The following is a 115990-nucleotide window of genomic DNA, read 5'->3' as shown; positions in this document are numbered from 1 at the left end:
AGTGTCGAATGAAATAAGCAAAGAAATGACATTGATCATTACTATTTCTTTGTCTTGTTTGGTTAACTTATGTAAATGAAATAAATCATTACTTTATGCTATTTCGTAAACTCAAGAAAGAAATACAAATCTATCTCTTATAATAAAAGACTACCACTTTTTCCACTTGTCAACCTCATAGTCCTTCTCACATTTTTTTCAAACAATTTCAATATATGGTCCTTTATCTTTTAAGTTATTTTAATATATGAATTCAATATTTTAATTGAATATAAAGCCTAACCGATTCATTCATTAATATGACTTTTTATATAAGATTGGTTTCAAATTTGGTATTAAAATTTTCTCATATGCATTTGAACAAAGAAAAATTAGTAATTTTCCCCAAAAATTTTGTATAAATATTGCAAACATGAAGAATACTTGTTATATATACATATCTTGGTGCTTAGCATTAAATCATTAAAATTGAATATTATAATTATAATTCATATGTATAAAGATTTACTATATGAATTATCTATCATTTATTTATATGACTTTTTTTTGTGTGTAGTATAAAGGGTTTTAACAATAAGAAGATCAATATTTAATTTTCAATATTTCTTTCGTAACTCAGACCAAAATGCTTCAGAAACATATATATTTATGACTTGATTTATACTTTTTTACACATTTAAATATATTTGTGTAATTTTAATGTAAATTGTAATTGTATTAACAATATATAATCATTTTTCTTGATACTATTTCACTTAATGATTAAAGTTTAAAATTTTTATTAATTACCCGTTTAATACATGGGCCTCAAACTAGTAACAAAAATACTCCTAACTCAAGAAAAAAAAACTTACCAAAATTTAATAGAATGGTATTGGTGGCAGCAGTGGCGCTGGTGACGGTGGTAGATATGACGACTATGGTGGAGGTTAGGCGGTGGTGGTGGCAACGGTGACAACGCTGATGCGCGCTAGCAGTAGTGATGGTAGTGATGGCCGCAACGATTATGATAGTGGAGACGGTGGTGGCGGCAGTGGTGACGATAGCAGCGACAAATATGGTAATTGTGGTGGTGGCGGTGGCGGTGGTGACAGTAGTGGCGGCAGTAGAGGTGGTGGTGACGGTGCGGGAGGTGGTGGTCAGGTGATGACGATCAAGTAATTACGGTGGTGGTTAGGTGGTGTCGACCGTGACAATGGTGGTGGTGAGCAAGTGGTGGTGTCGAGTACGTAGGGTGAAAGATTAGCTCATCATAAGTGCCTTAAGAACAATATACATGCTTGAAAAGATAACAAAATTCATGGTAAAATCCAGAAGAATAAAACCAAGAATCCAAGCTAGATTATGTAGATTACGCATCTCTTGATGTTGGAATTTTCAAAATTTACCTGTAAATGTTCGAAAACCACAAAGGTTATTATGAATTTTAACTTATGAAAAAGACAACATAAAGGGGTTTTGACAAGTTAGGAATATGTAACATATTAACTTAATGATTTGATTTACTTATTATACAATTCTAATCCTCAAAACTTATTACACCCATTTTAGAAAATAGTGTCATTTTTAGTCATTCGGAACATCCCCACAACATATAAGCTAATTCAAACATTTTTATAAAATCTTCTTTTAAAAAGTTCATGAGTTAATAAATCCTTTTAACAAAAAGTCTTTTTTTCACTTAAATAAGCAATCCTAAACACACCCTTAGAAGTTAAACATTGGGTTCAGAACTCGATGGGACTCCCCTTTTCTCTCCGGACGCTGGCTATTTAAATAAACTCCTTATGCGTGATGACTTCAGTTTGGCATGGTCATGTCCTTGTCGAAACCGGATCTGAACACCCATTGGCTGGCTATCCATTGTTAAAAAAACATTATTCACTTTTGATTGCAAGTTACAACGTATAAGACATGGAAAGACAACTTGATATAAGCTTAGTTTTGTAAGCACGGTTTTCTGAAGAATAAAGTTAGGGCGTGCCTTTGGTTTGTTATTCTTAATACACATATAAAGACACATATTCGACTAGATCTTAAGAAAGGTGGGACATGATCAAAACATTCCAAAGGCATTGTCATGGGATGTAAGGTGCGCCCGATTGGATTGTGACATAGTTATGCTAGTTTATAAGCATGATCATGCTTTACATATGAGCCAACAACTTCTGTTTTCCTCGTTGGCCCTCCAAAATTCTCATAATTCATCAACAAACCTTGGAAATTCACAAATCAATAAATAAGTATATAATCTTATAAAATTTCCAATATATGTGCATGATACGGGGTAATTATCTGCAATATTTAGCACATCAAGCAGCTAGCATGTAGTGCATCGGCAGTTATCCGAGTTAGCAATTGACATTTATTTTTGAAGGTTTTGTTATTATGTTATGTAATAATTTAAATGCTTTGAGGCGTGAAGAAACACTAATCGACCCCGAGTAGATTATGGATAATCTGGGGGTTAAGTAATGTTTCCCACGAGGGTTAGGTCCGGCAAAGAAGGATGTTCTTCAGATGACCTGCAAAACAGACACCGTGAGCTCGTCACTGAGAAGGGGGGGGTTCCTCCTTGTGACCACCCTCCGGCGTGAGAATCAGACTAGATTGCTCTGAATATAAGTGTATATTGAGAGAAATAGCTAGTGAAGGTAAAATACCAGATGATCCTACCGTTCCAAGGTGTTGGAGTATTTATAGCCGAAGGTAGGTTTCCAAGCAGGTACAGCCAGCTGTATAATATTCTTGTTCTACCAACTACGGGCTACGCACTTGCCATGCTGGTTGGTGGGTAGGCAGCGGCTGATAGTGACCAGGCCGGCTGTGTACTATTCCTTTTCCACCAACTGCAGGCTATGTGCGTGCCACGACAAGGGTTGGTGAGTACGCAGCGGCTAATAGTGACAAACAGTACTAGAGCATGCTCCTCGTACTGTTTGTCGGTGAGCTGTCACCCTGTGATTGGTTCATGGGCTGCTTTGGTCAGATCTTGTCTATTTTGTCCAAACCTTGGCAGGTATAGTACAAAAGATCTTCCAGAAGCATACGGACTGGCTCATTTGGGCGGGAGTATTCCCGCCTTGCTCATTCCTTCAGGTGACACTGAATTATTGAGTTAGTACCTTGTGCGTGTAGCCTTGCTATTAGTGCGGGTAGCCTTCCCTGATGGCTTGTATCCACAGCTGCGGGGACAGGCGGGGTACTTCACCATTGGGAGGCTTTCCCTGCGTGAACAGCTAGCGTACTGCGCGTAAGGTCTTCATCTCTGAGCATGGTGGGTCCTGCGGAACCAGTTGGTCCTTGCGCAAACGTCCCTCTTCAAGGTGAGTCTTGCGGGTCCAACTGGGCTCTGCTGGGACCTACCTCTTCAAGGCGTCTTATGCTTTTCCGTTGCATTTAAGAACTATGTTTAAGCAAATCCAACCGTTGTAGGTTTATGGAATCAATCAATCAAATGTGAGTACTCTAATCAACAAATGGAGGTGGGCAAGAACACTTGTGCACGGCAGGAGCTTAACTTAAAAAACATCCATAAAAACACATGATTCTTGGATATACGAATAGAGACATGCAATTCAAAGACCACATAGACAACAAAAAACACACCACGCAAAAAGAGAAAGGAAAGTAGAAAGAAAAAAGAGTCCACATGGTTTGTAAAAAAGTGTAATTTATTTTATTTTATATCTTTTTTTTTTCTAAGAAACAACAAATTTAGTGGAAGTTAGGTGGTAGACTTGTTGCAAACTAATAACCACACAACACAATAACACAATATAAGAAGACTGAAAATTCTCATAATAACTCATTTAAATAATGTGTTTCTAAAATTGTCCTTAATAATTTAAGTTTTCAACTTTGTCCCTTTGTTATCTCATCGCCAACGACATGATAGCGAACACCGAAGTTGCGTTATTGAAACAAATGGGATAACGACACGTGGCCGGAATAGGTCATCGACGATGCGTTAGTGGATAACGCATCGCTGCTACCCTACGTTAGCAACATAACGCATCGCTGCTACCCTACGTTACGTTAGCAACATAACGCATCGCTGCTACCCTACGTTAAGTATATAACATAGGGTTGACGATGTGTTATGTTGCTAATGTAGGGTAGCGGCGATGCGTTATGTTGCTGCTACCTTGTTATGACAACACAAGGGTTCCACGATGCGTTAGTGATAACGCATCGCTGCTACCCTACGTTAGCAACATAACGCATCGCCGCTACCATACGTTAGCAACATAACGCATCGCCCCCATACGTTAGCAACATAACGCAACGTCAACACAGATCGTCAACACAGATTCGTCAACACAGATTTGACATGATACCCTACGTTAGCAACATAACGCATCGCCGCTACCCTACGTTAGCAACATAACGCATCGTCAACACAGATTCCGGCCACGTGTCGTTATCCTATTTGTTTCAGTAACGCATCGTCGGTGTTCGCTATCATGTCGTCGGCGACGAGATAACAAAGGGACAAAGTTGAAAACTTGAATTAGTGTGGATAAACTTGGAAACACATTCTATGAATAAGCCATTTTGGAAAATTTCCCTATGAAGAAACTAAAAACACCACGATAAGATACTTAAAGTCTTTAAATTACAATAAAATTTATAACTTGTGAAGTCGAAATCTAGTAGAACCAGACTGAAATACCTCTCATGATTCCCATATTAAACTAATTATTTAACTACATTATTATTATGTTGGCCATCTCTATACCTATACTTAATCTTGTGCCTTATTGGCCACCATCTTAGCCTCTTTCTTCCCGTCCAATTCCGCTTGTCTTGACCTCCACTGGAAAAATGTCCCAAACAGTTCCTCAATTTCTTCAAGGTTCCTACCCTGTGTCTCTGGGTACAAGGTGTAGAAGAACACACCTGCCACCATCGCGATACCCGCGAACAAAAAGAAAGCGCCAGCAATCGATATCGCCTTGTATAGTGAGATAAATGTCATCCCGATCACCCCACTCACCACCCTATTCACCGCCACCCCCATGCTACACCCCTGCGCCCGCAACCGTAATGGAAAGATCTCCGAGCTGTACACCCATGGAATCGGTCCCAACCCCATCGAAAAACACCCCACGAAAGATAATATTGTAACAATGCTGAGAGCTATAGCCCATGGGACCTTGTGATCAGAGTGGTTAAGGATGGTTAACGCGGTACTAAGTGTCGTTAACGAGACGATCATGCCGGTGACGCTTGATAACAATAGTGTTCGTCGACCGATTCTGTCGAGTAGAAACGTGGCCACTAATACAAAGACTGTTTTAACGAACCCGACTGCTATGGTTGCAAGTAGTTGCGGGGTGTCATTTACAATCCCTGCCTTCTCAAAGATTCTCGGGTTGTATAACACTACTGCGTCTATACCACTCGCTTGTTGGAAGAAATGGATGCCTAAGGCCGCCAATAGGATGTGGCGGACGGCTGGAGTTGGGTGGATCAACAACTCCTTCCATACGCCCTCCCCTTGGCTACCTTTAGGTACTTGGGCAATGTCGTCATTGCAATCCTCGGGGATGCATGCAGCTTCCTTGATGTCAGCCAGCCGAAGCTTGGATTCTTCCAAGCTGTCGGAGGTTTTATCAAGGACGAATTTGGCACCACCGAGTCGTCCTTGCATGACGAGCCAACGAGGTGACTCAGGCATGGCTAGGACACCTACGGCTAATACTACCGAAGGGATGGCTCCGATTCCTAACATGAATCGCCATCCCAAGTTAGTAGGAAGCTTTGAGAAGGCGTAATTTGACACGTATCCAAGCATTACTCCTGTGGAAAAAATAAAAACATGCTATTACGTACAAACAAAAAATATATAAATACAAAATATGTTTCCGTTTGACGAGAAGTTTGTTTCTTTAATAAATGGATGAACATAAACAAAGTAATTTGTTTGTTAAGTTAAGAAAAGGAATATAAACACAATGTCCCATTCATGAATGTCTATTTCGCCCGTTTGTTTATATTCGTCTACGTATTATTATTTTTGTTTTTAATTATTAGCAATATTAAATGGCCCATCATGTATCAACCCATCACTCAAATCAATTTTGAAATTGATTCTTTATTTAGGTTCACTCACTTATATTCATCTACATCCGTTCATTATTGTTTTCATTGAATTTGCTTATTTACGTTCATTTACTGGCTTCATTTCGGTTTGTTTTTACCGAACAAACTAGAAATGAACATAAAATGGGAAAAAAATATTATTTGTTTATTTATGTTTGTTTACATAATGATAATTATTTGAATTTATCGTTTATTAGTTAACTATACTAGTAAAATGCATTAACCTTTCCCCCAAATCAAAATTTTGAACAAGTTTTCATTTACTTTCATTTGTTTTCGTTTACTTATGTTCGTTATGCTATCTACTTTCATTCATTATCTTTGTTCAATTATATTTGTTTATTTACACTCGCTTAAGTTCACTCATTTACTGCATCATTGTTTATTAAAAAAAAAAGGTAAACACAAATAAAAAAAATTCATTCATTTAAATGTGTATGTCCATTCGTTTGCTCGGTTAAAATAAACAAACGAACATAAACAAGACTTACCAGCGTTAATGAAGACTTCAGGGAAAGAGTTGAGGAACCCGCGTGCAGATGCTGGGGAAACCTCGGTTGTGTACACGGGTGCTATCATAAGTGCATATCCTACACCGATCCCAGCTACAAACCGGCCAACCATGAGAAATGGGTAGTTAGTAGCGAACCCCATTAAGATTGCTCCAATGAAGAAAATAGCTCCTGCCAACACAATTGTGTACCGACGACCAATCCAGTCCGATGTTCTCCCAGCGACAGCTGCGCCGACCAATGAGTACAGGTTTATAATACCGACCAGGATCTCAATTTGAGTGTCATTACAATCAAGATCCTTTTGGATGTATTTTTGGGCGCCACTCATCACACCACAATCTGCCATTATTATATGAAGAGGTATGCACCCGCCTTAACATCGAGCGGGGCGGGTCAACCCACAAGATATAGACAAGAGGCTTGAAATCAGGATGTCATGAAGACACAAAGCCAAAACCTATGCGCGTGGCGCATATCACATATGCTCACGCATATCACATATGTTCACGCATCACATATGCTCACGCGTATCACATGCTCACGCATCATATATGCTCACGCATATCACATCTGCGCGTGGCGCATCTGCGTGTGGCGCGTATCACATATGCTCACGCATCATATGCTCACGCATATCACATCTGCGTGTGGCGCATCTGCGCGTGGCGCATATCACATATGCTCACGCATATTACATATGCTTGCGCATATCACATATGCGCATGAAACATCTGCGCGTGAGAATAAAGAGAAGACCTCGCGCATCCCCAGAATAGGCGCATATCACACATGCACATAATCAACCACGCCCTTATCCAAATCAGGATAAGGACAACCATGATTGTGCTCATCAGACAACCTTCCAGAAGGTATCCTTTAAGGAATAAAGAATATGCTGATGTTGACAGCTGCCAATGAAAGGTAGACAACTCAGCAAAACCCATGTGCTACCACGTGATTGCATATGGGTCAGGTGAAATACCTTGGTCAGAGAATAATCAATGAAAAAGCACCAGGTGTCCTAAGGACACGTGGCGCAAAGCAATAGGAGGGGGCCAAAAATTCCCTAATTGGGTCTGAGCCCAATCATTGGAAACCCTAACACTATAAATACCACACCACCTCCACAAGGGGAGGTAAGCAAGAAAATATATTCTAAGTCCTTACTCACTTTCAGATTATTATCTTCTCCTACAATATCTTATTCTCACATCGGAGGGTTACCCCAAAGAGGACCCCTCTGTCCCTTTCTGAGGGGTAAGTTCACGGTGCTGCTCGTTTTGTAGGTGGAAGAATTCATACTCCGGGAAACCATCGGTGATATAGCACACTCATACCCGAGGAAAGTTGATCGTCTACTAGTAAGTCGATCCACGTTTCTTCATTGGCGCCATCCGTGGGACAACGGCAACAAAACCACTATCTCATCAGTTCTCTCTAAAAATCTTCACCATGGTTTCCGGTATTCGAAACAGCGATCAAGTTCTGGGGGATAATGAGCTTTAGGATGTTAATGAGGGACAACAGTTTCTGAGGGCGCCGCGTGATACTGCGCGCACCACCAGTAACCATCCCTTCATCACAACACCTCATAGCCAGACTGAAACTCCTCCAGACGATCTCACGTTCCAAAATCTGACTGGTGCAAAACAAAAGGGACCAATGGGTCCTGAAATTGAAACCAAGACCCTAAAGAATGGCTAATAAACGAACAACGGCGTTTAATGGACAAATATAATGAGCTGGTCAAACACAAAAAGTTAGCCGACTTAACACAAAGGCTCGCATTTGATAAACAAACCATTCAGGGAACAACAAAAAGGGCGCGCGCGCCGAACACGCTGATATTAGTGATGAGGAAGAGGTGCACAGCATGAGGAAGATGCGAGATACTCATGCAGGAGGGTCACAGCTCCGCGCGCACATGAACATAGCGCCTGGAGCCAAAGCCGATATGGATCTATACACACCGTACAACCCACAAGCGAAAGGGCAAGTGGACGTAACCACACCATATAGGCCAGCCATCTTGGTGAAGCATTCAAAATTCACTGAGCGCATCGCGAAGGCTCCCATTCAACACAAAACCAAGATGCCAAGTGGTTTGGGCAAGTACGATGGCACAACAGATCCAGACGATTTCTTACAAGGTTTTTACAACACTGGAAACCTAGAAAGCTGGACGATGCCAACATGGTGTCACATGTTTGCTCGCTGCCTCACGGGCGCATCGCGTGTCTGGTTCGAAAGCTTGCCGACAGGACAAATTGATGGGTTCGAAGAGCTATTGGAGAAGTTCCAGGCTCACTTTGTACAGCAGCGCAGACACACGCGCGACCCCGATGACATCATGCACTACGTGCGCAGGAATGATGAAACCATTGAAGACTACATAACTCGTTTCAATCAGGAATCTCTTGCAATTGAAGGTATCACTGAACAACTCTTGCGCGTGGCCTTTATACAAGGTGAGCGCAGTGATCAACTCCGCAGAGCTCTCGTGAGCAGAGATGGCATGCCAACCACTTGGGCTAAGCTTATGGAAGCATCGCGAGTCTTTGCGCGAAATGAAAAACAAATTGCCCAAGACAGAGCAAGAGATAGAGGGCATCAAATAGAAGCACCACGCAACAATGAAAGGAGGGGTAAACAAAACTCCGTATGGTCCAGGTTGCAACAAACCAGTTATTCTCCCGCAGAAAAGCAAGCGCAACAAAGTTCACCCCAGCCCCAAAAAGACATTCGTAATCGCGGAGAAGGTGATAAGAGGGAAGGCGGCAGAGAGCCTAACAGACCTCTACCAAGAATATGGACTCCCCTCACCAAAACGCCTTCGCAAGTGTTAAGCACAGAGAATGTCCAGTTTAAAAGCCCCAAGCCATTACTCCATAAGGGACCACCAAACAGTGGCAAGTATTGTGAGTTTCACAAGTCCACAGGGCACAACACCGATGCATGCCACGGGTCATGGAGAATGTGCATTGATTTCAAGGACCTCAACAAAGCGTGTCCAAAAGATTGTTACCCCCTCCCAAACATTGACGCGAAGGTGGACTCTGTGGCGCCATTTAAGCTCAAATGTTTCCTGGATGCCTATAAGGGCTATCACCAAATTCAAATGGCACCACAAGATGAGGACAAGACTGCCTTCAGAACTGACAAGGGTGTTTTCTGTTACACAAAAATGCCCTTTGGTTTGAAGAATGCAGGAGCCACTTACCAAAGACTCATGGATGCGGTTTTCAACGAGCAAATTGGAAGAAACTTAGAAGTCTACGTGGATGATTTGGTGATTAAAAGCAGGGAGGAAAAACAAATGCTCAAAGACATCGAAGAAACCCTTTGGCGCCTAAAGGAAGTAAACATGAAGCTTAACCCGAGCAAATGCACATTCGGCGTAGAAGAAGGGAAATTTCTCGGTGTAATGGTCACCAAGGATGGTTTCAAGGTGAACCCAGAGAAGGTGGAGGCTATCCTTGACATGCCCTCACCATCCACCATGAAGGAAGTTCAAAAGTTGAATGGTAGATTGGTATCAATTAACAGGTTCCTAGCGAACCATGCAAGCAAATCTACCCCATTCGTTAACACATTGAGAAATTGCTTAAAGAAAAGCCAATTCAAGTGGACGCCTGAGGCCGAGCAAGCTTTCAGTGAGATAAAAGAATGTCTGATAAATCTGCCTGCGCTCACAGCTCCACTACCTGGCGAAACTCTAACGTTGTACCTGTCAGCAGGAGAGCGCGCCATTGGCGCAGTGTTGTTGGTGGATCGCAAGGGAATCCAAACACCAATCTATTATGTAAGTCGGGTGCTGACAGATCCTGAGACGCGCTACACCATCATAGAAAAGTTAGTTTTATCACTAACACATGCGTCGCGCAAGCTTCATAGATATTTCAATGGTCATCCCATTGAAGTCATGACTGATTACAACATCCAGCAAGTCTTGCGACGTCCCGCGCTCTCAGGAAGGCTGACAAAATGGGCGCTGGAATTAGGGGAGCACACGATCACCTACAAACCTCGTCCAGCAATCAAGGGACAAGTCTTAGCTGATTTCATTGCAGAAATCCCTGAAGGAAAAGTCGAAGAGGCTCAGCGCGAAGTAGACCCTCCGCAAGCCAATAATGAAGAAAATGTTTGGAGATTATTCACTGATGGAGCTTTAAACAACGAAGGGTCCGGTGCAGGCCTCAAACTGGTGGATCCAGAAAGTCATGAGTATACTTACGCAATCAGGTTGGATTTCAAGAGCACCAACAATGAAGCTGAGTATGAAGCCCTGCTGGCTGATCTGCGCATCGCGCACAAGTTCGGAGTTAAAAAGCTAGAGGCTCATGTCGATTCATACTTGGTAGCAGCACAGGTCAATGGCCTTTATGATGCCAAGGAGAACACTATGCCTCTGTATTTAGAGTAGGCGAAGAAACTCACCGAGCAATTTGACTTCTTCAGAATCATACATATTCCGCGCAGTGAAAACAAGTCTGCCGACGCGCTGAGCAAGATGGCATCAACCAGCTTCGATCACTTTGGCAAAGATGTCAGGGTGGAAGTAATGAGCAACCCGTCTGTGGGAGCGAAGTCTGTCCTTGTAATTCATACAACACCTTCATCATGGATAACTCCAATAATGGAATTCTTGAAGGAGGGAAAGGTACCGGACGATCGCGCACAGGCGAGGAAGATAAGACACAAGTCGCAGAACTACGAACTGCTTGATGGTACGTTATATCGACGCTCTTATCTTGGACCGCTCATGAAATACCTGGATGCTGAGGAAGCAAGCTATGTGATCAGAGAGATAGACGAAGGAATCTGTGGAATACATGCTGGCCCGCGCATGGTGGTTGCCAAGGCAATGAACGCAGGTTACTATTGGCCAGGCATGTACTTGGACGCGTTAAAAGAGATCCAAAAATGCAAAGCGTGTCAGAGCTATGCGCCAAACACCATGCGGCCAAAGAACAACTTGATTCCGGTGACCTCCGCATGGCCTTTCCACAAATGGGCAATCGATATTGTGGGTCCCTTACCACAAGCGCAAGGGCGAGTAAAGTTTTTGGTAGTGGCAGTAGACTATTTCACAAAATGGGTTGAAGCCAAGCCACTTGCAAAAATCACAGCCGAGGCAATGAAGCAATTTATTTGGAGCCACATCATATGCCGTTTTGGCCTGCCAATGGAAATTGTGAGCGACAATGGCAAACAATTCACTGACAGGAAGATATCCAGTTGGCTCAAGGAATTGCGCATCAACCATGTCTTCACTTCAGTATACCACCCTCAAGGGAATGGCCAAGTGGAGCGCGCGAACCAAAGCTTGCTGAATGGGCTGAAGAAAAGGTTGGAGGGAGAATCCCATGCATGGGTCGAGGAGTTACCTAATGTCCTGTGGGCGCACAGGACATTAAGCAAAACCAGCAATGGCGAATCCCCGTTCAGCCTAACCTATGGAACGGAGGCTATGATTCCAGCAGAGATTGGATGCCCATCCTATAGAGTGCTCATGATGAGTAAAAAAGACAACGAGCAAGAAAGGAGGTTGGATCTCAACTTACTTGAAGGGCGCAGAGAGGCGGCTATCATCAGTGAAGCCAAATACAAGAAAAAACAAGAAAAATATTACAATCAGCGCGTGAAAGAATGCCACTTCAAGAAGAATGATTTTGTCCTTCGGAACAATGAAGCTAGTCGCGCGATACCCCCGGGAAAGATGTCCCCCAACTGGGAGGGACCTTATCAAGTCTCGGAAGAATTGGGAAAAGGCGCATACGCTTTAAAAGATTTGAATGGAAAGAAGATCCCGCGCACATGGAACGCAGCACAGCTTAGAAAATGTTTCATGTAAAAAGTTGTCAAGTTTGTAATCAAGGCCCTTTAAGCCATTATGAATAATGATGCGCGCTATTTTCTCTTAATGTGTGTTCTATTACATTTTGCATACATGTTTCACACTTCCCTTTATTAATTTTGAGCAATATGACAGCATTGTATTGACATCAAACTAAAAATAAAACGAAGTAAAACATACATGCGCGAGCTTCAAGCTCAAACGCGTTAACGAGTTTTAACTCTAAAACGTCAGGGCCTTAGCCCAATAATATGAGCCTTAGCTCAGGGCCTTAGCCCAATAATATGAGCCTTAGCTCAAAGTACTCAACATCCATCCTACATGCTGCGCAGCTAAACCATAAAAATACCTACGCACAGCTAAGGCAAAGCACATGCCAAAACATAGTTGTTAAGGTCTCAGGTCGAGGTCGCGCATGGGATTGTAATGGATATCAGAGTAACACATACTGACACGTAAAGGCTAAAAAACTCATTCATAATTCCCTATAATAAATGCGCGATAACGTCGCGCAAAAGAGGAATAATGAAATGCCAAGGCACGTGTCAGCATATTCAGAATATTGCAAAATAACTTGAAATATGACAAGGATTAAGTAAAATAATTTCCTTACAACCTCGTTCAAGTTTCAATATGCAAGCATATCTTATATTCAACAAGCAAACACATGCAATATAAAGAGATGAATTGGGAATGCGCAAGATGCGAATAAGGGAAAAACAAAATTTCATTCCAAAACATAGAAGTTTACAAATTTACAAAATGATGAAATAAAAACTACAAACAAAAAAAAAACATGAAGGGCTCTTCAAGTCTCTATATCAACATCAGCCTCTTCATTGCCCTCATCATTACCTCCTCCCTCAGCATCTGGCGCAGCCCGCTCCTCGTCATCTCCAAACTTACCATAATCAAGCTGTTCGTCTTGAATGGAGTCGTCTTCTATCACGATAGTGTCAGGAGTAGGTCCTTTGGCCACGCCAGAGCCGCTAGCAGAGGCAGCATTGCCCGCGCCATCATCGCTGCCACCAGTCCCTTCACATTCGTCAAGTAATTTCTTTAGCGCGCCAAGATCGGGCTGGTCAGCAAGCTCGGCTATCTGCAAGTCACAAGGAAAAGTATGAGTACAAAAGATTAAGAAAATAAGTCAAGGTAAACTCATTAAGGTTAAAATACCTGATCAAGGATGGGAATTGGAGTATTCAAGTACTTCTCCCCCACCTCGGCCATGTCAGCGCAGACAACGTCGAGCTGATAAGGGTAGTCGGATGGATTCTTCTTCAGCATGCCATATTCATAGCCATCCTTAAACCCTTCAGCTCGACCCACCAAGCGCGACGCAGCATTGCAATCCATCACAAGGGTCTGAAACTCGTCTGAGTATTTCATCGCATAAGCGCAACGAGTCACACCCTGTGAAACTAGCCATTGGCGATCCTGCGCGAGGGAAGAAACAGACGTCTCAAGAGCAGGAATCTGAGAGTTTAACAACTCAACAGTTTCTTTGGTTTGTTTTAGCTTTTCTCTGTCGGACGCTGCTGCCGCCAAGGCTTCATTCCTTTCCGCTCGCGCAGCATCGAGCTCTTCTCTGTTAGATGCTGCTGCCGCCAAGGCTTCATCATTTTCTGCTCGCGCAGCTTCGAGCTCTTTCTTCAGGCGCGCAACCTCACTCTCTAATAAAGATTTGTCAGCGTTAGCCTGCACAAGAGTTTGATCACGCGCCTCTGCCTCCAACTCCAAGTCACGCGCTCGGCGCGCGTACCTGGCCGCATCCGCTTCTACCGCCTGCAACTTCTCCCGCGCAGCCTGCAGCTCATGCCCGCGCTTCACAAAGGCAGCGTTGGCACTTGCTCGGTTCTCGCTAAGTTCTGCTTGGAGTTTCTCAGCTCTCTCTCGAGCGTCAGAAAAATTCCAAGCAGAAATCTTAGCCTCTTGCTTGGCCTCCGCAAGGGCATCACGCACTTTTATATAATCATTGCGAAGCTCTTAGGAGGCAGCAAAGAACGCAGACCCAGCAAAAAAGTGGTCGTTGAGCAAGTCCACGCGAGCGCGGTCCTCCTGTAACCTCCTTTCAGCCGGAGGCACAGAGTGAGCCCAGAAGTCTTCACACACGCCCATGGATTGAAATGAGCTATCTTCAGTAATATTCCAGCTCGGGCGGTATATGTGATCGGCTTCCTGCAAACACAAAGCAACGCAAAAGAAACGTTTTAGTTATCTAGACACTAATTTGGAAGTCCGCACAGCGGAGAAAAACAAACTTATACCTGCGAAGAGCCGGCAGAAAAGTCAGCGCCAGCCCCACGAGAAGAAGGCTGCGCCACGAAATCTCGTGGCGCTACAGGGCTTGCGCGGCCACCATCGGAATCTTCAAAATTGACCTCCTCATCATCCTCTATAACAGGTCTTTTCTCCTGCGACTTGAAAAAATCAAAAACAGTCTCACGAGGAGGGCTGCGCGCAGGAGGAGGTGAGGGAGGACTTGACGCCGTTAGATCAGCGCGTAAAATAGTCTCCTGCTCCTTAGTAATCCCAATGAGAGGAGATTCAGTGCTTGTTGGAGCAGGAGCAGAACTAACGGCGCCGGCGTCAGCGCCAGCAGTGCCACCAGCAGCTTGTGTGCCAGCTATAATTCCTATGAAAAAACCAAGGAGAAATGATTCATGACTTGATCTAAAGGAAAAACCAGAAAATCAAAGCGCAATAAATACCTTGGCGCACCGCCGTCCGCGAATTGAGCATCGCCATGAAGTCCATTTTCCCCCTTTTCGAGGGTAAAACAGGGGACTTCAAAGCAACCTTTGGCGCAGCCTCGGTACCTTGCTGCGCCTGAGGTTGAGCCACCAAAGTCCCCGGCTCTACAAACATTTGAGTGAGCAAAGCTTCATTAATAACTCTATCGGAATCACGCTCATAAAACCACAAAATATAAACAAAGTATACCTGTGGGAGAAGATGAAACAGCAGGCGCAGCGCCGCTTCCCTTGTCCGCCGCGCGAAGAGATGAGGTGGCAGCACCATACCTCGTGTGGACGGGAGGATTGCCCACACCTCGAGGCAAGGAAGACGAAGAAAACTTGGAGGTAAATCCCTTGGTTTTCTCAAGTCCCTTCGCTTGGGTAGGAGGATCCTGGGCAACAGGGGCATCATTTTTCTTCTGTTTTTTACTGGCCCCTGCGCCAGTTTTGCCTTTAGCTTTGCGCTTGAGTTGTGGCGCCTCAGCTTCTTCCTCCACCTCCTCTTCCGCAAGCTCCAACTCATAGTTCTCGAGCGCATCTACAATACGTTCAACAGAAATGTTAACCAAATTTGGCATTCTAAAGGCATAAGCATAAGTACAAAAGCTTACCAGGCGCATCGCTGTCAAAGCAAAATTCTAAATCGACAGGGATGAACATATCATCGAAGCGATAGGGGAAAGCAACTTCCCCAGCGCTCAGCGCGATAGAGCCACCCTCCATATGCTCGTCATAGGCGGCGTGGACGTATTCCTTGCTTACTGCATAAAACAAGACAAATGATATCAACAAAACGAATTATATTTGCGCAGAAATAATGCAATGAGCTAAATAACTCACCTAAGCCATCAACTTGGACGACAGGCTCAGTCGCGCTGTCGGTCCACCTCTTGCTCATACCAACCCCCACCAGCGCCTCCTCGCAAATATTCTTGGCGGGGGATGGTTCAGCAGTTAACTTGTTAACCCATGCGCCCGTTGGGCTCTTAAGAACATTCTCATCCGCGGGCGCAGAAGTGATCGCGCGCATGGTCATGCGGATGGGAATCACACCAGCCTTAATATAAAAAAATTTTTCAGACCAGTCATGAAGGCTTTTGAAGGAAACAGTGCAGCACTTAACCTTCTGACTGCGCGGTATGAACGAGAACCAAGAATCTTGGATTTTTGGCTTGTAAAAATATTGAAAGCGCCGAGGGGTGGGCTCCTCGCGCTGAGCTTTGCACATGAACTCAAAATGAGTCATGCGCACTAGTCCACAAGGATGGACTTGGGATATGTGAATCCCATAAAACTGAAGGAGCGCACCCATAAACCTTGTCATCGGAAGACGAAGGTTACAGTGAGTGAAAAAGTGAGAGTATAAAGAGATGTAGCCGGTGGGCGGATCTGCCGCCGTTTTCCCGGCCGCCGGGAGCAGACAGCCGTACTCAGGGAGAAAACCCTGAGAGGCGACGAGATTGTCGAAGTCAGACTGTTTCAATTTGCAGGGAATCTCATCCCATCTCTTCACTGTGTTGTTCATCCCCACCTCCTCCGACGAGGCCTCGGCAGCCCGTTTACCCTTGCCGGTCTTCTTCAAAGTGGACATAACTAACGATTTTACACGGCGTTTGCTGGGGGAAATTGTGGTGTCTGGGTTATCAGACATACAATTGGGAATCAAACAGCGGTTACTTTAAGCACGGAAATCTGGAAGCAAAAGATTAAGGCTCTTAATCGGAATGAAAATTGAAGGAGAAAGAGCTCTGAAATAACAATGAAGATGAAGAAAAACCACTCAAAAGGCTTGCTTTTATAGGCCCAGGAGAGAGAAAGAAACAGGTACTGATCAGAGTTACGCTCACGCGCCCCCACTCGCAGGTGCAGGCCAACATGAGCGCGACACGTGTTCCTGACACTGTATGAGGAGACATGAAAGGCCACTGTAGCACCTCGAGCACACGAAAAAAGTCTGACACATAACGTCTCCATCTCTGACGCATGTCAGCACCAACCAACCACGTACATGGACGATTCATTTCAACCAAAAGGATAGAATTTCGCGCAACGCACATATGAAAAATAAAAAAGAAAAGATAAGCCCTATTAAAAAAGCAAACTTTTAAGTCTAATATCTATCTTACCTCGCTCGCGCGAGACAAGACACACATTAGACTGGGGGGGCTTGAAGAGGTATGCACCCGCCTTAACATCGAGCGGGGCGGGTCAACCCACAAGATATAGACAAGAGGCTTGAAATCAGGATGTCATGAAGACACAAAGCCAAAACCTATGCGCGTGGCGCATATCACATATGCTCACGCATATCACATATGTTCACGCATCACATATGCTCACGCGTATCACATGCTCACGCATCATATATGCTCACGCATATCACATCTGCGCGTGGCGCATCTGCGTGTGGCGCGTATCACATATGCTCACGCATCATATGCTCACGCATATCACATCTGCGCGTGGCGCATCTGCGCGTGGCGCATCTCACATATGCTCACGCATCTCACATATGCTCACGCATATTACATATGTTGTGCTCATCAGACAACCTTCCAGAAGGTATCCTTTAAGGAATAAAGAATATGCTGATGTTGACAGCTGCCAATGAAAGGTAGACAACTCAGCAAAACCCATGTGCTACCACGTGATTGCATATGGGTCAGGTGAAATACCTTGGTCAGAGAATAATCAATGAAAAAGCACCAGGTGTCCTAAGGACACGTGGCGCGAAGCAATAGGAGGGGGCCAAAAAGGCCCTAATTGGGTCTGAGCCCAATCATTGGAAACCATAACACTATAAATACCACACCACCTCCACAAGGGGAGGTAAGCAAGAAAATATATTCTAAGTCCTTACTCACTTTCAGATTATTATCTTCTCCTACAATATCTTATTCTCACACCGGAGGGTTACCCCAAAGAGACCCCTCTGTCCCTTTCTGAGGGGTAAGTTCACGGTGCTGCTCGTTTTGTAGGTGGAAGAATTCATACTCCGGGAAACCATCGGTGATATAGCACACTCATACCCGAGGAAAGTTGATCGTCTACTAGTAAGTCGATCCACGTTTCTTCATTATACAAAATTAGTTTCTATATAACAATTGTATTATTATTATTGCTATATAATACAAACAGATTTAACGTGCTAAAGTAAACATACAAATAGTGAGTAATTATGCTAACATACTCTAGTTATGGTATACTATTATTGTATATACAAATTTAGTTATCAATACTATTTGTACGTTTAGTATACATATTATAATTATGTAACAAGAATATTACCATAACCAAGCTAAATGGAAGTCATGGAAGCCAACATGCCACAGGCTAAAGCATACTTGTTCCTCTTTGGCGGTTTCGGTGGGTCGAAGTCGGTGATGAGTTCACTGGACTTACCCGAAACACCAATTTTGTTGGATTTGCGGTCAGCCATTAAAGTGAAGTGTTTCTTGATTAGTTGTTCTAACTTCTAACTTGAAAGAATATAAGATAGATGTTGAATGGTATATATGGAGTGTGGAGTACCCAAATTATATATATCACTGGCCTACCCAACCTAAAAAGTCAATTATTGGTCTTCCAAATTTAACGTAACATTTGGATAGAAACAAAAGAGTCAAAAGACAATATATACATGCAAAAACTGAGCACGTAATAGTCTAAATTAAATATATATATATATATATAAATCTTCAAAGATAGAATGAACTTGCCAATAAAATATCCGATTTAAATGATTGAATACATTCAACAATTTGATTGATCGTTATTTGCGTTAAATATAGATAATAATAATAATAATAATAATAATAATAATAAATTATTAATGTAATATATATTCTTTGTCTTCAAAACATAAATCGGGAAAAGTTAAATATAACTTAAGGGAGGAAAAGTTAACGTACAAATGAAATTAACGTGCTAAACATGATAATCAGCTAGAATAATAATTATTTATACAAGTAGAGTAATTATGTAATTACATCATACTCAAGCTGATTATCATGTTTAGCACGTTAATTTTATTTGTGTTTGATCAAAACTCTAACTTAAGGTTACTAAAAACTAATATAACATTAAATGTATAAATTATTTTCTTAATTGTGAAAGAAGGTTTTGAGAAAAAAAAACGTATGTGGATATAAGTCTGTGTTGAATTGCTTTAATGGGTTTAACATCTATTGAATTAAAATTTGATTATTGTTGCATATTATTGGAAGTAATGGTAAGAAGTTCTTAATATATGCTTTCAAAATTTTTAACGGTTTCTCTAAAAGAATTTAAATGTTGTGTTAATAGAATATAATTTTCTTTATGCAGCCATTAATTGTGGAGTTACACGTTTCAGTAAAATTTGATTTATTAAGAATTAATTGGTCATAAGAAAAGTAATTTGATTGATATGATAATTGCGCGACTTTATGAAAACCGTTGCTTATTCCATCTTGATTGTCAATCATGCCCACCGTACCACATGATACTATAAATGTTGATGGATAAACATTGGTTCCGGTACTTAATCCACGTAACCACCACCTCTCTTCGTTTATCTTATGCATCAAACAAATAGAGTTAGACCACCGTAAGTGTGTTGACAGAAAGAATGATTCCACAACGTTTATTTAGCACATAAGTTGTTCAATTAAGGTTTGAACTTTATGAACAACTTATGTATACGGATTTGGTTTCCATTACCTCGGGAATTCGATTCCCTTATTTTAATTATGCTTACTTGATCAAAGTGTATTTATTATATATACATAGATATATTTAACTATTGACGCATTGAACAATTTTATTGTGACGTACCGTAAGTTGACACGCTGAAAAAGTGTATGTAACCAAGTGACTAAGTGAATGTAATTATTTGACCAAGTAAATGTGTATGTATATATTGATTAATAGTTATTAAATAAGACATTCCATTACACTTATAGTTGTCCCACTGAGTTTTACTAAAGCGTGTATGTTGTCTTTATATGTATGTTAGGTAATAGCCAATAGGTCAATTTGAGAAACGTGGATGCAAGGGAAACTTAAAGATTCGAGGATTTTTCAAATGTAATAAATAATGTTTTTTTATTAAGTTGTAACGTTTTAAATGTTTTGTAATGGATTGTAAAGAAAGCAGTGAATTCTGTTTATTGTAAAATTGACACGTCAGCCTAGCGTTGACGGGATGTTACAACCATAGTCGGGCAAAATGAATGCCTTGTGTATGGTCAGCTAATGGGTTGAACTGGTTTGGATCATAGCTAGACAACATGTGGAGGTGACTAGAGACTGATAAATGTTTTTGTGACAATTGGTGCCTTAGTGGTGACTGGTGAGGGTAGGGTGATCGATGAAGGCTACAACTAGGGATAGCAATGAAACCCGAACCCGATGGGAAAACCTGAAACTCGACATAAATGGGACGGATAATACCCGACCCATTAGGGTTTGGGACGGGTTTGGGATTAGTTTTAAAAATTTTTGCGGGTTTGGGACGGGTTTGAGATTTCTAATATACCCGATTACCCGACCCAATTACCCGATAACATAAACCCATTTACCCAATTATATACCCGATGTACCCGATATAGCTTACTATATTATATATATACTATATTCCAAATATATTATTTGTCGAAACTTGTTTATGTTAACTATTTGAGACATTTTATCTTTATGGTAACAATCTTTGTAATTGATTAGTTATCTTTTGTCAAAATCCTGTAGAAACCTAGCGATTTTGAGCCGGGTATAGCCGACGGATATTTTATCAAAACCGGATAAAAAACCCGAAATCCAGTGGGAAAACTCGAAACCCGACGGGTAATTACCCGATTAAAACCTGACGGGTTTGGGACGGGTATGGGATGAACTTTCATAACCGGGTATGGGTCTGGGAATACCTAAACCCGACCCAAACCCGACCCATTGTCATCTCTAGCTACAATTGGGGTGATGACAATTGTGAAGGTGGTTGATAGCCATTTAAGTAAATATGGAAAGAGTAACCTCAGTCTGAGGGCTCTACAATAATAATAAAAAATATATGATTAAAACATCAAAATTAGTGATTTTTTTATTTTATTATTTTTGTTTTTTATTTTAAAGGTCATTTGGCAAGTGATGAATTATTAAGAGACATGATCGATTAAGAGTTAACATCTAAATCATTTTGCATGTCTTTAAAACATACTTATTAAGAAGCTCCTTTGTGACACCCGGTAAATTCCCAACCCCTTAAACTAAGTAATCAACCTAATAATTAGGTGATTGTAAATATTATGCGCGCCATGATAGTCAGCGCGTGCATTTGTTATGTGCGCCCTGCGCGAGTGCACCATATTAAGAACCTGCGTGAGCATATATTATATGCGCCATGCGTGAATGATTTGGCTTTATGTTTTCATGTAACTTAAACGTTATGTTGTCTATGGGTTGACCATCCCGCATGATGCTAAGGCGGGTGCTTCCTACATCGTTTATGCGCGTGCGGAAGGGAACTAACCTACCCGCATGGCGGGAACGTTGAGAGCTAGTTTGTCTGAAGCTCCAGGATGGAATTGACTTCAACATGACTGATCACTATGTTGAAATACCAAGACCACCTGGAGAATCTACAAATGAAACTCAAATATCCCTAAACTGCGAGAAGGTTACGCACCTACCCGCAGCAAAGAAATGTTCTACACGCAGAAAGCTATGCGCACCAAGTTATACGCGCAGAACACTTAGTCAAAATGTTCAGATTTAAGGAAATTGTCCCCGCCCAAAAGAGGGCGGTAGCGTGTTTCAGAAAACTACTTTTTACTGTACACTGTCTAAAGCACTGAAAAAGCAAACTGTAAAAGTCAACTGCCAGCCACCCACTCTCACCAGCCACAGCCCTGCATGTCCTGTCCATATCAAATCAGAGTCTTTAATCTACTTTTCTACTCTTTTTAATAAATAATAATAATTTCCATACTTTACCATCATTTCAAAAGATTACAATTCCCTAAAGCAAGGGATTGTGTTCCCTTGAGTTTGCCTATAAATTTGTAGCCCAAATTATCACCCAAAACACACTTCAAAGAACTACAAAATCCTTTCCCAAGCATCCGTTGTTTCCAGCTCCGATCCTGTTACTAGGTAAGCCGAGAATATAACCTTGAAACCTACTATCCAACCCTTGTATTCTCCTATTTCTTGATCTTAATATATATACTTGTTATTTGATCGTATTCTAGACCTTCGATTCCGAGGCCAACACCAAGAAAACCCGAATCTCGATTAATCCCTTAACAAGAACCACAGGTGAGTCTCACAGCCCCTATTTTCACTGTTTTCACTGTTTTAAACTGCTTTCGGGGCGAGGGACACGTACTTAAATAATGTTTTATCATGGTATACTTACAAGCTATGAAAGCGATTATGTGTTTAAGTTATGTTTCATGATGAGCAATGCAAACGGTTATCTAAGGTTTTCAATGTATGTGCGCTAGAACTCGAGTAAGTGATCACTTTACCATTGGAACTCTAAGGGTAGGGACTGCTGGTTTGATCCACCCACTCGTAGGGGTCGCACCTCTTTGCATGGACGAGTGCCTAGTATGGTCATGGGGCAGTACTATGGGTTTGAGCCCGCTCGTAGGGGTCGCGCCTCTTTGCATGGACGAGCGCCTTGTTTTCCGGCACAACGTCCGCGCGTAACCCGCGGGACGGAATTATTATTTTAGCTCGTAGGGGCAATGCCTCTTTGCATGGACGAGCACAGTTTCTCAGAATTGTTCGCGCGTAACCCGCGGGACAGTATCCTTAGCTCGTAGGGGCAATGCCTCTTTGCATAGACGAGCATAGTTTTCCAGAAACGTCTGCGCGTAACCCGCGGGACGGTATTACATTATTTTAGCTCGTAGTGGCAGCGCCACTTACACAGACGAGCACAGTTCCCAGAAATGTTCGCGCGTAACCCGCGGAACGGTTTTATCAGAATATGTTAATATAACTGTCTTACCAAGCATGTGTTTTAATGAGGCTAACAGAATATGTTTCAGAATGATTATGATGCAATACGATTTATCAAGTTACTAAAACTTGTGAACTCACTCAGTTTATACTGATTTAAATGTTTTTACGTGTCTTTCAGGAGATAACTAGGTAGCGCATGGAGTCACACTTAGAGCACCACACGCTGAACATCTAAAACAAGCTTTTTGGAAGATTTTGGTTTTATCCCCTCAATGCGCACGGTTACCCGCCGCGCAAGGGGATATGGCGAGGAAATCTTCAGTTTTATACTTGGATGTTTCTTTTTGTAATCTTTGAACAATGTAATGTAATAAACTTCTCATGCGCAATAAAAATCTTTGAATGTTTTGCAATGGCCCGTGCTTAATTATCAATCCCCACTCGTGCGCGCCCGGCTGTTTCCGCCGCTCAGGGCCGGGTGTGACAGATTGGTATCAGAGCACTGGTTATAGCGAACTAGGAAAAGAAGTTTTTAACCTAGACTATAACCTTTGGGGAATCGCATGAAATATTTTCAAAAGAATATGTTCAAAAGAAAAATCACACACGCACTTAGGAACACGGGTCACAGTGTCTAGAGATAAGAACATTATCTGCTCTGAGTACATGCGCTAAGTTTGTTATATTTTCTTTATATGAAAAGAATGCCTCCAACCAGAGCCAAGGGAATTACCATGACACCCGAGGAGCTCGCAGAAATAATCGTGCAGGCGATTGCAACACATGAGGCCAGCAAGGCCGAATCTAGTCAGGGTCGCCAAGAGAACGAGACCCCAGAACCCGAATCAGGAGCCTTGGACAAAGGATGCTCCTATAAAACATTCATGGCCTGTAGGCCTTGGCCGTTCAAAGGCACCGAAGGAGCCATTGGGCTCTACAATTGGATTGACAAGATGGAGACAGTTCTCTCCATCAGCGGATGTAGTGAAAACCAAAAGGTCCTTTACGCGACCTGCATGTTCCAAGAAGCAGCTTCGTCTTGGTGGAAGCTCCAAGTAAAGACTTTGGGGCGAGAAATTGCTCTTCACAAGACCTGGGAAGAATTGAAAGAAATGATGATGAGAAAGTTCTGCTCTCGCGCAGAAATTCAGAGCTTGCAACAAGAATTCTGGAACCACACCATGGTAGGAACGGATATCGATGCCTACACCAATCGTTTCAACGAGCTTTGCCAGCTGGTGCCAGACATGGCAAACACAGAAGAAAAGAAAATCGAGAGGTACATCTTTGGGTTACCTCCTGTCGTTAGAGTCCCGCTCAACGCCGCCGCACCTCCGACCTTTGACGAGGCGGTTGCGCGAGCCATCACCCTTACAAGGGATACGGTTCGTGCGGGTATGTTGACCACTCGCTTGAACGAGCAGCGAACCTCTGACTCCAAGAGGAAATGGAACTCCCACCGAGGGTCAGACTTCAAGCAGCCACCGCCCAAGAAGCAGGAAAGCACAAGGGTTTACGCGATTCAAGCCGCGGAACCATCAAGGAAAGGATACAGCGGGCCTCGCCCATGGTGCAGCAAATGCAAGTATCACCACGAGGGTGAATGCGCAAAAATCGAATGCGCCAAATGTGGCAGATCAGGACACAAGGCGATGAATTGTCGCATCAGAGAAGCTGGATCGAGCGACAGCTGCTACGCATGCGGGAAGCCTGGACACTTCAGTCGGGATTGCCCACAGAAAGGAAACCAAGCTCGCGGGAGAGCTTTTGTGATTGGCGCGGGTGAAGCAAAGGAAGAGCCGAATGTGGTAACCGGTACGTTTTTGCTTAACGGTCATTATGCATCTGTCTTATTTGATACTGGCGCTGACCTAAGTTTTATATCCCATGAGTTTAAAAACTCCCTGGGCTTAGCGACCAGTAGGCTAGACAAACCTTATACTATAGAACTAGCCAATGGTAGGCAGTTATGCGCGAATGAAAGGACTGAGCAATGCGTATTAGTCATGGGAGGTCATGAGTTCAATATAAACTTGTTGCCAATAGATTTGGGAAGTTTCGATGTTGTGGTAGGTATGGATTGGTTGGTCGAGAATCTCGCGGAGATTGTTTGTCATGAGAAGCAGGTTCGGATTCCACTGTTGAACGGAGAAACTTTGATGATTCAAGGGGAAAGAAGGGGAGTTGCGACGAAACTGATTTCATGCCTAAAGGCGCGTAAGTGCCTAAGGAAAGGGTGCTACGCCTTCCTGGCGCATGTAGTAAAGAAAGGAGATGAGCGAAGAATTGAAGACTTACCAGTAGTGCGCGAATTTCCAGAAGTTTTTCCTGAAGATTTGCCCGGATTTCCGCCGCCGCGACAAGTCGAGTTTCATATTGATTTGGTCCCAGGAGCTGCGCCAGTAGCTCGAGCGCCTTATCGCTTAGCTCCATCTGAGATGCAAGAGCTATCCAATCAGTTACAGGAACTATTGGATAAGGGTTTCATACGCCCAAGCTTTTCACCTTGGGGAGCTCCAGTACTGTTTGTAAAGAAGAAGGATGGTTCGTTCCGGATGTGTATTGACTACAGGGAGCTGAACAAGCTGACAGTCAAAAATCGGTACCCCTTACCAAGGATTGACGACTTATTTGATCAGTTGCAGGGATCCAGTTATTATTCGAAGATAGATCTACGGTCAGGATACCACCAACTTAGGGTCCATGAGGAAGACGCGCCAAAGACAGCCTTCCGAACCAGATATGGCCATTATGAGTTCTTAGTGATGCCTTTCGGGCTAACTAATGCGCCGGCTGTATTCATGGATCTGATGAACCGTGTATGCAAACCATATTTGGACAAGTTTGTGATTGTGTTTATAGATGATATTTTGATTTACTCTCGAACCAAGGCCGAGCATGAGCAACACCTGAGAATGATTTTGGAATTGTTAAGGAAAGAAAAGTTGTATGCAAAGTTTTCTAAATGTGAGTTTTGGCTTAGAGAGGTTCACTTTCTCGGTCACGTTGTAAACGAGAAAGGGATACACGTCGATCCTTCTAAGGTTAAAGCCATCGAAAACTGGGAAGCGCCAAAAACCCCAACTGAGGTGAGGCAATTCCTTGGACTAGCTGGCTACTATCGACGCTTCATTGAGAACTTCTCCAAGATAGCTCTACCTCTGACCGCGCTAACTCAGAAAGACAAGGTGTTTATTTGGGGCGAGAATCAGGAAGCGGCATTTCAAATGTTGAAGCAGAAGTTATGTAGTGCGCCAATTCTATCTCTGCCCGAGGGGACAGATGACATCGTCGTTTACTGCGACGCTTCACATCAAGGACTCGGATGTGTCCTTATGCAGCGAGACAAAGTCATAGCGTATGCCTCGCGCCAACTTAAGACCAATGAAAAGAACTACACAACGCATGATCTGGAACTTGGAGCGGTTGTCTTCGCGCTAAAAATTTGGCGCCATTACCTCTATGGTACAAAGTGTATAATCTTTACGGATCACAAGAGCCTTCAACATATATTTGATCAAAAGGATTTAAACATGAGGCAACGAAGATGGGTTGAATTGTTGAACGATTATGATTGTGAAATAAAATACCACCCTGGAAAGGCGAATGTGGTGGCAGACGCGCTAAGTAGGAAGGAGCGAATAAAAACACTACGGGTCAAGGCCCTAAAGCTAACAATTCACGCAGAGCTCTCTACGCGCATCCGAGACGCTCAGCAAGAAGCCTTGAAACCAGAGTTTGTTAAAAACGAATGCCTTGGGGGTATGATTAAGAATTTGGAACTTAAAGGGAACACTCGATATTTTGCCAACCGCATATGGGTCCCTCTCAAGGGAGGATTGCGCGAGCAAGTTTTAAACGAAGCTCACAAGACGCGATATTCCGTACATCCTGGCGCAGACAAGATGTACCAAGATGTTAAAACGCTATATTGGTGGCCCAATCTTAAAGGCGCCATCGCGACGTATGTCAGTAAGTGCCTGACGTGTTCGAAGGTAAAGGCTGAATACCAGAAACCATCAGGGTTGCTTCAACAGCCAGAAATTCCCATGTGGAAGTGGGAACAAATCTCTATGGACTTCATCACCAAACTACCAAGGACACCTGGGGGTTACGACACGATATGGGTTATTGTGGATCGGCTAACCAAGTCAGCGCACTTCCTGCCGATTAAAGAAACTGATAAAATGGAAAAGCTAGCCCGACTATATATTCGAGAAGTAGTTTCAAAACATGGAGTCCCAGTGTCCATCATTTCCGATAGAGATAGTCGGTTCACCTCAAGGTTTTGGAGATCATTACAAGAGGGGTTAGGTACTCGACTGGACATGAGTACGGCTTATCACCCCCAAACGGATGGACAAAGCGAACGAACGATCCAGACATTGGAAGATATGCTGCGCGCGTGCGCGATCGATTTTGGAGGTAGTTGGGATACCCACCTCCCGTTGGTTGAATTTTCTTACAATAACAGTTATCACACAAGCATTAAAGCTGCGCCGTTCGAAGCTTTGTATGGGCGCAAGTGTAGATCCCCACTGTGCTGGGCTGAAGTGGGTGAGAAGCAAATGACTGGTCCAGAATTGATCCAAGAAACAACAGACAAGATTTTTCAGATAAGGGATCGCCTTAAGACAGCGCGCGACAGACAGAAGAGTTATGCTGATATGAGAAGGAAACCGTTGGAGTTTCAAGTAGGGGATAAAGTACTTTTGAAAGTCTCTCCATGGAAGGGAGTCCCCCGTTTCGGTAAGCGAGGAAAGCTAAATCCGCGCTTCATTGGACCATTCGAGATCCTGGAAAGGATCGGTCCGGTTGCTTATAAACTTCGTTTACCCGCCGAACTCGGTGGAGTTCATGATACGTTTCATGTATCCAACCTCAAGAAATGTTTATCTGACGAAACGTTGATTTTACCGTTGGAAGAAGTTCATATTGACAAACAGCTGCACTTCGTAGAAGAACCTGTAGCCGTAACCGATTGGAAAGAACAAAGGTTGCGCAGAAGCAGAATCAAGTTGGTAAAAGTTCAATGGAACTCAAGGCGTGGGCCTGAATTCACTTGGGAAAGAGAAGATCAGATGCGCATAAAATACCCACACCTCTTTCAGAACATGGCTTCTGCCAGCAACGTCTCCTAAATTTCGGGACGAAATTCGTTTAACGAGGGGAGAATGTGACACCCGGTAAATTCCCAACCCCTTAAACTAAGTAATCAACCTAATAATTAGGTGATTGTAAATATTATGCGCGCCATGATAGTCAGCGCGTGCATTTGTTATGTGCGCCCTGCGCGAGTGCACCATATTAAGAACCTGCGTGAGCATATATTATATGCGCCATGCGTGAATGATTTGGCTTTATGTTTTCATGTAACTTAAACGTTATGTTGTCTATGGGTTGACCATCCCGCATGATGCTAAGGCGGGTGCTTCCTACATCGTTTATGCGCGTGCGGAAGGGAACTAACCTACCCGCATGGCGGGAACGTTGAGAGCTAGTTTGTCTGAAGCTCCAGGATGGAATTGACTTCAACATGACTGATCACTATGTTGAAATACCAAGACCACCTGGAGAATCTACAAATGAAACTCAAATATCCCTAAACTGCGAGAAGGTTACGCACCTACCCGCAGCAAAGAAATGTTCTACACGCAGAAAGCTATGCGCACCAAGTTATACGCGCAGAACACTTAGTCAAAATGTTCAGATTTAAGGAAATTGTCCCCGCCCAAAAGAGGGCGGTAGCGTGTTTCAGAAAACTACTTTTTACTGTACACTGTCTAAAGCACTGAAAAAGCAAACTGTAAAAGTCAACTGCCAGCCACCCACTCTCACCAGCCACAGCCCTGCATGTCCTGTCCATATCAAATCAGAGTCTTTAATCTACTTTTCTACTCTTTTTAATAAATAATAATAATTTCCATACTTTACCATCATTTCAAAAGATTACAATTCCCTAAAGCAAGGGATTGTGTTCCCTTGAGTTTGCCTATAAATTTGTAGCCCAAATTATCACCCAAAACACACTTCAAAGAACTACAAAATCCTTTCCCAAGCATCCGTTGTTTCCAGCTCCGATCCTGTTACTAGGTAAGCCGAGAATATAACCTTGAAACCTACTATCCAACCCTTGTATTCTCCTATTTCTTGATCTTAATATATATACTTGTTATTTGATCGTATTCTAGACCTTCGATTCCGAGGCCAACACCAAGAAAACCCGAATCTCGATTAATCCCTTAACAAGAACCACAGGTGAGTCTCACAGCCCCTATTTTCACTGTTTTCACTGTTTTAAACTGCTTTCGGGGCGAGGGACACGTACTTAAATAATGTTTTATCATGGTATACTTACAAGCTATGAAAGCGATTATGTGTTTAAGTTATGTTTCATGATGAGCAATGCAAACGGTTATCTAAGGTTTTCAATGTATGTGCGCTAGAACTCGAGTAAGTGATCACTTTACCATTGGAACTCTAAGGGTAGGGACTGCTGGTTTGATCCACCCACTCGTAGGGGTCGCACCTCTTTGCATGGACGAGTGCCTAGTATGGTCATGGGGCAGTACTATGGGTTTGAGCCCGCTCGTAGGGGTCGCGCCTCTTTGCATGGACGAGCGCCTTGTTTTCCGGCACAACGTCCGCGCGTAACCCGCGGGACAGTATCCTTAGCTCGTAGGGGCAATGCCTCTTTGCATAGACGAGCATAGTTTTCCAGAAACGTCTGCGCGTAACCCGCGGGACGGTATTACATTATTTTAGCTCGTAGTGGCAGCGCCACTTACACAGACGAGCACAGTTCCCAGAAATGTTCGCGCGTAACCCGCGGAACGGTTTTATCAGAATATGTTAATATAACTGTCTTACCAAGCATGTGTTTTAATGAGGCTAACAGAATATGTTTCAGAATGATTATGATGCAATACGATTTATCAAGTTACTAAAACTTGTGAACTCACTCAGTTTATACTGATTTAAATGTTTTTACGTGTCTTTCAGGAGATAACTAGGTAGCGCATGGAGTCACACTTAGAGCACCACACGCTAAACATCTAAAACAAGCTTTTTGGAAGATTTTGGTTTTATCCCCTCAATGCGCACGGTTACCCGCCGCGCAAGGGGATATGGCGAGGAAATCTTCAGTTTTATACTTGGATGTTTCTTTTTGTAATCTTTGAACAATGTAATGTAATAAACTTCTCATGCGCAATAAAAATCTTTGAATGTTTTGCAATGGCCCGTGCTTAATTATCAATCCCCACTCGTGCGCGCCCGGCTGTTTCCGCCGCTCAGGGCCGGGTGTGACATCCTTGGGCCATTAAGAGATTTTATTTTTGGTAAACCGAACACATAGAATCATTAAGATGCTACCAAATAACCATTCACCTGTTTGTTTGTATATGTGAGTTGGGCCTCTACTGGTATTTTGGCTTGAGCGGGCTTGAGCTAAGAGACTAAGTGTTTCAAGGCTTGAGCAAGTCTACAAGTGGTGTAGTTTATTGTGACAAAATGTGGACGACATTATCACATACAGTCGATAAGTGACGGACTCAAAAATTATTTTTATTGGAGGCGACGTCGGGACTTAACACTAATTTTAAGAGGGGCGATCGGGATTTTCGCATACAAATAACACTACAAAAAGTTTTAAGGTGGGAGGCCGCCCCATTCCGAAAGCCTAGGTCCGCCTCTGGTCTATACACAAATCATTTTGATACAATCAACTCGTTTATGTATTTTTTTTTTAGTTTTAGTTCTCCCAGTTCTCTGTGTTTGGTTTTAGTGTGAGCAAGAGGTGTCTAAACATGTGTGAAACAATTTTCAAATACTTTATGGTTACGCACATTAGAAAACGTAAGAGAATAAAATAGTGCATTGCAATCAAACACGTGTACGTTTCTTTTCATGACAATCTCTTCACATATCGAAGGTCACATTTTTCACTAGAATTATGTACACCACTACACCTAGCATGTTACCAAAATGTTGATTGGAGAATAATGTAAGCTTGTATATGATTGAAATCATATTATCCATTTTTTTTCTTTTAGAGGTGATCTATATAGCATTCAATACACGTTTTTACGGGTCGTATATGCATTATATACTCCAATAAGCGTTTTTATGAGTTATATACATATTAGATGCTCGAATGATTTCGAATTATTGTATATTTTATAAAAGTGGTAGTTTTCTGAGCAAGTGGTCATAAATTTGATGACTTTCCTAATCATAATTATTATACTTGTCAAGTGTCTTTCACTTTCACTTTCCCTTGAATAAATGTGAGGTTCCCTTTTAAGAGTATCTTTATTCACAATGAAGACAAACACATAACAAAAATATAAACATTTCATTGTCATAACTTGGGTCCAAATTTTCTTCTAATGGGAGGGAATCCCCACATGATCATTAATTTCATCTTACATGCCTAAATAAACATGTGCCACATGAATTGTTAACAAGATATTTATAAATTAAACTATACAAATAAAAATAATACAACTAAATGAAGTAATAATATACCATGCAAATCAGTAATTTATACATGTATTATATTCAACTATTAATAAAATAATGTCCTTACATTAAACGTTGTATACATAAAAGCTCTTTTATCTTCACCGAAGTTAATAGTAATTAATAAACCTCACAAACTTTAGTGTGAAGGTAAATGATGCTCAAATTACAACTAATTAAGACAGGACAGGATAAGGTGTATGGCTTTCGCCACACCATATGAATAAGGTGCATGACTTTATTTCATAACAAAAGTTTTGTCACATTACAATTTCATAACAAAGTTTGAAGAATTAAAATGAATTAATAATTAATTGGGTGCCCACTTTTCCCAAATGCATGTAACATATTTGTTTTACTAACATATACTTTTAGCTCTTAAAACATATATACTTCTATTTTATATGTTTATCATGCGTTACTTAATTCATATAAAGTTAAAACTTCAAGTTAATTTATATAGCATACATTATATACGTAAACACAAAATATAACAAAATATAGTTAAAACTTATTCACGTCCCTTTAAAACTCGTAAAATATATCTCATTGCCTAATGTAAAAGTGCTTAAGATATAACCTCGACAAATATGATTTTTATTTTAAGAATAGTGTGGGTATATGTAACACAATCAAAGTTAACCATTATTTCACAACTGAAGCATGAGACGGTCCCTCTGTTGCTACGATACTGCTAAACCGTTGCTTTTTGGACTGAGTGATTTTGGAGGGTGGCCAATTTCGACTGGTAACATGATTAATAGGTTGGACCATGCATATTTGAATAGAGATGTGAACTTTTTACACAACTCAAAAACATGATACGAACCTAACAAAAATTTGTAGTTTGAGTTTATATAAGCGGATTCGGATCAGTTTTGAATCAAACGCGTTTAGCTACACGGGACGGATTTGGGTTGATCTAGGGGGTTCACAGGTTGACATGTTCAACTTTTTTTTTTCCCATTTACTAAACTGTGGTGTATGTGATAAATTATATATGTTGTGTGTTTTACCGCAATATTTATAACCAAGAGGAAACTTCACTCAACATTTTATAATAAAACCGTATTTTCCTAACATAAATTTGTACATTTTATTGTAAAAATGTATGTTGAAAGTATTAATACGTGAAAACAATGAAAAATAAAGTACTTTTAGGTCAAACGAGTCGTGTTTGGGTGAAGCCCTTGAATATATGTGTCAGATTCGAGTTTAAATGTATGGCACATATATTCAAGTGTGGTTCGTGTTCGGTTTCTTGTCAAATTGAACTAGCTAACCCACAAACATGACCCATTTAAAAATCCTAAATTTGAGTTTTTTTTCGTGTATAAACATTCTACATAGTGTAAAAGAGTACCTAAATTATTGGAGTACATTTTGGACTGCATAATTTAAAAGATTAAAGAACTCTTCTTTGATAGTTGATATTCACCAGTTTAACTAACAACTTAGTTAAGTAAATTATATATACTTCACATGGCTCATGCTGTTTATTTGGTTAAAAAAAGCATAAATATAATATTCTTTATACCTTTGTTTTTCATTTCTCTTTTACTTTTACTTAGGATACTTGTCAACATACGGGTGGAAAATATTTCAAACGTTATATATATGTAGATATCATAAGAATTCTTTATCTTGTTATTTGTAAAACCACAAAATGTAGGAAAAATGTGTATAAATGGTGGAATAAATACAAATAATTGAATTGCTAAAATAATATTCATACTAAAAAAAGAACACAAAATCAGTTATAAATAATTAATTGTGGTCAAAATCGGTTTTTAAATCATTTGAAAGGAAATAGTTGGTTATGATTATAGAAAACATTAATTAGTGATGTTATGTACCTAGAAAATATTAATTAGTGAATTATGTGGCAATTTTATACATGGAAACCGGATGACTTGGAAACCTACGTGGACATGCTAATTTAAGTTCATGTGAATATCTTGTATGCTTTAATTGTATAGAAAGATTCTTTTTAATGACCAACAAAATTCTATTAAAACACTATAGCAACAAAAAATACACACACTAATACAATAAAAAAAATACACAATTAATAACCACCAAGATACATCCAAGACCATAGTCAACACTCTTTTACCTTCATGAAAGTTACAATGTCTATATAATTTTAAATAAATTTATCTACGATTCTAAAATCATAGCTAACTACTACCAAATGTAAACATTGACCAAACAGCTTTTGAGCATTATCTCAAAATCTAAAAAAAAAGTAAAATATAATGCCATATAAACCACCTGTTTTATGATAAGAGTACCACATTACTACACTCATTTCTTGCAACAAGTGTAAAGACCACAATTTCCCCTAGAAGTAACAGACTGAAACACCCTTAATAAAACCCATAATTACATACTTTGGCACCATTTCTATACCTAAACTTAATCTTGTGCCTTATTAGCCACCAACTGAGCCTCTTTCTTCCTGTCTAATTCCGATTGTCTTGACCTCCACCGAAAAAAGGTCCCAAACAGTTCCTCAACTTCTTCAAGGTTCTTCCCCTGTGTCTCCGGGTACAGGGTGTAGAAAAACATACACCCTGCAGCCGCGATACCAGCAAATAAAAGAAACGCACCACCAATTGAAATCACCTTGTACAAGGTAATAAATGTCATTGTAAGCACCCCACTCGTTGTTCTATTGATTGCCACCCCAATGCTACACCCTTGTGCCCTTAACCGTAACGGAAAGATCTCCGAGCTGTACACCCATGTAATCGGCCCCATCCCGATTGAGAAAAACGCAACGTATGCTAGAACCATGGCAATGCAGAGAGCTATGGCCCATGGGACCTTATGATCAGAGTGGTCAATGACGGTCAACGCGATACCGAGTATCATTAATGACACGACCATGCCAGCAATGCTTGATAACAATAGTGGTCTACTTCCGATTTTGTCTAGGAAAAACGTGGCTACTAAAATAAACATTGTTTTCACGAACCCGATGGCTATAGTTGCAAGTAGTTGCGGGGTGTCATCTACTATCCCAGCCTTTTCAAAGATTCTCGGGTTGTATAACACGACCGCGTCTATTCCACTCGCTTGTTGGAAGAAATGGATCCCAAAGGCCGCTATTAAGATGTGACGAACGGTTGGTGTCGGGTGGATAAACATCTCCCTCCATACCCCTTCACCGTGGCTACGCTTAGTCACTTGGACAAAATCGTCGTTACAGTCTTCTGGGATGCCAGCAGCGTGCTTGATGTCAGCCAACCGAAGCTTGGATTCTTCCAGGCCGTCGGAGGTTTTATCCAGCACGATTTTGGCATCACCGAGTCGACCTTGCATGACGAGCCAACGTGGTGACTCAGGCATTCCTAAGACACCAACCGCTAAGATTATCGAAGGGATGGCTCCGATTCCTAACATCAATCGCCATCCCAAATGAAGCGGGAGCTTTGAGAAGGCGTAATTTGACACGTATCCGAACATTATTCCTGTAGAAAAATACAATATTACATCAAAACTTTTATATAAAAAAAAGTTATCAAAATTTAAAATACAAAATAGTAAAAGTAAATTTAATTATTTGGGTGATTTAATATCCATAAACATAAAAGGAAATATCATTCATGAGTTCATGACAAATAAATTATTACGTTAAGAAAGTTTTAACTACAAAACATATTAATAGTGAAAAAATATTATAAATGTTGTAAAATATTGTAGAAAAATACAATATTACAACAAAACTTAAAAAAAATTATCAAAATTTAAAATACAAATATATCAATAGTAAAAGTAAACTAAATTATTTGTGTGATTTAATATCCATAAATATAAAAGGAAATATCAATGATGACAAATATATTATTACGTTCAGAAAGTTATAACTTACAACTACAAAATATATTAATAGTAAAAAAATCTTATAAATGTTATTTACCATGTATCATTACATGAGCAAAAATAGAAACCTACCGGCGTTAATAAAGACTTCCGGGAAAGAGGTAAGAAACCCACGTGCAGACGCCGGAGAAACTTCGGCGGTGTACACCGGAGCTATCATAAGAGCATACCCTACGCCGATTCCGGCGACAAACCGGCCAATCATGAGAAACGCATAGTTAGTAGCGAACCCCATCAAGATTGCTCCGGTGAAGAATATAGCTCCGGCGAAGACAATAGTGTACCGACGGCCAATCCAGTCGGAAGTTCTGCCGGCGGCAGCTGAGCCGACCAGCGAGTACAGGTTCAGTATTCCGACCATGATCTCGATCTGAGTGTCATTACACCAATATCTGTCAAAATAATCTCTTTGGATGAACTTCTGGGCCCCACTCATCACACCAATATCTGTCAAAATAATAATAATTGTTATTATTATTTTTTATTTTCTTGTAACTGTATTATTGTCTATATAATATGAATATTTTATTAAATTTAAAACCTACATATTTTACACAGACAAGTTGGAAGTAATAATATTTTAAAACCCATAAGACTGTTATCGTTCATCAATCAATACCGCTTATTTCGGAATTTTAACGTTTGAGGATTAAATAATATTTTTTAATTCAGGTGTCATAACACTTTTGAAGGTCCCGCCTTATAGCTCAGTTGGTTAAGAGGGCGTAAGACTTGGAACAGTAACCTAGAGGTCGTGTGTTCGAAACCGATCCTAAGCGTTAATCACCTTGCCGCTGAGTGAGCCTGATTTACCTCTCACGTGATGGGCCTGGGACGATCTAACCGGTTTGTTTGTCCGGAACAACACGTTTTGGAACGATAATTACTTTTGAAGCAAAATAAACGAACTAACTCATATTAAAAAGTGAAAAACTTTAAGGTGGTTATTATAAGTGAAAGAAATATTGTTAGTGAAAAGGGGTTTTGTCACACGTGAATCTTTATTAGTCCTAACTTTCATAATTTCATGCTTACAAACACGTTTTGAATGTGATTCTTAAATTCTTTATTACCAACGGTTCTTTACTTTTTTAACTTTTACTTCGGTATAGTCCTTATGATATTCTAAAAGATGTACTATAAGTTAAAGTAAGAACAAACAAAGACACAAATAAGTAAATATGTTACCGTAACCAAGCAGGACGGAAGTCATGGAAGCCAAAATGGCGCACGCGAAAGCATACTTGTTTCTCTTTGGTGGTTTTGGTGGATCGAAGTCAGTGATGAGTCCACTTGACTTATCCGAAACACCATTCTTGTCGGTTTTCTGGTCGGCCATGGCGGCGGCGGGATATGAAGGTTTTTTAACAACTTGCGAGCTAGGCTTGAAATTTCATAACCTTATGTAACATCCTAAAATTTATAATGTTGAATAAAGAAAGTTACGTTTAGTGATTTCGCGTTATTAATTAATTAATATCGAGTAAAGAACGGATCATGGATTTAGATTAATTGAGATGAGTTAAATGAGAATGGGCCTTAGGTCCATGGGCTTTAAGGGATATAAATATCCCCCAAACCAACCTAAAACCCTAAACCCTCATTTCATTTCCATCATAATCTCTATACACTCCAAACACACACACACCATAAACGAGCAAGATCCGAGAGAGAATAAACGTTAGTTGGTATTAGATCTTATTACACGAGATCTAGAGTGCATAAACAAGCTAACCAAGATCGAACGAGCGCTAAAGGTATGTTCTTGACCTTTAAAGTTTACGTAGTATTGAACGTTTTTACTTAAAGGTCCAAGCTTTATAGTATATACGGGATATATATACGACCGAAAACGGTTAGGGAACGTAGTGGGTGATGTCGAACCATAACAAGGGTATTAAAATCGCCAAAATGCTTGATAGAAACTAAACCCGTAGCTGAACTGGGTAACTTCGCCTGCAAAGCCACAACTTCGCCTGCAAAAGCTTAACTTCGCCTTCAAAGCTTAACTTCGCCTTCAAAGCATAACTTCGCCTTCAAAGCTTAACTTCGCCTACGGCCAAGTTCGCCTAACTGCTAACTTCGCCTAAGGCCAAGTTCGCCTAATTGATAACTTCGCCTAAGGCCAAGTTCGCTTAAGGTTTAACTTCGCCTAAAGCTAAGTTCGCTTAAGGGTTAACTTCGCCTAAAGCTAAGTTCGCCTAAGGTTTAACTTCGCCTAAAGCTAAGTTCGCCTAAGGTTTAACTTCGCCTAAAGTCAAGTTCGATTAGAAAATAAATTAAAAACCTAATGAAAAATGTGTTAAGACAGTTAATGGAAATAAAATTTTTCCAAGCTGACCTGGCAGCTCGACCCCAGCTAGGGGCTCTGCCCCTTGGACCCTGCTAGGGGCTGCCGCCCCTAGACCCCGCTGCCAGGGGCGCTGCTCCCGGACCCCCGTTCGTTGTGGGTCATATAAAGATAGAAATACAACATGAGTAGTAGTAGTTAATTGATACGTATACTTGTTATACAGTCAGCCGTGCACAACTGAAAAAAGGGATAACTATTAACGGAGAGCGTAACAGGATTCAGGTGAGTTTCTAGTGTAACACCCCGACCAAAGGCGGATTATACATCGGGGCGCCACATATTGTTTCATTACTCGTGACACTATTTGAGTGTCAATATTTAATAAATATATTCATTCGCGCACGCGCAACGTAAACACAAGATAACATAAATCAACATAAATCAATATATTATAAGACTAAATATTCGAACAATAATAACTTGTCTTGTTACATTTTAATCTAGGTCCAAAAGTAAAAACGTCCTACGTGTTCACAAGCTCCAAATGTAGCTACAGCAAACCTGAACATGTGTTAAAATAAAACGTCAAACACTTGCGTGTTGGTGAGAAATCAAGTTTAATACAATACATAGATAACAATAAATCTGCGCGCAACATGTGTATGTCTGGTTTTCAACAAGGGTGTAATCTGATCGGGACCAACTCTAAGATTCATAGACTGCCAGTGCTCACAATTGAGCTCACAAACAAGAAAGACTGTGCAAGTGTAAACAAAAGAGAAAATCATAAACGATTGTTCTCCCGTGTTCATCTAATGGTACCATGAGAACTGCGGAATAGACCGACAAGACGGTTAATGATCCACACATACAAATAAACAGCCAAGTCTACGTCCTCAACACATGGGATACTGCGCGACTAAAGTTCATAAACAAGTTTAAGACTCTAAGTTTGTATGAACACATGAACATCCCAAAACATTAAAAATAAAAAGGGATTAGGTACGAGATTACTCACTTGATAAACGGTGCGGTGAAAGATAAAGCAAGAACCAACTTTAAATAAGCACAAGTTAACCTATAATTAAAGATTATTGTTTTAATGATTGGTTTTAAGTCTTGATTATAAGTTAACATAATTAATAAGTAAATTATTATATATAATATATATTACCGGAAAAGCAGGGCAGAACAGGGAGGAAGACGGAGGCAGAGAGGGAGGCGGCAGAGAGAGCAAGGAGGAGGTTAAATTAAGTGTTTGTGTGTGATGTGTTAGAAAGAAAATAAGATTATTATTTATAGGGAAACCCTAGGGAACACAATCCCTAGAAAAGGGGAAAAGATCTCAAAAAGCAAAAGATTCCAAAAGCAAAAGATATCAAAAGATATGGCAGCTGCAGGGGACAAGGGAAAAGCTGACAGGGAACAGTAAAAGCATGGGCGGGTCAGATAAAGGTACTGGTCAAGCATGGAAAAGCAGATCTCAAAAGATAATGTCAGTCACTTTTTCTACCAACCAATGGGGTTGGTGCGCATGCTGCGCCGAAAGTAACTTTTCAGACATAAAATAGGTCAGGTCAACAGCACAGAAGATAAGACATCACAAAAGTAAACGGCTGGATAAAACAGAAGAAAAGACTCAAGACATAGCGCGAGAAAGCATCGAGCGCACGCGCGAGGGCGAAGGCAGACAGAGAACAGTCCACAGCGCGCCGCAGGAAGAACTAAAATCCTTAGCGCGTCGCGGGAAGAACTACCATTCTTAGCGCGTCGCGGGAAGAACTTCCGTTTTTAGCGCGCTGCGAGAAGAACTACAATTCTTAGCGCGTCGCGGGAAGAACTACCGTTTTTAGCGCGCTGCGAGAAGAACTACAATTCTTAGCGCGTCGCGGGAAGAACTACCATTCTTAGCACGCTGCGAGAACAGTTCGCCTCGCGTATCGCAGGAACAACTGGTCTTCGCGCAGGCTTCCTTGTAAGGAGTCTGGCGCGTGGAGCTGCGCAGACAACCTTAGGCGGGAAGAAACAAAGGACACAAAAATAAGAGAAGGGGTTCAAGGCTTAAGGGCGGGACGGCGACAAGAGAGAAAAGAAGGCGGAAAGAGAGAAGAAGAGGGACGGGACGGCGGAAAGGAAAAGAGAGGAAGAGGCGGGAAGGAAAATATATTATTATTAAAAATAAAGTATAAGTATAAATAAATATTAAATCATAAAAGAAAGAGATCGGATCGGAGAAACGGGTACCTGGGTCGGGTCGGATCGGGTCAGATGTCACATCTAGCCCCAATTATGTGTTATGTTTTCGGGGCTGTGTGCATACTCGATATGTTTGTTAATACGCTTATCCTAAGAGATAAGTGTATGCCTTATGTGAATGATGTGATATGTATGAATGATGGCTTGACGGTACGTGAACGATCTTCGGATATTGCACGTACTGTCAGGTTGTAACGCTAAGTATAAGGTAAGTATGATATGTATGCTTATGTGTATGAATGTGATAAAGTTAATAAAAGAAGGAAAGGATGGTTGTATGTGATAAAGTTAAAGCATGTTAGATTTTATGACCGATTTACAGAGTTGGTGATGGGGCAAGAATAGTTATATGATCAACTATATAGAATTAAGAGCATCCTTTATATATGATAGTTTGAGTATGCTTTAAGGAAATACAGAATTAGAGATTGTAGTTAATATGGGATTTTTTTTTTATTTGTAGGTTATATTACACTTGCTAGTGTCTAATTAAAATAAACCATAAGTGTGTAAGTTGGTCCTCGGAAAATGTAACTAAAGTTATCATAGAATTTGTGATTTCTTCACTAGCAATGTGAAATTAGGGAGTTTCTCTTAGGCTGAGGGGTGTGGAGCGCGAGAAAGGGCGCAAGAGGCCAGCCGCTCGCGCCCCGGGGCGCGAGCACCACACCACCGAGGCGCGAGAGGGGCGCGAGAGGGGCGCGAGCGCGGAAAAAGAGGCAGGCGCAAGAGGGGTAGCGGCTGGGGGTAGCGTGAAGGAGGCTTGGGATGCTTGAATGACTGAGTTATTGTGATTTATTTTTTTTTTTTTGTGAGCTGAACGAAGAAGAAGTAGGATAAAGGGTGGTGGTTTGTGATCTGAACGAAGAAGAAGAAGCTGAGGCCATAAATGAAGTATTGTGATTTATTTTTTTTTTTTAACTGCTTGATTTATCTTATTAATTTTAATGACATATAAAGTCATCCATTTGTCTTGGTTTTAACACACATATTTTTTAAAAGCAATGAAAAGGTTGAAAAAAATTAAGTGAAATAATAAACTGGCCGGACGGCCGGACCAGTCCAGGAATAATAATAATAATACATAGCCATGAAAGGGTAGTATTCAAACCAAATAATATTATGTTGGTGTAACACTGCAAATTGATTATCCGGCATTTATAATACGTTTTTTTAATAATACGTTTTTTTTAATACATTTATAAAAAAATAAAAAAAAAACCGCTCGCGCCCCCTCTCGCGCCCCTCCACACCACGGTCAGGGGCGCGAGCGGGGACTCCAACACCCATCTTATCAAGTTTCTCTCTCTGCCACACGTCACAATATTATTGGCTGGAGCCCCCACTCGCGCCCCCCACACCCCTCAGCCTTATACTAGTGGAGGAATAGGACAAGAAAGGGACATTTGGACAGGAGACGGACTTTCAATGTCACTCACAATTTTTTGGACTTGGCTAGTGGGCATGCTCTAGTAAGATATGATGGTACAAACATAAAAAACTTGGAATTAAATGAACTTGCAAAGAAAATGCGATTTATTGTTATTTTATAACAATTAATAACTCCCATCTCTAGAATTAGATATTGTGATGCTACTGCCCCTTAGACCTTTTTTTCCCATCACTAAGAGCATGCAAAATGGCCTTCGTGTAGAAGCTGGGAAATTCCCGGCCCGTTCAGAAACACCACCCCCGGATCCGGGGTTTTCTTTTCACGGAAACAGGAAGTTGAAGATGGTAGTACTAATGGTCACCATGTTCAATGAATCAAGAATGAGTTGGTTAAAATAGGTATCTTGTAAACACGGTTCAAGCGGTCGACTAATGGATATGAATAATTTAGTATAGAAATAAAACACACCTATAATATAATAGAGGTGGTAGGAGACTAGGAGATATAAAGTGCATGTTAATTTGTAATGGGTCTTATGCGACTTTAGACAATGTAAACAAAGTGTCCCATCAAAATTATTATAATTTATAAATGTTAATTTTTAAAGATGTTAAAGTTCTTTTCATGATACACGACACAATAAACACACAAAAAGATGGACAGAAGTTAGTACCGCTTGAGATTTCATACACTAAATATTGAGAACAAAGAAAATTTTTCAAGTTTTTTGAGTGTTTCACTAAAGTCATACAATTGTCTTATTTCTTTAAAATCACTTAAATTTTCATTACATGTTCCATTTTTGTAAACTCTTTTTATAAATGTTTAGTTTTTAAACTAAGTAGCCTACCGAAACATATATGAGTTTTAGTCATTATTAATGATTATTTTTAAGTTAACTTAAGGTAGGAGATAATAATAAAGAAATTTATAATCATTAACTAATAACCAAAATTTATAATTGTTCTTAAATCTAATTGATTAAATATCTTGTAAATAGTAGCCGAAATTTTTGAATGTTTCATTTGGGTTCTATATATAATAACTTTTAATGGTAGGAGATTTGGGTTCTTCAATGAAAATCCAAGTTCGATCTATTTGTCTCATTTTTTAAAACACTTAAACATTCATAAAAATAATTTATCAAAAAAAAAATAATAATAAAAAAAACACGAAAACCATTGACTGAATTTAGTGGATATTTGAGAAATTTTGTTATTGTGTGATATTAGAATAATTGCTTACCTAAATTAGGTCGGGTTGCTTAAAGCTTAAGTTTCATTTATACCTTATAAATTAAATATTTCCTTTTTACACTACATTAGCAAATTACTTGCTATGACATTTACATAAAAATCTTATCCGTATGAAATATTAATAAATCAATTGAATGCAGCATACATACTTTTGTGATTTTCCGTTAGCATTTATAAGCATAGCAAATAGTTTCTTAATGAATACCAAAATTACTTCTAGCCTGATTACCAATATTTCCAAAATTAATGATATGCGTTCTTACATTCTTTCTTTTATTCTTATTTTTATATTGATATATATGATTATTGTACTTGTTATAATTTATTCTTTTAAAGAAATAATAAATATATTTATATATTTCGCAAGCACACAAGGTTTTTGTATTTTCCAACGTCAAATCATTGCTTTATCAATTTCAAATTTACTTCTTGCGCGATTACGAAACAACAAATACAAGTCGCGATTACGAAACAACAAATACAAGTCTTAAAGCGGCATCCTTTTAAGGGTGTTTTATTTCTAATGAACATATTTTTTTTTTATAATACTAAGTGATCTTTTATCCAATTACAATGCGATTAGAAATATGCGTAATTTTGTTTTGTTGTTTGTAAGTTGTATTCACTGTTTTAAAATACTCAAATACTATGGGGACTGGGGAATGTGGTGTGGCTACTTTACATGCAAGAGTTTTTAACTTTGGTTTCATGGATTATACAGATATTGATGGTAATATCATTCCAAAGTGCCACCGCGATATATTCGTTCGTAGATGAAGCAAGAGCAATGACCATGGGAGTGTTTTACTGATTAAAAGTGAGGTTAATTGTAACAAAGTTGTAAATAGCATGAAGATATAAATAGTTGAAAGTGTAAAAAAAACAAATCAAACTCGGTTGTTAGTTTTCTAAAATAGTAATTTAAATAAATACGGAGTAAATAAATAAAACAGGGAAATATAATCATATACGTTTTTTTATACTCAAATAATCACAAACTTGTATACACTAAAATATTTTTAAATCTTTTACCATTAAATTGATAATTTAGTTATCTTTAGTTTGATTCAAGAGTATATTATGCTAAAGAAAGATGTTATTAAATATTTATGTATTGGTGATTATTGTAACATGTCTAAACTAGTTATAAGTGTTTTCATGTTGTCAAGTACTCAAGTTATAATACGTCTAAAATAGCTGCAAATGTTGGTTTAAATAGTGAGGACTAAGAAACATTTTTCAACGGGCTCATCTTTTATTGAGGGTTAAATTTTTCACAATCATAAGTGTTACAATTTTCTTGCTGGTCAGATTGAAGAAAATTGTAAAATAGGATAAATTAACGATAATGATGATTTTCTTACGTTATTCAAACTAGCTTGTCACATTGTTTGGGTATACTATATAAAGTATTGGTCAACAAAGATAGGCTTAGTGCCACCACACAAAAAAATCCACGAGTCACGGATGGGATACTGACACTACCATACCTCAAATAAATTACAAGCTCACTTACATCAAATAAAGGGAATTGGTTTTCACACACCCTTTCATAGCTTTTAATCGTGTAATGTACACTTTTTTTATTCTTTCTTTTTTAACAAATATATATTAACTAAAAAAGTTATGGTTGCAAAAAGATACCTATACAATCAAATAATGGGATTCCATGAGAAGCACACTAGTTATGCGCGCATGTGACAAAATATGGAGATGTTTTGTTTTTAAGTCCAATTTGTGACAAAATATGGATTTCACATCAGATCAGGGAGTGTTTTTAGGATAGTTTGGGTCAGAAACCCGGACTGGTTGTGATGGTGGGGGTGGGGGGTTAATGTACGAGCTTATTTTCAGGAGACGTGCCAACCTATTACCTTAGTACCCCAAGGTTTAGTTGGGGAATGGGGGAATGATGATAGCCGAGTGATCGTCAGGTATTGATAATTACTTCTCATATATTATATTGTTTGTAGTTTAACATTTTATTTTCTATAATCATAATCAGTCATATGACTCTACCATCAAGCATTCATAATCAGTTTCATGAACCCGAAATTGCAAGCCGATTCTTCAAGCCAAGATACTGGCAACGACGCTGCTGAGCAATCCGACCAACCCTAACCCACTTGCGGTAAACGCCCCTACTACCCTAATGAGTGTTGGCTAACATAAGGTATTGAGGGGTGCAAGTTGTCTCGTTCAAAGACTAAGTCAACTAAAAGTATTGAAATTTGCAACCCCTATGGCTATAATATTCTATTGGTAATTATTGAAAGATAATGTAAGACATATTAAAACTCTTTTTAAAATGCAGATCTTCCAACAATAATTACATGTACCTGTTTTCTTTCTTCTTGCTGGTACAGACTCTCTGTCTATCATGCGACGAGAATCAAATATAAAATACAAAAATGGTGCAAAGACAAATCAATGATCAATATAAGACGCCAAGACGGGTGACCATTTTGTAAAAACAAAAAGTAAAAGTTGATGACTCTTTATCTGGTTTGAGTATTTTTTATATACATGTAACATGTGTAAATTACGTATGCTTCATTTAGTTTTAATTTTTAAATCATATCATGATTTCGAATGACGCCCTGCTTGCGGTACGCGCATATAATGTATATATGTGTGAACCCTCAGGTGGGCAAAAGTAAAATTGCACTAATTTTGACATTATTTTACTAATCTCATGAAAATAACGTTAAAAGTGGCGGAAGGTTAATCAGGCATCTTGTGGTGGCGTTGATAGCCGAAAGACAAGGGCACATGCACCAATCAGCCGGTGTCCCGATGATTGAGTGCTATGTGCCTTATGTCCAAGGCTTGATGCAAAACTATTATCGAGCCGGGGGTCTCACCGGAAGCAGTCTCTATATCCCTATGGGATAGAGGTAAGGCTGTCTACATCTTACCCTCCTTAGACCATACCATAGCATTGCTATTGGTGGGATATATACTGAGTACGATGATGATGATGATGATGATGATATCATGATTTCGAATATTGTATTTTCTTTAATTCACAAACCAAAAAGTACCAATATCAATGTACAATAATCTACTAGAGCGAGAGAGCGGTAGGCACCTTCCCGGGTTACTATCAAACTTTGTTAGGTGTCTTCTAAGCAATTAATATCATAGCAATGTGCCAACGTGAATATAGAGGTTATGTAAAATCATCTATCTAGTATCTACTTTACCATACGTTTATCCAACCCACAAACAAGCAATAGTAGGGATGAGCATAAGCAGGGTAAGGTCACCGAAACCCATCACACTCGAACCCTGAAACCCATTTAATTTATTGTTTAACAGGGTCAGTTCCCGTGTATAACATATGAAGTTAATCAGGTCTTGAGGCCTGACAACGTGTTTGAAGGAAGACCCACGAACCCGTTTGTGTTTCAAATCAAATATGCAACCTAGTTGATTTATTATTTGATTTTACTATTTACTTAATGACTTGATTATATTTCCAAGTTTGATTAGCCTTTTTTTAAGACAAGTTTTAAGAGGAAATTTTCATTTGTGACATACCCTTGTATACTATGATTATTTTTCAGTTAAATATAAACTCATGTCAAACAAAATAGTCAAATACTAGCAACCAGTTCTAGGATTCGAGAAACCCATAAAGGTTAGTTCTCGAGTATGTCTTTACTAATAATCGTGTTAGGGTCCGGGTCGTGTAAGACCTATTTGATCACCCCTACACACTAGAGAGGTGCATATGTGATGTGACAAAGAACAGTCAGAACACAACATGCTAACATAGACACCGATAAAATATCATATAGATTTAAGGGTTGTGTAAAAATTCATAAGATAAAGTAAAATATGAAATCATACAAAATAAAAACCATATTGAGAATTTAGCTAAACAGAACATTGGCTGTCTACATTGTTAGATTTTTTAAGGAATTTTGTTATTGATTGTAATAACTAGAAAATTGAAGTGTAATCTAAGTAATTTATGTAAGGTATTTATTATAATCAATGAATAATTTTAACATCACTTTACGACACATGGCCAATGAATAATTTTAACATCACTTTACGACACATGGCCTGTTCGATCAACTCATTATTAAAGAAACTAAATTAATACTATCATTATAAAGAAATTAAAATATTGGAAGACAATATGAGTGTTAAAAAAAAGAAGAAAAAAAAAGTTGTTTATTATGTATATAGCTAAAAAAGAGTACGTCAGCTAAAACTCTGAAACTTTATTACGTACACGTTGATTTAAAAATGACTTGTACATTATAATCTACACATTGAATTTTTTTTAAACATGACATTTTAAAAATGTTGTCTACAAAGTTAGATTTTTTATGTTTCCGTGATAATAACCCGTTTGCCGGTTTTAACATGAAGAAAACAACATAATTTCAGTTAACCCGTTCTACACACGAAAACCCCTACCGATACCTAACATACGGTTCAATTGGTTTAAAGTTGGTTGCTAATACACGGTTTGAGTGATGGTCGAAACAGTTTGGGTTGGATAACTGGTTTCGGTTATTAATAGGTAGATTAATGGGCTATGCGGTCGCCTAATTTTATAATGTTTTAAGTAACACGTAGATACACTTTCAGTGCCAGCCCATAATTTTCTATGTTAAAGTGAAAACAGACAACTAATTTTGTGTGACCATAGTTGATATTTAATAGGCAGTTGGTTCTTTCGAATAATCAAACCTGCTTCGATATTGGAAGTTAAACTTTATTAAAAGTTACATCCATAAAAGGGACTAGTGACCTTTTTGAATATGCTAGAAGATGCTTAACTTACACATAGAACTTGTACACAATGTGAATGATCCTCCTTATATGGGCAGGTAACAAAGGAGATGTTAAAAAGGTTTAGTTAGTCTAATTAATTAAAATTTAATTGAAATAATGTTAGATTTGTTGTGTTTAAGTATGAGTTTTTGTATCAATACCAGCTTAACGACTAAGAAGGATTAAGTATATTGAAAATAAAAGGTTATACAGGTTATGTGAGAACCGAAAACAATACTTATTTGTAGCAAAATTAAACTAGACACAAAACATTTGCTTAAGAGTTGTGACGAATTAACGTTAAACGCAAACACTCTCGACATGGGATGCGCGACACTTTTTTTAGAATCAAAAGACTAATGAGAATTATGAAACCCGAACCGGATTATACACTTTTACATAGTGCATTAGAAATAATCTAGGTAGTGGGAGAGAGAAAGTTTGACGGTTACATAACCTTCATTTGAAGATTTCCACTCCTTACATCTTACGATAGAATAACACTTTGAACATAATATTTTCTTTAGGTGTCATGGAAACCAAATCCTGAAATTATTTTCCATAGCATGAATGATAAAATAAAAAATATGCTGGTGGTGGGAATTAAACTCAATACCTTGTTTTTAAATGTTTGTGGCTTACCAACTCAACTAGGATGAATTAATGTTTCTCTTTTTCCTAATTGGATTCACAACCTTTCATTTTGATTTATTTTAAAATACATATACAAATTGGTAATCTATGTATTTTAAGAAATTATTTATATCTTATGAATCCATAAGACATGTTATTATGTATATTGTTATATTTAACTTTTGTTTTTTAATTTTTAACATGAGCTCTATCCTAATATAAATATTAATACAATTACTAATTATGTTATATATCAAACATTATGTTCAAAGAGAGATAATACTTTATTAAAATGCAAGCCCATAGATTTGGTGGGCAAATGGCAACGCCTTATGTAACTTATGGGCTAAAGCCCAACACACACAATACCTTCACATAACCTGTTTAGATTTTCTAAACAGGAAATAAATGTTACTTACACATGAATCTTCACATGAACTTTAGTCGACAAACATGTTTTCGTGATCATCATTCTTGAACGAACTTCCATGTCGAAAGCGAATGCAACGGAGTTCCTTTCCACCCGACAACCAAACACTTGCCATTAACTTCGAGCGTGCAAGAACTCGCACAAGAAAACTGTTGCAACACAAGGTTAGCTTGATACACACACGACTCACTCAAAGCGATCTCCACCATCCCAAACCGCGTGAAAAATAACCTCCACGTGTTCATATTTACACTCCTATTAAGCCGCTCGTCTCCCTCATCCGCCACAATGTTTTTCATCCCATCAGCAAAGTGAACACCTTCCAATATGCCTCTATGTGCATCATCTCTGCTCATACACACTTCCAAACAATCAAAATACGTACCATAAAAGAATAGTACCTCAGTAAACCGCTTCACAAACGAGGTAGAATTATGATTCGCTTCAACCTCGGACACAACAATAACCAAAGGGTTGATCATTTGAATCGCTCTCATCAAATTCTCCAAACTTTGGGGTCTTGAGACCATTGTTCTTAGTATTACTTGACAATAAACCGCGACAGCTTCATCATCTTGAACCTCGAATTGTTCTTTTTTGACCTCAGAGATATCGGGTAGCACGAGTATTTTAAACACAAAGGGCAAACTCAAAGTTTTTGCAAAGCTTTCCAATCTTTTTCCGATTTCCTCTACTTTTTTGACATCTGATAATGTTGCAAAGGCGGTTAGTTTTAAACATGTGATTTCTGAATTTCGGTCGACCAATGCTTGCATCATAGCCGTCCATTGTACACCGCTTCTAATGTGGATGTCGATCAAGTGTACCTTGCTTGATGTCCCTACTTGATCAAGGATTGCTTGTATGCCACAAAATTGCAAAACTTGACTGAATGGAATGGTTTGGTGACATGCCAAAAATGTTGGATTAGTTCCCGATGCCATAGGATTTTCATTCTTTAGACCCTACAATGATTATGTACATAAATATACGATGATTATGTAAATGAAAATGCCGTTTACAATGAAAGACAAAAGTTATGACTGTCACCGATTATTTAACATGAAAATATTATTATCAGCCAATGATTCATAGATTAAATTATTAAAATACAATTTACGAATATATTTTTGATCTTTTATTCATTTATGTAAGTTGGCCATTAAATCCTTACAGACTACAGAGTGTAATATTTAGTCGTTAAAAAAACTATTAAATTTGTGAAAAACGAACTCACAAATTTTTTTAGCTTCGTAGGAACCGGTATTCCAGTTTCTTTTCCGATTCTATGTTGTAAAGCTTCACACAAATAATAAACCAGTCGTTCCACCGGAGTGCCGTCGTCTGATGCCACCCAGCCACACCGTGCAATAAACTTGCTACCAATTTCAAACTGTTTCCGACCAACTCTTTCAGCAGCCGTCAAAAGCTGGTAAACAAGCTCCACCTCTCTAATCTCATCAATCGACAACGGCGTAAACGCTGAAGACCCATACGGGTGTGTAAACATAGTGTACCCATCGCTTTTCTGTGTCGAAAAATTTATAAACTTTTCCGCTGCCAGTTTAATAATTTCGACAGTCGAAAGCGTTCCACCACATTCGGGCTCTATTTCGTCGTTAGAAACATGTGTTGGAATCTTGTTCTTGCTTTTGTATCTTGTCAGGAGCTCAAAAGATGTAGTGGAAGTCGGATCAGAGTGTTTGGACTTAGAATTTGAGACTTTGGATTGTGGGGCGTGATCGAAGTCTACGAGAGGAGGGAGTGGTTCGTCTACGGGGTGATCGTCATATGTTAAAAAGGGGTTGAAGTCTGTTTGGTCGTAAATTAAGTTTGGGAACATAATATTAATATTATTGATGAAGGGAGATAAAAATGAGAAGCGATATGTTGGGTTAAGTATGGGGGAATAAAGGAATGGTGGCGGCCGGCGGGTGAAGAAGACGATAAGCGGAGGGAGTACAGAAGTACACAGAAGGATCGGGGCTTTCATTACTATGGAGGAGTAAGGAATCCGGCCGGCTTTATTTGTTTGTATGTTAGAAAACGAAAGGTTGTGAGATAATTTGTATAATATGCTAAATTGTTATGTTTATAATTTATAGAAATAATATGTTTGTTTAGTTTGCAATAAGTTCGGTATGTGAAACTCGAGCTCTTTTATTTCATAACATACGTTATAGGTTTGAGCTTGTTTAAGCTTGACTTGATTTAAACTTTTAGAAACAGGTCTCGAAAAGCTCATTTACATTTTTCTATGGAGATAACTAGGGACTATCCAAAATTTAAATGACTAATGTAACAATACAGGTATTTCGTCGTTGTTAGAATTATGCGATTTCGCATTGACGACTCCAAGCTCGCATTTCAGAATTGTTTCTCAACATCTTGACAGGGATTTGAGCTATTCTAATTTAACACTAATCTCATTTAAACACTGAAATTCTTAAATTCACTGTTTTAAACATCTTAAACTTATAATAAGAAAAAAAATTAATCTTGTGGGCATAGTTATAGAAGGAAAAAAAAGGTTAAAAAATAAATAAATAATAGAACATCTAGCTTACGCTATCACTAATTCTATTCCTAAAATTTTACAATTATTCCTGGGACTAAAATCTCAATCACGTAGGGAGAAACACTAATATGTATAGGCTACAAACTTTGATAAGGAAGCTTAATTACATTTCTTAAACATTCACATAAAAATTACATCATTTGCCAATTATACAGTAACAGAAAATCATATTGATCACTTGTCAATCATGAATTATAGTACTTCAAGTCCTTTGATTGTAAAAGTAAATTTAATTTAAAAATATTATTAGAGATTTTGTGAGTTGCCATTCTAGGAAGTCATATTGCTCACTTATCAAATCATAAATCATAGTAGTTCACTCTCTCCATCTATTGTGGTCATCCTTGGCATAAGTTATAACTTCAAAGTAATTAAATAAGACAAATGTTTTCCAAAAGGATGACACGAGTTAAAGCTCTAAAATGATTTTAGTTTATCTAAAAAACTTCTCTTTAGGCTATACTAATTCACAATTTTACAATCTCAATCTCACATTATAAAATAAATTTCTCTCTCCTCAATCTACATAATTAACACATCCCAATCTTTTACTCCCATTAACAACACAATCACATCCTTTTTTTTATTAAAAACATACAAATTATAATTGGTTTTGATTAACTATATAAATATAATTACGTAATTACATTTTTTAAAAAATATATTATTTGATTGAAAACTTTAAATATATATATATGTATAAATCAAAAACATTTTATAAAATAGATAAAAATAAGTTACAATCGTAACATGAAATTCAAAATTACACATATTAATGATACAAAACTACATACTTATTCAATAATGGATAAAATTTTAATTTTATTTAAAATATACGATTTTTTAAACGAACTCCAGCTTGAACGAAATTTATACCCGGAATGTTCATAAAATAAAACTAAGTAAGACTATGTTTTTATATATTTTTTTAAATTAAATGTAATAAGTTATAAAACAAAAACCAATATATATATATATATAATTAATTGGTGAGAATAAAAAAGAAAAAAGAAAATAAAATTGCATCCACTCACATTATGACATGTGGTCATAAGTTGGCCAAATTTGATATTGCAATCTCGTTTGAGCCACCGAACCGATCGGTGAATTAAAGCCATTTTTTCTTTTTTCTTTTTTAAAGAAATTGGGGGTCTGCAATCTTGGATTGCTAATTAGAATAGCCCTATAACCAATTAAAAAATCATAACTTATTTATATCATGTTGAAACTTAACGGACTTAACCTTAACAAACTTAGAGGAGCCTTCGTGACCCATGTGACCATGTTATAACGTCCTAAATCATTTATTCTTTGTTACATGTCTAGAACAAGAATATTCACATGGCTTTAATTTACACACATGTTCTCTTGTTCATCAATCTAAGCAAACTTCCATGTCGAAAGAGAATGCAATGGAGTTCCTTTCCACCCGACTACCAAACACTTGCCATTCTTCTCAAGCGTGCAAGAACTCGCACATGGAAACCGTTGCAACACGAGGTTAGCTTGATACACACACGAATCACTAAACCCAATCTCTACCATCCCAAACCTCGCAAAAAATAGCCTCCATGTATTTAGATACACACTCCTATTAATCCGCTCGTCTCCCTCATTTACCACAATGTTTTGCATCCCGTCAGCAAAATGGACACCTTCCATTATGGCTCTATGAACATCATCTCGGCTCATACACGCTTCCAGGCAATCGAAAAAGGCGCCATAATAGAATAATGTCTCAGTAAACCGGTCCACAAACGAGCTTGAATTATGGTTGGCTTCAACCTCACCAACAACAATCACCAAAGGGTTGATCATTCGAATTGCTCTCATTAAGTTCTCCAAACCTTTAGGCCTCGAGATCATCGTTCTTAGTATTATTTGACAATAAACCGCCACGGCTTCACCATCTTGAACCTCAAATTGTTCTTCTTTAACCTCTGTGATGTCAGGTAACACGAGTATATTAAACACAAAGGGCAAACTTAAAGTTTTTGCGAAACTCTCTAATCTTTTTCCAGTTTTCTCTACTTTTTGGGCATCCAAAGGTGTTGCGACGGCGGTTAGTTTTAGAAGCTTGATTAATGGTGTTCGTGTGACCAATGCTTGCATCATAGCCGTCCATTGTACACCGCTTCGAATGTGGATGTCTATCACGTGGACCTTGCTTGATATCCCTATTTGATCAATGATAGCTTGTATGCCACACAATTGCAAAACTTGATTGAATGGAATTGCTTGGTAACATTCCAAGAATGTTGGATTAGTTCCCATTCCCATAGGATTTTCGTTCTTTAGACCCTCCTTCAAGTGTAGGCCAATTTATATAAGATAATTAGTTATTAGTTTGACCTCATAAGTCAAGAATCATTGAAAATAATAGTATTGAACTGTAAATTTTGTTAACTAATGTGATGAATTAGATTTTAATAATCGAAACTATTACTCCCGTCGTCACATTCAAAAGTGTCCGTATTTTTTTTATTTGTCTGATTACAAATGTCACTTCAACATTTATTAGCCAATTTGTCAAATTTACTCTTAAACACACACAACTAACATTAATAAACAATATTGATGGACCCAATTTTCAAGGACATTATTGTCATTTGGTAATTAAAATAAGTAATCATTCAATCTACCTTGAAATTTGTGTTTTTCAAACCATGACACTTTAATGGGACGGATGAAGTATTAAACTATTATTAATTGACCGATAATAATTTATACCGTCACGTAAAAATAACCTTTATATCTTTCACTTTCATTTTCTAGAACAATTTTACTGGCTCATGATAACTGAAAAATAATTATATAGTACAACATAAGCAGTTATTATGACCTCATATGTCAAGAGTCAAGAATCATTGAAAATAATACTCCCTCCGTCCCATTTAAATGTCCATTTTTCATATTTGGTTTTCCCAATTTAAATGTAATTTCTGTATATATAAATTCAATTTTCAATTGTGCCCTTACCATTAAATGTCATTTTTTAGCAGAGAAAAATGGTTTTTAGCTATAATAACTTAAAGTACATTATTGTTATTTTATAGCTCATAAAATAAAATGATCAAACATTTTTTAATTTGTGTGTTTTGGATCCTATGACATTTAAAATGAGACGGAGGGAGTAGTATTAAATAGTGAATTTTGTTGAATAATTTAGTGAATTAGATTTTAATAATCCAAATTATTAATTATTGACCATTAATAATTCATACCGTCACCTAAGAATAATGTTTGTATCTTCCAATTTCATTGTCGAGAACAATCTTACTGGCTCACTCTAACTTAAAAATAATTATGTGTGACCATTGAACAATTGACTTATTTTTATCTCGATCAAACTATTAAAATTGTTTAGAAACGAAACAAATGAAATTTAGTAGGACATCAGTCCGTTAATCAAAGTAAAAGTTAGGACTATCAATTATCGTATTGTAAATATACACTTAAGTTATAGTTTTGATTATTAAAATTCAGTATTCGAAAACTCACTAGTTTTTCTAGTTTTGTAGGAACAGGTATTCCAGTTTCTTTTCCAATTCTTTTTTTCAAAGCTTCACAAAAATAATAAACTAGCCGTTCCACCGGAGTGCCACCGTCTGATGCCACCCAACCACACCGTGCAAGAAACTTGCTACCAATATCAAACTGTTTCCGACCAACTTTTTCCGCAGCGATCAAAAGCCAGAAAACAAGCTCCACCTCTCTCATTTCATCTATGGACAACCTAGTAAACGCGGACGACCCATACGGGTGCATGAACATAGTGTACCCATCGACTCTCTCGGTCGAAAACAATATAAACATTTCGGCCGCCAACTTAATAACTTCCTCGGTCGATAGTTTTTCACCACTATTGAAAATGGAGGGAGGGTTTGGCTCGGAATATGCTGACATGGAATTGGAATTGGAATTTGAATTTGAATTTGAGTTCGAGTTTGATGATTCATCGAATTTGGGTATCGAAAACGGAGGGAGTGCTTCATCTAGAGTCATTCTCGGGGGTGGAAACTGGTGGTGATCATCGTCATATTGGCTTACAAAGAAGTTTGGGTGCATGTTTAATATGAGTAAAGAAATAAGATTGCCGAAAGGAGTACATAAAGTGAAGGTGGCTTTTATTCCTATGTAATGCGGCCGGCTTTAGTTGTTTGTATACTAGGAAATGCTTTAAAATTGTTTTTAAGAAAAAGAAGAAAAACAGGAGTAAATGCGGTTTTTTTCCTTCTGGATTATGGTTTGTTTAACTATGTTGTTTCAGTTAAATAGTTTAAAATTAGTTTTTTTCCGTCCCTATGACTTCACTTACGTTGCAATGGAAATGAGATCACATAGACCGGAAAGGTTAATTTAAACTATTGGAGTAAAGAAGCAAAGATGAGCAGACTTCATTGACGTAAACCACAATCTACTCTTAAAAAAATTTATAAAAGCTACTATTTTCACTATATATGTATGAATAAAATGGAAATCAATTTAAAGAATTTTATGATTAAAATTTCATACATATGAAAACATTGAGTTAGGTTATTGTTAGTGAACTAGTAAGACTATCGGTTCATTTTCCAGTTTAGTTGCAAAAATATTCTTTTCAACAGCTACATGACGTCATCTTATTGGTTAACAGAATTTTGATAAAGACCCATGAAAATAATTCTTTTTTTTCGTAATTTTATCCATGAATATATATCCTTATAAACATTATTAGAATCAATTGATTTGTTATATATAGCCACGTTATAAAACATGGATCTTTTAAGTTTTAACGTTCAAGTTCCAAAATTTGGTGTGGATACCATAAATAAAAACATAAACTTGTTAACATCGAATTAAACGGAACAAATCCCAAAAGTTACAAGTTACACCACCGTCACGCCACCAATATCATGTCACCACCCAAAACACGACCATGCAAACAATAAACAAGACACAAAATGACACCACCATACATAACCAAAAACATATACTCCATAAAGAACTTTGATCTAGCAATGATAAGTAGCTTGTGGTAGGTTGCATTTTGCGGGTAGCTCCATGGCATGCTTCGGGTCGATGTTATAGAAACCCAATAAGCTTGAGCCCTTTAACTCGCAAAAGCAAGTCATGTTAGCGTTAGTTAACGCTGTACAGCAATCCGGTGTTGGTGCTGGAAGCTGCTTCACATTTTTTGCCACCGCTGGCTGGCAGGTCTTTAGACCATCTGTGGGCACACCACATATGTCAAAACCATTTGTGGCAATGGGTCCAGTCAGAAGGGTTGCAACTAGAACCATGGCTACAATGGCTAACTTTGTGTAGGACTCCATAAGGTTTCTTTGAAGAGATTATGATTATGACTTGTACGTAATCTTTGTGTATTGGTTGTATATGTTGTTTGGTGTAACCATGGTTGGTTTAAATAGAGAAACAAATGCACTAGTTGCATGCATTTTTTTGGATATGTGGTGGGAAGACACTCTGGTCCTACATTTTTATATTACACATTATTTATTATTTTTATCTAAGAACCGTGTACGGATTATATATTTATAACTGAAAATAGAGATTTCGCATTTGAGGATGTGCCTACTCGTGATTCCTACAATTTGTAGTTAAATGAATCAAACTCTTTTTTTTAAAGAAAAATAACTATTTAATCAAATATAGCTATTATGACCATTAACTAACTAATTGCATTGCAAACAACAGAAAAATTTATCTTTACCCCTTATATGAGCTCAAACTAAACTAAAACTTATATGAGCTAGAATGGATAACTTTTATTTACCAAGCTAAGCTTGTGAATTTAAACTAAGTTTATTAGACTGTTAGTATATAAACACTATCATAAGTACACCGACAGATGGAGCATACAAAGAAGGCTATGCTGAGATACCCTTCAACTATTTTTAACAATGTATAAAGTTTTTTTCATAAGTACACCAGCAGATGGAGCATACAAATAAGGATATCCTGAGATATCCCTCAACTATTTTAACGATCTGGTAACAAAATTTTCTTTTTCTTCATTCCATGTATCGGAGAGTTCTGAACAAATATTAGGACATCTCTAGGTCCAATTTTTTTTTTGGGATACTTTAAAAAAAAAATTCTTGCCACCGCATAAGTACATATCATATAGTTATATGTATAAATAAAAAATAATAATCAAACTGAGTTTGAAAAATTACCCATAAGTCAAGTTCAAGTTCTAATATACAATTGCTTGAAACAAGTCAGGATCAAGATTTTTTTACATTGTGTACAACTTGAACATATATATGTTAAAATTTATAATTATATATGATGTGTGCCCAACGCCATGTTTAATTCACTGGTTTTCAAAAATGGGATAATACAATGCATTTGGTATAAAACTATAAACTACACCAACTTAATTATGCATATGTCAATTGATTTAGAGGTAAGCCCGTAACTTTTTTTTTTATGAGAGATCATGAGTTTGAATCTCGCCTGAAACAATTTGTTTTGCGTTAAGGTGTGATTTTTTCAGAGCCGTGGGTATCCGGGCATTTGCTATTAGAAGAAATCAAAAAATATGAATACAAAATTATATAAAATATAACTAAAGATGTGTTTTTGGAAAGTAGGGTATAATAAGCATATATATTATAGTAGAAGGTAATTGGGTGATCTCGTGAGCCTTTAGGATATGTAAGCTGTGATACATTCTTGGCCTTATTCATCACGAGTTTGCTTAGGATCATTATATATACTCATCTTTAATTTTATATTTCACTAAAACAAATCTCAGAATATTTTTATGTTACTTTTTAATATAACAAACAAATAGTAAAAAAGTTGTTTCGAATATAATAAGAGTTTTATAAGTTCTCGTGACATGATAGTACGTACGTAAAACGAGGACATGGTTTTGGTCGTAGTTTTTTACTCTTGTCTCATTTACAAGTTGCAAAAACTAAATGTGTGGTCGGCACAGATCCGAAATTAGTGGTTATTATTCAACTACATGATCTCGTAAATAATGTCACATTCATCATATCTGTATCATAGTATAAAATGAAACAACATAACTTGAGATTTTTTATAGTGATTATTAGTGATGAAGTTAACACATTTACAAAAAGTTAAGGTTTGCCACACGTACTAACCAACTAATTCATATAGGGTTCGATTAATAAAGCAATATAAATTTACAAGTATCGTACGCCCACTTCCTTAACAAGTTTTTTGCTACACATTTTCTTGTGTCGGAGGACAAATCAAAATATCCTTTAGATGAGCGAGGTAACAATTAGTATATTACGATTTACGAAGTACATGACTATGCACAATGAAGTGAGGCTTTCGTTTCACCTTTATGACGACAAACTATGATGGCATGCGGGCATAAAATTCTTTTTTTTTTCTTGTCAAATTCTAAGCGTATATTTTTTTTATTGTATTCAACGATATAGTCATTTCCACCATATTCATATGTTTGTAGTTTTCCACAAGCATGTACCACATGCGATGATAAAGTTGTAATTGAACTGTGTTGTATCGTGTTCTTGAGTGTGCCACATGCGAAGGTAAAGTTGTATTGCAACTCCTTGCGACCTCAATGTGGTTTACAAGCTTTTGCATGTCTTTATAACATGTATAGTCAGTACAAGCTTGGATTGGCAATAGTTTGTCTCATAGTAACTAATCGTTTAAACTCTCTAAAATATCTTGTCTTATATGGTTTGAGTACTTTCTTCGTTGTGATGCTCCCATTAAAAGAACTTAGACTTTTCAAGATCACGATCTTGATCCTCTTCATAAAGTTGCTCAAACATGACGAAGACAAAATTGATGATAAGCTTTAGGCTCCTTCCACTATGTTTATTTTATATATAACGGTAATAACATAATGATTATTGTTTCTCACTTTTCTATTCCAAAATTTAAAATATACATATATGAACAAATTAATTTGATTATTCGTTTTATGTATACAAGAGCAATTCCAATAGAGGTATTCATCGTATGCTTGTGGCCTATGTGGCGTCCAAGCGGATAGAGAGCTACTCTCATCCAAAATTTCGCATGAGCGAAAATGCCCTAATAACTAAAGGAAGGAAACACACTGAAAGGAGAAAAAGATGAGAAAAGTGAAAAGGATGACAAGTTACAATGGTAATAGATACAAAGTTAAAACATATATAAGCAAACTAGTTTGATATTTTTTTCATGTATAAATTATATAACATATGCATGTATAATAAAAATACAAAGTTTTAAAATTATAATCGATTGATCAAAGCATAAAACTGTTTAAGCTTTTGTTCTTTTATGTTCTCCATAATTTAGTGTTCCATAAACAATTCTTTTACCCATTCTTTTCCAAGCCCAAAAAGACTAAATTTTCAAAAATCATGTAATAATAATGATTGTGTAAACATCATTCTCACTCTGCTACATTCACTAACCAATATATACAGAGATGGTATTCATCATGAAAAAGATGCCCATATTATTATCAACTCAGATACCGGTCAAACAAACTGTCGACTTAATACATTAAAAAAAGGTTCTACAAGGCGAAAACAGGCGACGGGCGAATATTAAAATAGGTAGCCGACGCTAGATAACCACACACCAGCGTTATGTATGCTTTAAACCATAACGATGAGAAAAGGGTCCACAACATACACACTGAAGTCAACATAACCACCCAGACCGCGTTAACCAGACAAGGTATTATAGGAAGATCTCCTTCTGTTCCTTGATGAGGAAAACAACCACTTGAGTTAAAATCTGAAAGTAATTTATCCTTTTCGGTAAATGCGTCGATTAACCACGAACCGATCAATTCTTCAGAAGATGGGATATCGGTCACAACAACTCGCCAAACATGAATATGAACTTCGGATAGGGCCACCCCACATGCATTATCTAAGAAAGTCGGGCAACGGTATTTGTACCCTATCGTTATATCATAAACTGCAATAGATCACAAAATTAATAAATAATTGTTAAAAAAGACTCAAAATTTCAACTTGCTGACAAGGATAACCTGCATCCAAACACCCTCTTAGTTCCTCCAAGCATGCAGTAAAACCTTTTGGAAGTAGGACATTATGTAAAATAGGTAGCCCGTGTTCAGAAGCAAACTTTTGGCTACGAACGCACTTTTGTTCACTGCATCGCGATAAAAATATAAAAAAGATATTAGATACGCAGAAAAAATACAAACTTTGTTCATATACTTCATTTATGTATAAATGGGTCGATTCAGTTTATGTTTTTTTTTTCTCTAATGGGTCAAACGAGTCAAGAGTTGCCTAAAGGGTAATTTAGGCATAACCCACACAAATAATAGCATTAAGAAAATCATTATGATTGAATTGATAATATAACTTTCGTAATCATGCTTGAAACACTATATATTTATAGTAAATATTACGATCGGGACAAAAAGTGCTTCGATCAACCCAAAGTCGTACCAAATGACCCATTTTGACCCGTGACCCAACCCAGCAACCCGCTTATAGGCTTGTAAACGAACATAAACAGAGCATGTGTGTGTTCGTTTGTTTAACTTTAACCAAACAAACAATCGAGCATGAACAATTAAAGAAATGTTCATTAAGAAAATGAACATGTTCGTTTTCGTAAATGTTCATTCGTTAACAGAATAAACGAACGATACGTGAATGTAAATGAACAAACATAACTGAACATAGATGAACAAAACATCACTAAGCTAATTAAAAGCAAATGTAAACAACAATGTGTTGGGCCCAAAAAGTTATTAAAACTAGTAACCTAAATGAACATAACGAACTAACAAACGCAAAATAACGAACATAAATGAGCGCAAACGAGTGAATTTAAATGAACAAATGTAAATGAATGTTCGCGAACGTAAATGAACTTTATTCATGTTTGTTTGTTTATAAAAAAAACGAATATAAGCGAACACGTATAACAAGTAGGATAGAGTATAACATAAACATTACGTGAAGTCGGTGCCCTCGGGAAAAATAGCAAGCCAGAGAGGATCATGATGGTTCTTAAAAGTCGAAAGCATACGCCGCATGGGTGACTCATCAACTTCCCATTTCCTTTCAACTGAAATAAACTCCAAAATCTGAAAAGCCCAACCAAACACGGGCAGCTTCATTAAACTACTTTTAAGAACATATTTAATATACCCTAAACGCCCCTTACGAATACCAAGATCCCATAAGTACATCCAGTCAACCTCGGTTCTATGATTTGCAATTATCAGTACTCTCTCATCTGCGGGAACGGTTTCTCCAGAAAATATTACTTTTGTCTTGTTTATTTTTTTCAAATAAAAGAGGCCACAAAGCCAACCAACTGCCAAAGAAAAACGCAGTTGCTTTTCTGCTGTAACGTATACTAAAAAGCCTTACAATGACTGCTGTGATAAAACCGCAGTAGACTAATATCACGAATGCTGTTGAAAGCAATACTAGTAAACAGAACACGCCTCTTAACAATCTAAATGGAGTTAGAACACGGGTTTCTGGTTTGTTACTGTTAATTTCCATCTTTTCTTCACAATGACCAGAAAAGTATTTGATTCACCATACGGTATTGTAATCTGTTCCTGCCATAAAAAAGACTTGAAAATATCATTACATGCAAGTTGTGCAAGCATATCACATAGTTTCACGATCAAGTACGAGTGGTTAAATAGAAAATATAAACCACTAAACATGCGGACTGTTTTCTAACAGATTTGAGGCTTTGGAAGTGTTTTTTTTCCATTACAGGGCCTTAAGTTAGCACCTTCATGAGCTGTTAGCAGCATAATGCATGCAAACTTCATGAATAAAATGTCACCGTATCGCTTTTTTCCAACTAACCATATTTTTCTTTTTAAGGAAATAATAGAACATGCATGATGAAAATGAACATAAAAAATTGCCAACAAGTACAAATTTTAGAGAACACTTTTGCATAAAGAACACCTTCAAATTTCAAAACCTTTTAACAACTGCTAGCATGTTAGTCGGTAAACGTTAGCAGAGTTTCATCAAGATTCAGTGTAATTGTCGTTAAATAGAACCGACTCTTAACTAGATACTAATTTAGTAGTTGTAAATTGTAATGTAGTAGTATATAGCTTTGATTTGTTTTATTTTTACCTTATGTTCTGTGTACTTGACAGTTTTATTGCTTAAATAACTAAATTAGTGGCTATTACCTTTCGCGGTTTAAATTTAATCTATGATATTAGAGTACTAAACAACCATACTTTGTACCTATAACTGCTCAATTCTCATTGTGTAGTGCATTAGTACTGATTCTAACCAGTACTTACTGATACTCTTACTCTCATTGAGGAATTTCATCAAACACTTGGTGTTCACCACAAAAACAAAGGTACATTGTCAAATTTGCAAACCAAAATATGCTTAATTATAAAACTAACATGGACTCATCTATAGATTCCATATATTAATCAAAATCAATTAGCAAATCTCTCTGACAACACAAATAAATAAATAAATAATATATAAAAAATTCCACACGCATGCAGCTTCAATACAGGCTGGATTAACTAAATAGATAAATAAATGTAGTACCTTAAGCAAGAAAAAGTGATAAAAATCAAAACTTTAAATGATTGTAATAGAAATGCAGAAATGATGATCAATCTAAAGAAAGATAATGCGGATCGGTAACGTTATATAGAAAAGAAAGATGATGGTGTTGATGATTACCTTATAATAATGTGATGATCGATGGTGGGTAATTATATTTAGGGTTCAAAATGGTAACGGCTACAGTGATTCTTACCCAAAGGCAAAATCTTCAAGGTTCAACAAAGAGATAGAAATGATGTTACTGGATTCTCTACATAATATTATTATTATCATTGTGGAAAATGATACCAATTTCTTTCTTTGTTTTTTTAAATATTTTGATAACAGGTTCTAGAAAATTTACCAAATGTCTAGTAGCAACTAGTACTTTTAGTAGCGGGTACGTGATAGTAAGTCAGTCGATATTGGTTCGATTTTTTATGGTAAAGGTTTTCGGACAACGGTTTTATTGTTAAAGTTGAAGGGTAAAAAAAATATGTATGTGAAACTTTTATGGTAAAAGTTTAATGAACTAAAGTTTGTAAATAAAGTTGAGGGACAGAAAAGTATACATGTGAAATGTTTGCGGCATATGATAAACTATAGTTTGTAAATAAAGTTCAGGGTCAAAAAGTATATTTGCGGAAAATTTGTGATAAAAGTGTAAGAAATAAAACTTTACAAGTGTTTTTTAATGTGTATACATAATGTTGTTATTAAGACGAAGTTAGACCTCAAATAGTGAGAAGTCCTATAATAGACGAAGAAAATTAGTTGTAATTAATTGTTGTAAGAAATAGTAAGAAAATTTGGAAACTACTATTTAGAAAGGTCTTTATTTTTCATTTCTTCCCTTTTCATGAATTATATTTCAATTAACATCTTAGTATACACTCTTATTGGTGTGTAAAACGTATAAGTATAAAGTAAGTCTAACGTATTGATAGTTACCTTGGAGCATGTCCAATGGATAGCCCACACCAAGGTGATAGAGAAGGTGACTAAATGAAGGAGAGAGGTGAATAAGTTCTAAATGAGTTTGGGAAAATAAAAATCATGAAATAGAGAGGGAGTTTCTGTCAGAGGGAGAAGAGAGAAGGGGTATTAGTTTATGAGAGTTTTGTTCTTGCGGGGGTGTTTGTTAGAAAAGTCTTATGTGAAGATACTTAGCCTTCAAGAAAAATGAATAGGCACTTAGGATTACGGGACAAAAGACTCGGATAGTACCAGAGATGTCACACTACAATTTTTTTGAAATGCAACTTTATAGAAAACACAAACCCGGTTAGCCAAAAGCTAACCTGGGACAAAACAAAAACGTTTACATGTTAAGGAGAGGATTTTTAATCCACTTAGTCCAACCAACAAAAAAAACTAACATTACGACTTGAACACCACAAATACAACAATGAAATAATGGAATCATATAAGTTCTCTTTTCCGACTTCCCGTTAGACACATACAATTGACATTACTACACTAGAGTCATCTAAAGTTAATAAATAAGAAATCACCAAACACAGATGAAGACAATGAAATATATGATCAATGTTTGTATTCATCATAAGTAGACGATTTATGTGTGAAATGGCTTTAACAAGGCCAAATATAGGTTTTTAGTTGGTACGTTTATGCCACAAACATAGATTGAGATAAGAGACGAAACTCTAACTCTGGAGATGAAGAATTAGAGTGAGAAACAATAATTGTGATAAGAGCGTCTACCAAGAACCTTCTCCTATCTTTTTTTTTTTCTGAACGGCTACATCCGCACACCCATATACTCTTACTCCTAAACTACTCCAAGAAAATCTACTTCCGCGACAGGTTTTGAACCGTTGTTCTCACTCCCAAAGACAATAGCCTTTATCACCTAGCCAAGTCTGAACGCACGTACCCCTTTGTGTATATATGCAAAGCAGGGTGACCCATCACTCCCAAAGACAAAATAATCATCTTAGGCCCATCAGTTCCTAGAAGCTGCTCCAGCCCACTTTAGCTTCCTAATCAGCATCAGCTACTCGAGCGCATCTGTAGCAAGCCCATCAGCTCATAACTCGTTTTTATGCACAAAGAAAGAAAGACACATTAGATACATAATACAACAAATAAAGAAAGTTTGACAATGAATTGTAAACAGAATGTCACCTTTCAAGAATGATCGAGGGTACCAACACCAAATCGTAAACATCAATCGGTAAACCTTAAAAAAAATTACATATTTTTTCTTGTTTAAAAGAATAAGCTAACGTGGCAACGCCACATCACGCCACATGGTCCAATCAAAGTTTTCACCACACTAATCATGTCTTTTGTAATATAACGTATATTCTGCTGGCATCCCTACTTAGTTAAGAATATGTCTAATTACATTTCCTTCGGACCATTTTGGTTATTTATGATCATTCTGGATTCAAGTATTCAGCATGCGCTTCTGCCTTTTCCATTAAGTAAATATATTGATATGTTGTATATGATTCTGGACGTGTATAAACAATATTTCCGTTATTTAATGATATATATAAAAGCATGGCCGATCCTGAGATTTCGGGTGCTCTATATAAAGAGATTTATCGAAGCGACGTTAAGTGTTATAATAATTAACAAAACAAAATTAGTGTAGTAGCAATGGGCCCTTTCGGGTGCTCTATTACGGTTTTTACCTCAAAACTTTAATTTACATGCATTTGTTGTAATATAACATAATAAGTTCAACATCGTCTATAGAGTTTTTGGTTTATCTCGCTAAATATTGATACATAAAAAAATGTTAGTTGTAAGTAATAAAATAATCATTTTAACCACGACGAAATATGGACCTACAATTTTACAGCACCAATAACTCTTAGGTTAATGACGTGAACAAGAAAAAACAACAAAACAAAAAAGGTGTATGAGAATCAATGTTCAAAAATAATTAGAGAAGTAGCAAAGCAAAGTAGTAGCTGCATTGTATTTTCTAACAGTAATGAGAATCAATGTAGATGCAATTCAAAAATAATTAGAGAAGTAGCATTGAAGAAATGATGCGATTGAAACGAATGTGAGAAGGATAATCGGTGGATTGCCGATTAAGAAACCGACACAGACTTTTGTAATAGAGTTAAGTGTCATTTTAATACCCGTGGTTTGGCCAACTACGCAACTTTAGTACCTATTCTTTATTTTGTGCAAATGGCTACCTCATTTTCAAAAAACTTGCATTTTTAGTACTTTTTTTAACCCCGTCTATTTTTTCGTTAAGTCAGGGATAATTTGGTAACTTCGTTATTTTCTTTGTTTTTATCTTTTTCTTTTAAACGCTTATATCTTGTAAACTTTAAATCCCCAAATTATAACATCAAAATCCAAATCATAAATCCTCAAACCCTTTCTCCATATCATCATAGGGTTTGAATTTTTAAGATATTTAGGGATTTAAGATTTGGATTTTGATGTTATGATTTGGGGATTTAGGGTTTACAAGATACAAGAGTTTAAAGGAAAAGAAAAAAACAAAGAAAATAACAATATTACCGAATTATCCCTGACTTAACGAAAAAAATAGACGGGGTTAGAAATAAGTACTAAAAATGCAAGTTTTTTTAAACTAAGGTATCTACTTGCACAAAATAAAGAATAGATACTAAAGTTGCGTAGTTAGTCAAACCACATGTACTAAAATGACACTTAACTCTTTGTAATAAATATTTTAATTAATACGGTTATAATTGTCAAAAACAAGAAAATCAATTAAAAAGGGTTTATGATATTTTAAGTTTGGAGTGTGTGTGTGTGTATATATATATATATATATATATATATATATAGAGAGAGAGAGAGAGAGAGAGTAAGGATTGTAAATTGAAAATTTTAAGAATCATTTTTGACCAATAAGAAAACCTCTAATAAAATGTTTAAACAAATTATAAAAAAAACAAATATTTTTAAAACGTATAAACACCAAAATTCTTATATTTCATTCCAGTTTCATAAAAAAATAAAAAAAAACTTCATATTATACACATGTGTATAATTTCATTTAATCTCTAGTTAAATAATGTACACACATGTAAATTATCATTTACCTTAAAATTATACATATGTGTATAAAAACATATGTATGTACATATTATATATATATATATATGTATAATTTAGCTAAACCGAGACATTTTTTTATGAAACCAAGATAATAAATAAGAATTTTAGTTTTTTATTTTTGCGTTTTTTTTTGTTTTATAATTTTTTTATTTTTGGGTTTTTTTTGTCCAAAATGGTTCTCAAAGTTTTCAATTTCAAAATAATTCTCGCATAATCCCAAATATATATATATATATATATATATATATGATACTTCATAAGATTACAAAGGTATATACAAAATTCTTCCTATTTAAGTGTTACAATTTTAATTTAATTTTATAAGATGAAAAATCTTAAGCCTTGAGGGTCTACCAAGGTAAAGCTAAGAGTAATAAGGCTTGGTTGAGCCCCAAGTGATTCAATCAAAACCCGACACATAGGCGATGACATGACCCTGAACCAAGCCCCCTCGTCTGCGCCCCTGGTTACATGAAGGGTGTAGTGGTGTTCGCAAGCCCCAAGTGATCCAACAGCTATTTGTTTAAACTTTAACTAGCCAACGGCTAGTTGATCGTCCCGCGGTCCCGGCCACCCCCCTTGTTCGCGCCCCTGATCACATGAAGGGTGTAGTGGTGTTCGCGAGCCACCTGGACCACGCCCAGCCGTTCACCCCCCACTACCCTCAACCTAATAGGTTTTAAAGGAGCAGGGGAATGCTAGTGAGTAATGAGCCTATTGTGTTATAGTTCCAAAGTTCAAACTTCAAACTAACAAGCCCTTTTACACGTTATATGTTTATATTTGTAAAAGAAAATTAAAATTTTTATGCCCCATGACCATGGGAGAAGCTTCATTGAGGCCCGGGGTGGCCCTGACCCCCACTGTTTTTTACGCAGTATTGTAAATTTACCTGTTTTTGGCCGAAAATTTTTATACATAGTGTAAGTTTAGCCTTTTTCGGCCGAAAATTTGAGCCCGCCCCCCCCCCCCCCCTCTTTTGTGAAATTTTGTATACATTTTGAGTTCGGCCCCCGGTGCCTCAGACCAAGCTTCGCCACTGCCCATGACAGAGGGCCCTATGCAGTCGCACACTCCCCAACTTGTCCCGAGCCAGCCCGGTTATAAGGTTGCAACTTGCAAGCCTAAAAAGTCACTTTGTACAACTTATAACTCGTTTGACTTGTTTGAACAACTTAAAACTTGTTTCATTAATGGTACTTAAGCATTAAAGAAACATAAAATTTCTAAAAACTGAAATGGGAAAAGGTGGAAGTTATATTTGATTAATCAAGTTGTTACCCTCGCTTTACCTCATGACTAGGGATGGTAAAAACAATAACATGAATCCGACGGGTATGTGCCACAGTTTTTGATATGACATGAGACTTGAATAATCAATACAGGTCTCGTACGCATCCACACTCTTCACCAAACACCTCACAACCTCATTGATGATTTGATTGATTTCCCCTTGCCATTCTCCATAGTTGAGAAGTCCGAATGGCAAGTTTCTATGTTATATCTCCATTGTTGAAGCCTTAGAAGTCTAGAATGATACCACCTTACTCTACAACGACGCAAATGAAATACATAATCTATAAATTTTGTTAAATTGAGACCCTGATTCCTCCTTTTCAAATGGATTTCTTTACAACAAACCATGTCTTGTACTCTTGTTACAATTAAGTGCATGAAGATGTTACATAATTTCTTTTGGAAAGTTAAAATATATTAATAGGAACATATATGACATTTTACATTATATAGTAGCAAAATGGAGTTTATCACAAAAAAGACAAGTTTTAAAATCCAAGATAATTCTTATAAAGTCCATTAATACACTTTCATGTAATTTCCGTTTCACAAATACTTTAAAATTTAAATATCAAGTGAAGGCACTTCTCAACTTTGGCGTGAAACAAAGTGATTCTAGATTCCAAAGTGACATACGCTTTATAATTTTGTTTGTTGATATTAATTAGTATATTTTTAAATGTCACAGTATACCATATTTAACAAAAGTTATAGCTTAATACTCCATCTATCAATTAACCATAGCAATTAGCAACACATATTCTAGATGAAGCATGTGATAATTAAAAATTATAATATATATGACCATATACATTTAAAAAATGCATTCATTGATCTTCTAGCAAGCCGAATTCTCGATTGATAGGGGCATTCAACTCATCGTTTCATAAAAATAAGTTTCTTTTATGATCCCGGTTGAACATTGTTGTTTCGTCACTATATGCCGTCTTTACCCGTCAACGTGCGGATAAGCTCTGGGTATTCGGCGCCCTAGATGAAAGCGGCGCGAACAAGATCTTCGCTTATGGTGCCCAGACTCAGCTTTTTCGAGTTGAAGCGAGTGATGAAGTCTAGTAAAGATTCATCCTCTTCTCTAACGCAGTTGAGGATCGTCCACTACTCTTCAGTATATTTCCTCTGTTGGCTGAAGTGCTGGCTGAACTTGTGTTGGAAGTCCGCCCAATCATAGATGTGGTGGACCGGTAAACGATCAAACCACGCCCTGGCCGCTCCAACCAGCGTCATCTGGAACATATAACACCACGTAGGTTCCGTCCAGTTGCTGACGGTTGCCCCCGCTATGAATCTGTTCAAGTGATCATCTGGGTCGGATATACCATCATAAGTGCCTATGTTGGACATCTGTTTGGCACTCTTCGAAGCGATTGCTTCCGCAATGTCCCTTGCAAACTTGGACGTTTCCGCATTTGCAACAGTTGGTCTAAAGGTTTTGGAGAAGTCACGTGGGTTTCCCCCCGCGTTCCTTGGTTTGAAGGTTTCTCCAAAATTCCTTCTTGGTTGGAAGTCCGTTTCCTTGCGCTTCCCTTTCGCCCTATGACGAGGGTTTGCGTCACTGTCGGACTCCTCCCAATCATCATCCAAGTACTCGCACTCATTGCTCATGTTGAGCTGTTGTCGAGTGTTTCCGAACTCGTCAGCCTGTTGGAGTGAACGTAAGCGTTCATCCAACTCAGCTTGGAATTCCTTCTGACGTGCTTCCGCCCACGCTTTAACTTGATCAAGTGTTTGGCGGGGGAGCCTCGTCTGTTGTCTCTCCAACTGGGTATCGGTGAATCCCAGTGAAGGATTGTTTACTGCACTTGCCCCGGCTTGGGTAACCGGGGTAGTGTTCTTAAAAAGTGTGTACTCGCCGGTGTTCCCCCCAGTAGCTAGGGTTGTGGTTACCGGGGTTTCTTGGTCACTCGCTGGCCTTGGCATTGGAGTAACCTTAACCATCTTTCCAGAGGTTTTGAAAAAACTGAAAAAGAATTAGTTCTAGCTTTTATGCACGGATGGCGCCAATGAAGAAACACTAATCGACCCCGGGCAGATTACGGATAATCTGGGGGTTAAGTAGATGTTTCCCATGAGGGTTAAGTCCGGCAAAGATGGTTATTCTTCTGATGACCTGCAAAACAGACACCGTGAGCTCGTCACTGAGAAGGGGGGGTACCTCCTTGTGACCACCCTCCGGCGTGAGAATCAGACTAGATTGCTCTGAATATAAGTGTATATTAAGAGAAATAGCTAGAGCAGATATATGATGGTATAAGATAAGATATGATACCGTTCCAAGGTGTTGGAGTATTTATAGCCGAAGGTAGGTTTCCAAGCAGGTACAGCCAGCTGTATAATATTCCTTTTCTACCAACTGTGGGCTACGCACGTGCCATGCTGGTGGTTGGTGGGTAGGCAGCGGCTGATAGTGACATGGCCGGCTGTGTACTATTCCTTTTCCACCAACTGTAGGCTATGTACGTGCCACGACAAGGGTTGGTGAGTAGGCAGCGGCTGAGAGTGACATTAAGTACTAGAGCGTGCTCCTCGTCGTACTGTTGTCAGTGAGCTGTCGCTGCTTTGGTCAGATCTTGTCTATTTTGTCCATACCTTGGCAGGTATAGTACAAAAGATCCTCCAGAAGCGTACGGACTGGCTCATTTGGGCGAGAGTATTCCCGGCTTGCTCATTCCTTCTTCAGGTGACATTACTGAATTATTGAGAGTTAGTGCCTTGTGCGTGTAGCCTTGCTATTAGTGCGGGTAGCCTCCGCTGATGGCTTGTATCCGCAGCTGCGGGAACAGGCGGGGTACTTCACCATTGGGAGGCTTTTCCTGCGGGAACAGCTGGCGTATGCGCGTAAGGTCTTCATCTCTCTGAGCTTGGTGGGTCCTGCGGAACCAGTTGGTCTTTGCGCAGACGTCCCTCTTCAAGGTGAGTCTTGCGGGTCCAACTGGGCTCTGCTGGGACCTACCTCTTCAGGGATTGAATGATTAGTGATTTTAGATCAAACCCATTTGGTGTATGGGATAAAGTTGAGATTTTGGTTTAATATTTTCAATAACAGTCTTCTGTTCTTGATGAACTCTATGATTGTTTTTATTTTTCTTGATGTTGTAATATTGGGATTATGTGGGGTTTATCACAAGTAATGATGGTTTATTAAAGTGGGTCCATCTCCAATACCTCTATTTCTTTTGAAGATGAAATCATTTGCTTCAAAACACAAGCGTTGCAACAGGTATTATTATTCGATCTCCACACGTGTTTTGTTGTGCATACTAAGTGTTTGATGATTTTCATCTGTTTGTCATTCAGTTATTTGTTTAATTATGATATGTTTGAAGATATTGACTATAGTCTCAAATGTTAAGTCGAATTGATTTCGGTTTTGTTTTCATGTTTGACAGTGATCCAAGAATCTATGAACATAAGAAAATGGTGAGGTTTCTTGATCTTTTATTATATTAGTCTCTGTAAATCTTGGTTTTAGCATTAACAAGTTAATGAAACAGGTTAAGAATTACATAGAGCCCGAAGGACGGTTTAAAAGCACCAAAGACTCGCTAAATGAAGAGGTATAAAGGTTTAAATGTTCACCAGAAGTCTTCTGCAATTCTGCATTCAGTGACTTCATTCATCAGTTTTCGTTATGTATGCAGATTCTACAACTTCAAAAGCAACTCGAAGATCAGTTCATCATACGCAGAGAATTGGAGAAAGCAACATTTGATAAACCTCTGATGCATAATCCCAATAATGAAGATTCACTCCCACAGGTAAAAAAACTCATCTTGACCATATGTTTATCAATAACATTTCCATTATTTTGAAACGTGTGTTCGTTTGATAAATCAGCGTGCTAAAGATTTGATCAAGGAGATATCAATGCTGGAATTTGAAGTTAAGCATTTGGAAAAGTATCTCCATTCGCTTTACCGTAAAGCTTTTGAAGATTATGTAAAACCAGTATCAAAGGAACCGATTGAAGATGCGACTGTTCATAGAAGTCACTCTTCACTATCATCAAGAAAAAATGTTCCAGAAAAATATCTTCTTGAAGCTCTTGATTCATACAACTCATTGCCATTAGCAATGCTAGAGGTACCTTAATGGAATTAAATATTCAATCTTTACAGCTTGTTAATAATAATAGTTAGTGTTTTTATCAGTGGTTATTACTTATTAGTATATGGCTCGTATCAGTCTTATTTATAAAGCTTTGAACCTTGAGTTTAACATTACAAACTTTGATTTTGTATCAGCGTGCGACGGATGATCTATCAAACATAAGTTTATCTGAGCATCGCGATATATGTATGTCTGCAAATCGGCTTTCTGAGGAGATGGTTAAATGCATTTGCACTATCTACTGTCAAATTGCTGATCCGCCTTTGTTGAATCACGCATTCTTTTCACCACTTGGTGATTCTTCACCACAACACGAGTTTGTTATGTGGAGCCCACAATGTGAAAGTGAAACAAAATGGGTTCGTGACGAGTTTGAACCGCTAAGGGAGTTTAGTGAACCTTGGTTAAGTGTGGTTGAGGTGCAAGGTATTTGCATAAATGATCATAGATCGAGTAATGTTGAACACAAAGAACGAAACTATAAGTGAGTATTAGACACCTTTTGAGTTTATGATCCTGAACCGTGTCGTTTTACATTCATAGTTATCATAAAAGCACAATCTTTTTGCAGGTCTTTAGTTTCTCAGTTAGAACAAGTTGACCCGAGAAAGTTGAAACCTGAGGAAAAGCTTGCATTTTGGATTAACGTTCATAACGCACTCATGATGCATTTAATATTCACACACTATTTTTGAAATTAAGTTCAAGTTATTAAAAATGTAGGAAACTTGAGTTATAGCTTATAACATATGTGTTATAGGCATTCTTGGTTTATGGAACTCCACGCGGTGCTATGAAGAGAATCACTTTAGCTCTTAAGGTAAACAGGCGAATCCAACATATAAACACACTCATATCATGACAAATAGTCTTCTAGTCCTTTGTAATGCAAAAGAAATAATCTTTATGTGTATTTCAGGCTTCTTATAACGTTGGTGGTCATAATATTAGCATTGGTGACATTCAAAGAACTATACTAGGATGTAGGTTGCCTCGTCCTGGACAAGTAAGCTTTCGAGGGTCAATTTCTTCTAATTTACATTTAATGTTGTCAATTAGGTTATGTTTTATCTCTAACAGGTCAAACAAATATATCAATGATAATAAAACACCTAAAGTTCATTTTTTTTTCAATAAATAAATTAGTTATAATGAAATATTATACTTTATGTAGCTATATTTTCATTCCAATCACATAACTAAAGTTGGTACAAAAAGTGTTTTTTTTTTGTTCAACCCAACTTGTTTGCATCATACACAAAATAATTGTTTTAACCTGCTACCTGCCCATTTTGACATCTCTAGATTATATGGTTTTCAATGAAGCTAACAAAAGTTTTATGCTTGTAGTGGCTTCAATCTTTGCTATTTCCAACGATTAAATGCAAGTCAAGAGATGAACGAAAAGATTATGCGATAGATCATGTGCAGCCTCTTTTGTATTTCGCCCTTTGTTGCGGAAGTCATTCTGATCCCATGGTACTCAAGATTGAATCTTGAAATCTTGATGTCTTTAGTGATCATTAGTATCTTGTTTTCTTAATTTTAACTTATTTTCAGGTGCGAGTATACACGCCAAAGAGCGTCTTCCAGGAGCTTGAAGTGGTGAAAGAAGAGTACATTCATATAAACATTAAAATACCAAAAGGGCAAAAGTTGTTTCTCCCAAAACTTGTGGAACTGTACATGAAAGATTCGAGTTTGTGCTTGAATGGGTTGATGGATATGATTGAACATTCTGTTCCTGAGCTTTATTTGAAGAGTTTCAAGTCGATTCAGACAAGGAAATCGTTGAAAAAGATTGACTGTGTCCCACATAACTTTGATTTTCGTTATCTGATTTCGTCAGAATTTGTTTAAGTGTTTGATGTTGCATGTTGGAATGCATCTCTAGATTGATTTATTTTGAGTTGTTTATGTTTTTCTTGCATGTGTAAATGTTAATAAGAGTTCAAAATATAAAATTTCATAATTAGTTTGTACATGAGAACATGTTTGCAATTTTCGTAGAACAAGTATAATTACCCAATCTTAATTTTGTACAAACAACTTTAAAGACTATTGATATAATGAATGAATTCAATCACACGATTGAAAAGCTCCTCTCTTCACTAATGCCATCACCCGTGTGTGGTTGACTATATAACCGAACCGACTTCATTTCTCTCTCATATTAGTGTATGATACCTCAAAATGCTGATGTGGAGGTGACGTCAACTCCCTACACTTGGTCTAATGGTCTTAGAGTATCCATAACAAGCTCATTTTCCTTGAGTTTGGATCTACATTGCAATATGAAATCTTTGGAGGACACAAATATCTTATTGTGGAGTAAATGTTTTGGTTTTGAAATTCTTGCGAAAAACTTGTGATGCGGACCCCTTTATATTTTAATTAATAAAAAACAATTTTAGACATTTTTGAATTTTAACAATCATTAATGAAACTCCATCAAAATCTATTTCAACTTCCAAGTTTTAGACGTAATCAATTTAAAAGAGACTAACTGTATTTTGATGGTTGCAGTTTAATTTGACGATAAGCGGTTTGGATCAATGGGAATATCAAGTTCTGTTCAAGGTGACAATTTGAATCAACCGGGGGGGGGGGGGGGGGGGTTTCTTTGGTTCCATATTCTTTTCTTGATGGTGATAATTTCATATATAGAATGAAGAAAAACAAAGACAACTAGAAAAAAGAAAGTGGTGCGGTGGGTGTTGTGTGATTAATAATATTAGGGGATTTTTTTGGGGTTAAAAAGCCAAATTTATTAAGTGGTTGACATGGTCATTTATTAGGTGATTAATATCATAATTAAATATATAATAACAGTATTTTATATGATTAAATATAAAGTAATATGTGATAACGTGTCAGTTTGTGGAGGTTTGCTATTGTGGTAAAAAGTGGGGTTTTTAAGAAAAATTTAAAAACAAATGTAACATTGATGTGGTGATTTATTAAAGGTTTTTTTGTTATAAATACTCTTAGATAAATAAACAAGTGCGTGGAAGTGGAATGTTAAATATAAATTATTATTATTATTATTATTATTATTATTATTATTATTTTTCTTAAAACATTAAAAATGTTACTAGTATATTTGTAAAATGAGATGTAACGGATGGATCCCTTTGAAGTGCAATGTTTTGACTTGGCCAGCGGAACTAGATAGACTTCCAACTAGGGTGGAATTGACGAAGAGATGTGTTATTTTACAAGATATAAATTGCTCGTTGTGTGACGAAACTACGGAATCATCGGACCATTTATTTACTTCTTGCATTTTTTGCATTGGAGGTGTGGGATCAGGTTGTGAGATGGTGTAGGTTACCTCCTCTATTTGCATTTGAGGTTAGAGATTACTCTCTTTAGCAAAACGTTTGAAGCTGCGAAAACATAAGACGAGTACGGTTAACGGGATTGTGTTAAAAAAGAAAAAAAAAAGTATATTGTTTGTTTTTGGTAAAGATGGGTGGGAACAAAAAGAGTGTCTAGTGACGTCTATCTCACAAAAGAAAAGCCAGCCAGCCAGCCCTAATTTTGGCGCTCTTTATACAAACCCTACCCACCCTATCAACAACAACTCACCACTCGATGGATGAAGACGGCATCGCCTTAGTACTCGCTAGAGCCTCAGAGCTTCGGTCAAAGCTCACCAATTGCATCCAGAATGCATCATCAACACCAGATGACGGTGAAGAAGAAGAAGAAGAAGAAGCCGATGGTCTTCTCAACATTCGCGATTCACTCGAAGTTCTTGAAGCTCAGTTAACTTCCTTACAGGTCTGTTTGCACTTCAAGTTTTAGGATTTCTATTATAAACCCTAATTATGTAGGTTTTCACATTGATTTGTTACCTGTGTTATGGAATTTGCTGCGGTTTATAGTCAGTTAGATGTTTAGCGCTTCAGTTTTGCACATAATTGCCTTTTTTTCATTAAAAGTATTATTTTTTCTGCTGATAAGGATGATGTTTGGGTATTGCTGTTTTTGAACAAACATTAATATTATGCTTGAAAGTTGAAACTAGGGCTGTTCTAGAGCCGAACCGAGCGAAGGCTTGCTTGCGCGTGGAGCTCATTTTCAAACCAAACCAAACTGAGCCGATTGGCTTGCTTACAAACTGAGCCAATATCGAACGAGCATTTGTCAATAACATTGAGCGAGTCTTAGAGCATTACGTATTTCTTTTTTTTTTTTTGCTTAAAAATTTAAGAAACAGGTTTGAAGTTGGATATAAATTACCTGAAAACAAATTAGTAGCTTTGCTTGCCCTTGGATCGTTTACAAACTGAACCGAGCTGAAATGGAACGAGCATTTTTCGAGCGAGTGTTGAGTGTCGGGCAGTTTGGACAGCCCCACTTGAAACACATGAAATTTGTTAAGTATAGTGTGGACTTGAGATTGTAGCATGGACTTGAATATAATAGTGAACTTATATGGAATTCTTGGTCTATAGGGTTATGCGTAATACTGATATAAAATATAGGATCAGCGTCTTTTGATTTCTTATAAGTTATGATAATTTGGACTTTGTTTCAGGCACTACAACAACAACAATGGTATGAGAAGGAAGCATCTTTAGCAGAAATCGACTACAGTCGCAAGAAGCTGCTTCAAAAGCTAAAAGCATACAAAGGTGATGATTTGGAGGTCATATGCGAAGCTACTGCTTTTGCCAGCTCAGCAGTAGAAATGGAAAGCAATGATCTTCTTCTGCCTCCTTACCCAACCCGTCCAACTGCCTCACATTTCCCAATCACAAACAAAATCACTCAAAACGACTCTTCAAACGGTGAACCGAATGGCACTGTTCATCAACCAACACCCAAAAGCCCGTTAAAACGATTGACACAGATTATTGGTTCAGCTGCAAAAACAGTTATTACAGTTGTTGGGTTTATAGCTGTTCTGCATTTGTCTGGTTTTGAACCAAAGCTTGATAAAAGAGGAAGTGTTTCCCAGGTTTTGGGTGTGACTCAAGACAATGGGAATGAAGAGAAGACAGAAAAGGCGATCGTTTGTCCACCTGGTAAGATTCTGGTTGTTGAGAATGGTGTAACTCGGTGCCTTGTGAAAGAACGAGTTGAAATACCATTCAAGTCTGTTGCTACAAATCCTGATGTAAATTACGGTTGCGGGTAAGTTAATCTTTTCATCCAATCGTTTGTATATCCATTTTCTTGTGGAAACAGTGCTAGTAGCTTGAGTTGTGTTGGTATCAGTTTTCTTCTAATGGGAATCAAATTTACATCAATTCAGTTTTACAATATCACAATAATATAACCATTTGATAATCTAGTTATTGTGTTCTTGAATCTCGACTGAAAAGATTAGAACTTGATAAATCTTTATTCTATTTTGACATTAAAGCACCAACAACACCAGCAATTAAAGTAGTAGGATCACCAAGAATTGCTGATATCACAAACTGAACCGCTAAACCTGCTATTTTACAGCATTTCTTGATTTTCCCTTTTCTTTTTGGACCTTTCTTGTGGTAACTTTGTAATGTACCCTTCAAGCTAGGAATTTTTGTCTCCAGTTTCCAATTTTGCTCATACATGCTGTTACAGTAATCATCATCTTCACCAACCCGGACCCCACAATAATATATATCATTCCAACTCTCTGCCAACATCTCTTTTGCACACGCCACGTGTAAATTATACTTCTTGCACGTCGATCGGTAGCTCCAACTGCATCCTTTTTTACCACATTTGTGGCAGGCGGACCCCACTTTTCTGCACAAGTACAGTTTGACCTCACCATCATCTAACATGGCTGGGAGCTTAGCACAACATGGGTGCAGGTCAAACCCGCACGCTTTACAGTGGTATACGAACCCATAAATGTCTTTTTGGCATGCGTTGCAGTAACGTGGTGCTGATCCAGGTGGGGTGGTCAGGAACTGGAAGGTGCATTTGGTGTAGAACGGGTGGGAGATGGAAGGGGATGGGAGGGCGCAATGGACGTGCAAGTCATGGTCGCATGTGGTGCATTTGTAGTGGGACCCGATTCCAGGCTCGTTGCAGCCATCACACTTGAATGGGATTTGAGTGTAGTCGTATGTGAGTCGGTGTTCAGGATGGCTGAAATGAGAAATTTCATTGTATTTCATGGTTAATTGGCTGCGTAAGTTTTTGAAAATGGGTTATAGAATTTGAATGTGGGGTGATTTATTTATAAAGGTAAAGCATTAGGATTGTATGTGTTTCTTTTAAGGGATAACAAGTAGTTGCTAAAGAAGAATAACTTGTTAAGGAGAGTTTTGTTCATTGGTGGAGAAAATAGTGGCCTTCAACCTTGTTGATTACAATATTGTATCAGTATTTTTCCTGGTTTTTGGGATGGTTGCTTGTGGAAAAAAGCAATTTAAAGTAAGCATGCTTATACATGGACATGTATATGGAGAAGACTACTATAGCACTCATGAATACATGATTACATAGATGCAATGTGAGGCATTGTACCTTGGTTTATGCTACAAGGTAGTTATGCGCTATAGAATCAAGTTATTGGATAATTGACATTAAAAGCGACAAATCGGCGGGTTGGGTGATGCGTCTAAATGGGTTGGGTCAATATAGATTTTTGAGCAAAATGGGTACGAGTCAAAACGAGCCATTTTAATAGACTAATAGTTTGGTTTGAACCAAAACGGTTTCTGATGACTCGGTTTAAAGTGAGTGTTTTAGAAAACAGCAAGGTATAAAATAGGTTCATTGTTGTATTTTCTTTATGGCGACTAGTGGCTACGGGTGGTAGTTGTGACAATGGAGTGGTGTTGGCGACGCTGATGAGGTGTTGTTGGGTTCGGGGTGGTGGAGGTGGAGACAACGACAACAGTGTTGATGTCAGTAGCGGTTGTGGAGGCAACAACAATGATGATGGGGCCAATATCTATGGTGCTGGTGGTGGCTGCGATACGTTGGAGGTGGTGGCGGTGGTGTTGTGCCTGTTGGCGACATCAAATAGGTGGTGGAGACAAACAACAATCAAGGGTGGTGTTAATGTATCGTTTTAAGTTAACAAGTTTTATAATTGTGGCTCGTTTTTACATTCAGTCACTCTTTTATTTTAATAAGAAAAAAGTGTGTTTGATACAAATTTGATTAGCTCACATGGACTGGTTATTACTATATTTAGTCTATGGCTCTTGATAATTAGGGTATGAAAATCTATAAAGGGAAAATATGATGCTTAGGAAGATGAGGTAGCTTAGCTTATATTGTATGAATTGGTGTTGGCAAAGTGTGAAGCAAAACATCATTTTCATTTTCTTTAACTTGGAGACTTGTAGAATTATGGGATACCCCCCTTTATTTATAAATCAACACCCTAAACTTTGAAATATAAGAAAAAAGCGCCCAAGTTAAACAAGATTTTAATGTTTAATTTACCACTTTAAAATGTGAAATAGGAAGTCGTGAGTTCAAACCAAAAAAAATTAGTCGTTCAAAAAACTCAACCACCAATCCTCAACCATCCTAACATAATTAAACTTCATTAGCTTTTCTTTTTTTACTTTTCCGCTTTATTTTTTGTCATTATTTGTTTGTTATTTTTTATCAAGAATGCATGATTCCATTCCTAGAGTTTTCTGGGGTTTAGCCGGTACTTGTCGTTTAAAAAAATGCATGATTCCAAATCTATTACATTCTTGAACTACTCATCTCATCTTTCCTTCAATGTAAGTGAAGGGTGAAGTATAGTTATTACAACTATACGTAGAAAAGTATCCAACTTATATAAAACAAACTTATAAATTTATCAATACCTTTAAAGTGAACCATGATATATGATGTTTAAATATATTTTTATAATCACTTTACAAATTTATAAAAATATATGTTTAGAGTAATATGTGGTATTGTGTCATATCATATGTGGCATGCAATACCATATCAAACCAGATTTATCAACTGATGGAGTCAAATGCGAGTGATTGTTGTAATTGCGGCTACATGAACAAATCCATAGACCATCTTCTTGTGTTGTATGATGGCTAAATTGGTGTGGTGGCAAGTTTGTGGCGCAATATTCCTGTCCCTTTAAATGTCAATTCGGTTAGGAAGATGGCGGATTTTGGAGCAAATCAAAGTGGAGATACAGCAAGGAAGAAGTCAATCCGAGCGGGGTTTTTGGTTACTATGTGGACCATTTGGAGATGTCAAAATGTAACATTTTTTTACAACAGGCGATATACCGAGTTCGGAATCGTGGAAAGGATCAAAGAAGATGCATTTTTGTGGTTGAAACTTAAAAGTTAGAGCAAACAGGGAGGCTTAAATGTATTTTCTTGGTTTCTTTCTAATGTAATTTTTGTTAAGTTGGGTTTGTGGTTCTGGGCCTTAAAAGATTTTGGGCCTGTTTCCTGGGTTTTAAAAGATTTTGGGTCTGTTTCATGGGCCTTGTGGTTAATAAAATGCAGCCTCTCAAAAAAAAATATACATATATTTTTTTTATATTTTCTCAATTTTCTGTTTATGTTATCGGTGGCCCACGTATACTATAGAATTAAATGCTACCGCGACCGGTTTGACTTTCGAGTGAACCCAAATTTCACCCACCAACATAATTAATATTGCTTATAATTATTTTTTGTAGTCAAGAATATTTAAGTTTGGTAAATATGTACCGTGTTAATAGTTGTAAATATTGTAGAATAACAGGAAAAAATTTTGTAAATAAACACTCTTCATTCTTTAATGCCTTGATGTATGTCTACTTTGTTTTTCAATATAAAAATGTCATCCAAGTATCCGACTCAAATACGTATTAGACCATCTTCAACGCTCCGCCTTTAAAGCCCATCTCTTGTGGAAAAGAGGACAGGAAGAGCAATGTCGTCCAAGGAAAGCTTAACTATAGAGATGATGTATTGATGCAATAACATGCTACTAATAAAGGCAATTTGGGATTATAATGTTTGGACATAAAAGGCTTCCATTCTCATGTAAAGTTGTATTTGTGTAATAAATGTGATTCAACCACCTAAATAGTTAAATGCTAGCCACTCATTTCCTTCAATTAAATTTTTCTTTTTGTTTTTTTAGCATTTCAATATTAATATTTCATTATTTTAATCAATAAATATATACATGAATCGACAATATCAAATGGCATTTACCATGAGCTCTAAAATATTATTTTATTTGTTGGACACCTTATAAATACACTAATTATAATTATATTTATAACTTTTTATAAGTGTTTTCAAAACCAAACTGGCCTAGTTGTTTAACAAGAAATCATCGATATGACATATCTATGAATCAGGAAAAGTGAATTGAGTAGTTTTAAACAAATCAGACAAACCGATAAAACTTAAGTAAGCCGGAGGAAAACAGTTGATGGTTACCTCTTCCTTTGTTGACCGATCTATATCAAGATCATGCTAGGTGGTTGAGCCAGTAAATCATCAAAACTATTGATTCGGCACCCGATTCGGTTCTTAGTGCATTAAATTCACAATGGCTTCATTAGTCAAGAGTTTTCTAGTTACTATCTCTAAGAAATAATATTTTTAAATGAATATTATTATTCAAGTATCATAAAATTGCAATAAAGAAAGCACATCATGCTTACAAAATAAAATAATGTCACAAATTTTAAAAATTCAATTTGAGAAAAAGCACAATAACTAATTTGGTAAGATCATGATTTGCACCTAATCAGATTACACATTAATTTAATTATTACAAATAGTGTACCCTTGATATAATTAAAACGAGTAAAATTTATGACAACCACACTAATTAAATGTTAACAAAAGGTCAAATACTTTATTGACTATTTACTATTAACTAAAAACCATGAAATTAAAACAACAATAAATATTAAAGGTGGTAGGCATTAATATTTACGTGGAATGAGTGGTGTGGTATTCAACAATTAAATTTAAGAGAGGTGTCATAAAAGCTCTGCTGTATAATATGGCTGAGCCACCACCTTCCTTCTTTAAATTCTTCTCATTTTATCAACCTACTCATGGTTATCATGGTTATCATATCAAGATGCTTACAATTCTGTGCAGGCTGGTGGCTATTCATGGTTATCATATCAAGATGCTTACAATTCTGCACTCAAAATTGCTTCCGCCATCCGAACACGATCTGTTAACCCTGTATGCACTCTGTCTGCATTTCATAACCTAACTTTGTTGTACTGTTTTGGAAATTGCAAGTGATTTATTGTTCATACATGTTAATATAGGGCGATCGGTGTGGCATATATGGACCTAACTGTCCTGAATGGATCATTTCCATGGAGGTATGATTATTATTGAATTTCATGTTATACATTTTTTTTTATTTTTTTTTATATGATTTTGATTTGTAATATTTTCTCAGGCTTGTAACAGCAATGGCATAACCTATGTTCCTCTATATGATACACTCGGTACACCTACCGTTCTTGCTATTTATGAAACTCGAATCTGTCTTATTTGTATATATTATTTAAATTAACTGCCGTCTGATCAACTATCGTTTCCGCAGGTGCCAATGCAGTTGAATACATCATCAATCATGCCGAAATCTCATTAGTTTTCGTTCAAGATAACAAAATACCGTCTGTATGTTACACTTTACTCTTACATTCTTTAGCAGTTTAGCCACATTTTCAATTTTTCATTATTTGATTGATTATTTATGGAATATGGATTCTTCATGCAGATAATATCATGTCTTCCTAAATGCTCATCAAATCTAAAAAGTAAGACTTAACTTTCAGATTCTTTATTAAAGGCAACCGACTAATAATCTAATATTAATCTCTTTCGTCTTGAAGCTATTGTGAACTTCAGGAACATCTCTGAATCACAAAAGAAAGAAGCCATGGAACACGGTGTTGAATGCTTCTCATGGGAAGAATTTGCTTCGATGGTACATAATTTTGTTCAATTAATGAATTTGCAGCAATCGATCTTAACCACTCATCACATCTTATTATTTTGCAGGGAAATTTGGAAGATGAACTGCCTGCAAAACATAAAACTGACATATGCACCATAATGTATACAAGTGGCACGACCGGAGAACCAAAAGGCGTCAAACTAAGCAATGCTGCTTTCATGTCTGAAGTGTTGTCCATGCATGAAATGCTTGTGGAAACCGACAAACCGGTAAAGTTCAATATCAAATTATTCATTTTGCGGTTTAGTTATATGGACACAGTTTCCTTGTTTGACTTTTGTTTTCATTTTTGCATTTCTCGGAAGAAGATAGCTACTTCTTGTTTCTTCCATTAGCACATATATTTGATCAGATAATCGAGACATATTGTATCTTCAGAGGCTCCTCAATAGGGTTTTGGCAAGCAGTAAGATTTAGAAATATATCTATTTGACTATTTGTATAACATATATTATCTTTAAATTTAATAGCTTGCTAACAGTTTTCAATCTCAACTTGCATGATATCAGATATTTGATTGTGGATCTTCTTGTATTGAAACCAACCATATTTTGTGGTGTTCCACGAGTTTATGACCGTATTTATACCGGTAAGAAACATATTATCAAATAGCAGGGTTCAAAATTTTGCATGATTATATAAGCTTATGTTTTGTGATTGTTTTGCAGGTATAATGGCTAAGATTTTAGCTGGTGGTGCCGTAAGGAAGGCATTATTCGATTTTGCATACGCCTAGTATGTTTCATGTTACACGCATAACTGTCAATTAGTTATGTTTCTTCTTGTGTTAATTATAACTAATAATTAAAAATATGTTAAACAGTAAATTGAGGAACCTTGAAAAGGGAATGCAACAAGATAAATCAGCCCCTCTTTTGGACAAGCTAGTCTTCGACAAGGTTGAAATTCGGTCTTCTAGGCTCTTCAATGAACTGAACGAACACGAACAGAGCATGTTCATGTTTGGTCATTCAGACACGAACAAGGTTTTCTTGTTCGTGTTAGTTCGTTAAGAAAATATGTTCGTGTCTGTTTATGTTTATTAGTTAACAGTATAAACGAACAGTTCACGAACATAAATGAACATAGATAAACGAACATAATTGCGCTAAAAGTAGTTAAAAGTAATGTGAAAAACAATGTGGTGGGCCTAAATAGTTATTAAAACTAAACTAACTTGTATTGGGCCAATAATTTAAATGAAAATATTAACAAACGTAAACTAGCAAACTTAAACAAACGTCAACTAACGAACATAGGTGAACGTAAACGAACACACATAAATGAATTTAAATGAACAAACGTTCACGAACATAAATGAACGAACGAGACATGTATTCATGTCCGTACATTTAACTAAATGAACATAAGATATCTTCATGTTCATTCGTTTATTACATGAACAAACTTTCTGCCTCACTGAACATTCAGTTTGTTTACACACCTACTAGTCATCTATTAGTATCACAATCTGTAGTCATGTAAATATTAGTTTATTTTTCACATTTTTATGATATGTTGTTCCAGATTAAACAAGGATTCGGAGGACGGGTTCGTCTCATGTTATCTGGAGCTGCACCTTTGCCAAAACACGTGGAAGAATTTTTGAGGGTGACATGTTGTACCGTCCTGTCACAAGGATATGGTATACCCATAGCACATCATAAGTTATATTGATTAGAATATTGATTAGAATTTTATAAAACTTACCATTTTTTATAAGTTATATATTATATGTGGCAGGTCTTACAGAAAGCTGTGGTGGATGTTTTACATCCATAGCAAATGTGTACTCTATGATAGGAAGAGTTGGTGTACCTATGACAACCATTGAAGCAAGGCTAGAGTCTGTGCCCGAGATGGGATATGATGCACTCGGCAGCGTACCGCGTGGGGAAATTTGTCTAAGGGGGACCACACTGTTTTCGGGGTACCATAAACGAGAGGATCTTACTAATGAGGTTGTTGTTGATGGCTGGTTTCATACAGGTAAAACACCTCAAAAGTAATAAAGTCAACATTTTGTTACTTTGGGCCTTCTTTCGGCCCAAATCTTTCAAGCCCAAATGGTAAAACTAAAAAACCGAACCCGAACCGAAACCTTGAAGGCTTATTTTTTCATTTATTGCAGGTGATATTGGGGAATGGCAGGCGGATGGTGCAATGAAAATAATAGACAGGAAAAAGAATATATTTAAGTTGTCACAAGGGGAATATGTTGCGGTCGAAAACATTGAAAGCGCGTATTCTCGGTGCCCTTTGGTGACCGCGGTATGCAAATACTCCTAATACAAATAAAACTATAAACCAAATAATATAAACATTTGTAACAAACTAACAACTTCTTGTGACATGACAGATATGGGTGTATGGTAATAGTTTTGAATCTTTTCTCGTGGCGGTTGTGGTCCCGGATAGAGCAGCAATTGAAGAATGGGCCGCGAAGAATAATGAGTCGGGAGACTATGAATCATTGTGCAAGAATCCAAATGTTAAGAAATATGTCCTTGATGAGCTTAATACTGAGGCTAAGAATAATAAAGTATGTTTTGACTTTAAAGTTTTAGTTTATTAGTTCATGTTTTGCTTCTTTAGCTTCTGTTTGACCCGAGTGATAACCCGAATGCGGCTTCGTGGATTTGAGATGCTGAAAGCCGTTCATCTGGAGCCCGTTCCGTTTGACTTTGAGCGGGACTTGATAACACCAACATTTAAACTGAAGAGGCAGCAGCTGCTAAAATACTATAAGGTATCTATTATTTGTTTCACAAACATTTTTATTAAAAAAGTTAAGTCATACACTCATACTTATATAGTTATATGATTATAACTTCTTTTTGGTATATTATATGCAGGATTGCATTGATAAACTGTATGCTGAAGCAAAGGCATCCAAGAAATGAATCATGCGTGTTCCATAAACGTGTTTAATGTTCGTGATTTATATGAAGTAAATTTTTGGTTTAGTTTGGAACTCGTTATGCCATGCTCTAAACCCTAAACCCTTTTAAACGGATTTACATTATGATTTGTAATCATGTGTTATTGAACTTGTGTTTTATATAAAACTTAGAAATGTATAATTAATTTTCGACTTTAGCGAACCCTTTATGGGAAAAGTAGGGGTGGTGGTAGTGTCGGGTTAGCTGGTTCAATTAAATGAACTGTGCACGGTCGATACATTTATATATGTCAAAGACATCAACCACAATCTAAACACTTAAACAAAATCCACAAACCTAATAACATATTTGAAAACTTAAGAATTTTATGAACGCACAAAGTATATCCAGAAACTTAATGTTTGGTGGCATAATACAGTTTGATGGATACTTATTTTAATACTTAGGAAGAACAAAAACTTCTAAAAACATGTGACAAACAGAGTTTTAACTCAGTGAAAAGATCACATGTTTTGCCTAAAATAATCCCAACTTAATATAATTGCCCGATAATAATCTCAATTTTGAAAATAGCTGTCAACGATCCCAACTTTCACACTATTTGTTTTCAATGGATATCCGTAAAAAAATTTTAACGACGTTAAGTTTTTTCCAAGTTAAATTGATGTTTTAGGGTTTTTGATCGGAATGAGAATACAAATCGATTGATGTAAAACTTAACTCGAAACGGTATTTCAAACATCTTGAATTTTGTTAATTAAAAGCTTAAACATCATAATTGAAGCATCCTTTAGTTGTTTGGCCCATCATTTTGAGGTAAGTTTTACATTAATCGACTCGTATCTTTATTCAGATCAAAAGTCCTAAATTATTAGTTTGAAATTTGAAAAAAAACTTAACGTCGCTAAGTTTTTTTTAACGGGGTCGAATGAAAACAAATAGTGTGAAAGTTAGGAATATTAACAACTACTTTCAAAATTGAAATTATTGTATTAAGTTATGATTATTAAAATCTAATTTGTTAAAAATAAAAAGGACCAAGGTAGGAGTCAATGTCTACATATTTGGTGCCCGGAATGTGTGTATTTTATTTAAAACGTGACAACGGTTAAACCATCAAGAGTAGGGGCCCATTTTGATATTTACGGAATTAGTGGAGAGAATGGGAGAGTGGCAAGTGACTATTGGACAATAATCCACTTCCATCAAGGCCCATTTAATTATATCATATGTCTCATATATTATTTGTCTTTACATGTCTTATAAATAAAATTATATAAAATATTTCGTAGAAAGGATTCAATAATCGAAGTTGTAAATATTACAAAGTCTATGATCACATGCTTCAACTACTTGTGCTGAATCATTAATATAAGATTAATTACTAATCATGTTATCTTTTGAATCATATGTCAATAACAACGATGTTATATTATTGTACATTGAGCATATGGTTCCAACAATTATCAAGTAGGGACATGATATTAGGAGCGTTGAATGAGAACATGTAGTAGGTCTGGAAGCTCCCTAATTCCGACTTTTATGAAGTAAGCCGATCACCAAATGATAACGCCTTTCCGTTCCCATTAATGTATTTTTAAATTTGTTGACGTATGATTTTCAATGCTTTGAAATGTTCATATTTACACCAAGTGATACGTTAATTGATGAAGCTTTGTGAGAATGAAGAATATTCACCATAGGCGCAATTTGCTCTGTTCCACACCTTGAAAAGATGATTTTGTATTTTATTTATTTTTTTATTTTATTTGTTATTATAAATCTTATAATATCAATTAAAATTAAAATTGCGTAACCAAAAATTGGACTTCCTTTCTTGAGGTGGGCTTTTAACAGGGAGAATTCCCAAAATAGTCCTTTATAAGAGAGAGATTCTCAAAATAGTCCAAAACTTTTTGCATTTCTAAAATAGTCCTTGGAAATCTGTCTCCTACGTGAAATTGGTCTACTTGATGTGAGATTTGGCTAACCAGTCACAGATTGACACGTGTAAAGTTAACGATAAAGTTTTCATCCAAATCTGTCTCGGCCGATATTTTTGTAGCCAAAATCGTCTTCTGAAAAACCATTGTTTTGGAATGAAAGTTGTCCGCCACGTGAGGTTTCAAAAAAAATGATTTTCGCATTTTTTTGAAATTCATCTCCTCAGAAGCATTCAAATGAATTTCGTCTATTTTTGCATAAAAAGACGTGTTGTCAGAAAAGATAGATTTTGTTACAAATTATGTTAATTCGATGGTTTTTTGATGAAATTTATCTGTTTTTGCATAAAAAGAATAGACGTTAGAAAAAGATAAATTCATCCACCCACCGCCATCATCCACCACCCACCGTCATCATCTACCACCACCACCCACCCCACCGCCCACCGCCATCATCAACCACCACCACCCACCGCCCACCGCCATCTCAACCACCACCCACCCACCGTCATCATCCACCACCACCAGCCACCGTCATCATCCACCACCACCACCCACCGACATCATCAACCACCACCACTCGCCGCCATATCCACCACCACCACCACCCATCGCCATCATCCATCACCACCACCCACCACATTCTTAACATTTGCCATATTTTCAAAACTTTTATAAAAATCATCTAAGGAGATTAAATTCGTTGGAAATTATCGTTTTTTTTTAACTTTTTTGAAAATCATATAACAAGACTAAATTCATTAGAAAAGTATCATTTTTTTTGCAACATTTTTGAAATTTCTCGTAGGAGACAAAATTCAAATGAAATGCGTTGGACAAGACGAATTTCAAAATACCGCGGATACCGATGAGTTTAAAACCTCACGTGACGGACAACTTTCATTCCAAAACAATGGTTTTCAGAAAACTATTTTGACTTCAAAAGTATCGGCCGAGACAAGAAACTCTGAAACTTTATCTTTAAAGTGACACGTGTCACTATGTGATACGACAACCAAATCTCACGTCACAATTCCCAATTTCACGTGGGAGATAGAATTTGGAGGACTATTTTGGAATCCAAAAAGTTTTGGACTATTTTATGAATCTCTCTTCTAATGGACTATTCTAAGAATTCTTCCATTTTAATATTATCAGTTTTGAGATGTGAGTAGGCCCTACTAATATAAATTAATAAGTACAGCAATTTTTATTGGCATGTAAAGATCAAGTGCCTTAAGATATAAGTCCTCCCCGGTATGGTGTAGTGGTAAAAAATAATGAATTTCTTAATGTTCATAGACAACAACTTTTGGGGTATGGGTGGCCAGAGGTGCACAAATCGGGTTTTTCATATATTCGGGTTTGGGTATGGAACCAGGTTCGGGTATGACCGGATATTGAAAAATCGGGTATTGGTAATAACCGGGTAGGGTTCGGGTCCGGGTATTGCCTCTAAAAACCATACCCTATGCATCGGGTTTGGGTCGGCTAAAGAACCGGGTATTTGAATACCCTATTTTCGGGTATTGAAAAAACCCTATTTGTGGGTTTATTCGGGCTATTTTCCGGGTATTTATCTGGTATAGATTAGACTTTTTAAAAGGTTGCACTTTTTAGGGATCTTTTTTCGAGAATTTTTAAAGTATTTTTCAGGTATACATCGGCTATTTGAAATACCCGGTTTCGAGGTATTGGAGAAACCCGGTATCGGGTATGGAACCAGTTCGGGTTTTCAGGTATTACCGGGTACAAATCGGGACCGGTTCGGGTTCGGGTTTTAGCACCGAAATACATACCCTATCCGTACCCTACGGGTAGGGTCGGGTACGGGTTCAGGTATTAAAAAACCCGGGTATTAAAAAAACCGGTTCCAGGTTTTTATTTCGGGTCCTGTTCCATGTTAGGGTTTTTTGTGCACCTCTATGGGTGGTTCAATAAAGGATTACTATAATTTTTGTGATCTTCAGTTCGATCATGAGAGAGTCCAGGTTTTACCACCAGTGGACCTTCGAATGGATGGATTTTACACGGAATTAGAGATAAAATCGGAGGCGCTTAAGGTTATGTACAGCTAGGTTGGGTCAATTGACGATTACATTTACCATTTGGTAACCCGTACGATGTATATATACAATTTTATATTTGTTGGCCGTTAAAAAGAAAGATCAATTTCAAATGATGTAAAGAAAAACATGAAATCATATTAATATAGCCTTTAAAGAAGGAAGTCGTGATGAAAATGGTCTATAATATTGAAGAGTTAATAAAAGTTGACAAATGATAATAAAGTGGAATTGATCGTTTATTATACTAAGAATGTGTAAATTACAAGATATCACACCTCTCAAGTGCAAATTGATCGTTTATTTTGAATCAAGATAAGTAGATAACTATGTACTCGATCATGCAATGTGCGTCCAATTATTTTTATTCACTCGTTTTAATCGATAATCATTCAATCAATTCATGTAGTTGTTGGAAATTTGCCTGAATCACGTTTTCACAATGTTGTTATCAAATTCAATAATTTATATATAATCATATATGTTGGTCCACTAATTTACCAAAATTTCACGACAGTGCAAATTATAATTTAATTTAAGGGAAATATTGAAATGAGTTAAGAATTATGTAACACAAGAATTTTTAAATATACAAACGATGTCAAACCTACAACTTATTTGGATTTGAGTTTGAAGGCACACTCTTGAACTCATGAGCATGAGCATGAGCATGAGCATGAGCATGAGCATGAGCAAAGCACCAGATTGCATATGGCTCCACGCCAGCCTCACTTTTACATACCGCTTCATCATCTCTCAGAAGTTACACATCATGAATCCTACTCTCCCTTCCCCCTCTTACAAGACTAGAATTCCTCTCTCATCTCATAGACAACACACCTTCTCTCTTCCCGCCCATGTTCCACATTTGCAAGTCTATCTAGCTCAAAAACTCCAACTACAGATGCTCTGATATTGAACCCTCTTTCACAAACCTCTACAGTTTTTTTATTCGTATAGAGTATTTTCCTAGTTTGTTATAACATAAAGTATGCATATTAGAGTTTGTTGTAGGAAAAGTGGTTCACTTTTAGTTAAGATAATAATAATAATAATATAATAACGATACTTTCGTTAATTGTGGGAAATTCACTTAGTACAATACCGTTTACAAAAGTACATAAAAATGATATATAATATACAAATTTATATACCGAAATGATTCAATTCATATCTTACTAGGAGTGCACCATAAGCTTTCTTCTAGCATCCATGTCACGAGTCTTCATCACTTGAGTCTTCAACAAATGTTTCATCAAAACAACAATTCGTTTATTGAAATTGGGTAACGGTTTTGGATGAGGATCGTGTTAGACACGGGGCCCTTAAAACAGATTTCGTGCCTACTCTCAAGCGCGTCTGTTTCCCAGGGTAGCCGGAGATGGCCACGAACCCGATGAAGTCACCGGCTATATTGGTGTTTATCAAGATGTAGGAAAATTTGTTGAAGTTGTTTGACATAAGTATAGAGAGTGCTCATCTCTAAATTGTGTCATGAGTGTGTGTAAGTGACTCTAAAATATTTTTAAGTGTTTTTACAACATGAACCAACAAGTTCATTATATACTTACACAAAATGAGAAATACTCAACCAAAATTAATATGACATAAACAATAAAATTAATTTAGTCATAAACAAAATAATTAATCTTGTAATAAACTTGAAATTAATTATTGTAATTAACATGGTTAAATACTTTTAGATTTAAGTGGTGAATCAAAACCATCATATTTATTCATGACATGAGTTGAAACGAACTATTTGACCAGGTCCAAACAACTGTTCGCAATAGTCTGTTATACAGGCGCGACACTCATGCGCTCCTACGTGGGACACGATGTTAAAGATAAATCCAATTTTCTCTTCTTTGATTATTCCAACCATACAACTTCGAGCATTGATATTAATCCATCTACGCTCCGTTTTGGACACTCAAATCAATATTTATACAACACATATATAAATATATTATTCATGTATAAAGTTAATGAAAACCGCATTTTCATTAATAAATTTTTCCAACATTTGTTTCCTTATAATCACAATGGAAAAACTTTGAATAAGATGTACAACTTAAATTATTCCATCATTATAACTTAAATCTCTCGAGTATTTGTTTAATATCTGTCATATCACATAAGCACACATGTTCAACAGTTGGCCTGACATCATATGTTTTAATTAATCTGTTTATAGATCAAGTGATCAACCCATATTCCGCTGACCCACAATCCAAAACATGTTGGAACTTAAAACCTTATTATAAGGATACAAAATGTTCTACTCACCTACAATTTACGTAATCATGTTGTTCATTGAATATAGTTTTCAAATCAAAAAAGCAAAAAAGGTATCTAACTTTTTACCCACAAATCTTGAACATTAAATTTCGTACCAAGCAATATTCTAGTATTACAAAGTACATTTTTATTATTTCTTTTTTCATATTAACTGTTCAAGGTAAAACTGTAGAAAGCAAAAACCAAATCTAATTATAAAATAATATAACAAGTAGTTTAAGACACGATAACAACATATATAAACATTTTCTCACAAACAAAATATAAACTTAGAAGTACAACTGTCACACATAAAATTATTAAAAAAAAAAACAAACAAATTCATCAGGTTGCCTTGGATAACGACGTGATGGTAACAGACGCGCCGAGTGCCACCTGTCCGGTCTCCGCCGTAAAAGTATCATACCGGAGAAACAACTCCACCAGCATCAACCTACAACACAACACCACCAGATCCTTCGCCGGACATTGCTTATTATCCGCTGACGGAGTCTCAGTCTCCCTACCATTCGACCAGTACACATACTTTATCAGCTCCTCACCTTCTCCTACAAACCTATCCGCCACAAACTCTTCAGCATTCTCAAACACCTTTGGATCTTTTGTCGCGAGTGGCTGGTATCCGAATATCGTCTCGCCTTTTTTAATCTGAAACGCGGCGTCGTGACTTTCAAGTATTAAATCTTCCCTGGCCTTCGCGTACTGAAACGGTACCGGCGGATCTATTCGAAGCGTTTCGTACACCACGGATTTAGTTAATGGCATTTTCTCCAATGCGGAAAATGTCGCGTCACCTGTAGGACGTGGGTCACAATATTATTACAATAATTTAATAAAACTAATACAGATGTCTTATTTAAATCGTATGTGGTGGATGTAGCCTCTATTAATCATTATTTAATTATTATTAATATTATTATTATTTATTAAAAATAATACAAATTAAAAAACCCACTAATGAAAAAAACTTTTGTTCTTAACTTGACGCTTTGTAAGAAATGTCCCCCTCCAAAGCGCCAAGGTGCCTCGGGGACAGTGCTCCCCGATGCTTTAAGGTTTTTTAGGAGCCTAAGTGCTCCATTACGGGGTCTTATATCTTTAAGAAATTGTAGTACATGTATTAATATTACCTTCTTCCTTTATTACAGATCTGATTTCATCAGCGAGGCGACGGTGCAAACTCTCTCCACCAGACGCGATCCACTTAATCAACGACGGGAACAACACCTTCATACCACCAAACGCGTTAAACGCGGCGAGAAACACTAAATTATGACACGCTTCGTCTCGTTTAAGCCCTAATTTCTCAGCGTCGTCAAGTAACGACGTCGCTGAGTCATAAACCGCATTGTACAGCTTCTTATATCCGGATTTAATTACGAAAAACGGTAACCTAACCGTATGAATAATATCATCAATGAAATTCGGAACGTATTTTAAGCCTGCAGTTCCTAACGGAGCTAGCTGAAGCGCTAGCCACGTGTCAACCGTTGATGGACCTTTAGCTTTCAGCTTAGTATCCGATGGATTAGATCCAGTGACTAACCTGAACACGAAGTCAAACGACATGTTATCACAATTCTTATTGAAATCAGCTGATTTTTCATCGGTAATATTGTGTTCGAGGTTTTCGAACAGTTCGGACAAGCCAGTCCGAAGGTATGGAATGAACTTATTATGAGAATTCGCTAGGAACGTGATAAAAAATGACTTCAAGACATTATGTTCAGATTCATCCGTGTCGAGAAATGCACAAACTCGATACCCGCCGAAGAACGAGAGAGACGGCATGTACGTGCCGTCTAAAATGTCCTTCTTTTCGACTTTATTATTATCGAAAAGGATGGTAAAGCTTTTGGAGTCGAGAACCGCGACTACGCGTGGATCGGAACTTATAAACGGGCCGGGTGGTATGTTAGTTCGAAACACAGTGGAGTTGTATTTTTTGATTCGGGATTTGAAAAACTCGTCTTTGCCTTGGTTGTAAAAGTAGTCATAGCGGTCCTTGATTGGGCCGAAGAACGGTAGGCCGTAGCTGCCAGGGATTTCTTGTAAATCGAGCTCTGATGAGGGTTCAGCGGAGTTGGAAGAAGGAACCATTGTTAATGAGTAATGAATAATAATGAATGGGGGTAGATATTTATAGTGACGAATGTATTGTTTGTTCAAATATTTTTGGCTATATGTGTTGCTTCCGTTTCTCTTCTGCTTTCTTGGAGAATACTTGTGTAACTTGTATTCTAATGTGTATAGTTTTATAAAAAATAATGTGAATCTTTAGGAGTGCATAGACGACATTATTTAGGATATATATGTGGACAGCACACACGCATTATATAAGACTAATTCAATAACTTGGTATAATTTGGCTAAATGTCTTTTGGTTTACAAATATTGTCATATTGATAAGAGGTTATATGAATCATATGTGTTTTCATTTTAAAAGGTTATATGTATAGCGGAAGGTTTTGCTTGAAAGTCATATTAAAATTATGGGAAAATTTTCAAAATAGACCTATTTTAGGAAGAGATTTCCAAAAATGCCCCCCTCTAACTCATCTCCGACGATGCGTTAGGAAGTCAACACATTTTTGACGACGTGTTTGTAAAACACATCGTTAAAGATGTGTTAGACCTCCTAACGCATCGTCGGAGATGAGTTAGACTTCCTAACCCATCGGAAAAGATGCGTTAGACTTCTTAACGCATCGTCAACGACGTGTTAACTTCTTGTTTGTTATTTTTAATTTTATGTTAATATAACTATTTATACTTATATTTGTGTTTTTATAACTTTTACTGTATGAAGTTTTATATTATTTCGAATATACTGATAAAGCATGCTTATTTTTATCTATGGACCGACATAAATTTACTTAAACCTGAGTCATGTCAAATTAATATTGAAATATCAATAAAATTTGACATGCACGGTTTAAATAAATTTATAAACATATAGATAAAAATAAGCATTTTTTATTGGTATATTCGAAATTATATAAAACTTTATATATTAAAAGTTATAAAAACACAAAAATAAGTCGAATTAGTTATATTAATATAATATTAAAAAAAACAAAAAATAGGCTAACACGTCATTGACGATGCGTTAAGAAGTCTAACGCATCTTTGACTATGCGTTAGGAAGTCTAACGCATCTTTGACGATGCGTTAGGTACGGTAACGCATCTTTAACGACGTGTATGTAAACACATCGTCAAATATGCGTTAGACTTCCTAACGCATCATCAAAGATGAGTTAGTTGACACTTTTGGATTTCTAAAATTTGAGAGATATTTTTGAAACTTCTTCCCAAAATATGTCTATTTTGGGAATTTTCGCTAAAATCTAGAAAGGTTAAAAATGTATAGTGATTAATGACACATGACTTTCTATGTCTTTTGATTAATGACACATAAGTACATAACAGGTAGAGGTAATAATGTCTTTTATTAGGGTGTTTAATGATGGTAAGAAATAAGGTTGTTAATGATGACATGATGTAAACAACATATGTTACCAAATGTTTATAAGATATATGTTTTCGATCAGTTAAATGTTGTCTCAATTTATAGGTTTGGCTGGTTCGTTTAAACAACAAACGAGTTTTCGAGGATCATAATCGATTCAATATGGCCAAGGAAATTATAGATGGATAAAATAGTATGTCAACTTGTGTTAATGGTGTTTTAGTTATCATTCTTGTATGGTTTATTATTGGTTCTTTATAGTCCTCTTTATGATTATTAAGTGTAATGTTTAATTTGTTTTTTAAATGTATATTAATAGCTTGTTTTTCTTTTTGTTATTCGTAAATATATAGTGAAAATAATATGTTTTTCGAGTTCACCATGTTATTAATGTTCATTGTGTTTCGTGTTCAATAATATTCTTCGATTTCATATATGTAAAAACATTACACATATGCATAATAACTACCTTCTTGTTCTTCATTTTTTTTAAATGTTTCTTGTGTTTTTCTTAAGGATTTCCAAATATTGTGCATAATCAAACAGTGTATATTATGGTGAAGAAAAAACTAATGGAAACATGAGTAATACAAACATGCCTTTGAATCACTCCAAATAGATGGATAAAATCGAAAGTTGAATTGATCAATGAACCGTATAAAAGTTTTATGTTGGATGATTTAAAACAAAAGATGCGTGTTTTATCTTTCTTTCTATTTCTTTTTAGATTTTAGTTTTGTTTTTAACAAAAAACAAAAAAAGGGGGGGGGCAAAACTAAAATAAAAGGTTCAAACTAGAAAGTAGTAATAAAGTTGGAGCCAAAGGCATGATGAACGGTGGTTTGTGGAGCAGGTGGTTGTAGTTTTCATTTGACGAATACAAATACTATTTAACTTTCAATAAACAATTAGGAAAAGAACAAGCAGAAACCTCTTAGTTGGATCAAGGGTCAACTATGATGTGATAGAAAAATAAAGGTCGTGATACATGTGTAAAGTGGGTCCAGCATATAGCAAGCTCCTATTGGTCAACTATTATTTAAAATGTGACTTGAATATTTATTTAACATTCACATAATTTGTTTTAAAAAACTACTATTACGTATTATGAACTATTCTCCTACAAATTCAACAGAATTAATACCAAAAAATACAATGTGAGTATAGTATTGGTTTTACGGACATTTGAGCTCAAACCGTATGTAGGCAGTCCGAACCTTTTTAGAGGCCCTAAAACCTAAAACAAAACAAAAATTCAAAGCAATTTCGTGAATTTTATTGTTACAAGGTAAAACAATTAACCACCAAATAAGTTTGTCTTTTTTTAATAACATAAGAGTCAATTTTAATATTAATTTTTTTTTCTGTTGTCTAAATTGGTCGTACTAAAATGATGGTCTAAAATCCTACCTTAAATTACTTGTCATTAAAACGGCCATGCGTATGTGCCAAACTATACAAACCCCATTTATGAAAGCATCAACATATCTATTATTTGACAGATCGCTTGTCCCGATCCATTGTTTTATAATATGAATAAATAATCAAGTATATACAAATATCTTGTTTAAATTTGAAGAGATAGGTCCCAGCAGAGCCCAGTTGGACCCGCAAGACTCACCTTGAAGAGGGACGTCTGCGCAGAAACCAACTGGATCCGCAGGACCAACCATGCTCAGAGACGTGACGTCCTTACGCGCAGTACGCAAGCTGTTCCCGCAGGAAATGCCTCCCAATGGTGAAGTAATCGGCATGTCCCCGCAGCTGCGGATACAAGCCATCAGGGAAGGCCACCCGCGCAGCAAGGCTACACGCACAAGGCACTTAGCTCTCAATCACTCAGTGTCACCTGAAGGAATGAGCAAAGCCGGGAACAATCCCGCACAAAGGCGGGAGGGGGAATACTCCCGCCCAACTAAGCCAGTCCGTACGATACGGGAAGATCTTCTGTACTGAACCTGACGAGGTATGGGCAAAAGATCTGACTAAAGATACGACAGCTTATTGACAACAGTATGGCGAGCAGCATGCTCCTGTACTGTATGTCACTATTAGCCGCTGCCTACTCACCAACTCCTGTCATACCACGTGCATAGCCGGCAGTTGGTGGAAAAGGAATAGTACACAGCAGGCCTGGTCACTATCAGCCGCTGCCTACCCACCAACTACCAGCAGGGCACGTGCGTAGGCCACTGTTGGTGGAACAGGAATACTATTGCAGCCGGCCACACCTCCTTGGAAACCTACCTTCGGCTATAAATACCACAAATGCTATGATCATCATATCCTATCATATCTTATCATATTATACATGATATCTGCTCTAGCAATCTCTTAATATACATTTATATTTAAAGAGCAATCTAGTCTGATTCTCACGCCGGAGGGTGGTCACAAGGAGGAACCCCCCCTTCTCAGTGACAAGCTCACGGTGTCTGTTTTGCAGGTTATCAGAAGAACCATCTTTACCGGGTCTAACCCCTCGTGGGAAACATCTATCTAACCCCCAGGTTATCCGTAATCTGCCCGGGGTCCGGTTAGTGTTTCTTCATTGGCGCCATCCGTGCATAAAGCTAGAACTTCATTTTTCTCCAGTTTTTTCAAACTTCTGGAAAGATGGTTAAAGAAACTCCGGTAACCACAACCCCAGCTACTGGGGGGAATACCGGCTACACAGTCTTTACAAACACTACCCCGGTTACCCAAGCCGGGGCAAGTGAAGTAAATTTTACGAACACTACCCCAGTTACCCAAGCTGGGGCAAGTGCAGTAAATAATCGCTCACTGGGAATCACCGATACCCAGTTAGAGAAACGAACAAGACTCCCCCGCCAAACACTCGATGAAGTTAAGGCATGGGCGGAGGCACGTCAAAAGGAATTCCAAGCTGAGTTGGACGAACGCTTGCGTTCCGTCCAACAGGCTGACGAATTCGAAGAATACTTGGACGATGACTCGGAGGAATCCGACACCGACGCGAACCCTCGCCATAGGGCAAAAGGGAAGCGTAAGGAAACGGACTCCCAACCGAGAAGGCATTTTGGAGAAGCCTTCAAACCAAAAAACACAGGTGGAAGTCCACGTGACTTCTCCAAAACATTCAGACCAAACGTTGCAAATGCGGGAACGTCCAAATTTGCAAGGGACATTGCGGAAGCAATTGCCCCAAAAAATGCCAAACAAATGTCCAGCATAGGCACATATGATGGTATATCTGACCCAGATGATCATTTGAACAGATTCATAGCGGGGGCAACCGTCAGTAGTTGGACGGAACCTACGTGGTGTTACATGTTCCAAATGACGCTTGTCGGGGCTGCTAGAGCGTGGTTCGATCGTCTACCGGTCAACCACATATACGACTAGGCAGACTTCCAACAGAAATTTAGCCAACACTTCAGCCAGCAAAGAAAGTATACCGAGGAGCAATGGACAATCCTCAAATGCATTCAAGAGGAAGATGAATCTTTGCTAGACTTCATCACTCGCTTCAACTCGAAGAAGCTAAGTCTGGGTAACATTAGCGAAGATCTTGTTCGCGCTGCTTTTATTCTGGGCGCGAACGACCCAGAACTCATCCGCACCTTAACGGGTAAAGATGGCATGCCATCCACATGGGATGCCATCATGACAGCAGCTAAACGCTTTGCGGAAACGGAGAAGCAACTGGGTAGAGATCTCCCACAGAGCACAAACCTCTACACCCAGAGAACAAGAGAAGACAACGTCCTTACCGCCCGATTAAACAAAAAGCGGAAGCTAGGCATTTGGCAGTTAAGGGTAAACTTTGACACCTCATCCGGCTTGCAACATCGGTTAGGCGGAAGGGATAATGTACAGTCAAACCAGAACTCCAGATGGACGCCACTCACCAAAAGCGTCACCGAGATATTCGCTACTGAGGAGCTCCCATGGCCAAAGCCTCCAACAATCCGACATCGTCACAATGCTGATCGGAGCAAATACTGTGACTTTCACAGGACAAAAGGCCACAACACTGAAGAATGCATAGACGTAAAGGACATGGTCGAAGCATTTGTCAGAGATGGGACGCTCGCGCACCTCGTGGCGCAATGAACGCTGAGCAGGCTGATCCGTGTAGAACCCCAGCTGGGGAAAACACGAATAAAATTTCCAGCTTCAATGTGGAGACTACATGCTGCGTAAAGAACGAGATCCCGAACCAGGTGCATATCGGCTCGATGGCGCTCCCATCCCAACAGCATGGAAGGGAGCTCAATTACACAATTTGCATGTAGATCAATTCCAAATTTGTAAAGAAAAGGCCCAGAGCCACTTCTAATGGAAATGATTCTCCTTAGAACATCGACGCTGATGATTTTACATTTATACTTTATGAACTATCAACACTGATGCCGGTTTTCACCGCATACATAAGTGTGAAAGTCGTTGCATGGGGAAGGCGGCAAAACCCGCATAAACCCAAAAAACGGAAAACCTTCACGCAGGTCAGTTGAAGGGGGAAAGTTCAGTCATCCTACTAAATGAAAGTGCCGGTCTATCCGCATGAATCATGATAGAGGAAACTGAACACTAACATATTAACAACCACGCGTCGAACGGTTAATTTATTCAACACGGATATGCCGGTCTTCACCGCATAATTACGTGGAAAGTCGTTGCATGGGGAAGGCGGCAAAACCCGCATAAACCCTAAAAACGGCAAACCTTCACGCAGGTTAGTTGAAGGGGAAAAGTTCAGTCATCCTACTAAATGAAAGTGCCGGTCTATCCGCATGAATCATGAGAGGAAACTAAACACTAACCTATTAACAACCGCGCGTCGAACGGTTTTTCAAAACAGAGAATTTCTAACAAAAGGATGAGGAAAACCTACACGCAGGTCAGATATAGGTAAAGTTTAGCCATCCTACTAAGTGCAAGTGACGGTCCTACCCGCACAATCACGAAAGAGGAAGCAAAACTTCACACCTATTATCTGCCACGTTCAAAGGTTAACTTATCCTAAACACTTAGAAATTTCAAAAGGATGAGGAAAACCTACACGCAGGTCAGATATAGGTAAAGTTTAGCCATCCTACTAAGTGCAAGTGACGGTCCTACCCGCACAATCACGAAAGAGGAAGCAAAACTTCACACCTATTATCTGCCACGTTCAAAGGTTAACTTATCCTAAATACTTAGAAATTTCAAAAAGATGAGGAAAACCTCCACGCAGGTCAGACGTAGGCAAAGTTTAGCCATCCTACTAAGTGCAAGTGACGGTCATACCCGCACAATCACGAAAGAGGAAGCAAAACTTCAACCCATTATCTACCACGTTCAAAGGTTAACTTATTATACACTTGGAAAATTGCTAGTTTAAACTAAAGTATGCAAGTCATAACGTTTATAAAGCAAGGAATCCAAAGAAAGTAGCGGTCTTACCCGCACAAAGATTTATATTTCACAATGATTCATTACAAGAATGGCCGGGTAACTACCCGCCTACATGAAAATAAATCTATACAAGCTAAATCTATCCTAGCAGTGGGAAGGGATCTTCAGGATCAGGCTTCAGGGCCACTTCCACTTGGACCCGCACCATCAATAGAACGTGGCGGTTCAAGGAAAGCTTTAAGGATAGCTAGCCCATCATCAGCAGCAGCAACTTGGTTCACCTTCTCCACCACCGGATGCGGGAAGGCGGCGTACTGATTCACTGCTTGGTCGTAAACAGCTTCAGTATCAACATTGTACAAAGGGAAGTTGGAAGGCGGGATGCCTTTCTCAACGAACCCTAGACCAAGCAGGAAGCCGGCCTTTTCCCCATCCTCATGAGAAGCGTTGAGGGCTGCGCTCATAGCATCATCATAAGACGTCTCTGAGAAGACCCGATGCACAACCTACAAGAAAATATACAAGTATCAGAACCTTTTCTATTTACAAAGAAAAGCGTAAAGAAATGAAAAGCATACCTGAGACAACGCTTCTCGAAGAAGCCATTCCTTGGCAACCAGAGCTTCTTGGAGGGCAGCTTGAGCTTCGTTACGGGCACGTTCGGCTTCACTCTTGTTAAGGTTGGCAAGCAACACTTCTTTAGCCGCAGCCTCTTCGACGCCCTTTAGCTTTCGCTCAGTATGGTCAAGCACCCCCCTCTGGTCCAAGATCTCCTGGAGCTTTTTGGCGTCTTCCATCGCCAAGGCATCATGAGCCTGCTGGAGAGCCTCTAATTTGGCTTTAAGCTCTTCATTCTCCACGCGTAGAGGCTCAGCAACAGCTTCAGCCTTGGTGGCCCTCTCGGTTGCGTTCCTTGCAGTTTCCTTAGCCAGCCGAAGCTGTTTATTAACAGCTTGGGCAGCCTTGGAACGGGCCTCGAGCCGGGCCTGAACTTCAACCTCAAGGGCCTTGAAGGCCTTCTCCTTTTCCGCAGCAGCTGCGGTAAGCCTTTGGTTCTCCTCCCGGACAGCCCGCGCCTGAGCTACTTCTTTAATGCGAGCTGCTTTTAACTTGTCGTTTTCACGACAAAGCAGCTCGACGCGCGGCTGCATCCGGGCCAGGAGAACCCGAAGCTCATTGGTTAGCCTACCCTCCTGGTAACTAGCCATGGCTTCCCCCAACGCACCACTGGGAGCAGCGTGACGAGCCCACTCCACGCACTCCACAGGGGTGCGAGGGGTTGTTCCTCGGCGAATGTTCCATCGTGGAACATACACTTCATTGGAATCCGACACTGCAAAAAACATAAAGCAGTTAGGAAAAGATGATAAAAAAATATATAAAATGGGCCAAAAGAACCCTACGCACCTGTAGGGTCAATAACAGGCCGATAGCCGCCAAACCCATCACCTGAACCCAAGGGAAATCCATCCAAGAGGTCAGGCAGATGGGAAGGAGGCAGAGGTTGGCGAAAAGCCCGATGCATACCTGACGGATCGGCCGTCGTTGCCGATGACGGAGGCATGGTAGAAGCCGCCGCGGTCGCCGCCGCGGAATCCGCAGCAAAAGTAACCGCCGGCTCGGTGAAAGATGCGGTAAAAATAGCACTCACAGCCGGCGGTGACGTCATCACAGCTGGAACAGTCGGCTCAAAGGAGTGAGCAACTGAACCAGCGGAAGCAGGCGCAGGCGCCTGGGTCGTCACCTCAGGTAGGCTGACCAAGCCTACCGTCATAGGCGGAGGGATACTCTGCGCTCCACCCTGGAATGCGTCAACATCCACGCCTGCACAAAGAAGATAAGCATTAATGATGGAAAACTATGAAGTTAAAGATAAAGGAAGTTTGTACTTACGGGTTTTCTTGAGCCTAAATGTACGACCATGCGGGGATGAACCCGATGGAGCCGGCCTCTTCACGCCGCTCACTATTGTCATCCTGGGCTCTTCGGTGACAGTTGTCACAGCCTCCGGAATGGTGGTCTTATCACCACCGGGATTCCCCGCCACCTCTTCGCTCTCGGTCTCCGAGTCAGACCGAGGCACCGGATCGGCAGTGGAGGCCACCTTCTCCTTCCCCTTCCCGCCGGCAGCCTTCTTCTTCCGCACCAACGGAGGACCATCTGCGGATTCCTCATCAGAACATACGATTAGAGGAATTCCAGCAGAGGTTTCAACATTGAGGGGTCGAGGGTCGAATAGCGCCTTACCTGGCCGCCTGGCGCTAAGGATCTCGTGGCCTAGCGGATAGACCTCCACGAACCGATCCGCCGTTTGTTCTAGGATGGGCAACTCGTTCTCGTCTAGAGCGCGAGTACCCATCCGAGCGGGACCATCAGCCTCCCGCGGGTACATGAGCGACTGCAAGTCGTTCCCCTCTGAAATAAACAGGAAAGAAGTTAGAAGAAATTCTAAATTAACAAAAGGAAACAAAGCATACCGTAAGGAACAGAGTTCGAACCGTATTCGAGGACGATTGGAATCTTTTGCGCATCCGCAGCCTTCCACACCCGGCTCATCCCCAGCATCACCATCCCGGACTCCGCAAACCGGTAAACCGGAGATTGGACTCGGGATATCTTCGCAAACCATTCCGCCTCCTGGTAGTTGGAGGCGTGAAGGCTGGGAAGGGCTTGCCCATTCTTGAATTTCATGGCAAGGGGGATGGCGCGAGCGGAGATGTAGAAGAACTCCCGCTTCCACGAGCGAAGACTGCGCTCGGTTGCGCAAATCTTCAAACCCTTAATCCGGGTTATCAACGTGTACCACCCCTGGATGCACCTCCAAGAGTAGAAGGTCATCAGGCGGTCAACATAGGGCTCAATGCCCAGAATCCGGCACACCCACTCGAAGTGGCGACCCTTGGCAATCGCCATCGGATGCACCTCCATCAGGTGCACACCGTGCCTCTCAAGGACACGGTAAACAAACTTTGTCAATGGGAACCTAAGATTCCCATAAACAAAGAATGCAGCATATACCCCGATCTTGCCTCTGGGGGCATCGTACACCGTCTGATGGGGTTCAGGAAACTCAGGCTCGAGAGACTCGAGCATGAACTTCCTGACGACGTACTGATACAGATCGACAGGCAGAGCACACTGGCACTCGCCAGCAGTACTCTTGTCATCGGCTGTAGCTTCGAAATCACGAGACGACATCTTACAAAAGAGAAGAAAACGATTTCAAGAGAATGCTCGACTGAAAGATGAGTATTCGCCGGAAATCGTTCTGAAGATGAAGAGAAGAGTGAAAGTGTGGATTACAAAGAACCCTCTCCCCCTTTATATACTAATCGCAATTAATGCGATGCATTTAATGCGGAATAGAGAGAAATCGAAGGTGCAATGAAACTATGACACGTGGCAAAAAGCAAGCTGGCAACAGCTGTTGAAAGGATGCGTACCATTAATTTCGCGGCCACGCGCCCGAAAAATCGTGCCCACGCGCCTGAAAAAGCGTCTGGAATGACCATGTACTGTCACGTCACCATAACTTCCTGCACGTCCTGACACAGTCAGAAGAAACCGTCGCACGACGTTTCAGAGGTTTGGACTGTTCTTATCCTTTCACCAACTCTTCGAATTTCAAAAAATTCAAAAAAAGATTCAAAAGTAGGCGGGAAAATACCCCTTACCTTGGCAACCAAGTAACCGTAAGACGGATGCGGGTACAGTGTTTAGGCAAAACCCTTCACATACCTAGCACCCGCAGGGAATTGAAGCCAAGAATAACTTAGCAACCAAGTAACCGTAGGACGGATGCGGGTACAGTGTTAAGGCAAAACCCTTCACATACCTAGCACCCGCAGGGAATTGAAGCCAAGAATACCCCGGCAACCAACTATAAGACGGGTGCGGGTACAGTGTTAAGGCAAAACCCTTCACATACCTAGCACCCGCAGGGAATGGACGCCAGGAATACCTTGGAAGTAAAGTAACCGTAAGACGAGCGCGGGTACAGTGTTAAGGCAAAACCCTTCACATACTTAGCGCTCCGCAGGGAATTGAAACCAAGAAGGATCTTCTGGGCAATGCTTGCGGAAACGGAAATAACATCCCCGCATAGCGGGAACGTCGAGAACTACATTGTTTGAAGCTCCAGGATAGAATTGGTGGTTTTAACATAATTGATCACTATGTTCAAAACTACCAAAACCTCATGGAGAATCCACACAAGTGGGACTCAACGCTCCTGACTTGCGAGGAGGTTACAGACCTACCCGCATCATACCCAAAGATCAAGCAGGAAAGTCGGGAATTTCTGCAAGTGACAAGGACTTCCGCGGGAAGAATCCCCATGGAAAACCTTAAAACTAAACCCTTTTCAAAACCCTTTGCTTAAGTCCAAAAGTTCACCTCACTTTATTAAACATTCATGAGAAGAACATTGGACTGGGGGGACTTGAAGAGGTAGGTCCCAGCAGAGCCCAGTTGGACCCGCAAGACTCACCTTGAAGAGGGACGTCTGCGCAGAAACCAACTGGATCCGCAGGACCAACCATGCTCAGAGACGTGACGTCCTTACGCGCAGTACGCAAGCTGTTCCCGCAGGAAATGCCTCCCAATGGTGAAGTAATCGGCCTGTCCCCGCAGCTGCGGATACAAGCCATCAGGGAAGGCCACCCGCGCAGCAAGGCTACAAGCACAAGGCACTTAGCTCTCAATCACTCAGTGTCACCTGAAGGAATGAGCAAAGCCGGGAACAATCCCGCACAAAGGCGGGAGGGGGAATACTCCCGCCCAACTAAGCCAGTCCGTACGATACGGGAAGATCTTCTGTACTGAACCTGACGAGGTATGGGCAAAAGATCTGACTAAAGATACGACAGCTTATTGACAACAGTATGGCGAGCAGCATGCTCCTGTACTGTATGTCACTATTAGCCGCTGCCTACTCACCAACTCCTGTCATACCATGTGCATAGCCGGCAGTTGGTGGAAAAAGAATAGTACACAGCAGGCCTGGTCACTATCAGCCGCTGCCTACCCACCAACTACCAGCAGGGCACGTGCGTATGCCACTGTTGGTGGAATAGGAATACTATTGCAGCCGGCCACACCTCCTTGGAAACCTACCTTCGGCTATAAATACCACAAATGCTATGATCATCATATCCTATCATATCTTATCATATTATACCTGATATCTGCTCTAGCAATCTCTTAATATACATTTATATTTAAAGAGCAATCTAGTCTGATTCTCACGCCGGAGGGTGGTCACAAGGAGGAACCCCCCCTTCTCAGTGACAAGCTCACGGTGTCTGTTTTGCAGGTTATCAGAAGAACCATCTTTACCGGGTCTAACCCCTCGTGGGAAACATCTATCTAACCCCCAGGTTATCCGTAATCTGCCCGGGGTCCGGTTAGTGTTTCTTCAAAATTATTATGAATATATGTTTTTTTACTCACAAGTTGGATATCTAATATTCAAGAACAATGGGAACGTAATACACTCATTAGAAATTATTAGACACGATATCTTTACCAACGAACAAAATCAAGTTTGGAATTAAAAACTATTACACGTTATTCAAGTGCTGTTAAAAATAGAAGAAAATAAGAATGATGAATCATAGATATATATCTTAAGGTTGATAGAGCCATAAGCCATACATCGGGATGTCTTTGAGAATTTTTATACCTTAGTCGAGCTAAAATAAAAGAGTTTATATGCCCTAACGAGTAACAAAATATATAAGCTATTTTTTGTAAAATGACATTAACATTATAACAATAAACATAGCAAAAAATACAGTAATATAATCAAATAACATAATAGGTAACAGCTAACCGATGATTCGTGAAGCTAACCTAACATTTTTTACAACAAATTGTTTGATCACGTATTCGTAGTCTATATAATCTAAGATATCGCTCTCGATAGCTATCATCGCCAATCCATTAAGTCTTTCTTGAGACATTGTGGATCATAAGTAAGATTTGAATAGGTTCATCTATGGAAAAATGCTAAATTGATTGGAATAGTCAATAACATTTTATATGCAATCCTTGCATTTGAGAAATTTTATCGAGTCTCATTCAAATGCTTCAAAACTTCTATAGGGTTGTTAGTTTCCATAGTATACAATGTGTCTATAAGTTCAACTCCATATAAAGAAAAGATTTTCACTTACAATTCCCCACAATCTATGTGGAAACAAAAAAACCCAATAAACACTCATAATTTTTGAATTGATCAAATCTTGTCTCAAAAGAAGCAATAGCTTGATCAACAATATATGTAGCCCACTGGCCATAGAGGTGGAACTTGAATATTTATGTCAAGGCTTCAAACAACTTGGGCAAGGCTTAAGCTATGCAAGACTTGAACTTGATTAATGGCTTGACACCTTGACGAACCTTCATGATATAAGCTCAAGTCGGCCGAGCAATCTTACATATACTGGAGCCTGACACTTAAAACTCGTATATTTAAATATATGAATTTGTAAATGTTAAAAATTTAAGTAATATAAATTGTAATTTATATAATATAATATAACATTTGGTGCATATAGTTGTACTTGTAATTTTACCGTCCGTATCCAAGATTAACGGTTTAATTTTCTCTTTACTTTTAACAAAACTGTCTATGTTAAAGCCAGTTAATTTTGTAAACACACGTACCTCTTAGAAAAGAGGTCCTAAGTTCATGTATAAACAAAAAAGTAAACTTATTGATGTAAACTAAAATAGAGTATGGGTAATGTCTTTACCATTAAAAAACAAATATTAAAAGTTAAATTAGTGAGATCACTTTAGAGTTTAGACAATATAATGAGGTATAAGTCAAACTTCCGTGTATATTAATAACTGTGTAACTGTTAACTACTTTAGTTTATCTAAATACTTTTATCTGAAAAAGTAAAATCTTATTATAAAATAAGTTTTTAAAACAAATCGGTAGCGTCTACTGATCCTATCCATTTACCAGGCCAAACATTTATCGATTTTAATCTCACATTAGAACTTTATGTTTAGAGAAGGACAAAAATAGATGTTGCCTAATTTTGATCTTTCAAGGATCAATTTCACCAAATTTTTCAAACCCATAACTTTCGCTTAGCTTTTATAAGGAAAAAAAACTATGGTGTTTATTGGGAAAGTGCTCCAATTATTTTGATAAATAAGTATTGAGCAATAATAATATAAGACCATTCATAGTAGAGACGTTTCTCACCTCAAAATTCTCCTAAAACTCTATGAACACCGCCCCTCTAAGTTATGAGGTAAGTTTTGGCATAAAGAGTTATCCATAAAACGCATCTCCTCATCTCTTCTAGCCAATCAAATTTTTTGTCCTACATTTATTTCTTTTATTTATACTAAAGAATTAAGAAAATAATAATTGTCTAATGATTGTCGGAGAGTTTTGAGGTTTTTTACCACTATACTATTTTTTAAAAAACTCTTCATTACTGACTGGGATGACACGTGTCACACAATGCTCATATGTGAAGATTTTTTACTACACATGGTATAGGACTATCCGTAGTCGGACTTTTTGGGGCTACGTTTTGGCCCAAGACTCTAGGGAACGCCGCCCCCACCCCAGGCTTTTGGGTGAACTTTGTCTACAAAACGTTAGGCCAGCTCGAATTTTGAGGCTTGTGTGTGTGTGTGTGTGTGTGTGAGAGAGAGAGAGAGAGAAATACTTTTTGAAGGCATTTTCTCACTACACTTGTTTACCAACTATTAAAATGCTGACTAAACACAACATGACTTAGGGGCTGTTTGGTTAAGTCAGATCTGAATGAACCAGATTTGAATGAGTCTCTGTCCCATTCAGCAACAACAACAAGTCTGATTCAGACATAATTTTAACCATTCAGATGTTTTTTTGTTTGGAACCTCTGTTTGGAACCAAACAGTCTGAAATCTGAATAAATCAGATGTTTACATCTGAATGGAACACATCTGAATGGTTCCATTCAGATGTAAACAAACAGCCCCTTAAAATACCTTTTTTTTTGAACGACCAACTAAGTAACGCCGGGTACGTCGTACGCGGCCCCCATTGGCTAAAGGTAGCGCGAGCCGGCCACTAGTCCGGACGGACGGAGCCTCTATCGGTCCACCTATTGAGGGATTCACCGGATAAAACCCGACCCCCACGCCCGCCAAATGGCACGACAGCGAGGAGCCGGTAAAACAGGGTGAGATCAGGACTCGAACCATGGCAAGCCATGGTCATCCCTGATATCTCCCATATAAATTGGTGATAGTGAGGTTTGAACCCCCTACGTCTCACTTGTAAAACGAGTGCTTTACCATTGAGCCACATCCAATTTATCTTAAAGTACCTTATTATTCCTAGTTTTAATCACGCATTGTCTTATAATGGTTGTATTTAATAAAAGTAATTTATTATTAGGTAATAATAGTTAAATAAAAGTTGCTTTTAATGAGAAAGTTATGTAATATTTAATGTTTCACACCCAAAGTTCTTTTACATTAGGCTGAGGGGTGTGGGGCGCTAACCTGGGCGCGTGAGCCCCTCCGCTCGCGCCCCCAGGCGCTAACCCCACACCACCGGGGCGCGAACCGGGGCGCGAGCGCGAGCCCCCAGGCAGGCGTGAGTGTGGTCGCGGGAGAAGAGAGAGAAAAAGCTGGTGGGCCCGCCCAAAAGAGCCGTTGAGCTCCGATTTTTTTTAAAAAAAACATTAAAAACTCCTATATAATACCCCAAAATCAACCCATTTCAACCATATCAAAACACAACTTCAATCTCCAAACTCATATATAATACCCCAAACTCCTATATAATACCCAAAAATGTCTGGAAATTGGTACCCAAACCTAGATTTAGATTATATTGACGACGATTTATGGTCGTCACCAGACCAACCGATGTTTTATTCGGGGCCGCAAGAAACATCCGGCTTTCAACCATCCAACATACAACCGTCTCCTAACTTTGTTGTTCCAGAGACACAAGAATCACACGGTGATGCTACCGGAGCAAGAAGACGCGTCCACCGGAAAAAACAACCTGCAACGGACGGGCCGGGACCGGCTTCGACTCCGAGGACGAAACGGAAAACCACTCCGTGGTCATCGGATGAGAAGGAAGCCTTGTGTCGGGCTTGGATAGTCATTTCTGAGGATCGGCGTTGCGGTAATTGTTTTAACGTTTTTAAAAATGATTTTTAATAAAAAAGTTAAATAAAAAAGTTAACTGGAAATCTAATTTAATTACTCATTTTGCAGCCGACTACCAAAAAAGCAAGGTTTTTTGGACAAAGGTTAGGGAGACGTTCTATACGCTCGTTGGGAGTACAGAGCGAAACGCCGATATGATTTCGGGTCGGTGGTCCGAAATCAGAAAATTTGTCGGCTTGTTTACTAATCTTTTCAAAAGGAACGCCGGTCGTATGAGACCAAGTGGCAGTGATGATTTGGCGGTTTACAGTTTCACTGTCGAAGAGTGGAGGCAGGAGTGTTTGCGGAGGTATGGGACGGTGAAGACGTGGGACGATTTAAAGTTGTGGGAGAGGTTGAAAAGGTGTTCCAAGTGGGTTGAGCTTGTGGCGCCGGACCATGATGCGGAAGTAGGGCCGAAACGGACTAAAACTAGTTCGTCTGGAGCGTATAGCACTTCCGCCGGGTCGGATTGCCGCGTTGGATTCGACCTAAACATTGCGGGGGAGGAAACGTCTTCACCGCCGAGGAGGCGGCCATTGGGACGGGACGCCAAGGGGAAAAAACCGGCTGAGGGGGGAGCCGTAAACATCGTCGATCTTGTTGAATCCCTCAATAAATTCAACAAAACCATGGAGGTGGTCTCTAATGACAAAAAGGAAAAAAGTCGAATGAGAGATTTGGACTTCCTTACAAGAGACTTCAGTAACCTAAATCCGGTCGATCAAATGCTGATGGAAAAGCAAAAGGAACGTATCCGAAAGAGGTTGATCGAAGAAGACCAAGCCGAAGAATAAGAATAATGTTTTTTTAGTACTTTAATTTTTATTTTATTTTTAGATGTTAATGTGTTTTTTTTAATGTGTGTTTTTTTTAATAATTTATGAGTTTTTTTAATAATACGTTTTTTGAATATATTTATAAAAAAATAAAAAAAAAAATCCGCTGGAGCCCCTCCACACCAGGGCCCGGGGCTCCAGCGGGGGCTCCAACACCCACCTTATCCAGTTTCTCTCTCTGCCACACGTCACAATATTATTGGCTGGAGCCCCCACTCGCGCCCCCGTTAGAGCCCCCCACACCCCTCAGCCTTAGCTATTTTTATCTATGTTTTAAGAATCATGTTGACTTGGTGGGAGGACAGATGGTGTATGGTTGCATCCAAACCAAAAAAGGAAACATTTAGTTCTGATCAGTTAATGATATTATACTTCGATTTCAAAGTTTTTTAATGTTTGATGCAAAACCATTGAACTTGAAATTAAAAAAAATGTAGTTCTCGTAGCGTGTCGGCGACTTGTCGTTGTATTGTAATGACCTATTAAAATAAAATAAAATTTTTAATTATTTGTTTTGCTTAGAGAAGGTGATCACGGAAACACCGGAACAATTAAGCAGCCTTTTGTTTTACGGAGATTATGATCATCCATAATACTTGTGTATAAAACCGAAAAAATCGAATCGAAATAAAAACTGACGGTTTATTTTATATTTTTGTAAATACTAAATAATGGTTGGTTTTGGCTTTGCATGTAATAAAACCCGAAAAATCGAACCGAACCGAATTTCTAGATTTTTGTTCTAAATAACTTATAATAATTTAATAAATATGTAACTTAAATACTTTTGGCCAAATGTATAATAATTTATTAGTTAACAATTAACAAAATTACTTATACCTTAAATTAATTATTTTTGGCCAACTTTCTTTTCGGCCTAAAATTTTAAAGTTCAAATGAAAAAACCGAACAGTTTTAAAAATTTAAAACTGTAATTTTGATTTCGTTTGGTTTTAACTAAAACCAAAACCGTACCGAACCATATCACATATACCCTTATCCATAATTTTCAATTTCATATATTGGCATATATCCAGATCATGTTACAATGTTAGAATAACATCTATAATACCTGTCACGCTGACATAGCCCACCTCCCACAATTAATGTTGGTTGATTCACTATGTATTTTTTTTCTAAGTTCACAATGTTTTAAACGTTTAATATTTGTTTCTTGTTTCAAATTTCTTCTTTTATTAATATTTTTTTAAAAATTTCATATATTAAATAAAAAGATCCAATTATAACAGAAAGAATCGCAAAGTGCTGCTAAGTTGGTCGACTGAGGAGTTAGGAGTACTCAGTCTAATTGGTGGAGCACTTATAAATTACTCGTCGAGTGCTCAGAGATTACTCGTAGAGTACTCATCTGCCTAGACTATTTTTTAATTACAACACTGCCACGGATTTCGCTAACCACCCTTCACATCGGTCTATAATTTGCTTATACCCTTCAAGCGGAGCTCATTGCAAGGGATTTATAACCAAAGAGACAACATAAGTGCAACAAAAGGCACGTCGATATTTTTCACTAAAACGACATAAGTCATTACTATGATGATACAGAGATGAAAGGTAAAAGAAAATAATACGTATGTTAATAAACAGATTATATTACTATGTACACTTAATTTCTATTATATATTTAAACAATTAAACGTGCATGATGATACGCAACCAATAAATTAAAGTGATTGGGCAATATAAACTATTATAAACCATTGCTTAGTTAAGGGCTAAGAATGTTCAAAATCTCAACACTTATAAATAGTTAAATGTAATTTAGATGTTTAAGTTTGTGTCTCCTAGATGTTTACATATACGTGTAAGTTTTCCTAATGTTCTTTTATTAATGAGTCAATTTCTTTATTTTTGTATTATATATATTTTTAAGTGTAAAGTGTTATCATTTTCGTAAGTTAATGTTAAACTATATAGAAACACTTGTAAATGTAAGGTCTGGTATAAAAATCAAACAACCGAGAAAACTAAGAACCAAACGAACATACAGAATCAATAGTTCTGTAAGATTATGCTAATAACCAATTTTAAGATTTTGTTATTATTGTGTGTATAATTAACTAAGCTGAATCATCAAAAACCAACTTTCATATACTTTTTTTAAAAAATTGTTATATTTTTTTTAATAAATAGATATTAGTTACCTCTTGATTCTATTTAAAGCAGGCCGTTAATAAATGGTACGCCGGTTATGAACATTCAAAAACCGAAATTAGCTTTTGACTCATCACCTGAACAAACTCACGCGTGTTATGAACTTTAGTGTAATTGGAGATTAACTTATTGATCAAGTTAATTGTAATATGAATTTAAAAAGTCAGGTGCAAGGTGCACGTTTATTTGATCTTATTATAATTTATAATCATAATCATGTTAGTACTTAGGGGTGCCCCTAAGTCATGGGGGGTTTCAAGGCGACAACACACGGCCCCTTGGGGGGGGTCAGGGGGCAGCGCCCCTGGTTGCTGCCCCCTAGTAGCAGGGTCTAAGGGGTAACAGTCCTTGACGGGGTCCAAGGGGCAGAGGCAGTTACCAAGACCCCTAACCCTAATAAACAGTTTCTTGATCATATGACAAGGGTTCTAGTTCTTCAAAACACACATAAAATCCTTACTCGTTTTTTTGCTCTCAAAATTCTGAGTTTTATCCAATCAGTTCATTTGTGAATCACAAATAGTTTTTATCTGAAAATGCGATCACGCCTCTCAGAAATCCAAAAAACCCGTGTTGTTCAAAAATTTCCCAATAACGCTTACCAAAAGGAAATTATATTCATTGCAATTACTTAACATATCGGTTGTCCATCAATATTTCATACATAATTACCTGATCATTTAAGTAAAAATATAGATGTGTTGATTAGGGGCAGAATCAGGGGAGGACAATAGGGTGGCTGCGCACCAACTTTTATCTTTTTTACTGTCCATTCGATTTAATCCCGACCGGCCATTAAATATTAATATTAACTCCACAAATGAGTTGACAATAAAAATTAAAATCAACAATGATATTACTTCATGATTTCTGATTTCTAGTAACTATTTTGAAATTTACGTATTTTCCTTTCAAAACCATTTTTTTAATACTTTATATAATCCAATATCTTTCTTATTTTAGTTACTTATTATCTTGTTTAAACTCACTAACTTTTAAATCAACTCAATTTTCTTTTAGTTAAATACTTGAATTATGTTTTATTTTTTTTTTCATTTATTCATATTATTACGTATATTGTAGCTATTTAGTGTTTTGATAAACGTTCAAGTTTAAGAATTTGAATTCGAATAACGTTACGTTTTGGGTTACCAAAACAGTCTAAAGGGCTGTTTGGTAGCCTCTTAACAGTCACACCTCTTAATGGCTCATAACCTCGCGTTGGCTTTGGGCCTGTTTAGTTACATTTGAATGGAACCATTCAGATGTAAACATCTGATTCATTCAGACTGTTTGGTTCCAAAAATAAAAACATCCGAATGGTTAAATTACGTCTGAATCATTCAGACTGGGGCTGTTTGGTTCATTCAGATCTGAATGAGCATCTGTCCCATTCAGCAACAACTGTAAGTCTGAATGATTCAGACCTAGGGGCTGTTTGGTTCATTCAGATCTGAATGAGTCAGGTCTGAATGAGCCTCTGTCTCATTCAGCAACAACAACAAGTCTGAATGATTCAGACCTAATTTTAACCATTCAGATGTTTTTCTGTTTGGAACCAAACAGTCTGAAGTCTGAATGAATCAGATGTTAACATCTGAATGGTTCCATTCAGATGTAAACAAACAGCCCCCTAATATTAACCATTAAGATGTTTTTCTGTTTGAAACCAAACAGTCTGAGGTCTGAATGAATCAGATGTTTACATCTGAATAGTTCCATTCAGATGTAAACAAACAGCCCTTAATGTTGTTGCTGAATGGGACAGATGCTCATTCAGATCTGACTCATTCAGATCTGAATGAACCAAACAGCCCCTACCTCTTAATGGTTACCTCTTAATCATTCAGACTTAAGGCTACCTCTCAACCATTAAGAGCCTATGAGCCATTAAGAGGTAGCCTCTTAATGACGGTTAAGAGGCTACCAAACAGCCCCTAAACCAACGCGAACTAAAAAATATATAATTAAGTTGACAGAGATTCTTAGTAAAAAACTTACCGGCACCCATGGAAAACTCCTTGATCGGTCTACCATCGATATCTCTGTAATTAGAATAAAAAATATATTGTACTTAATTTTTTACTTTTTAAAAATCCTCTAATATCTAACTCTCTCTCCATTCTATCAATTAGTTATTAAATGGTTTTTCGTATTTTTCTATATTTATGTTTGTGTATGCATGTATATCGATCGACCCACTGTATCTAAACATTAAAGTAATTAACCGTCTCTAGAATGTGAACCCTATGCTTTGCTTTATTGCTTACAATTGTGGCCTTTGATCATTACTATGTAGTACGTATGTACTATTTTTCTTTGCTTAGACCATGTGTAGTGGTGGCTTTGACACCTGCGTTTTGAGCCATAACGCGGGGGGTACACCGCCCCCCCTGCGTTATGTTGAAGTCAAATTTGCAAGCGTTTTATATACAACGCTGGAATGGCACCAAAAAACAAGTGTATAACTCTGGAAACACCGTCCCCCTCCAAGTTATGGAGGCTTTATGACTACACTTGTTTTTTGTACAAAACCATAACTCTGACTGGGCGT

The 115990-nt window shown here is 38.0% G+C and overlaps 9 protein-coding genes and 3 pseudogenes across 11 annotated transcripts; 4 read left to right on the top strand and 8 right to left on the bottom strand.

The window, feature by feature from the left end:
* Positions 1-4747: 4747 nt before the first annotated feature.
* LOC143584927 (polyol transporter 5 pseudogene) lies at positions 4748-6969 on the bottom strand (annotated as a pseudogene). Its single transcript, XR_013144459.1, has 2 exons — positions 6600-6969; positions 4748-5805 (listed from the first exon to the last, which is right to left on the bottom strand). The product of XR_013144459.1 is annotated as a polyol transporter 5 pseudogene (transcript).
* A 26962-nt stretch (positions 6970-33931) lies between these two features.
* Positions 33932-36917, bottom strand: LOC143586997 (polyol transporter 5-like). The gene is made up of 3 exons (XM_077068411.1): positions 36765-36917; positions 35649-36023; positions 33932-35164 (listed from the first exon to the last, which is right to left on the bottom strand). The coding sequence occupies exons 1-3, from the start codon at positions 36913-36915 to the stop codon at positions 34107-34109; spliced, it is 1584 nt and encodes a 527-aa protein (XP_076924526.1). The 5' UTR covers positions 36916-36917; the 3' UTR covers positions 33932-34106.
* An 11611-nt stretch (positions 36918-48528) lies between these two features.
* On the bottom strand, positions 48529-50276 carry LOC143585142 (DELLA protein RGL2-like). Its single transcript, XM_077066996.1, has 2 exons — positions 49869-50276; positions 48529-49596 (listed from the first exon to the last, which is right to left on the bottom strand). Exons 1-2 carry the CDS (start codon positions 50139-50141, stop codon positions 48670-48672), a joined length of 1200 nt encoding a protein of 399 aa, XP_076923111.1. The 5' UTR covers positions 50142-50276; the 3' UTR covers positions 48529-48669.
* A 2251-nt stretch (positions 50277-52527) lies between these two features.
* On the bottom strand, positions 52528-55414 carry LOC143585129 (DELLA protein GAI1-like). Its single transcript, XM_077066989.1, has 2 exons — positions 54711-55414; positions 52528-53513 (listed from the first exon to the last, which is right to left on the bottom strand). Exons 1-2 carry the CDS (start codon positions 55275-55277, stop codon positions 52590-52592), a joined length of 1491 nt encoding a protein of 496 aa, XP_076923104.1. The 5' UTR covers positions 55278-55414; the 3' UTR covers positions 52528-52589.
* A 789-nt stretch (positions 55415-56203) lies between these two features.
* LOC143584918 (putative lipid-transfer protein DIR1 pseudogene) lies at positions 56204-56524 on the bottom strand (annotated as a pseudogene).
* Positions 56525-59453: 2929 nt separating this feature from the next.
* On the bottom strand, positions 59454-62966 carry LOC143585120 (putative 1-acyl-sn-glycerol-3-phosphate acyltransferase 5; annotated as a pseudogene). Its single transcript, XR_013144496.1, has 4 exons — positions 62903-62966; positions 61166-61782; positions 60220-60344; positions 59454-60146 (listed from the first exon to the last, which is right to left on the bottom strand). The product of XR_013144496.1 is annotated as a putative 1-acyl-sn-glycerol-3-phosphate acyltransferase 5 (transcript).
* An 8269-nt stretch (positions 62967-71235) lies between these two features.
* Positions 71236-73060, top strand: LOC143585099 (uncharacterized). The gene is made up of 7 exons (XM_077066970.1): positions 71236-71381; positions 71551-71581; positions 71656-71718; positions 71803-71919; positions 71999-72244; positions 72406-72755; positions 72843-73060. Exons 1-7 carry the CDS (start codon positions 71344-71346, stop codon positions 72964-72966), a joined length of 969 nt encoding a protein of 322 aa, XP_076923085.1. The 5' UTR covers positions 71236-71343; the 3' UTR covers positions 72967-73060.
* On the top strand, positions 73038-74137 carry LOC143585110 (uncharacterized). Its single transcript, XM_077066977.1, has 4 exons — positions 73038-73091; positions 73191-73277; positions 73622-73750; positions 73832-74137. Exons 1-4 carry the CDS (start codon positions 73065-73067, stop codon positions 74129-74131), a joined length of 543 nt encoding a protein of 180 aa, XP_076923092.1. The 5' UTR covers positions 73038-73064; the 3' UTR covers positions 74132-74137.
* Positions 74138-75796: 1659 nt separating this feature from the next.
* LOC143585079 (plastid division protein PDV2-like) lies at positions 75797-77593 on the top strand. The gene is made up of 2 exons (XM_077066955.1): positions 75797-76057; positions 76818-77593. The coding sequence occupies exons 1-2, from the start codon at positions 75869-75871 to the stop codon at positions 77418-77420; spliced, it is 792 nt and encodes a 263-aa protein (XP_076923070.1). The 5' UTR covers positions 75797-75868; the 3' UTR covers positions 77421-77593.
* Positions 77576-78400, bottom strand: LOC143585089 (protein VACUOLELESS GAMETOPHYTES-like). Its single transcript, XM_077066961.1, has one exon. The coding sequence runs from the start codon at positions 78394-78396 to the stop codon at positions 77632-77634; it is 765 nt and encodes a 254-aa protein (XP_076923076.1). The 5' UTR covers positions 78397-78400; the 3' UTR covers positions 77576-77631.
* A 1953-nt stretch (positions 78401-80353) lies between these two features.
* Positions 80354-85784, top strand: LOC143584908 (putative CoA ligase CCL6). The gene is made up of 16 exons (XM_077066831.1): positions 80354-80543; positions 82295-82404; positions 82494-82550; positions 82631-82679; positions 82778-82854; positions 82955-82994; positions 83070-83164; positions 83239-83404; positions 83491-83599; positions 83695-83783; positions 83863-83929; positions 84018-84093; positions 84722-84839; positions 84938-85183; positions 85326-85465; positions 85554-85784. Exons 1-16 carry the CDS (start codon positions 80354-80356, stop codon positions 85767-85769), a joined length of 1845 nt encoding a protein of 614 aa, XP_076922946.1. The 3' UTR covers positions 85770-85784.
* Positions 85785-92639: 6855 nt separating this feature from the next.
* On the bottom strand, positions 92640-94507 carry LOC143585059 (allene oxide synthase 3-like). The gene is made up of 2 exons (XM_077066942.1): positions 93538-94507; positions 92640-93201 (listed from the first exon to the last, which is right to left on the bottom strand). The coding sequence occupies exons 1-2, from the start codon at positions 94505-94507 to the stop codon at positions 92732-92734; spliced, it is 1440 nt and encodes a 479-aa protein (XP_076923057.1). The 3' UTR covers positions 92640-92731.
* Between the last annotated feature and the right edge of the window lie 21483 nt (positions 94508-115990).

This window comes from Bidens hawaiensis, unplaced genomic scaffold, assembly GCF_021521415.1.
Source record: "Bidens hawaiensis isolate Kalapana, Puna unplaced genomic scaffold, B.hawaiensis_p1.1 tig00001575_1, whole genome shotgun sequence".
NCBI classification, from domain to species: Eukaryota; Viridiplantae; Streptophyta; class Magnoliopsida; order Asterales; family Asteraceae; genus Bidens; species Bidens hawaiensis.
The sequence above is the reverse complement of the archived record's forward strand: the minus strand, read 5'-3'. Positions and strand labels throughout refer to the sequence as shown.

Bases quoted from the DNA above. Each gene is read 5' to 3' on its own strand.
- LOC143585142 (XM_077066996.1), bottom strand. From the start codon at position 50,141: ATGTTTACACACCCGTATGGGTCTTCAGCGTTTACGCCGTTGTCGATT. The intron at 49,597-49,868 runs GTGAGTTCGTTT...TAATCATTGTAG, and splicing joins CTACGAAGCTAAAAAAATTT to GGTCTAAAGAATGAAAATCC.
- LOC143585099 (XM_077066970.1), top strand. From the start codon at position 71,344: ATGAAATCATTTGCTTCAAAACACAAGCGTTGCAACAG. The intron at 71,382-71,550 runs GTATTATTATTC...CATGTTTGACAG, and splicing joins AAACACAAGCGTTGCAACAG to TGATCCAAGAATCTATGAAC. The intron at 71,719-71,802 runs GTATAAAGGTTT...TTATGTATGCAG, and splicing joins AAGACTCGCTAAATGAAGAG to ATTCTACAACTTCAAAAGCA.
- LOC143585089 (XM_077066961.1), bottom strand. From the start codon at position 78,396: ATGAAATACAATGAAATTTCTCATTTCAGCCATCCTGAACACCGACTC.
- LOC143585079 (XM_077066955.1), top strand. From the start codon at position 75,869: ATGGATGAAGACGGCATCGCCTTAGTACTCGCTAGAGCCTCAGAGCTT. The intron at 76,058-76,817 runs GTCTGTTTGCAC...ACTTTGTTTCAG, and splicing joins CTCAGTTAACTTCCTTACAG to GCACTACAACAACAACAATG.
- LOC143584908 (XM_077066831.1), top strand. From the start codon at position 80,354: ATGGCGGATTTTGGAGCAAATCAAAGTGGAGATACAGCAAGGAAGAAG. The intron at 83,165-83,238 runs GTACATAATTTT...ATTATTTTGCAG, and splicing joins GGGAAGAATTTGCTTCGATG to GGAAATTTGGAAGATGAACT. The intron at 84,094-84,721 runs GTTGAAATTCGG...ATGTTGTTCCAG, and splicing joins ACAAGCTAGTCTTCGACAAG to ATTAAACAAGGATTCGGAGG.
- LOC143585129 (XM_077066989.1), bottom strand. From the start codon at position 55,277: ATGCACCCAAACTTCTTTGTAAGCCAATATGACGATGATCACCACCAG. The intron at 53,514-54,710 runs GTGAGTTTTCGA...CTACACTTGAAG, and splicing joins CTACAAAACTAGAAAAACTA to GAGGGTCTAAAGAACGAAAA.
- LOC143585110 (XM_077066977.1), top strand. From the start codon at position 73,065: ATGAAGAGAATCACTTTAGCTCTTAAG. The intron at 73,092-73,190 runs GTAAACAGGCGA...TGTGTATTTCAG, and splicing joins GAATCACTTTAGCTCTTAAG to GCTTCTTATAACGTTGGTGG. The intron at 73,751-73,831 runs GTACTCAAGATT...ACTTATTTTCAG, and splicing joins GAAGTCATTCTGATCCCATG to GTGCGAGTATACACGCCAAA.
- LOC143585059 (XM_077066942.1), bottom strand. From the start codon at position 94,507: ATGGTTCCTTCTTCCAACTCCGCTGAACCCTCATCAGAGCTCGATTTA. The intron at 93,202-93,537 runs GTAATATTAATA...CACGTCCTACAG, and splicing joins ATCTGTAATAAAGGAAGAAG to GTGACGCGACATTTTCCGCA.
- LOC143586997 (XM_077068411.1), bottom strand. From the start codon at position 36,915: ATGGCCGACCAGAAAACCGACAAGAATGGTGTTTCGGATAAGTCAAGT. The intron at 36,024-36,764 runs GTAACATATTTA...TTATTTTGACAG, and splicing joins TTCCGTCCTGCTTGGTTACG to ATATTGGTGTGATGAGTGGG. The intron at 35,165-35,648 runs GTAGGTTTCTAT...ATTTTTCTACAG, and splicing joins GGAAGTCTTTATTAACGCCG to GAATAATGTTCGGATACGTG.